This window comes from Juglans regia, chromosome 11 (genome assembly GCF_001411555.2).
Source record: "Juglans regia cultivar Chandler chromosome 11, Walnut 2.0, whole genome shotgun sequence".
NCBI classification, from domain to species: domain Eukaryota; kingdom Viridiplantae; phylum Streptophyta; class Magnoliopsida; order Fagales; family Juglandaceae; genus Juglans; species Juglans regia.
This window is the reverse complement of record NC_049911.1, coordinates 2,040,978-2,185,156: the sequence shown is the minus strand read 5'-3', so window position 1 is coordinate 2,185,156 and position 144,179 is coordinate 2,040,978. Positions and strand designations below refer to the sequence as shown.

The following is a 144,179-nucleotide window of genomic DNA, read 5'->3' as shown; positions in this document are numbered from 1 at the left end:
CTCTCCCTTTTCTTGTCATTCTATATATTTTGTAATTCTATATATATATATATATATATATATATATATATATTTCCCGAACATCGAAACCATTACTCAAATCTTCATTAATGAAGATTATAATGCCAATTAATCCAAGCGCTGATCTGCGCAGTTATCTGCATGCAGATCACAAAAGAGGTCAAGAACCAAAACTAAACTCTCTGTATGTACGTACGTGCAATTACTTCTTCATTCCCATAAATATTATATGTGTCTCTGTGTGTGTGAGCATTCTTCAAGACCAATTTCAGAAGGAAAAAGAGAATCATGAAAAGTGAAAGTTTTCAGCTGATATTCAAACATCTAAGATCACAATAATATTAGTAATTCTGATGATCAGCATGATCCATCTTTAACTAACCTCGAAGTAAACTTTAATTGATCCTTACAAATGTTTACAGCAAATATATATATAATATCATGTAGCTAAAGATCATTGACTATATATATATATACTAGGTTTCGGATTTTGGTAACCCTAGAAGCAGGGACCACAATCATCACGTGGCTTTACATAACATGATTTGTCGTGAACATGATATATACAAGTTCTCTGGCATGCTTATATATATTTTACTCTCAGCAAATGGATTAGGGTAATTTTCCCATAAAAAGTTGGCTGTAAAGTGCTACTAATAAGATTTAAATTTTGTAAGAGTTAGGGTTTCGACATGCATGCAGCAGCCTAGCTAGGGTTTCTGTGTACAACATGCTCTTGGGACCACTTCTCAACTATCATGATCTGCTATATATATTCTTTTCCCTCTCATTTTCAAAAGACTAACTCAAAGACGCGCTTAATTCAATAGGTTTGAAAACTTCCACTAATTATGTTTGGTACGAAAGGTATGGATCAAGGACCTCCCACTACTTTATATGTTTCCCAATATAGAGAGAAATTGTCTCAAAAATGAGCATGCATGAAAGATTAAAGGGAGAGTGCATATATATATGATACTATATATATATATATATGTGTTATACAAAAGCTGAAAATTACCTCGAAACCAACTATATCAGTAGTACTGCATGCAGCATCATGTGATGATGCTTTTCTTGATAGAATAAGTACTCCAGAAACCTCAATATATAGTACTTTTGGACCAACTATATATATATATATATGCACAAATTAAGTCAGTCTTGTTTTATGGTGTTGCTAGTCATGTCCCGCCATTTAAACCAAGGCAGCTAGCTAGGATTGTTTCATGGTGTGTTCAACTAGGACAATTTTGAAAAGTTCAAAATTTAGGACTAATTATATCAATGCATGCAGTACAATCTGATGGTTTTCTTGATAGAATAATTTCGAAAACCTCAAAGATATTGGAACAAGCTACAATAAGCTGGCAGTAACATGCAAAGATTTCCTTGATTGAATGATTTCGGATAAGCGTTGCTTCCATGGACTCCGACCATGGATTTGCGGTATCGAACTTCATAACCTGCTCACACAGATGGCTAGCTAATTATCGAGTGCAAACATGGCACTTCGGCAACAGTGAATCTCATTAAACTATGATAAATCGGTGTTGCATCACAATTATATATTGCACTCATTTTCCCGGGAGGGGGGCAAATGGCTTATGGGTTGTCATATATATGAGTGCAGCCATTTGTAAGAAAAATGCAAGTTTGTTGCAAACTGCAAGAATTAGCTAGCTAGGTACCCCTGTATATATGATCATAACATGAAATATATAGTTGTTTACTTAGTGAAGTTGGCTTATATAAATGATGTTTTGATATAGAATGTGATGTGACTAGTCATGTATTCCTAGGGTCATAACAAATAGCCTAGCTAGCATCGGAGCTAACCTTTTAATATATCTGCACATGCAAGCTAGAACATCACAGATTTGAGTGAGAGGATTGTGATATCTTATATTTGCTATTAAATCACCTCATGTGATATATAGAGTTGCGTGGATATAAGTCTTAGATCAGTCAATATTTACTAGATGGATGGATATGGTCTATAAAGTAGGCTAATGCGCGCTTTCGATCTATATATATATATATATCATGATACCCTACGAAATTAAAAAGGCTTCATTGATCTTCTAAATCATCAAATCTTTCGATTAAGACCCTAATGATCGTTCATCTATAAACCCTAAATGGTTGATCAGGAACTAATTATCTAGCTAAAATATAAATATAGACCAAGCTGGTAAAAACAGTACTAGGTTGTAAACAATTAGTATGAAACTGATGCGTGGAAAGCTTAATTCCGTAATCACCACCATGCAGTCGTTGCTTCCTTCATGAAAATTGCAATTTCAAGCTGAGCATTTTTAATTGTGCTTGAACATTAATATAATATATACCATCGCTACTGTGATAAACTGGACAAGAAGAGTACTAGTACTACTACTTAATCAGAGAAAAGGTATAATCGATGATCAGGTGCATGGGAGGATAGGTGATAACATCCCACTTTTGAATATGAAAACTGATTGCAAATTAGATGACGAAGAATTCAACAATAACATTGATGTTTTCTTCTCTCTTTCTTCCCTTGTCAGCCAAAAGGAAATTAAGCATCAATTAAACAGCTTGCCTAGCTAGCTATTTATTATCATGACTGAGTTCTTGGCTTGGAAATTACTTGGATGAACTAGTAGTACTGGTACGCACTAAAAAAATGCTTTCAATCTGCATGCATCACCAAATAGATAACAATTATCCATTTTTTGTAGCTTGGCTTAATCAAACTTCAATTTATGAGTACGTTAATTAAAAGCATTTGTATGTTGACGTCTATTATAAATATTGATTGAATAATGATGTTGAGGCCTCTATATATAATATTACTAGCTAGTTTCATTGAGCTACATCAAGGGTACGTATCTTCAAGATCAATAATGAGTTTTTAAAATTTTGAATCGATCATTATGACTTAAATATAAGTGGCTTGAGGTCAAGAGCGCCTAATGACATATGACCCAGTTCTCCAAATAGAAAACTTGGATTGAAAAACCCCCATTCCCTTGTAAAAAAAAATCAGTGGCTTAAATTTTTATTCGATCGGCTTTAGCAACCAGCAGAGAGCCTGCGAGGCCCAAGGGTTTGATCCCCACCACTTGTTCTGGATCGACCTAGCAAGTAAAGAGCCTAAATTAAGGGTATTATTAATTACAAACGAGTTAGAACCTTCGAACAAATGAGAGAGAGTTGCAATCTCACTCCCAAAAGAGATCTCAATTAGTGGTGTAACTGGTCCTTTTCAGTCCGGTTTTAGACAAATTTTGAAACTCAACCAATATACACTTATTTTGAAAAATTAAGAATCGATACGAACCAATTCATCACCAAAACTGAAACTTTCAATTTTTCCGGTTTTTCAGTTTACTAGCATTATATAAGTTTAATATTATAATTTTTTCAATACTAAACTTAATTATTAGAATTTATTATTTATTATTAACAATTACTAATTCATTAATATTCAATTATACTAGTATGGTATAAGTCGTGTATAACTTACTAATGAGATTAATAAACTTGAATAATAAGATTAAAATAGCATAATTAGTGTCTAGTTATACTAGTATAAATAGTATCTAACTTACATAAAATGTTATATGAATTAGAAATTTAGCATATAATATATATAATATAATATAAAAATTATATATATCGGTCCAGTTCGGTTTAAATATGAAAATCGGTACCACACTGGTTAGGACCGGTTTTGGTTCTTAAGAACCAGTACAATACCGGACCGATTACAAACCAAATGAAATCCACCAGTTCGGTCTGGTTCAATCGATTTTTAGATTTTCTTTTACACCCCTAATTCCCATAACTTTCAGTTGGTGGTGAATTGTACATCTAATTAGCTATGGTATCAGTGAGATCATAGAATAGGCTTTCAAACGTACCTAGCTGAAAATTAGACCCCTCACAAGTATATATTTGTGTCGTGTCAGGTCAAGTCAGGTCAGCTTATGTAATGGGCGACCAGACTAGAGCCTCTTAGAATAATTTTATAGAAAAATAACTTCTCAATATATATAATAATATGAGATTTCATTCACTACCCTTTTATGATCAGTTAGTACAGCTTTAACTCAATGCTTGCAATTTGCAAATAAGTATCATGAGCTAAACCTTGACCAGATGGAAATGAATATAACTTGAGAAAATTGGGTGTGGGTTTGCAGTAGAGGGAACGCCCAATTTTTGCATAAATTGCTCTTTTGCACCCGAGCATTCCAAGTCACAGAGAGTGTATCTCATTCATAGGAAGAAGACGACTTCAGGCTTGTTTTTGCTATCAACCTCACTCTTTCCTTTCTTTATAACAGAAATTCAAACCTAAAACCTACCCCAACCTCGATCGGCCATACCTTTACGGCCCAAGTAAAAGCCCAGGGCCTGAATACTCATCGAACATCGTTGCCTAATATAATTTGGTAATTTCCCCTATCAATCTAATCCTCCTCTCTACCTTTACATGTTTCTCCATGGCCTTTAAATTCAACTGCAAAAAAAAATAATAATAATAAATAAATAAAAATACCTTCCATTTTCTATTATAGATCTCAGGATGTTGCATTCAGTTTTCCTTTCTGAGGGGGGAATTTATGGATAACATTCTCAGAAAAATAATGACTTTGAGATTGTTTTCTTGCAAACTCCGAAATTCTGTCTATTAGTAACATTAAATCTGTCCATTTATTGTGCCCCTGACATTAAAAAATGAGCAGCTCCGATGAGCCACATGAGGGCTGTCAAGAAAAAGCTTAGCTAGTACTTTGCTCCTACACAAAGATACAAAAGATAATTCGGAAATTACCATCATTAGTAGCACCGGGCACGACTTTGACCTAAACAGTACATGTTCTGGATTCTATCCTAACAAGCTTCCAATGATCATTGTTAGGAAAGAATACCTAAAATTAGCTCACTTGATTGACGTTCATAGCAAACAATAAAGCAGAAATGGAAAAGGGCAGCTCATAGCAACCTAATCGTGGCGGTGTTGGCATGGCAAGTGTAGGTACATGCTCGTCGTGATTCACATGAACTCCACAGTGAAATGGCAGATACTCTTAATTTGCACTAGAAGATATTCCTATACATTACTTGGATGCATGCCTAAATCAAGCAAATTAAATAAGAAGGTGCCAATACTGTGGTAAATTTGTGAGTGCACCTCCTAATTACCTCTTGCTGATAATTGCAAGCTGGTGAGTTACAGTTGAAGGTACTTAAATAGCTAAAGCTATGCTAGTTCTACTACAGCTTTGACCACAATTTTCTTTAATGGTGTAACAGTGCGGTGCTTCGTGTACCAGAGTAGAGTAGTATGCATCATGACCTAACATTCCACATTTGACATTCATCTAGTAAGGTAAGCAAAATAAACCAAAAATCAAAAGGTTTGATTGACAAAAGCTTCAACAAAGCCCCAACCATCATCAGGATCAGGTCCAACCCAATAACCAGCCATCACCATATGGGTACAATAACCTACATTACAAGGATAGGAAGCAATTTCAGAGACATATCTTGAGGGTGTCACTAAATGATGGCGATGACTCCAACTCACAGACAAAATGCCGCTATTTGCATTGCAGGTGGCAAGAAGCTTTGGAGCTGCAAATGTGATTGATACTCTCAGCTCAAAAGTACAAGCACAGAGAAGGTTGTTCAAATGTTCTATTTAAATATCCAACACATTGTGGCTTATAGCATCTAAATAAATCCAATTTTAATATCTTTGCAACTCAAAATTGGTTCCCCTACCAATAATAAGTCATCAATTTTAGGATTTAATAAAATAGAAAACCATACACTTTCTGTCATTGATTTCAATTGCATTGCATGTTTCTTTTTTTTATTCACAAGAACTCATTCAATCAACATATGGACTTGGGTTTGCAATTAACTAGAAAGAATTTTTACTTCCTCAACAAGCGGGCAAACTTGGGCTGAAGTTTCTAGACATAATGTAGGGCTTGCACTGGGACAACAAAATCCTGTCACAATTTATGGTTTAGAAGCTTAAGCTTTTAAATGTTGTAATCCAACCTAAGTTGGATCTTAATATTTTTGTTCAAAATAGTCACCTCGTTCCATTACTAGGAAATGTACAGTCTTTGTAATGGAAACTTTTATCAACCAACACACGTTCCATTACTGAGAAATGTGCATGTCTTAGTAAGGGAAGCTATTATCAACCAACACGTGCGCACACAGATTTTATGCAAACAAATTGTGCTTTCAACACGTCCAACCAATTGTTGACTACATCCAATACTAAACATGAGTCATTGTGAAATCACCACTTGTCCTAAAAGTTTAAGCTGATGGGAAGAGGTAGATTTTATTATTTTATATCTTAACACTCCCCCTCACTTGTAGACCAGACTTCCCCTCAATGAGTAGGCCCAACAAGTGTAATATTTAATTAAATGGGATAGAATGTAGAGTCAAGGTTCGAATTCAAGACCTTTGATCTAATACCGTGTAAAATCACCATTTATCCCAAAACCTTAAGCTGATGGGAAGAGATAGATTTTATTATTTTATATCTTAACAGTCACCGGCTATGATTTGAACATGATGAAAACTAAAACCAAGTAACAATCATTCTTTAATGGCTTCAATATACAGTACGCAAGGAGAAAGGAAAAGCAAACCTGTTCTGGCATTTGCTTGCCTTGAGAGTCTACCAGGAGATAATCTCCTTGGATGTACTTCCTGGAGGCAAGTCCCAACAAACAATAAGCATACAATAATACCAAATAAACATCTAAGCAGCAATATTAAAAACAAAATGTGACACAACATAGTTCTATACTTTAATCTTGACAACTTGCAGGACAGCCTAAAGAGAAGCGCCCACCCCCCCCCACAAATGGCTTGGACGAATCATAACTGGTGATACAAAACGCCAATCTTGGTATTTGACATTTTGTGATCCAGGGCGATTTACTGTGTGAAGGTCACACAAACCAAATGTTTGTGATCCACCACCAACTTCATAAAACAGAAAACAAATAACATGAGGACTCAACGGCATTCACGTTTAAGATTTAAATGTGACAAATTCACGTCTCACTCTTACATATTTTCTCAGAGGATATGCAAAAAAGGAAAAAAAGAAACCCACGGCACAAATCTAGCAGAAAGGAACCGAAGCTGTTGGAATTGAAGAATAAAGCTGGACCTACAGTACCTACGGTTCCACCTGATAAGAATGCAGTAGAAAGATGAAGAAACTAATTCTGTTACTATGAGCTGTAAATGTATTTTTATTTGTTATTCTTTATTCCGTTGCACTCTGTAATCTATAAATAGCAGTACATCTTTGTACTCAAGACGTGAAATACAATTCCATTATTCCATTTTTTATCTTCTCTCGTTACTACCTTCCTCTAGTTCACTCTGTTTTTCATTTCTTCTGCGTGACTATTAACAGAAGCATGTGGATATAGAACCTGAATCGTAAAACACATACTTGAGTAAATCATTTAGACTTTTCGTGAATTAGAAAGTTTTCCGCAGTCTAATCAAACATGAAACTCACGAAAGCAAAATTCTGCCGAGTCAACTACGTAGTCTAATCAAGAAAAATTACAGAGAGATTGATATCTTTTTTTTTTTTTTTTTTTTATACATTTGGGGAAGGAGGCAGAGAGATTGATATCTATAACTATAATAAGCATTAGAAAAGAGACCAGAAATAAATACACCATCGGAATGAGTCGGTTTTCATTCTTTCCACCCGTTCGGTTCCCGAGAAAATGTGAAGAAAATAAAAAGGCAAAATTCCGAGTATGTTTGTTTGACATCGGTTTCAAGGGAAAAAAAAAAAAAACCCAACCCAGCAAAGTAATGTAGCTGTAACTTGGGTGAATTCTTTTTTTTGGCAAGCAGGCATTTTACCACTCGAATACACTGAAAAGTTTGTCCTTTCTTTTCTTTTTTCCTTGAAGACTCGAAAGATTTCTTTCCTAACATTTTCTCAGTAACTAAAAAGGGGTCTGAGAGAGGAACTTTTGAAAGAGTGCTTGGGTACCAAAGGGTATTATTAACTTTTTTTACCTGAAGTTGGATTCGTGGATTACAGAGAGGCGTAGAGAAGCTTACGGAAAGCAAGTACGCCATTGACGAAGCTTTTCACTTCTTCGAAGTTCTTCGTAGGTGCCTCTTGGGTTTTAGAAGAAGATTGGACGACGCCGTTCTAAGCTGTTCTGCATCGCTCTATTTATGCTCGTAGTTTTCTTTTCTTTTTCCTTTTTAGCCGGCCAAGTAAAAACGTTTCACTTATTTTACAAAATTACTGAATTAATATTTAAGAGTAATGTCACGTCACTCTTGAATAGAAATTTTTTACTGTAAATAGAATTTTTGAATATTTAATCCAGTGAGTTTTTAGACTAAGGCATTATTCTATTTTACACAATGTTTAGCTATATATTAACAATAATTCTAGCTACAACCAGATAGAGCGCTTGCTGTGGAATCCGCTGATGTGGCAAACTGTCACGTCATCGTGTAACATTTTAAAAAAAAAACGGCAGAAGAAAGGACGAGAAACCAAAAACCTGAAAGCAGAGAGGGAGATCAACGAAAAATGAAAGTTGTTGTTAGTTCGAAATCAGAGAGGGAGAAACTGAAAGAGGTCCCGTCGTGCATTGGGCCGTCGTGCTTTGGATGCGTCTTATAGTGCCGTTGTGCGTTGGAGGTTAATCGAATCCAAAAAGCTGCATTGGGTTGAATCCTATAGATTGAAACTAGAGAGGGAAACCAAAGAGCGAAACTAGAGAGGTCGCCATCATGCTTTGGATCCATCTTCGCCGTTGGAGAAAAATAAAAAAAAAGTAGACGAAAAGTAAGAAACTAAGAAAAAGTAAAGTTGCAAATGATAAACTATCTTCTCATTATTGAGAATCAATTGATGATCCTGCGAGATCCCCTTACCAAGCTCCTCGGCTGAAACATGATTTTCTTCCATCTTACAAGTTGCATAAATGCATGTTAACCTGTGCATTGAAAAAGTAACTTCATTGTCACAATTGAGAGCTATCCACAAACAATTTACCAAGCCAAGCAATTCGAAAGTGCACAATTTCCAACCATGTGCGTATTTCTTTATTATAATTGATCACGATTACAGCCATACTCTGAAGCGAAGCGTCTTCAAGGACGTCATGTGGCCAACAAAAAGCTACAATGAACATCGAAAATAATCTTACATGATGTTTATGGTATGATGTTCCATGACTGACCATTGAAGATAAAATCTTTTGAAATATATAAGAGCAGTTGCCTGCCAAACATTAACCGATCCCAGAAATTTGAAAAGCCCATCATTACCTATATTTTCGCACTGATTTTGTGGGGGAGAAAAAAGAAACAATACCTGAATTTTATGAGGAAAGTGGAAGTTGTTACAAACTTCTTGAAGTTTACCTTCTCTAGTGCTTGTATTGCTCTTTGATTAGCAGCTTTGTATTTTTGAACCTATGTCATAGACCAAAACAGAAGCAATATAAAAGAAATACACGCTTTAAAAGGGGAAAAAACTAAAACTTACAAACCTACTCACATTGGTTTACATACATAAAAACACACGCAAGGTTTTATTTTCTTGCCAATGGATTGATTTCTCTCTCTCCGGTAGACCGAACAGAGTTGTAAGGAAAGCAAATTCCTCACTCAAATAACTCTACGCGTCGAAAATAATATTTTCCGTCTCGATTTGTTTAAATGATTTTCTTTTCCTACGGTTTCTCGTCAACCAAACGGGAAACAAATGGTGGTAATGGTAGCAAGGCACTAGTAAGAAAGGAACGTACCAACTCTTGAGGAGTCAAGATCATCCACTTGGCGTGATGAGTCGAGATCTGGAAATCTGCCATAGCGACTTGGAAGCCCTAACTCAGATGGTTTGAGAAATTATAAATCATGACCTGTTATTGATTTACTGAAGAAACTTTTCAGCATCAGAGATTTTTCCAGGAACTGCTCTACTTTTTCCCGCCTCGTTTTTTTTTTTTTCTTTTTTCCGCCGTATTTTAAGCCACGTGAAATGGAAAGAATTATTCGAGAAATAATTAATTTTTATAGAATAGAAATTTAATATTCTTTTATAACTATTTTATAATTTGTTATAATTTTATATTTATTTTATAAGTAATTTGTCGAGTAATCTTCTTTATTTATAAATATCTAAAATAAATTTTACGAGTTGTATTTATAAATAATTTGGCATCAACCTCCAAATATTGATTCGGATATTGGCAATACATTGTGCCCGTAAGATACGGAAGATATAGCAGAAGATATAGCAGCTGTTTGGATGAGATGGTTTTAGATTAAAATTAAAAATTAAAAATTGAATAAAATATTATTTTTTAATATTATTAAAATATTATTTTTTAATATTATTATTATTTGGATATTTGAAAAAGTTGAATTGTTTATTATATTTTATGTGAAACTTGAAAAAATTATAAAAATGAAATGAGATGAGATGAGATGAAATAATTTTACTACGGGCTTATATAGTGGTAGTGCAATTATAAAAAACGAGACTATAATCCGCGCAATGCGTGGAGTGTTGTGTATGTTGTATATGAGGGATAGAGATTTAGAGAGAGACCGGGTTAATTTTATAGTGGAGAAATTTGAAACGGTTTATAGGACAACGAAACAATATAAATGTTGAAATAGTACCTTTGGGTGGAGACTTGAATCAATTTATATCTTTATATGTGAAAAAAAAAATGAAACTTAAAAATTACAATAATTTATAACGAAACATTATTTTTAAAATGATTATCGCTCTATAAATATAACACTTCAAGTTTAATGGATAGAATGCCACATTGGAGTCATATAACTTTGCTTAAAATGTAAAACAATATAAATATTGAATTAGTATTTTTGGGTAGAGTCTTGAATTGGTTTATATCTTTATATATAAAAAAAGAAATAAAACTTAAAACTTATAATAATTCATAATGAAATATTACTTTTAAAAGGTTTACTGCTTCATAAACATAACACTTTAAATTTAATAGATAGAATGAATATTTTTATGGATAGAATGTATTTTGAATCCGCTTTTATATATATATATATATATATATATATATATATATATATACTACAGTAGGTAACGTCCAAGGGACGTTTGCCTTTTTCTTTTCTTTTTTTATCTAGTGATTGAAGAAGTGTTTTTTTAATAATTTTGTGAATTTTTTATTTTTTTAAAAAATGTTTATGATGATTAAAAAAATACATGAAAAAAGGAAAAGAAAAATAAAAAAGTGAAATACACATTCAGGACATATTTTCAGGCTACTTCTTCATTAGTTGTAGCAGTTCTTTTTAGTTAATTAAAAATATTATCATATTTAAATTATGTTAAAACTCTAATTATTTATATTGTTATACTTTTTTAAAAATATTTAACAAAATTTCATCATTTATTTAATATTCAGTAAAACTTTATCTTTTATTTAATGATGAGAAATTAATATTTTATAAATTGAAGTTAATTTTAAGTGTATGATATAATATTTAAATTTAAATTATCTATTTTATAGTTTAAATTAATATTTAAACTTCTACTGTTAGATTAAATCTGAAGATTAAAGATGAAGGGTTAGAATTTAAAACTCAAAAATCAATATTTTTTCATACTTTTCCTTTTTTCCTCTCTCATTCCTCATGCACGATTGTGGTATTACGTTGCACATTGGCATTCACATGGATAAACCCAAAAAGAAACAGAAAAACTAAACAAATATGTGAAGAAAAAAAAATTACTGTTCATAATTACTATTTATAAACAGTAACAAACAGTATAAGATATGCGAAGAAAAAAAAAAACTTCTTTACTGTTTATACTGTTGATAAACAGTAATGAACAGTAATATTATAGCCGCTTTTAAGTATACTAGCGGTAGAGCTACGTGCGAGGCACGTTTGCCTTGTATTATTATAAAATAAATTATTTAAAAATATAAACATCTACTGTACAAGAAAAAAACTCAGGTAAATGAGAATAATATAGATCATTAAAGTTGCAACCTACAGTTACATAGTGTACTACATGTATTTATAATAGAAAATGTTAGTATGCCGCTTGAGCTTGCCCCTCATTTTGATTGTTCATATATAAAATTCTTTTTTTACTATGATTGATTGAGAAAGTGGCTTTTAATGTATTGATGTATTTTTTTATTTTTTAAAAATATTTAAATATATATTAAAAAATTATGAGAAGAAAAAAATATAAATATAAATTTGTGTTAGGCGGGTACGTTCAACAGTCATTATTGAACAGCAGCCTAGCTGACTCATTTTTAATATGCTAAAGTCACACTTTTATTGCAAAACCAACATGTATATTGTTGTTTCATTCACATTTATTTACTCTCATAATCTCTTAGTACTTGAATCGGATGAATAATTTTTCTCTACTTGTGTAATAAAATAATTCCTTCTCATTTGTACTTTTATATTGTGTAATAAAATCACCTGTGTACATTGGAGGCTCAGAATCAGAAAGTGGAAATTTATTTCAGGGTTGGGATTCTGTTGCTGGGCTTCAAGATGTCATACGATGCATGAAGGAAGTTGTCATATTACCTTTAAGATGAGAATGCTGGAAATTTTATTTGTTTCAAAATAGTTGACATGCAGATAATTCTTTTATATTTATTTGTCTACTATGATACTGATGTTATTAGGGACATTACTGAATTTTCAATATAGATCTGTTTTCTATCTAAACATTATGTATTAATAACAAATAATTAGATATTTTTGAACATATATTATTTTTTTGTAGTGAATTTATGATGTGGTCCACTTTTTTACAAGGGCTTGCATGGGGTTTGCCTATTTGGGGCTTGTACAAGTCATTTCTCAATTAAGAATAAGAAGAGGTTGAAGCAATCCACTAGGCCAAGACTACTCCACCTTAATCCTCTGAAAAACATCACAACCACGTATGAACTCTTTAACAACACCCTTAAGGCCTGGCCAGAAAAACTTCCTCGTAACCCTGCAAAGGGTCTGTCTACCCCAAAATGCCCACCTTCAACACTGCTATGAAGCAGATGCAACAATTTTTTAATAAAACTGGGGTCATTAGGTACATACAACCTTCCTTGTAGAATAGCAAATCCCCCTTAATAGTAAAACTAGAAGAAGAAACCTAACCCTTAGCCATGTTCTTACTATTGGGTTGCATCGATTTTTAATATTGATGTTATTAGAGACATTACTGACTTTTCCATCTAGAGCTATTTTCTATCTAAACATTCCTATTATATATTCAGTTTTATGGAAAGAAAAAAAAAATTGACTATTATTTATTAATAACAAATAATGAGATATTTTTTAACATATATTAATTTTTTGTAGTGAATTTATAATAATTTTTACTATGATACTGATGTTATTAGGGAGATTACTGACTTTTCCATCTAGTGCTATTTTCTAATTAATACAAATAATTAGATATTTTTGAACATATATTATTTTCTTGTAGTGAATTTATAATGATTTTTAATATTGATGTTATTAGATACATTATTGACTTTTCCATCTAGAGCTATTTTCTATCTAAACATTCCTACTTACATTATATTATATATTCAGTTTTATGGAAAGAAAAAAAAAATTGACTATTATTTATTAATAACAAATAATGAGATATTTTTTAACATATATTAATTTTTTGTAGTGAATTTATAATAATTTTTACTATGATACTGATGTTATTAGGGAGATTCATTTTCAGCTCTAGAGCTTATTTTCTATCAAACATTTTACTTACATTATATTCCTCTCATTCCATTTTATGCAAAAAAAAAAAAAAAAGAATTGACTATTTTTTATTAATAACAAATAATTAGATATTTTTAAATATATATTATTTTTTTGTAGTGAATTTATAATGATTTTTACTATGATTCTGATATTATTAGGGACATTACTGATTTTTCCGTCTAGAGTTATTTTCTATCTAAACATTTCTACCTATATTATATTATATATTCAGTTTTATGGAAAAAAAAATTGACTATTATTTATTAATAACAAATAATTAGATATTTTTAAACATATATTATTTTTTTGTAGTGAATTTATAATGATTTTATTTATTTATTTTTTTCCTCACGTTGTCTCTCTCTATGCCCGATTCTTCCTCACGGTCAGTTCTGCTTCAGCCCAGCTCGGCGCCATCGTGCACCGGCCAGTCTCACCGCCACCACCGGGGAGTCCCTCTCACGCCGACGACCACCCGAGGCACCATGGATGTCCCCCACGCGCAGCCCTAGGTCTCCCCCGCTGAAACCCATCCGAAATGAGTTTTTTCCATTTCTCTCAACCGGCTCCGCCGTACGCAGCCACCTACCATCACGACCACCACAGGCGACTCCCCCTCACGCTGGCGACCAACCCAGCCACCACCAATGTCCCCCACGCGCAGCCCTATATTTTCCCCACAGAAATCCATCCGAAATGGGTTTCTCTCATTTCTCTCAACCAGCGCAGCCGTAGGCGGCTACCCAGGCCACCACACCTCCACCACTTCACACCAGCGACAATCTCTACCAAACCCGGCCACCACGAAGTTCCCTTTCCCTCTCCGTCGCACACTACCATTCATACGCACATGGAAACTCTCTCTTCCTCTCGTCAAACCAAAAATAAACACAAAAGAAACAACACAGAGATGCCAAAATACATTTGAAATGAAGAAATAAATCATACGGGGAAGAAGGGAAACGAAGAAGAAGAAGAAGAAATATACCTACGTTGTTGAGCCGAAGAAAGAAAATGCGATTGAGCCGTAGAAAGAAAATAAATATGCGAGAAAGAGAAGATGAAAAACATGCAGAAGTGAAATTAGGAATTTTTGCATACCAAACGGCGAGAAGAAAACTCTCAAACAGCACGGCAAGAAATATTTCTTCCTCCATTCGAGTATGAAACGTAAATTCTACAAAGTATCTTGCATTCCATCCCTTCTATCAAGGCTAGATATTTTGGACTGTCCGAAGAAGAGCTGTTCAACTAAGATGTAAAAATGTGACTGAAATGAAATAAGATAGGAAGGAAATGAACGACAGAAGAAGACAACGCTGCTGAATCTACTAAAATTACTGTTCATTACTGTTGATGTTATAGACACTTTTAAGATATAGGCAGATATATATATATATATATATATATATATATAGTAATAGATTGCCGGCATTTGCACGCCATTGACGAAAGAGATGTCAAGTCATAACTCTACCAATGGAATTGGGGCATATAAGAGAAATGGGACCGACCGAGAAAAATTCACCACTAAATAATTACATAAGAAAAGGAGTATTTTGACAGAAAATAACTGGAGACAGACAAATAATAAGTGACACTGAAGTTGGTCCAGAAATTTTGATCTCTTTGCACGCTTGCTATGTTTTGGTTTGGTGAGGACCACAAGCAGGTGAGGTAGGTCATGTCGTGGGTCAACATATTAAAAGGGCGAAGTTGAAGAGAATATCCAGGTAATTGCAATGAAATTTCCCAGTTTCCTGCTTGAATGGCCTTCATTTGGTTAGTACTAAATATGATAATAAAACTTGTAAATTGCCTAGTGCTTTAATTCGCCATTATTGTTTAAGTTTGTTCTGCTTCACCGGTTCTAGCTACAGCTATCTACATCTCCGTGTCTCTGGATCCATATGTAAAAATATATATATATATATATATATTCTCTCTGCTCCCCTGAGTTAGTTTTAGTAGTATTGGATGTTCTGATTTATTTCTAGATTACTTGTAATATCTTTGAATATGAGGAGGCTGTTTTGAGATCTGTACAGAATTCCTCAAATAATATGCAAATCATGACATACGAGAACGGTTAGCCTGATCTATCAATAAAGGCCCTGTAATTTCATGAAGTGTAAGTTAATATGTTTCAAGTTCTTGTGAGTCATGATCATGCTTTACATGGTTGCAGATTGCTGGTTCCAAACTCTAATTTGTGCAATATCTTCATTTAAAGCCAGATTCTCCATATTTTTATCTCACCATAATATGTGTGTATATTGATCTTGTCTATCTGTATTTTAAGGGTTTGGTAGACAAAGCAAGATGAATTCATGTTTGAAGCTGAAGATGAAAGACAAAGAGGAGACGCCATTTATGAAGAATGGAAGACTGTTATTAGAGGAACGTATCGCCCTTTTCAATGGGAAATGCAATCCTATCCGTTTCTTTTCGGCCAAGGAGCTCAGCACAGCAACAAACAACTATGACGAAAGTCAACTTTTTCTGCATGATGGTAGTTTTAAATTTTACAAGGGTTGTCTGGAAGGCCGCTTAGTTTCAGTTAAAAAATTTGATGACCATCGACACAGGCCTTTAACTAGATATGAGGACATTTTTAAAGACGTTGTAATTGGATCAAATATGAGTATTCACAAAAATGTTCTAAAGCTCCTAGGATGCTGCCTAGAAACCCAATGGCCGACTCTAGTGTTTGAATATGTAGGGCACAAGAATCTCAAAGAGTGCATTCGTTATCGAATCGAGCCTTATCAACCGATACAATGGAAGGGTAGGTTAAGGATTGCAATGGGAATTGCAAATGCAGTTGCATATCTCCATACTGCATTATCCATGCCCTTTGTACACAGGGATATTCAGTTGTCCCACATTATGTTGGATGAGAATAATGTTCCCAAGTTGATTGATTTCTCGCTCTCTTTACCTATTCCTGAAGGTCAATTGCATGCAACCGATGGTGTTGTACGGTCGAGAATTGGTTTTGTTGCACCTGACTATTTTCTTACAAGCAACTTTACTCAGAAGGATGATGTGTATTCTTTTGGTAAAATTCTACTTGTGCTTTTGTACAATGAAGCCCATATACTATTCTTTGAGAAGGCCGAATATGATGAACAGCGGTTGATTGAAATTGTAGATCCAGAATTGTTGAAAGAAAGTGTTGATCAGCAGCAGTTTCTAACTTTTGGAAACCTTGCCCTGAGTTGCATCTCAAACAAACGAGAAGATAGACCAACAATCACTGATGTGGCTAAACAACTCAGGCAGATTTATGATCAGTGTCTCTGATCAACACCTTAGATTAGCTATGTTACAGATTGATTAATATGTATATTCAGGGTCTTCTATGCTCTATAATACATGCAGCATTTGAAGGCACAAATCTATCATCAAGAATGTACTCAATTGAATAAAAAGGCATACATGCAGCCATGTTACTATTTATATATGCAGAGGGCAAAGCTGGGTGTCGATTCCCCATTATTGCAGCTAAAAAAAATTTATCCTTTCATTGTAAAGAAAGCAATTTTTATGTAAAGGGACGAAATGGACGAGTCCATTTTCTGTAAAGGGACAACGTGAGTCTTACTGGGCTCTGGATACCATGTTGAAATGAAAACGTAAGTGATAGACTAGGTGTTTGATGAAATGTCTCAAAGGGTCACTTTCATAATTCATATAGTTCTTCTCTGCACAATCATGCCTTTTTACAATGTTTATATAGATGATTTTCACAACAGAATACTCTGCACATATATGACACGTGTTTCATAGAATATAATTCTGTTTACAAGAATATTCTCATAACACCTTACTCTTTCCTTTTTCTGCAGAATTGTTCTAGAGTCTTCTGTAGGTGTACTGCATATTTCTCCTTTGATCGGCCTGCTGCAATCACCTTCTTCATTTGCTCTCAATTCTGTGGCAGAGTGTCAACTATCCCTAACAATTATAAACAGCCCAAAGCATAAGACAAAACTACAGATTCACTCGCTACTATCTTTTTAATGTACCCAATTCATTCACCTTTGGGACCGTCTAACTTATCATGTGGAAGTGTTGATTTTTCATCAGACAAGACCAACAAACTTCATGATCACTCCTCTCTCTTTTCACACTGTCGATTGAAATTTTATTGCGGAAAGCTAATTGGCATCAAACTCGATCCAATGATTGATTTCCTTTGGAGAGATCCACAGACATTGACAATACATTGTGCCAACTTGGGTTTTATTCGACTCTTGCACACGGACAAGATACAGAAGATCTAGTGGCAAAAATTGCCCGCATTTGCACGCCATGACGAAAGAGCATGTGAAGTCATTATTGGGGCGCCACATAAGAGATCAAATGAGACCAGGGCGGCTCAATATAGCAATTAATACGAGACTTTAATTTAATTTAAAAATAATAATAATATTTAGATTTAAAATGATGAAATTTTATTAAAAAATTGGACTTATTTTCTTTTAGATGCAAAACAACTATTATTATTGATTTGCTTAATAATATCTATAAACAGAAGGAGAATCTATTTTTTATGTAATTGGAATATTATCTCCTATTCATATATAATACTTCTTTTAATACTTAATTTTGAAAACAAATAAAGGCCATCCATATCAACTTACACATTATATCTTAGAAAATATTGGAGAGTAATATTACAGCATTATTTTGTCACTTTTATTCAAATTTCATCTTTGTTTGACAATTTTATACATTTTGGGTAATATTTGGAAAAGTCTTCTTGTAAGCGAGTTTGCGCACTAAACTGCACACCGATGCTGACATGTAAGGCATATATTTAATGAAACAGTGTAAATTGAGACGTAAATAATTTTTGTGAGACATAATACATTATTCTCTTAAAATTTTTCTTCTTTTATTTTTGTTTTTAACAAAAAAAAGTCATGTCAATATCGGTACGTGGTTTGTTATGCCAAACTGCTTGTACTTAAGAAGACTTATTTTCTTTTAATAAAACTTCTACATTTACTAGTTTTTTAAATAAAATTTTATTATTTAAGGTATTTTCTCCATCTTTTATGCTAATCAATATTTTTTTTAAATCTATTTTTAGAGTGATAATATATCTTTTTTATTAGGAGGCCTACTCAAGGTGGGGCCTAGATTGCCTACCCATTGAGCCGTCAGCAGAGACCGACAGATAAAATTCACTACCAAAGAAGAAAAGTGACACTGAAGTTGGACCACAAATTTTGACCTGTTTGCACACTTGTTATGTTTTGGTTTAATTCTCAGGCAGGTGAGGTCCATAAGCAGGCAGGTGTATTGGATTTGGGTCAACATATTAAAAGGGCAAAGTTGAAGAGAATATCCAAGTAATTGCTATGAATCTTCCCAGTTTCCAGCTTGGTCATTATAATTTAAAGGTTTGGTTAGTATTAAATATGATAATAAAACTCGAAAATTGCCTAGTACTGCTTCGCCATTATCGTTTAAGTTTGTTATGCTTCAGCTTCACCGGTTCTAGCTACGGCTATCTCCATCTCTCTCACGTCTCTGGATTCGTAGGTAAGTTAATATGTTTCAAGTTCTTGTGAGTCATGCTTAATTTACATGGTTGCAGATTACTGGTTCCAAACTCTAAATTCTGCAATATCTTCATTTAAAGACAGATTAAGCATCTCCATATAATTTTTATCTCCCCATAACATGTGTGCAAATTCTTTCCTATCTGTATTCTAAGGCCGGGGTTTGGCGGACAAGCAAGATGAATGCATGTTTGAAGCTGAAGATCAGGAAAGACACAGAGGAGACGCCATTTATGAAGAATGGAAGAATGTTGTTAGAGGAGCGTATCACCCTTTTCAACGGGAAATGCAATCCTATACGTTTCTTCTCTGCCATGGAGCTCAGCATAGCAACAAAAAACTATGACAAACGTCAGCTTTTTCTGCGTGCAGGTGGTTTTGAATATTACAAGGGTTGCCTGGAAGGCCGCTTAGTTTCAGTTAAAAAATTTGATGACGATCACTGGCCTTTTACTAGATATGAGGACATTTTTAAAGACGTTGTAATTGGATCAAATATGAGTATTCACAAAAATGTTCTAAAGCTCCTAGGATGCTGCCTAGAAACCCAATGGCCGACTCTAGTGTATGAATATGTAGGGCACAAGAGTCTCAAAGCGTGCATTTGTGATCGAGTCGAGCCTTATCAACCGATACCATGGAAGGGTAGGTTAAGGATTGCAATGGGAATAGCAAATGCAGTTGCATATCTCCATACTGCATTATCCATGCCCTTTGTACACAGGGATATTCAGTCGTCCCACATTATGTTGGATGAGAATAATGTTCCCAAGTTGATTGATTTCTCGCTCTCTTTACCTATTCCTGAAGGTCAGTTGCATGCAACCGATAGTGTTGTACGCTCGAGAATTGGTTTTATTGCACCTGACTATTCTCTTACAGGCAACTTTACTCAGAAGGATGATGTGTATTATTTTGGTAGAATTCTACTTGTGCTTTTGGCAGGATGGATGTTGAATACAGAAAATACCAGGTACAATGAAGGCAATATACTACGCTGCGTGAAGGCCGAATATGAACATGAACGGTTGATTGAAATTGTAGATCCGGAATTGTTGGAAGAAAGTGTTGATCAGCAGCAGTTTCTAACTTTTGCAAACCTTGCCCTGAGTTGCCTCTCCAACAAACGTGAAGATAGACCAACAATCACTGATGTGGCTAAACAACTCAGGCGGATTTATGATCAGTGTCTCTGATCACCACCTTAGATTAGCTATGTACGTTACAGATTGATTAATATATATTCATGGTCTTCCATACTGTATAGTACATGCAGCATTTGAAGGCACAAATCTGTCATCAAGAATGTAGTCAATTGAATAAAAAGGCCTATATGCAGCCATGTTACTACTTACATATGCAGAGGACAAAGCTGGGTATGGTGTTGATTCCCCATTATTGCAGCTAAACAAGATTTACAAAGATGTATGAGAGTGGAATCCTATTAATTTGGAGTTTTTAGTTACTTTGTTGTCCACATTGTTTATTGGTTGCGGGTAAGTGGTTTCTAAAGCGTGGGAGTTTATTTCTTGGTTGGAGTAGTCTATTTGTAGTGTGATTATTGAGTGTAATCTGAGCAAATCAGTTTTATCCAAATTTCTTCCTCTGTTTTCGATGCAACTTTCATTCCTATTCTGTTTTCTGCTTCACTCTCTCAACCTCACAGTTGTAGAGAGAAAACCCTTTTAAAGTGTTGAAGTTACCCATATTTTTTCAATCATAAAAGTGCAGTCATTTGTTAAGGAATTGAGGGTTTTGAGTTGTTCTTATTTCAAAACTTGTGGGGTATGTAATGCTTATGATTTCAATCATTAAAATGAATTTTCTATTGATATTTCATTTACTTTTGTATGCTTTTGTAGTCTTCAGCTGAATCCAGAATCTCCATCATCATCTGCCTCCGATGTGGATGACTTAAATAACCATGCTTTGATTGAAAGTTGCAACCGAAGGATCAATGACTGCTAATTCAGTGCATGCTAGAAGATCAGTGACATTTGGATGACATAATATTATTATTGTGAGATGAGATTGGAGGAGATGAGATGTTTTTAGATGAGTTGAATGAAATATTATTAGAATATTATTTTTTAATATTATTATTATTTTGAGATTTAAAAAAGTTAAATTATTTATTATATTTTGTGTGAAAATTTGAGAAAATTGTAATGATGATATGAGATGAGATGAAATCATTTCTGAAACCAAACAGGTCCTTAAATGAAAATTCTTGCAGGCTCAAGAAGTAAATTTTGCTGCAATGAAAGGAAGCCTCGCAGTTGCTGAACTACTACTTGCAGAAACATGCAACGAAGAGGGTATCTTTTCCATTAAAAGGGTCCTTAAATTCAGCAGAATTGAAGTACCAGATGCCTAATCTATTTTCTGGACCTGTGCAAGGGAATGAGAGTGATATATTGCCATTGCATATGATTTTCTGAGGAGAAGCTGAAATAATATCGTGCTGCTGCATACATACAAATGAAGTCAACTCTCTCTCTCTCTCTCTCTCTCTCTCTTTCTGAGTAGGACTGTAATTCCTGTTAATCTCTACTGGTTTGTCACAAATTATCGTGGTTGTAATTGAGTACAGAGCTTTTGATAAAGGAAATGAGTGGAAAGAAAAGGTCTATGCACAGGAAAAGCAATGAATTAGACAAGAACTTTACATGGTACTTGGGAAGAAATTAAAGATGTATATATAAACATTTTCATTGTACCATTGATTATAGTGTTCCCAAGTTGAAGAAAGCAATAAGACTTCTGAGTTTTCCCATGAAAAGTCATGATTTTTTTTTTCTTTTAAGCGGGGGTGTGTATGTGCATACTTGCAAAATCCAAAGGCACTATCAACTTGTTTGGGGGTGCAGAAAATAAAAGGAAAAGTGGCTCCTATATTATGTGTACCTTTTTGTTATAAAATGAAAGGAAAAAAAAAATTTGTTGTACATGGCTTAATAATAAAATTAAAATAATTATATATTAAGAATTTTTTTTTTTTTTATATTTTTACAAGATTTCCTAAGAAAATGTCCCATTGCTAGTCACAAAGACGCTTGTTGGTGAATCAAAAATGGTGAATGCCATACAAAGCCCACCATTGTTTTCACTAATGATTGTGGAATAGACAAGACTCTGAGGCCAAAAAAAAATATATTTCTTTTTGGTATCTAATCATGAGATTAGAATTTCGTACAAAGGGGCATTAATCAGGAGTCTTTTCTTGTTCACTAACAACCCGACCAAATTGCTTGAAAATCCTTCCAATACAAAGTGACATTTTACACCAATATATTTTTATATATCAAATCATTGCTTGTGATGAGACAGACATTTTCACACACTCAGATGCACGTTGCCAACTTATTATAATTATTAATTAATTAAATTTTTTTTATATATTTTTTTAGATTGTGTTTGTGAATATAATTGTCATCTTCTCAATTACTTTATTATTATTTATAAACAACTTATTATTATTCATGATTAATTTAATATTATTTATAAATTATTTTATTATTATTCACAGATGATTTGAGATACTCTTAATTAGGGATAAAAAATTTTCAGTTCGAACTGGACTAAATTCATTCCTACTCGATCTCGGTCCATAGTATTTCCAAAATTTGAATTTCTGTCTAGTCCCAGAGTGTGACTTTTTTGGATTGGACCATACCGAAATCAACCGAATCACTTACATATAAGTTTTTAAATTATTTTGAATATATAATATATTATTTATATAATAATTGTATAAGTTAATTATGTAATTTTCTCTAATCTATCACCATAGACTATATAAAATGTAAAGTAATATATGCTATCAATTAATTAATATATCATACAATAAATCTTATGATGATATTATTTATTATATGTAGATACATATTCTACTACAGAACTAAGTTAGTAACTATCAATATCATAAATATAATTGTAATTAATTATTTTATTAACTAGTTAGTTAGGTAACATTAAAGAGCTCACTTAGTTTTGATTTTACTAATTTAATTAATTTATCTACCAAAAAAAGAAAATAAGAAAAAAGATATTCCTAACTCATATGGATCGAATTGGACCAACTGGACCTATAGCTAACGGTTCGGTTTGGTCTTTAGGGGTAATCAGTTTGGTCAGATTTGAAAAAATGATGGACTAAAATTTTCAGTCTGTAACCCCGAGCGGAACCGGAGTTGAGGTGATCTTGTGATACCATCAACTTCATCATTACATATATAATTTTCAGATCTATGAATACCATAAAAAACTTTAAATATTTTTTATAAGAAATATTAATCACTAAATAAGTTGACAACATGCATCTTACACTCCGTTTGGATATTAAAGAGAAGTTTGGATACAAAAGTCTTTTTAACTTATATCACTTCATTTCATCTAATCATTACAATTTTTTTAAATTCTCATACAAAATATACTAAATAATTCAACTTTTTCAAATCTCAAAATAATTTTAATATTAAAAAAATAATATTCTAACAATATTTTATTCAACTTTCATCTCAACTCATCTCATTTTGGCTCACTATCTAAATCTTCCTCTAAGAGTAATATCCAAACAAAGTCTAAGATTATTAACCATTGGAAGTTACGATTACCTCAATTTATCTCAAATTAATTATTGATAGGATTCACTATTTTTTTAACTTTTCAAAAAAAGTTAAAACTGTAACGCCCCAATAGAAGGCCCAAACCACATTATCTATACTCCAAAAGGACTAGTCAATGATACAATTGGAGTCCCATTAGAACCTTATAAAGAGCAAGAACTTCTCATTCCCAAGCAATGTGGGATCCCATACACTACCTACCATTATCCATATCATATGGGTTATCACAATTTACCTCCCTTAAATTCCCGACGTCCTCGTCGGGCCTGTCCATTGTAGGTGGCATGGCTCAAGTCCCACATTTCTGGTTGGGAATAGGCTCTGATACCATTTGTAACTCCCCAATGGAAGGCATAAACCACATGACCTATATTTCAAAAGGACTAGTCAATGATACAATTGAAGTCTCATTAGAACCTTATAAAGAGCAAGAACTTCTCCTTCCCAAGCAATGTGGGATCCCATACACTACCTACCCTTATCCATATCATATGGGGTATCACAAAAACCATCTAAACATTATTATTCATAAATCAACTCAAATAATTTGAGATGACCTCAATATCCAAACTTAACCTAGCAAATGAAAATTGAGAATATTTTTGTCCTTCTAGTTTTACTTCCTTTGTTTCTAATTATTATTATTATTTTTGTAAAAAGTTGAAACCCTTTTGCTTGTAGTTAAAAAATAGACAGAAAAAATAAGAATAATGCTAGAGCTCTCACTAGGGTCTTCCGTTGGAGCTTTAGCATGTGTTTTTATGTATTTTTTTAAATTATTTTTTATATAGATATTTTTAACACTTTTAAATATTTTTTAAAAAAATCACAATATTATTAAAAAATATTTTATTAATCATGAAGTAAAATAAAAAAATTATATTTTATGATTTTTATTTTACTTTATGATTAATGAAGTATTTTTTAATGATTCTTTTTTAAGAAGTATTTTTTAATGATTATTTTTTACTTTTTAATTAAAAAAGTGTTTCTAATGATATTTTAAATTTATTTTATTTTTTAAAATTATTTAAAAATATTAAAAAAATCTATATGAAAAATAACTTTAAAAATCTACATGAAAATACTAGAATTCCAGCGGAGCCCTCAGCATTGTCCAAAAAATAAACCCCAATATCATCATCACCTCTCTCTCTCTCTCTCTCTCTCTTCCTATCGTGATGGAGCTGCCGGGAATCACGATTTACCCCGGGGTCCACCATTAAATGGCCATGATTCCAGGGACCCCCAGCGCATCACATCATCACCGTCCATCCTAATAAACTCCTACACATCGGGTCTAGCTTCTACGTCTATGATTAGGTTCTTGCTTAGCCTTCCCTTTTCACCCATCTCCCCTATTATTATTATTATTATTATTTTATTAATTTTTCTTTGTCACAAAACGTAACTAAGGACAAACAAACGTGGGCTGGTTTTTCCTTTTACCTCATTTTATTAAGCTCATTTTATTACATCTTATTTTATTTTAATATTTAAAATCTTATTTAAATTTAAAATTTACATCAATTTATTTTATCTCATTATTATAATTTTTTAAATTTTCACACAAAATATAATAAATAATTTAATTTTTTTAAAATTTCAAAATAATTTTTCTAAATTCTCACACAAAATATAATAAATAATTTAATTTTTATTCTCCTATTCACAAACTATCTCAACTCATCTCTAAATCTAAATGACTCTAATATTATTTAAATTTAAATTTAAATTTTTATTCAATTATTAATTAATCATTATAATTTTCTTAAATTTATAAATAAAATATAAAAAATAATTCAAATTTTTAAATCTCAAAATAAAAATTATGATAAAAAATTATAATCATTTTATAATATTTTCATTTAAGTTTTTCTATCACATTTATTAAAAATTTATAAAATATTTTAATTATTTTATTATTATTTATAAATTTTTCTTCCCACCTTGTCTAAAATTGAAACGAAATAGCTTGAAAGAAAAATCAATGCTAAGCAAATGCATCCGTAATTTTAAGCATCTCTTTGCTTATATTATATATGTTTATTTTATTTTCTTATAAAAAATGTTTAAAGTTTTTTTCTGGATATTCATTATTCATATATCTCAAAAATTATATATGCAATGACGAAGTTGAGCAACAACTTAAAAACCGACGTTAAAAGTCTCTTTGGTACGATTCTTCCCAGCAGCGTTACCGCAAAGAATATGACGTCGAGTCAGGTCGCTTCAGCTGTGGAATTGTCGCTATAATTACTTTTCAGAAAGGTAAGGAGCTTTCCTGGATTCTGGGGAGCCCAAAACGACGACGCCTCTCTTCTCTTCTCACTTCACCCTCACGATTTTGCTGTAATTATTAATTAGTATCATCATTTGCTCACTCTCCCCCCTCCTCCTCACGCGCGCACACAGAGATTCTTTGCTCAGAGCCCACAAGACCATCGAGGATCCAACAATGTCACACACCCTCTCTGTTTTTCTGACACCTTGAGGTTTTCTTCCTCTGGGTCACACTTTTTGAGCCCTCTCGAGTTCCTTTCAATTACACAAGAAACAACTTCCTTGCGTTTTTAATTCTCCTCCAAGATTCAAATTTTGGGGTTCCCGAATTCATTTGGTGGGGAATTATTCGTTTTGGGTGAAGATCATAGCTCAACCGAGATTCGAATCTTTTTTTTGGCTTATTTTGTGTGGAAATTTGGTTTTTTTTTTACTCGTGGAGCTTTATGACTGGTTAAGAAATGCTGGGATTATCAGGTGTTGGATTTTGTGGTTGCTGCATGTAGAACTTGCGGAGCTGGTGGTGGGATTTTCAGTACTTTTGGGTTGAAGGCTGTGATTGGGGATTGGTGGTTTGGTTGCTGAAATAGGGTTTTGCATGGCTTGGTTTTGATTTGGTAGGCTCTGAATGTGTAAGTCTTAAGGGGTCCTCTGCTCAGTTGTGGAGGATCCCTGTTGAAAAAGAAAAGATTTAAACTTGAGGTGTGATTATCGGAGGGTTCGTAAATTTTGTGATATATGGTTATGGTGGTCGAATTGGGTGGATAATCAAGTGGGAGGTGTTGGACCTTGCATTTCGTGGCCTGGTTTCGTGCGGTTTTATACAGATTTTGGTGGAAATGTTCGGTCCTGTTCCGGACAGGGGGCATGATAACAGTGCAGTTTCGGTACCAGTTTTGATTCCCTGGTTATTCGTGTGGCGTTATGGGGGAAGAAGCGTGTCACTTTGCGGTTCTTTCACCGGGTGGGACGCTAAGATTATCATATTTTGATCTTGATGTTACTACCCAGATCTGAATTATTCGTGTGACGATATCTAACATTCTTTTTGCTTCATAAAAAACTAACAAATTTTTCTTTTCCTTGGTGACTAGTATATCTTCCTTTTTCTGTTTGTAGTTTTTTTAGTAGATATATTGGATCTGTGATAGGGGTTTTTATTGGGTTTATCATCTAAACAGGTGGTCAGGAAGTATACCTATGTCTCCGGTGGAGGGACGCGATGATGTATTTCAAGTTGTGTGCAACTTGACACCAGGAAGTCACCAGGTTAATTAACTTGCCTGATTGATATGGGTTAACTAGATAGCCTTAATGTTAACTTTTCTTATGCCTATCATTGTTGTCATTTGCTGTAAAATAAAATCAAAATACAATCACAAGCAAGTGCATTCAGACAGTTCACAGCCAATTTAGCTATCAAAGCCGTTGTGGGTTGCTGAATTTTTTTTAGTAGAAGTTGACATATAATGCAAAATGTTATCCTTTCATTGTAAAGCGAGCAAAAGGGCATGTGGGACAAATCCAAGATTTCAAGTTGTCCACGTGAGCTCCCAAATGATGAAGATAAAGGAGTATTCATGCTCCCACCTAGTTCATCCTTTGAAATCAAAACTTATTGTATTCAGATTTGTAAATCCATGCCGAAAGATCTTCCATCAATCAAAAAGAAAAATTATGGCTGAGATCTGACGCCACAAGGTTTGCACAATCAACCATAGACTCCGGCAAGCTTCTGGAGGTTTCTTTCCTATAGAACTTAAAACTTGACCAGTAAATTCATTGGCCAAAAGGTCTAAAATCTCAAGGCTTGTCATTTCACTAATACAGTCTGAAACCTCACCAACAAATGAGTTCTTGCACAGATTAAAATAATTCTATTCTTGAAAGTTGCTCCCAACGGAAGGCCTGGATATTTCCCAGATAAGTGGAGAAGATAGAGAATAGGTTGGATGGCTGGAAACGAGTGTATTTATCAAAAGGGGGCCGTCTCACTCTTATCAAGAATACTCTCACTAACTTTTCCACTTATTTTTTATCTTTGTTTCCTATGCCTGTAGGGGTGGTGAACAGAATGGAGAAACTCTTTAGGGTGTTCTTATGGGGAGGCATGGGGGAGGAGAAACAATTTCATTTGGTGAGTTGGAAGACTGTATGTGGCTCAGTTGTGAATGAGGGGTTGGGTGTGTGTAACTTGAGAACTTTTAATAAAGCTTTACTAGGAAAATGGCTTTGGAGATATCATTTGCAGGGGAGATCATTGTGGAAGGATACTATTGATGCTAGATATGGTATTGGGCTGGGTGGTTGGTGCTCTAATGAAGTGAGAGAGGGGTATGGTGTGGGATTATGGAAGTATATAAGGAAGGGGTGGCCATACTTTGCAAATCAAATTCGTTTTGTAGTTGGTGAGGGCAATCGAATCAGATTTTGGCGAGATGTGTGGTGTGGAGAATGGGCATTGGAAAGGGTTTTTCCGGCTCTATACCGTATTGCAGCTAATAGGGAGGCTTCAATGGCGGATGTGCGGTTATTTTCTCATGGTACGCACCAATAGAATATTCTGTTTAATAGGGATTTCCATGATTGAGAATTACCTAGCGTCTCAATTTTTTTCAGCTTATTATATTCTACGGAGATTCCTATGGCACAACGAGATAGCTTGAAGTGGAGGTCTAATAATCACAAGATATGTACAGTCAAGGCATATTATAGCATCTTGACAATATTCCGTTCCCATGGAAGAATATTTGGAGAGCTCGTGTGCCTTCTAAAGTAGCTTTTTTTATTTGGAATGTTGCTCTTGGGAAGATATTGACCACGGACAATTTGAGGAAGAGAGGTTGTGTATTGGTGGATTGGTGCTACATGTGTAAAAAGAATGGAGATTCATGGACCATCTCTTATTACACTGCGAGGTAACAAGGGTGTTGTGGGATGAGATCTTTCAAAGGGTTGATGTTGCTTGGGTTATGCCTTTGAGGGTGGTGGATTTGTTGGGTTGTTGGACAAAGTTGCAAGGTTGTCAACAAGTGGCAGCAGTGTGGAAGATGATTCCCTTGTGCATTATGTGGTGTACTTGGATGGAAAGGAATGCGAGTTGCTTTGAAGATAAGGAACGCACAATGACCGAGTTGAAGAATTTTTTTCTCCACACTCTAATGTGTTGGTTTTCCACTATTGTTTTGCATGGGGACAATATTCAAGATTTCTTATCTTTAATTTATTGTTCTTAGAATGTATTTAGGAGCACTTATGTATACTTCATGTGTACAAGAGCTATACCTTTTTCATCCATATATATAATATCTATCTTTTACTGATAAAAAAAAAAAAAAAATTAAAATAGTTACATAAGATAACACCGACCTGATCCAATCTGGTCTCTATATGGTGATGGCAGAACCTCTTGGCATTTTTTGTACAAAAATCACTGCCAGGCAGGGAGGGGTTAAGGGGTGAAGGAAGATGCTCAAAGTCAGAAATCTAGCCTTCATTGTCTGGAAATCAGGTCTCTGAAAGGCAAGGGCAAAATCAGGACTTCACCTGTTTTTCTTGGGTCAGATTAGGTTTGTCTTGGGTCAGATTAGGTCGTATCTCGACACTGGGGATCTTTTTGAACTGTAAGAAAGGTCAGTTCGACAGAAAGCATAGTGCGAATTTAAAAAAATGATTCTGATTTGCCTAATGTGTGCATTTGGAGGGAGCAGAATGATTGAAGCTTAGAGAATTGTGAGAAGAGCATTAAGGAGCATAATGACTGATTAGTGTGGAGGAGAAGACACGTTGTGGTGAATGATTAATGTTTAATGCATAAAAGGAGTGGGGAGTTTGTTGCCCATCTTTTATTCTTTTCGAGATGGCTAGTGCTGTGTAGTGACCTTTTTTAGACAGATTGGTTGGATTTGGGCCATTACTAGATTTTTTTTTTTCTTAAACTGTGAACGAGGGTTAGAAAGAAGCTCACAAATTGTAGCAGTGGAAGATGGCTCTACTTGCCTGGTATGGTGTATTTGGAGGGAAATAAATGACTAGAATTTTGAGAAACATGAGCAGATGGAGAGGAACTCAAAACTTTATTTTTTATTAACCTTTTCCTTTGTACAACATCTATTGACTTTTATTGGCCAGCTTACTATGACTTTCATATCTTTTTCTATTTCTAGATAGGTGAATCTCTTGTATACACTGTATACCTGGATGCACCTTTTGCAGTGTTATTGAAGCTTTATTACTCATAGAAAAAGGTCTTGAGAAAATCTTGACAACGGATAATTTGAGAAAGCGTGGTTTCATCACTATCAATTGGTGCATGTGTGTAAAAGGAATGGAGAATACCTGGATCACCTACTTCTCAATTGTGAAGTGGCAAAGGTCCTATGGGATGATATCTTTGATGGGATTGGTATTGCCTAGGTGATGCCTAGGAGGGTGGTGGGTCTTCTAGCTTGTTGGAGAGGTATCCAGGGTAATCATCAAATTGCTGCCACTGGGAAGATGGCTCCCCTATGTCTTATGTGGTGTATTTGGCTTGCGAGGAATGGCCATAGTTTTGAAGATAGAGAACGCTCATTGGGAGAGATTCGAGAGATTAGAGATTTTTTCTTCTATGCATTATCACTTTGGGCATCTGCTAGTGTACTTGATGGGCCTTGTTTTCATGATTTCATTGTTGCCTTTTCTACTTCCTCGCTTGTAATTAAGTGTTCTCTCTTACTCCTTGTGTACTTGGGCTATGCCTAATTACTTGGTTTAATAAATTTCTTTTTACCCACTGAAAAGAAAGGTCTTGCTACCTATTCTCAAGGTCGCGGATGGTACTTTAATTGTTTTAAAGATTCTCTCTTAGTAAAACATAAATTAAAATAAACATGTGCTCATTGTTATGACAAATAATTAATGTCACAAATTTTCAGCTAATGAATTTTCTGCTCCAGCAAAATCAAAATATTGTACCGTGGTTGTTGCTTAGACTAAATATGCTTTGAAACCTTTTTTTTTTCTTTTTGTTTTACCATATTTCCAACACAATGTTGAGTGAATTTTTAACATAATATGATGTGCATAGAGGACTGAGATTCCTTGCGTTTATTCATGTTAGTGGATGCACTTAAGAAATTCTATTTGTATATTTATATGTCGCAACCGAGTCATCATGGGCATGGGACCTGTCTACCCTTGGGATAAATATGCTTACACATTGATACATAATGCTGATGGTTTACCTATCAAAAGATATAATGCTGATAGTTATTCAAATCTGTTGTTGATGTTCAAATTTGTTTTTTCCATTCATCTGCAGTACAAGTTTTGTGTTGATGGAGTGTTGCTGCATGACGAGAGCCAGCCATTTTCAAGGGGGGATTATGGTTTAGTAAATACCATCTTTGTTGGTAGGGAGCCAGATATGATTAATTCTACTTTTGGTTCTCAGACACCTGGCAGATCCAACATGGATGTGGATCATGATGACATTATGCCTGCAGTAAGGGAATTTCAACTCTAGAGTAATTTTTTCCAAAATCCTGCTAGAATTTTGTTAGTGTTTTTTCTTTTAATTGGTGTGGCATCGGAATAACTATTAAGAATGTGACACATAACTTTCCCCATCATAAAAAATGAAAAAGTCATGGGAAATGTGAAAGTCATTTTTGGTTGCCAGCCCCTTCTCAGCAAAAGAATCTGTTATCACTTATGTTTCTAAGAAGTTTTCCAACAGAAAAACTCAAAGCGCTCCAAAACATTGTAGATAATCATTGTTGGATGGTAATGTTTTTAGCTGTTCAATTTCCCATACTGCTGTTAAATAAAAAGGTGCACCCGTGTTATGTTATTGTTATTTATTTTGTCTTAACGCCTTGTGGATGTTATGTTGTAATACAAAATAGGTCTCATTGTCACATGGTACTTCACAAGAAGCCATTCCAAGGATATCATCTGCCGATTTAGAGGTTTCTCGCCACCATATATCTGTATTCTTGTCTACACATACTGCTTATGAGTTGCTTCCTGACTCGGGCAAGGTTTGGATGCTTTACCCTTTTGAGGAGCTATTTATGGTTTTTTTTCACTGGGGTTTGACCACTCTAACTAGGTAAATTCGTCACTGTCAAGATCATTATCTAATTCTTTGTATTGTCTAGCATTGCAGATCATTACCCTGGATATTAATTTACCAGTCAAGCAAGCATTTCATATCCTACATGAACAGGTGACATACCCAAATGAATACCTCTCTGGTAATACATTGCTGAGCATTAGCTTAGATTTTCATCTTTGCTGATTTAAATTACTTCCAGGGAATCTCTGTGGCTCCTCTCTGGGATTGTGGCCAGTTTGTTGGAGTTCTCAGTGCATTGGACTTCATTTTAATTTTGAGAGAGGTATCTCTGGGATAAACATCTGTCTTATATTGAAATGTTGTAGCTATGAAGAATTATAGTTCTTTGTATTTAGAAATGAAATGTACAAGGGTTGATATCGGAAGTATCTGAAAGAGTTTCTACGCTCTGGTATCTTTTAGATAAAACTGTCATTTTTAGCTTATTGCTAGAAAATGGTGGAAAACTAGGAACTTTATTTAGGTTTACATTCTTTCTAGAGCCTAAGGATGTACAAGGTACAACATGATGCTCAGTCTAACAAAAGCTGCCAAATTAAAATTTTTTTTTTTGATAAGTAAGAGATAAACTTTATTGATGTGAATGAAATAGGCATGTACCTAGTACACAGGAAGTATACAATAGAACACCTAAATACATTTTAAGAGCGGTGAACTAAAGATAAGAATTCATGAATATCATCCCTATTTAATACAATAGCTGAAAACCAAAGCAATAAAGTATGTAGAAAATAATTCTTCAGCTCCACCATTGTTCGTTCCTTGTCTTCAAAACAACGCATATTCATTTTCGTCCAAATACACCACATGATACACAACGGAATCATTCTCCAAACTGCTGTCACTTGATGACTGCCCTGCAATTTTCTCCAACAACTCATCAACTCCACCACCCTCCTAGGCATTACCCAAGCCACACCGACCCTTCGAAAAATCTCATCCCACAATCCTCTCGCTATGTCACAATGTAGTAAAGGATGATCTACCGATTCTCCATTCTTTCTACACATGTAACACAAATCCAGCACAACACATCCTCTCTTCCTCAAGTTGTCCGTGATCAAGATCTTCCCAAGGGCGGCATTCCAAACAAAGAAAGCAACTCTAGAGGGCACTCGAGACCTCCAAATGTTCCTCCAAGGGAATAAGGTGTGATCCTGTGTAATCAAAATTTTGTAATACGCATTTACTGTGAATTTCTTGTGATCCTGGAACCTCCATTTCAAGCTATCATGTTGCGCCATAGTAGACCCTAAGGAGTGTAGCAAACTGAAAAAATCTGAAACCATAGATAATTCCCAATCATGAATATCCATATTAAACAGAATATTCCACTGATGCGAACTATGAGCAAATAACCGCACATCCGCCACTAAAGCCTCCTTATTAACTGCAATACGATATAAAGCTAGAAACGCTCTTTCCAATGCATGATCTCCACACCACACATCCTGCCAAAAACTGATTCGGTTGCCCTCACCTGCGACAAAACGAATATGATTTACAAAACTAGTCCACCCCTTCCTTATAAACTTCCCTAGCCCCACTCCATGCCCCCCTCTCACTTCTTTGGAACACCAACCACTCCAAGCAACACCATATCTAGCATCTATAGTTTCCTTCTACAAAGATCCCCCTTCCAAATGATATCTCCAAAGCCATTTCCCCAACAACACGTTATTAAAAGTTCTCAAATTACACACACCCAACCCCCCATTCACAATTGGAGAACATACTGTCTTCCAATTAACCAAATGAACTTTCTTCTCCTCCCCTAAGCCTCCCTATAGAAAGGCTTTAAAGAGTTTCTCAATCCTATTCACCACCCCTGCAGGCATAGGAAAGAGAGATAAAAAATAAGTGGGAAGGTTAGTGAGGGTGCTCTTGATAAGAGTGAGACGACCCCCTTTCGATAGATACACCATTTTCCATCCAGCCAACATTTTCTCTATCTTCTCTACCACCCCATCCCATATTGCTCTACTCTTGAAAGTAGCACCTGTTTTAACCAAAATAAGCCATAAGGTCATCGATTTATCTTCTTTTGTTTCGTTTCATCTGATGACCTAGTGTGCTTAGGGTTTCTTGCACTCTTCACAATTTTCCTCCTTTGTTCATGAGATTCCATGGCTACTGATCCCTGTTTATGATCCATAGCCAACTTCCTACTACATCCCTACAGGACAGAAGTTTTAAACTGACATGAATTTTTTTTTGTCTGCCTTTGTTCTCTCTCTAATTTAACTTTTATTTATTTAGTGGAATGCAGTTCTATGTCCATTTGTCTTCTGAATGCTGTTTTGCTTGTCCATTTTTTTCCTGACACAAATAAACTCACATATGCGTGGATGAGAATAAACCCATTTAACATGTGTGACCCTTTAAATTTTAGCTTGGGAATCATGGATCAAACATGACAGAGGAACAGCTTGAGACACATACAATAGCAGCTTGGAAAGAGGGGAAATTACATCTTACCAGAACAATGGATGGCGATGGGGCATCATTTCCTCATCAACACCTTATCCATGTAAGTGCTTCTTGAGATTTTGTGCCAAGAGGATCTAGCATGCAGAAGACTTGCACACCTCTGCACTTTTGGTATGACTGTCCCTTATCAAAGAATTTGGTAAGGGTGGTACTCAAGCTTCATTCTGACTTGCATTCTCTACTGGTAAAATTGTCAAATGCTCACATGTAAAGATATAGATATCAAAATTTGAAATGTGTCTTAAGGTTTTCGTAATTTGCATGTTATATTGTGTTACTGATAAAAAAAAAAAAAATTTTGCATGTTATATTGTGACTCCTTTATTTTCAAACTTCTGCAAGAACCCTATTTGTAGTTGATGGGATTTGGAGAGAGATGATTGGGTTAACTGGCCGGGACAACAAGTGTTCTGTACCAAATAAACTTGCAGAAGATGATGATTATTGATCTTAGGGTTAGACTGCCCTTTTGGAGGTATACATCAAGAAGCCTTGGGATAATATGGCACGAATGAGTCTGATTAATATTTTGGCAAGCTGGTGGCATGTTGTGCAAGTTTGTCAGATTTGCAAAGTCCACCCCATCTTATGGGTTGTCACCTTTATGCGTGTTTTTTCTAGTATGTATATATACATTTAGTGGTGTGCTGTTGATTAGTTTAGTATGAATTTAATGATTAAATATTGTTTTTTGCTGATTGCTGGGAGAACTTGGACTTTTTAAACTCAGGAGTGCCTTGTATTTTGATGTTGGAATATGATTACTGGTAGTCTGATATATTTAGTTATGAAATGCACAGGCTGGGCCTTATGATTGTATGAAAGATGTTGCTTTGAAAATTTTACAAAACAAGGTGGCCACAGTTCCCATAATCCATTATTCACAGGATGGGTCTATTCCACAGCTTTTACATCTTGCTTCGCTGTCTGGAATACTAAAATGTAAGCTTCTTCCATGATTGTCACTTAAGGGTCCATGAATTGAAACTAATTAATGGACCTAATTTTCAGGTATCTACAGGTATTTTAGACATTCTTTAAGCTCGTTGCCCATTCTTGAGCAACCTATTTGTTCAATTCCTTTGGGTACGTGGGTTCCGAAAATTGGGGAGTCAAGGCCATTTGCAATGTTAAGGCCAAATGCATCTCTTAGTGCTGCTTTAACTTTGTTAGTTCAAGGTGATTTCCTTCTCATCTCAAACTATTGCATAAGGTAGAAGTCAATTTTATCTTGTAGGAATTGGCATATTTGTCTTAACCTTAAAGTCTCTGCATTATATACCTCAACTTTGTTCTTCTTTTCTTCCTGCGCACTGTTTCTGGCTTTCTGAATTCTGTCTAGGACAATGCTAATTATAATGCTTATTAGATTGAGAAGGCATCCTTTTTATAAGTATTGCAGTCTGAGCATTATTTGTTGTTCATTATTTTCCATCTGCATTTGACTCAATAAGCAGCAAGCAGGTTCCATTTCAATTATTCCATCATCTTCTTGTCTTATGTTATTACACCTTCCTTTTGCAGCTGAAGTTAGTTCAATACCAATAGTGGATGATGATGGCTCATTGCTGGATATTTATTCACGAAGGTAATCTGCTTTCTTTCAGCTGAAGTTATTACACCCTTCCCTTTGCTTTCCCAGTATTGTATGAAGGTATTATTTGAATTATCCATATTACATAACCATCTTGAGATGCACTTGCTATTTCCTTCATAGTGATATCACCTCTTTGGCTAAAGATAAAGCATATGCACAGATTCGTCTCGATGAAATGACTATTCACCAGGTAATTTCTCAATGTTACCCACGCATCAGACTCAATTAGGCATGTAGGCTGAATGATAGTTAGCCGCTTTGTACATAGATATATCCTTGGTTGCAAAATTACCTGGTGAAGTGTACTTGAGTAATGCTGGGCATCAGCCTACATCCGCAGCACACCCTTTAAATTTTTTTTTTTTTTTTTCTTCAACTCAACACGGTGTGTTGAGGATGTTAGGCTGCAGCAAATATTTTTCCAGTGTATTTTCCCCAAATTTTGAGTATACGAGTTGTGGATTAAAAAAAAATTGCAGTGTATGCTCATATTGATACAATCCTCCAAATGAACACTTGTGAAAATAATAATAAAATTTTATTGTTGTGCTAATTTTGAGCCAGTCAGTAATATGCATTCTCACAAATGATTTGCATTGATGTATGTGTGCACGTGTGCATGTATATCTGAATGTATGAATATGTACACACACACACACACTCTTTGTTTTACTTGTTTCTGAGTGTGTTGTTTAATGCTTATAGGCATTACGACTGGGGCAGAATGCAAATTCTTCTTATGGCTTTAATGGACAGAGATTTCAGATGTGTTTACGATCTGACCCACTGCATGAAGTGATGAAACGGTTGACAAATCCTGGTAATTTGCAATAGCTTTCATTAAGATTTTTTTTTTTTAATGTTGCTCTTGAGTCTTCCCCCCAACCCACCCTCTTCCCTTGTCATGACATGGCTTGTTTGCTCAAATCCTTTCAGGGGTTAGGAGACTTGTCATTGTAGAGGCTGGCAGCAATCGTGTGGAAGGTGTAATATCATTGAGTGATGTGTTCAACTTCTTGCTGCGCTAGCTGGAATTTGTTGGCCATCATTTCGCATGAGGGGGCCGATTATGGTGCCATTGTGGAAGTCACATTGTTTTTTCGACATCATGTATCTTTGAGCTTACTCTCTTCCTTTCCATTGTGAAATGTCTAATTTGTTTCTCCGAGTCTTGATTTACAAGCCTCGAGCTTATGAGCCCCCACCCCCATCCCCCCCTTTTAGGATAGAAAATTTTAAAAGAGAAAAGAAATCTGTAAATTGTGAGGATTTCATTTTTCACTTTTTAGACACAAGCCCTAATTGTTATCCTTGCAGCTGGCACAGCTGCCATGCCTGTGACTGCTAGTGCTTACAGAAAATGAGCCAGGCACTCAAAAAAAAATGTTTGTGGGATTCGTCTTTTTTGCCATTTGGTGGGCTTGTAGGTAAAAAAGTTGGTTACTTTTTTTTTTTAAGTTTTGAATTTCTGATCTTTGCTTGTTTGTATCCAGCAAAGAAAAAGGTCTTTGCTTGTCATTTTTATTGTAACATTGGCGTTTGGGGTGGCTGTGACAATTTTAGGTCACAGGTTTTAATTTTGTATAAATTTAAGAGGACTTTTCTTTTTCAATCTTGATCCTTTTGGGGGTTAATTTTAAAGTGGTTCTTCCATGATCTAGAGATAATCTCTCACAGAGCCGCTCATTCCCTGATCGATCACCTTTAATCTTTTACTATTTTATTAGTCTAATTATATTATTCTCTTAATTATAACGTCACACGTCTGTGATCATTCACTTTCAATTGTCAAAAGACATCAATTTCTACTTTCCAAAGGAACTTTCTGGTTTCATTTAAAATCAAGGCTTTTTTCTATTCTTCTTTTCCCATAAAAAATTTAGGACTTTTTCCCGCAGATAATGCTACTAGTATTTCTGATTTCTACAACTAGATATAAAATTATACATAATTGATGCCTTCATCCCTCAATTGGTACAATATTAATTTGGGCATTGATCCTGATTTCCATCTTGGGGTTCGAGTAGTGCCATGCAATTGAAAGTACTGGTCTAGAAGAATAATGCTACATACAGTCGTGAAGTGTGCATTTCATGACTGTGTTAAAAAAATTAATTTTAATATAGTGCAGTCGCTTTGAGAAAGAGTGATGTCTACTATTAAAAAATTAATTTTCTTTTCATGTGGATCTTGTATTTATTCATTTTTTTTAAAGTGATTGTGCGGCGCTTACACACTCACGGTTGTAATTATCATTTTTTGGTCTTAGAACATCCAAGTATCAATTACACTAGAAGAGTTCTTCTACTCAGCAGTCCTATACACAGCTATTGAGGAAAAAAATAAAAATAAATTGTGTAAGACTGCTTAATATAATTTTTCCACACTGAAACAGCTACATACGTTTTAAGATGAGAACCGCTTCCCAGCAATTGGGCTGAGAATCCCACTAAATCAGCCATCTACTCAACTGATGCCACATAGGAAAATACACGGTACTTTGAATACGCTTACCCACAGAGAATCAAAGAGTCGTATGCCCTCTCAGCCCTTTCCCTTCGAGACCAACCCTCTCTGCCCCTCTCTTCCTCGCTTCCTCTCATTACACCACCTCAGTCCGATACCGACGCAAGCATCTCAGTCCAACATCGAAGCCGACGCCGAGCAAGTGCCCCTCTGTAAATCGCACCTCCATCTTTTCCTTGCTGCCCCTCTTCCTTCTTATTTACACTGCCCCTCTCTTTGTCGCTGCCTCTCTTTGCACTGCCCTAATCTCAATTCGATGCCGACGCAACCAATTACCCACACAGATTTCATAGCTAACACTCAGGTATGTGTTTGATTAAATGTCACAATGGTGGTGGGTGGAAGCTGATTTCTTTGAAACACCTAAACAAACCATAAATTACACTCATTCCTACATCTTATTCCACACTCTGTGTAATACATTTGCAAATTCACTACGTACAAACCATACATTGCAAGGCTCGTGGTTGTAATTATTAAGACTACTATGTAGCTATTACAAACTTTCTCCGTAAATTGTCATCCATAATGGTAGACAACAACAGCCCATGAACAAACTCAATCAATTTCATTTCTTAGGTGCGAAGGGGTTGAGACGCGGCATTGGTTGAGCTTCGAAAGGGTGCGAGGGGACTGAGACGCGACGGAAAAGGCTTTGAGGGGGTGCAATTCGTGGGGCTCAAATCAGCTTTGAGAAATCGTGAATAAGAGAATAAGAGATTGCAAGCGTGCGAGGGCTCTTAAGCTTGAAATCGTGAAGAGAGAGAGAGTTTTCAATGTAGTGTTGGTTCCGGATAAGTGTGGTGGAAGTTCTACGTGTTGCTATATGATTTGGAGGCTGTTATTTGACTAAAACCAGCCTGACGGTTCCTAAGGAATTCTCTTTTAAGATATGCATTATCAGAGAAATAGAGGTTTATGTCTGATTAGGTTATACGTATGCAGGTGGGCTCCAGCCCTCGGTTTCACCCCCTACCATTGCCCAATGCACAGAAAACAAAAGATGGTAATGGTAATACAATCCTGGGGTAAGACAATGATCATGACGCTCAATAAGGCTTACATGTTGCCAAGTAATCAGAGCTTCATATTTGGATGATTTTCCTTTCAACATATGCATTAGCTTGGCACAAAGAAATATAAATTAGATTAAGCTGAATTACAAAATAACTGTCGCTAGTGGAAGTGCTAATCCCAATTAGCTTGATCACAAAAGATAACTCCAAAAAGAAAAAGGCAAAACTGGGGATGAAATCAAAATTCTAGCATAATATTTACAAGGTTAATTGAACAGATCAAATTAGGGACAGCATAGCAATATTCAAGTTGGTATAAGAGCCAATATTTGGGTCTTGATTCGTCCCACGCACATTTGAATCTCTCTATAAACGGGAAGGTTCTGAGGACAACATGGGTGCAAACTTGTGAGAGCAGAATCCAATATCTGAGCCACATCAGCTGGAGGATACTGTCTTTCAGTACATGTCTGCATGTTACGAGAAATTACACTCAGTATAACAAGCTTTTATGAGAATAAAGAGAGAGAACGTAAACCTGCAAGTAAAGAAAAAAATCACAGTAACTAGTCATGATCATAGCTACATTTACTACAAGCTTTTCAAAGCCCCATATATATATATATATTACAATTCTTTTACTTTAAGTACATCATACGGTGTAAAAATGTACATCAGCACTAGTCTACCAAAAAGTGCATATTGTAGCTTTAAGATAATTCAATTTTATTGAATGCAGTACCAAGATAAAGTTAACTGATCACGACCAAGAAATTCCTCATGATATCACAGTACGAAATGAATTATTAAAATTTAAATGCCTGTTGAATGCAACATAGTAAAGATCAAAATAATAGAAGCAAAAAATAGTAATGTTTACAATCCACAAGGGGAATAGTCCACAGATTTCAGCCACTTGCATTAAAGATCAAGATCGGGAGTTTGTGGCATCATCTGTTATCCATCAAATTCAAGAGAAGGGAAATGGAATGATTGCAATTTTGAGGAAAAGCACACTAGTTGAAACAGAAATAAAGCTGTAGATGCTTTTGGCAGATCTTCAACTATTGCCCATAATGTTCAAGAAAGGATAGGTTCGAAACTAATTGACTGAAAAATAGAACCAATATGACAATAGGAAGCGGTAGATGCATTGGCCAAATGCATCAAAGATCAAGCAATATGACGATAAGAGCTGATATGTTTTGACTAAAGGTGTTAGACCATTACCAGCTGTTCACAGCTGCAGTATAAACTATTCAAAACGTTTGACCTAGTAATAAAACAATACAAGACAACATAATTCACAAGGTGGAGATACAAGACTTCATTCGGTAGAGCTGTTCCAATGGGCACGTGGAGTTTCTTTGACGTATGAGATGTTCAGTACTTGAGATACAATAACAGTAGCCTGGCATTGGCCTATGTCTGAGTACTTACCATGTGACAACATTAGCCAGGCATCGGAACTGTCCTCCGTGACAGAGGCGGAGGCAAATCAAAGCCTATAAAAAGAAAGTTCTCTATGTTGTTTTATCGGAATTCACACGCCAATACATGTGTGGCACAGGGTGAGAGGAAGAGAACTCGCCTCTTGAATACATTAAGTTAAAATATCATCTCCAAATTACCTGTATCATGAGCAATGCAGCAACACAGGAAGTGATAAGCTCAGATGGGATTTGTGCCTCAATTTCGTTTGAATCATTACCCAGCCTTTTAACAGATGCATCGCTAGTAACAAGGGGCTCTGACGTGTAGAAAGCCATCTGACTGTGGTTACCTAGACTGCCATTGTCCTGCTGTTGACATCTGATCACTGGTACCCTAGAGTTGGATGTTAATTGTTGATTATCAATAGAATCTAAAGCTTGTCCGATCCTCACAAAAGCATCTTCCTCTTCCTTCCTCAATGTGAATGCCTGAGATGAACATTACATGATAAAGCATTATCAGGCAAACTGCTTTCTCTTCAAAATAAAACATAAATGCTTAGACTGTAAGGTAAACAAACAAATGAAGTCAAGATGCATAATGCGTTCAAATACATCAATATATAGCTGCGTAAGAACCAGTTGATCCAGGCCATAAACCAGGACTTGTGACCCACAAATAGACACGGCAATATATGCTACACGCCAACATCATATATCATATTTGGCAACAACAAACCAAATTTGGAGCATAAACGTTACTGAATAGCAATATGGGGTCCTCCAATAAAAGATCAATCTTTGGTGCTTAGTCACACGAAATAAAAGACTGAGTGAAAGAAAAAGATAACACAGTTCTTTCAGATTGTAAATTCTGCAGAAGCTTCTGTAAGCAATCAGTCTGTTTTGCTGTTCCCGATAACGAGTTCATCTCTCCCATCCACCCACTTACCCACATAGCGACACGTGTGCACGAGCACACCAATAAGTGCACAAACACACTAGTACACAACCAGAGAGAGAGAGAGAGTACTGAAGCTCTTCATACCTGAATAGCCGCATCTACCATTGTATGTGCTTTCAATCTTGAGCCTTTGACAATTTCAACTATGCTAGATGCTGATTCTTGAGATATAGAAGAGTTATCAGAACTTGTAAGACCACAATGGACATTGGAATTGGTTGGAAGCTTCATCCAAGGAGGTAGGGTATTTCCTGGATAAGTATTGCGCTGCCTTAGATCAAGCAAAGCAGAAGAAACCTGCACGTGAGAACAATAATCAAATTTGCTTCAATGTCAACACAGAGAATAGTACATTTGATGTAAAGATCCAAAACCTAGTGAAATTCATGGAAGCCACATGCCTGGCCACTGGCTTCCTTCAGCTGTACAAGTACCATGGCATAATGCTTCTTGAAAGGTTCAGAATCCTTTAGAGAGCAGTCTCCATTGTTTTGTTTCTCCACTACATCATTGTTTGTGCTCCTAAGCTCCATCAATAATGCTTCCTACACAAAAGCAACAGAAAAGCCTCAGTATGAGTATCATACGCAAGAGGTCAGATTCCTAAAAACATCTGTATATAGTGCAAGACAAATGCTATTATAAATAATAGCATGGCCGACCCTGATATTTGAGTGGATGAACAACATATATAAGGCTACAATGTCCACTTTTTTAGGAAATAAAGGATAGCTCTCTGTAAATTAATAAGTTTGTTAGGCATGTTCGCCAGAAACAAAGATGAACTCAATCTCACAGATGTTAAAAGATGTCAGGTTGATATGGCTAAGAAAATAGAAAATTTCAAAGATAGGTTCATCAAGTAACAGTCGTTAGAAGGAAAACAAATGCATGGTATAAGTGAGAATTAGAATAATTCAACCATTCAACTAGCATTAACTTCTTAGATGAACTACACATCCATGATCAATCACACATGTACTAAATTGTATAACCTTTCTATCTAGAGCACGATTCATTTCTGAAAGAGCTATTATATCAGCTTCCCTAGCTTGATTCTGGGCCAGCATACAAGGTTGACTATTGGAAACTTGAATGACATCAATAGCTGCTGCCTTAGCTTGTGAAACAGCACGGTTTACATCCACCTGTGAAAATATTAGAGCCAATTAGATCTATAAAAATTTAAGCTCAAACTATAGCAGGCAATGAAATTTTTCGATAAGTAAAAGATTTTATTCATACTAACAGAAGAATAGGTATAGCCCAAGTTCAAAATAATAAACTAATATAATGCTGTTATTTTAGAAGAAAAGGTATAGCCTGAGCTTAAAATAATGCTTTGAGGGATCACAGGAAGAATAGGCATAGCCCAATCACAGACAAAAAGCCTTCAAACTAAATATTAACTTCAGTAAAGATAATATTTAGTTTTACCTGTAATGCTGTTATTTTGCAAAAAGAAAAGGACATTGAAACCAAAGTTGTAGTGCAAGTGCAACCAATTAAGATACTTTTTAAGCTGTGCAAAAAAAGGGACCAACCTAGAACAGTTCGTCAATTTAGTTGTCCTGACTAACCTCGTTACAAGTATAATAGAGAATAAAAGAAGAAACTATGCTAATTTGATTGATGTAAATGAAAACTGGGTTGCAGAAATAGTGTTGTACAAGACCCTGATAAACAATCAGTCTGTTTAAGGGTATCTTGGGAGCATCCCCACTGACTTTACAGTAATAGGTCAGGATTTCAAGCAACCTTGTACTATGCACAGGGGTAAAAGGTAGTTTGAGCGTGCCATGTGCAATGTATCACTGCAGAAGCAGGGGAAAAAAGAACTTGTTGCCTGCTACCTACTTTAGATTTCAATTTCAATCTACAATTTTCATATATCCGTTAGTCTCTGAAGTCAAGAGGCATATACTTTAGTCACCAAACTTGGCATTTGAACCCTCACCACAATATTCTAAAATCCAAGCGACAAAAATAATCTAAATATTGACGTGCAAAAATCAAAATAAAAGTGAATAAATACTTGTGTTTGGTAAACATTCTGACCTTTCCCTGCTTTAGCATAGAATTCACGGGGCTTGAAACCCTTTCCATATGACCACTTGAAGCAATCATCATAGATCCTTCAAAACTCAGATGTCCATTAATTTGTGGCTCCTTTGATATAAGAGAGAACTTTCCAGTAGCAAAATTTTGTCTCCTAAGAGCTTCTGGCATATTATCCAATGGATTTAAAGGCATGCAATCAATATCCTGTAATGAATGTTTCATGTCATTAGAGAAGGATAGAATGTGAATCATCCTATACCAGATAAACAGTTCACTGATGACTGCAATTTCCGTTTTTTAGATAGGTAAAATTAAAGCTTTATTAATAAAAAGATGGCATAGCCCAATTACGCAGGATGTATACAAAGAATACGCCTAACACCAACTAGGGACTGCAATTTCTTTGCTATGAAAATAAGATTGAAATAAAGAGCAAACCATCACATGGACAAATATGAAACCCACCAAATATAATAAATGAACTGAAAAATATAACTTTGATAAAACAAAATCACAATGTTCTGACCAACATAGTGATAGTCCATGGACCATGTGTTCTTCATTCAAAACATAAATGTAAAAAAGAAAATGTACATAAACAAAAAGTTAAAAACTCTGCTTCCCATAATCCCCTCAAAATACCATCCTCAGTATAAGTTTTGAAGGCTTAAACAATAAATGACAACCAACTTACAACCTTTCCAATCACTTAGAATTCAAACCCCTATTATGCTTTTTCGAAGGAAGGGAGAATACTTTTTTCATACATAAAAATCTTATTAATATTAAAAGACGAGTAAACATTGCCTTGTACACAGGACATATACAAGAGGAAAACCCTAGCTAGGAAGAAGAAATGTATACATAAAAATCATGAAAGTCAAGCCGATTAAAATCGATAGCTAATGCCCACATAAATAACGTATTGAAAAAGCGATATCTAAGCTCCTCCAGCAGTGACAATCATGCATAGGTGTTGCTCTTGTATATGTCCCATGTACTTGGGCTATGCCTACTTTTCTTGTAAATAAAGTTCATCTTTACTGACAAAAAAAAGCTCCTCCAATGAATGTTCCCTATCTTTAAAACTCCAATAATTGTATTCCTTCCAAATGCACCCCAAAAGGCATATGGGGAACATCTTCAAGACTGAAGCAATTTTGTGGAATACTGTGAAGACTTTCTCTAGTTGGTAAGAAGCTCAACCACGTTCACAGGCACAACCCATGCTAACCCAACTCTTCCAAAAGCACTCAACCCATAGGGCTCTAGCAACCTCACAATGAAGTAGCAAATGATCCATCAAATTGCTCTTTTTCTTGACATGCAACACGTTAAATAACAATGATCCGGCATTTCTGTAGGTTGTTCGTGATTAGGATCTTCCCCATGGAAGTTTTCCATACAAAGAAAGCTGCCTTTAAAGGCGTTTTAGTTTTCCAAATGCTCTAGTTTTCTAGACATACAACACGCTGAATAACAATGATCCGGCATTTAAAGAAAGCTGTCCATACAAAGAAAGCTGTCCCCATGGAAGTTGTCCATACAAAGAAAGCTGCATTTAAAGGAGTTTTAGTCCTCCAAATGCTCTAGGGAAAAGAATTGTAATCCTGATTCACCACTTTTTCTACACATGCAACACCAGTCAATAACAACCTCTCTAGGAAAGATTCTTACCATGGATTTCTTTAGTGGCATTGGGTCTGGCTTGGGTCATGCCCAAAAGCATAGTGGGCCTTTTTCCTCTTGGAGAGGATTAGGTGGCAACACACAAATTTCAACAATGGAAAATGGTTCCTAAATGCCTCATATGGTGTCTGGAGGGAAATGAATGATAAAGATTGGGAACAGGTAATGGAGGTGCTCAAGACCTTCTTTTCAACACTCTCCTCCTTTGTACAGCTTCTATAGACTTTAATGGGCTTCACCTCCACAACTTTTTTTTTTTTAATCTTTTTCTCCTTTTTAACTAGATGACTTTCTCCCACACAGGTCTTTGTACTTGGTGCACCATTTGCCCTTTTAATAAAATAGTTATTACTTGTAAAAAAAAAAATACTTTCAATCTCTATGTTTCTCTCTCATACACAAACGCACATATTCATGCATGTAAGGCTGAGCAAAAATCCAATAATCTGACTCCACTTCGACTCCGACAAAACAGAATCAGAGTCGGATTTCTTTTTAATTTTTCAGTTGGAGTCGGAGGTGTCGTTGGACCGACTCCGATCCGATCCGACTACAACCTTATCCTCCGACTTTGACTTTGCCCTCCAACTCCGACTCCGACTCTAAAACCGACTTCGATATTGTACATATGTTATAAAAATATGTATTTATCTATATATTTATCATATATACTAGTATAGTTATATAGTCATATAACTAGAACTTATATAGTTAAATTCAATAATATACTAGTATGAGCTAATTATTATAAAATAATGTACTTATACTATAATATAAATAGACTAATAATAGTTTAGTATATGTAAATATCATAGTGTTACTACCATATATAATCAAGTATAGCAATAAGTTAGACACTAATATTTAAATAAGTCTAGTATAATAAGTTAACAACACATATACTAATTTACTAAAGTATAATAACATGTAATTAGACACTAGTATAGAAATAACTAATAAGTCTAGTATAATAAATTAATAACACAATAAAAATTTACTAAAATATTATAACATATAATTAGACACTAGAAATAAGTCTAGTATAGAAATAAGTTATAAATAATTTAGATACTAATATAATATAATAACATGTAATACTATAGTATAATAACATGTAATTAGACACTATAGTATAAATCTAGTATAAAAATAAGTTAGATTTTAGTATAGAAGTAAATTAGCAGTGAATGATTTAGGTTTATTTTTTAGTTTTTTCGAAAAAATTGATATTTCAAAGCCCACAAAATATTCTTTTTTAATGGGCTAAATGTGAAGCTGAAAAAAGAAGCCCAATGCTGAAAAAAGAAGTCCAAAGCTGAAAGCCCAAATCCGACTCCGCTCCAACTCCACCCCGACAAGTCAGAGTTGGAGTCAAAGTTGGAGTTCAGATTGTCAGTGCTCACCAAATAATATGTGCACATGCATGTAATGACATATAGAAATAACAGCATCAAAGACACCCCACAAACTGGCAATATGGACCAACCAGGAAAGAATTGGAATGAACTTGTGTAAAAGAAAACCCTACCATGACAAATTCAACTCCTATCTCAGGACTGTCAAACTGAACTCTGCATTTGTCATGATCAACTGTGAGCACGCTTCCATCGTAAAGTTCTCTGGTTTTGGGATGAAGTGCAATTACTCGTTGTCCAACTGATAGAGGTCTGGCTAAATCTGTTGGAAGTCCTTCCCTAATACCAGCACGAAGTTCATTATAATGTTTTCTCACAGATTCCCGATATTGCCTAAGTTTCTCCCTTTCTTCATGAAGAAAATGTTCAGAGAACCTCCGAGGTTTGCCAAGAGAACTGCATTAATAACCAAACACAATACATGTCAACAGTGTTTTCAATAATTCCATGCTATAAGCCAACTCTGATGAAATGTCCGTGCAGTTAAAAAATACCTCCTTATGACGCCCCATTCAACACGAGTGAGCCTTGGGATGTGCCCCAGTCCAACATGATTTAAGTACTCCACAAACTCCCTTTTTGCAAACCAAGGGTAGTCAATTGCGCTATAAAACCATTCAAAAGTGCACCATCTACGGACCATACGAGATGAAAGGTAACATGAAAGCTTTTCCTGAAATTTAAATGGGAAAAAAATAAATGTAGATCTAAGCTTCAAAAAAGATATAAATATTAAGAGGAAGGGAAAGTTTACTTTTAGGAGGGCTTTGTCATGTGATGAGGTGGAGTATTTAAGTCTATTTTTCAAAAATTTTTCATAAGACTTCGTCTCTTTAGCGGTTGATGATCTCGGTAGACTCATTTTACGCCTCCTTTGTCGTTTAGTTGATAAACTAACATGGTTCGCCAAAGGAATTTGTTCAGCTGATACAGCTAAATCGGCCTCCACTCTTCGATGATCAATATCCAAGGAACCTTCTGACAATTTCCATTGTTTTGAGAAGGTAAAACTCTGACCAGAGCGTTTAGCTTTGACCACTGGTTTATTCTCTTCTTCAGCTAAGACCTACAAACATGCATATAAAATGGAGAAAAAACACTATCATTTCAATTAACAAGAACAATAAGAAAGAAAAAAGAGAGTTAGCAATCATATGCCCCCAGTAGACCTCACTCAACATCCAGTATACAACCAGACTTCTTGAATACAAAAGAAAGACATATTACATATATACATGTAGATGTTTGTCTCATTTCTGTTTTTGTGCATCTATGTTTTAGTGTTTAAGGATTAACTGAAAACAAGTATACTTTGGGATAACCAGATACGTAATAATGTGTGCCCTTACATGGGATAGAACCTGGGACCTTAACCTCCATCCCTTGTGAAGGAAGAAACACCATTTAATTCAGTGACCATTATCAATAAAAAGTATTCCTTCTAATATGAAAAATCTAACAACCTCCTCTCACTTATACTGTCAAATGAATTGGGATAACTTGATACTTTTTACTTTCTATGTAAACAAAGCCATTGTCGACTTAAAGTGCTGTGGCTCTAATAAACATAGAATACAAGCATTTAAACTGATGATGCCATGAAAAAACAATCACATTCCACAAGATTGGTTTCTTTTGTTGCTAAAGTAGCTTCAACTCGCCATGTTCAGCATACTTACCAACTGTCATCTTGTCTTGTGAACTTAGCATGAAAACTAACCAAAATTATTTTAGATGGTCAAGTCTACAGTTAGTAAGGAATACCACCTCTGGACTATATTAATTAAATTGAAATCCGTTGTGGGATAGAGGTTGTCAAGATTGGTCTGAATACCTCTTTCCATTATTTTCCTTCAGTTATATAGAAAAGGGTTACAACCGAGCACTCATTCCAGCGCTTAATTGCTGCTGGTCTTACTATACACGTTAGCTGCTATTTACACGTTAAGTCTATTTACTGTACACGAAGAGTCTATTGACTGTACACGTTATCTATTTATCTGCTATACAATCTAGATATAAAAAGCATCTCTGTAACATCCCCCCTCAAATTGATGCTAGTGGATCAAGAAGCATCAATTTGTCAACCAAGAACTGATGCCAGTGCCGATAAAGAGCTTTAGTGAATATGTCTGCAGTTTGATGTTCAGTGGAAATGTGAGGGAGTGTAATCACATGTTTGTCAAATGATTCATGTATAGAATGACAATCGACTTCGATATGTTTCGTACACTCATGGAAGATAGGATTAGCGGCGATCTGAATAGCACTGGTATTATCAGCATGAAGAGGAGTGGGATGTAGCTGAGAAAAACCAAGTTCACCCAATAACCCACGAGGCCATATGATCTCAGAGCATGCGGAAGACATAGCACGATACTCAAACTCAGTAGAGGACTTGGAAACTCTATCTTGCTTCTTACTCTTCCAAAAAATGAGTGCATTGCCTAAGAACATGCATCAGCCAGTAACAGAGCGACGAGTATCTGCACATCCGGCTCAATCAGCATCACTAAACCCCACCAAATGTAAGGAAGATTCTTTAGGAAAGAACAACCTGCGTGTAGAGGTGCCCTTCAAATATCGGATAATGCGACGGACAGCGGCAAAATGAAGATGTTGGGGAGCTTGCATAAATTGACTAACTTGCTGTATAGCAAAAGAAATGTCAAGACGAGTAATCGTCAAGTAGTTCAAACTCCCAACAAGCTGCCAATATAAGGATGAATCTGATAGAAGCTCCCATTCTTCCTGACGAAGCTTAAGACTTACCTCCAAGGGAGTAAAAACAGAGTTACCCGATTGGAGACCACCCAATGAAATAACGTCCTGCGTGTATTTGTGCTGGTGTAACAACATACCAGTTGGAGTAAGCTGTAACTCAAGGCCAAGAAAATACAGCAGGGGACCAAGATATTTCATGTGAAAAGAGGCCTTGAAATAACGTCCTGCGTGTATGTTACAAAGATACTTTCACAGAGATGAATATCAGAGTAAGGGCTCTGATACCATGTTAAGATTGGTCTAAATACCTATTTCCATTGTTTCCTTCATTTATATAGAAAAGGGTTACAACCGAGCACTCATTTCAGCGCTTAATTGCTGCCGGTCTTACTATACACGTTAGCTGCTATTTACACATTAAGTCTATTACTGTACACGAAGAGTCTATTTACTGTACACATTATCTATTTATCTGCTATACTATCTAGATATAGAAAGCATCATTGTAAAAGTATCTTTGTAACAGAGGTAAGCAACCTTTACACAACTCTCATTTTCACCTGATAGACATTAAATTTTCTTTGTAAAATCGTCAGCTCACAGCAAGCTGACATCACACTGTTTGGGACCAGCTCAATTCAATTAGAGTTGTTAGTAACTTCACGATTAAATATCAACTTCAAAGATAATACACATTTTTGTAGTAATAAAAAAAAAAAAAACACTTGCTCATGTGCCTGTGTCTTCAAGGGCACTTAAAAGATAATCAACAAGAACTTTTTACATGGGGATGGTGTTCAAAATTTCTTGTCTTTAATTTATCGTTCTTAGAATGTAATTAGGAGTTCTTATGCATACTTCATGTGTAACAAGGCTATGCCAATTTCATTCATATATATAATATCTATCTTTTATTGATAAAAAAAAATATATATGCAAATTTGATAAGAGTTCACTTGTCGCTAAATCAATTAATAGAGAAATAGAGATTCACATATTCAGCATAGAGAAATAGATTCAAATGTTTAGTTAATGAGTACATACAAGGGTGTGTCAGAGAGAGATAGATACAAGTGTATATATATATATAGAGAGAGAGCGAGAGAGAGAGTTAATGTGTACATGCAGGGGTGTCTTAAAGAGCGAGAGATAGATACAGGTATATATATATATAGAGAGAGAGAGAGAGTGGGAGAGAATTCTGCTTTAAATGGAGGGTTAAACAATTCTCGCCGTATGAGTTTCCATTTTTCCTGATGATCATTCCCGCTGATTGTCGTTGTCGTTGCGAGTCTTTTTCTAGTTTGGTAGCAGCGAGTTTGTGGTTTTTCTTAAGATAGGTTACTCAAAACAGGTCCTTGTAGCAACAGAAGTGGTTGAGATTATGGCAAAGGATGGCAGGTCGATTCGCATTTTAGAATGTAGCAGGAAGGTAAGGAAAGAGATGGTTTTGAATGTCTACATAGTAAAGTGGTTCTACAGACTTTGAAGGACTGTTCTCGACTGGCTGGAGAGCAGGAGTTTGTTACAACCTCTAGTGTTGGCAGTAAAGCTTACCTAGCCCAGAGTGGTTCAAATGATTATGGTAGATATCTGATCTTGGTGGAATACAGTGGTGAGGGGAGAAGAGGTATTATCATTGTCCCTGCAGAAGTGGAGGGAAAGGGCTGGCTGAGATTGGTAAAGGGGCTCATGAGGCTTGTTACAGCGTGGACTTGAAAAGGGCTCCTGCCCTCACACTGACAAAGCCAACGATGGGTTCTCATGCAAAGGTAGTGCCAAGTCGTAAACGGAGGCGGTCTTGACACCATGCCTTGTTCTGCAAACCCAAAAACAGAGACAAGGAGGTGTATCGGGGATGCACAAAGAAGATGACTTCGAAGGACAAGGAGATGACCATTGTTAAGGGACGCCGAAAGCCTGCTGCGCCACTTGCCTTCAAACGTTACACTAGAAGGGATGGTGGCCTACTGTTCAAGGGAAAAGCAACTGAGCAGGTGACCCTCGATAGTATTACAACAGAGCTGCTGAAAGTGAAGGGGGTGGTCAACAGTTTATTACAAACCATAGACATGGGCTTGGGCCTGAATGTAGAGCAGCTTGGCCTGAAGAAAGCCCTATGCCTGGGTATTTGTGGGACAATGGAGAAGAGCAAAATGAGAAACAAAAGTGGGTTGCGCCTCTCCTAGGCCCAAAAAGGAAAGTCAAAGACAAGCCTAGCCCAACGACCCAAAGTTGGTGGGGGATTCGGGTCTTCCTTTGCCACGGGTTCATACTCTGGAGCTGCAATATTGGCAGCGCCAACATTGAATCATCAGTTACGGCTTGCACAAAACCTCATCGAGAGGAGATAGTGACAGGGTGGCCGGACTAATGGACGACAATGCACCGATGGTGGAGCCAACAACAAGCAATAACATAGTGGTGTCCATAGAAAGAGTCGCAGTATACGGAGAATGCGACAGCGACCTTGGATTCGAGATAGAAAGCAACGGCGACCTTGATGGAGATCAAGCAGGAATATATTCCTTTTAGCACAATAAGAAGCTTGTGGAGTTGTCAACATGTGGGTTGGTCTTAATTGCCGTTGAAAGTGTCATCAACGAGGGTATTGGTTGTGGTATAAAATAATGGTGGGAAAAATGGATGAATGTGTGGGGGAATTCACGATGGCTATCCATTTAAGAATGTGGCAGATGGATACTTGTGGGCCTTTGCGGGCATTTATGACCCCAACTAAAATACCTTGAGAAGACTGATGTGGGATGAATTGGCATGCCTTTGCAACTTAAGGGACATACCATGGTGTATTGGTGGAGATTTTAATGTCACTTAGTTTCCAAGTGAAAGATTATGGCAAAAATATCTCAACTCAACTAGGGTGAACTTCTCTAACTCCATCTCGTAGCACAATCTACTCTTCCACTTCTTGGTGGCACATTCACTTGGTCTAGCAATCGGAAGTGGCCTTCTTGGTCAAGAATTGATATATTCCTGGTGTCCCTAGATTGGGAAGCACATTATCCCAAGTTAATCCAAAAACGACTTCCCAAGCGGCAAGTTGTGCTAAAGATCATTTCCCTATTATAATTGACTACAGGGGTATCAATGGAAGGGTAAGCTATTTAAAAGTTGAAAATGTGGCTGAAATCTAAAGGCTTTGTGGATAGAATTAGATAGTGGTGGTCTTCCTACCAATTCCACGGTACCCCAAGTTATATCTTGGCACAAAAGCTCAAATCACTGAAGAACGATTTGAAGTCATGAAATGAGCATGTGTTTGGCAATGTGGAATCTCACAATAATTCCCTTCTAGAGGAACTTCATGGTTTAGAAGTTTTCGAGGAGGTAAGGGCCCTCTAAAAAGTGGAAAGCACGCAAATCACAAGTCACAGTAGACTTGGAAAGGACTTCCTTAATGGAAGTAATTTCCTGGAGACAAAAATCGGCTCTATGGTTGAGGGAGGGGGATAAGTGCACCAAGTTCTTTGATTGTGTGGCTAATTCACAGAGGATGAACAATGTCGTTCAGATGATGGTGGTGAATAGAGTGCCTACCTCAAATTCTCCAGAATCTTTGAACATATTATTAACTTGGAAGCTAAAGCTTGATGGACTTGCATCTTATTCATTAGATCATCGGGATGTAGTATGGTTTGAGTGCTCTCTTCCTATGCTTCTAAGTTGTTTCTAGTTTGAAAGTAAATTTAGCAAAGTCAGAGATGGTTCCGGTGGGCAATGTTCTTGATGTGGAGAATTTGGCTTCGATCCTCGGGCACAAAGTTTTGTCTTTACCTATTAAGTATCTTGGTCTCCCTCTAGGTATTTCCTTCAAGCCAAAAGCTATATGGGATGAGATAATTGAAAAAATGGAGCGAAGGTTGGCTAGTTTGTAGCGGATGTACTTGTCTAAAGACGGAAAGGTAACTTTGATTAAAACCACTTTTTCTAACTTGCCTACCTACTTCTTGTCTCTATTCCCACTGCCCACTAAGGTGGCTTACCGTATAGAGAAGCTAGAACGTGATTTCTTATGTGGAGGAATGGATGAGTTTATATTCCATCTGGTCAACTGCACGGTATGCACTCCAATCTTAGAAGGAGGCTTGGGAATTCAGAATCTCCTAGTCTTTAATAAGGCCCTACTGAGAAAATGGTTGTGGAGATACCATCTAGAAGCGGATGCTCTATGGTGGGCTGTCATTGACTCCAAATTTGGTGGGGCTTGGGGTGGTTGGTGCACAAGTTAGTGGAGCGGATCATATGGGGTGGGGCTTTGGAAACGCATAAGAAGAGGATGGGATATATTCTCTAGACATACTCAGTTCAAGGTGGGCAATGGATCTGGAATCAAGTTCTAGCATGACCCATGGCATGTTGATCAAGTTCTCAAGGAAGTTTATCCGGGACTTTATGGTCTCAAAGGTCGCAGGAAGCTTCAGTTGCTAATCTTCTAGAGCTGTCCAGTGATATTCCTCAATGGAATGTCACTTTCTTCAGAGCTGCACAAGATTAGTTGAGGCATTCACGGAATTCTACAACCTTTTCTATTCTATTAGAGTGAGAATGGGAGAGGCAGATAAGTTCATTTGGAATCCGTCCAAGGAAAGGGAAGTTTTCTGTTCGCTCATTCAATCAGTCAGTCTATTATCATGAACAATACCATCTCGTTCCAGTGGAAGAGTATTTGGAAGACTAAGACGCCCCTGAAAGCAACTATCTTCATATGGACAGCTTTTTTGGAGACAATCCTCACCTTAGACAGCCTACAGAGACACCAGATCATCATCATAGGGGGTTGGTGTTGCATGTGCAAAAAGAGTGGGAAGACTGCATCATTTCCACATTTACTTCTTCATTGCGAGATGGCCACAACTTTATGGAATGAATTCTTTGCTAGAATGGAGATAGCTTGGGTAATACCGAGAAGGGTAGTATATTTCCTAGAAGACGCTTGTGCTATAACTCGCATATCAAAGCCATATGGGAGATGGTTCCCATTTGCCTATTGTGGCGTCATTAGAGGGAGAGGTGTAACGCCCCAATGGAAGGCTCAAACCATATGGCCTATACTCTAAAAAGACTAGTCAATGATACAATTGGAGTCCCATTGGAATCTTATAAAGAGCAAGAACTTCTCCTTCCCAAGCAATGTGGGATCCCATACACCACCTACCCTTATCCATATCATATGGGGTATCACAAGAGGAATAATAGAAGCTTTGAAGATCGCAAGTGGTCAATGGAAGCTTAGAGCTTTCTTTTTCATTACTTTACTCCATTGGTCAATTGTATTAGACTTCAATGGCCAGAATGCTCATGAATTCCTTGTATCCTTGCCAATCAAGCCTAGGTGTTGTTCTTGTATGTCCAGTGCACCTAAGCTAAGCCTAGTTCTCATTAATAAAATTCTTATTTACTGATCGAGAGAGAGAGAGATTATACACTAGAGAAGTAAAATCCTTCAACCCCAACCTTCCCCCTCCCCCTCCCCAGGGCAAAGGGAACCTCCAGAATGATTTTTTTTTTTTTTTTACAGAGCATTAGAAGTAAACAAAGAAAAAACTTTGTTAAGTAAATACAATAACCTTTGATATCATGGGCTTGCGCTTTCGTTTCAACGTTTTATCAACAGGCTGAAGCTGTTCTTTTGCTTCAGAAGTAACAATAACATCAACTGATGAGTCCCTCACAAGTTTTGACATCTTGGAGGTTGTGCCATCAACCCTAGAGATTGCATTTAATGCCTTCTCTTTTGCCCCTGATAGTATATTTTTGTCTTCATGGTGGCTTGTAGATGTAGCTTCTGGTGCACTGGACTTATAATCCATATCAAAAATTATTCTTTCTTCCTTCAACTGAACTGATGATTCTAGGTCCAACAAGGAAACAACAAGAAACAAGAGATTAAATCATTTATTTTGCAGAAACATATTTAAAAGAACAATTACAGACAGTCGGGAGCACTTACACATGCACAGCATCACACTCCAAAGAAACTATAGAATAATCATAAAACACTTACCAGATTCCATTGTGGATAGAGACAAATCAGCCAATGTCTGCAGGGCATGGAAGCCAGTAGTTTCATCTACAAGAAGAACAAACCAAAACATTAGAACATCTTAGGAACATCTATACATCTAACTGAGTTGAGAGCAAGCATTCAACCATGCCTAAAAATTTTAATTTTGGTTCTTATTAAATATCAGAGACCAATTTGCTCAAAACTGGGATCTCCTGATTGAGAGTCCAGAAACCTTGCCCAAATTCTTCTGGCGTTCAAACAAAGCTTCTTTTGAAAACTTATAGATAAATGCCTCTCCCTCGGTTTTAAACATAGTGGGGATACTTTTCATACATAGCTCCTGATATATTGATATGGAGTTTTCCAAATATCAGGAAACGGAACACATATATCCCATAATGTCGAGCCACAACTCCATTTTTTATTCCTAAGTTATAACCTATTCCCACATTCCAGAATACACACACACACACACACACACACACACACACACACACACACACACATATATATTAAAAAAAAAACTTCACTCTACTTTTTTTTCAAAATAAGAATAAAGTTTTATTGATTGGAAAGAGGCATAGCCAAAGTAAACAAAGAATACACTTATCATCATCTAGGAACTAGAAATGGATACAAGCATCAATTTCACTCTACTACAGAAGCAAAGAGTTAGAATTTAAATTCCAAAGACATTATGGCAGCTTTAGTGGGGAGTTAAGTGCACAAATAGTCATAGCATGAAAGACCAGAAAAAGAATAACTCCCATTGTCTACTGTCTGGAGGTAAAGGAACAATAGAAGCTTTGAAGATTGTGAGTGGACATTGGATGAACTCAACTTTCTTCTCTAAAACTTTTTATATACATATATATAACAATACTACGGAGACCCCCATCCACATAACAGGGTATTAAAAGAACAATAATAAATGCTTGCCATGACCTACAAACAAGGCAATTGCTAGTAACGAAGTACCTTCAAGGAAAAGTTTCTTGCTTCTCTTCCTTTGACCATGTACAGAGAATCGCTCAGATTTTGTATTTGAAACTTCTATGTCAACTTTTCCTTGAAGGGAACCAAAGTTAATTCCTTCTTCAGTACCACTACAGGCTTCACAACCATCATCATACTGATTATTTCCAATGTCTTCAACTTTCTCCTTTCTGTAAAACTTCCTCCCCTGTTTATGAACTTCAACAGTCCCTACACCTTCCATATCCATCAAGGAGCTAGTATCTCTTGCATAATCTCCATTTTCAGCTCCCCTGCTTCTTATACTACTTACCACCCAGTTTTCATCAATGGCAGCATCATGGAGCTTGGCATGAGCCATGTCAGATTGTGCATGCTAAATCAAATCAAAGAATTTTAACAAAATAAGTCACATGCAAGTGAAGGAAGGTAAAAGGTATTTGCAGGACAGGTAAGTGAGTTGTGAATACCATTCTTTCCCAGCTCTGAGCTGGTGAGGATGTTATATGCTCTGTTCTTCTGTATGATGTTTGAGAAATCTGGGGAGAGCCTCCTCTCTGTGAAGCCTCAGCTAATGTCAATGCTGCCACACGTGCAACTTTGTCCTCATTGGTATCAACCTCTAACTTCCGGCCTCTTTTACTTGGTGAAGCATAAGTTTCTGCAACGTCTTTCTTATGTGAAAATGAAACAGGAAACCGAGGTGTCCTTTTCCTCACTGCACGAGGCTGGGTACCTAATGTAATTTGAATTTATCAACGGTTGAATGTTTCGGAAGGAAATCTCTCTCTGGTCATAAGAATTGTACAAAACAAAATTCTAAGGTAGAGTTCAAAATGGACAGAATTACAACCAGCAAAGACACAAAAAAAAAGTAGCAATGCAGGAAAAGTCTAGCTGCTTGACACATAAGGAGTTTTGCTCTATTCTAAGAGAAATTATATTTGCAGTCCTAGGGTATGCAAATCCCGCGCACTCCATTTGAAAAATGTGGGTAAATTTGGGACCCATATGAAAAAAAAAATTATTTTTTTAATAGTGGCCCCACTTTTTTTCAAAATGAGTGGGCACACTTTGCAAAACCTAGGACTACATCAAGCATTACTCTTATTCTAATTAATGGGAATGCTAATGCAAACCAACAAAGACACCCAACAAACAAAAAAACAAAATAAAGTATGATAGACTAGCTGTTTGAAAACCCTAAAGGTTTTTAGCTTTATTCTAATTAATCAGAATGATACTGCAAACCTGCAGGAGAAATGACACTCATATCCTTCCACTCTCAATCTAATTCCAGGATATGGTTAGTCATACTCAATCTGTTCTTTAAAGCATTTGCTGTTAACATTCTCCTCTTCATCCTCTTGCCTTCTATCCAATAAAGTTCCATTTTCAATATAAATATTCCACTTTTTTCCACAATAAAATTCAAAACAGAAAGAACCACTTTGTTGGCCTCTTCCTTAAAAGATTGTGCAGTGAATATTCTTTTAACAACCCATTCCCCATATAGCAAAACTCCTCTTGATATAAGTGAAATAAGAATAAATTACAAGCACCGCCAAAATATTTTTTTTTGATCAGTAACAAGCACCGCCAAAATATATGACGAGCATATGAACATATCTATAAAACACTGGCAAGAGTCCAACACATTTACTCAATAGTAACGTAACTAAATGATACCATCACAGTTTCTCCTGTTCAGCAGAGATAAATATCCATCACTTGATGCAATTGACCGAGACTGGAAAATGTCTTTTGAGTCATTAAGCTGAACTTTCCGCCGCTTGTGTTTCAGAGGTTTCCAAGATGGTGAAGCGCCATTGCTCTCCCGTTCACTATCACTCTCTTCCTGTTGTTTATTCCATGAAATAAAGATTCAAACAAACCAAGTGAAAAATTGCAAGAAGCACTAACATAGCACAAAAAATACATGATGATTCATCTCATGACTATGTGATTCAAAGGCCAAACACTAGCATAAAACTTATCACTGGTGTTTAATCTCAAGGTGGCAGTTGGGGAGATGGCTTTAGGAGCTACAAACCAATAAAAGATAGAAGAATTTTGCAATTAAACTAGGAATTGTTCAGTAATTAATAACCAGAAACGCAGAAGACAATGAATAAAATATACATCCACTGCTATTTTGCGTAAAATAACACCTCATAAAAGGATTGCAGTCACAATCTACTGTCACTAAAACACAAGGGCCTTTACCAGTTCAGAGAGAATAGATTTATCTTCTTCAAAATAATTAAGGTGCTTAAGTTGTATAGGAGCCAACATGCCACACTAGCTTCTAATTAACTTCCATTCTTAAACTAATACAACAACCCAATCCTGCAAATCGGTGTTTATCATGCCCACCCAGCACCATTAATTTGTAAATAACAAATATTTGCTTTAATTTATCGTGTCCAGGATTTGTTGTCTTTAATTTATCGTTCTTAGAATGTAATTAGGAGTTCTTATGTATACTTCCTGTGTACAAGGGCTATGCCTATTTCATTCATATATATAACATCTATCTTTTACCAAAATTAAGCCAAATGAAACTCAATTTTTACAATATCATTGACAACATTATCACAGGACCAGATTGATATTAAAGAAGCCAAACTCATCTGAACAGAGGATATATTAAATCCATTCTCACCAGGATATTATAGTAATCCGTCATCATAGCTATGAGACCAACCACGGAAGCCGTACCCTCTGGCAAAGATAAGTACGCCTAAAAACCAAAAGCATAAGAAAGTGAATAATGCCAATAAGTTAAAGACACGTACCATCAAAATTCATAAAGTAAATTCCCACAATTAGAACTAAAATACTTGCAGAAGGCCATATATGTAGTCCATATTTTTGTTGCAAACTTGTATCATGAAACCTCTGACTGGATGGCATTTAGTAACGGATGGGGGGCAGTAGAAAGACATTAAAAACATCAAGACAGGACAAAACACCACCTACGGAATTAATTTCCAATTGGAAAAAAATTTCCAAATATTCAAATTTATAACGAAATTTAATACGTCACCTATCTTCTTAAGCACAAGTTGCTGTTTTTGGCCAAATTACTTGTATATACAAACCAACTTCATTTCTGAATTTATGACCAACATTCCTAAAAATGTATTAGCATAATGTCAAGGACCTAATAGAACTGATGTTGAAAATACAAACTAATCATTAACCAAATTTAAAAACTAGCTCCAACCTATATAACCAGAATTCAAAAGGAATAAATTAAACAGATTAAAGCAAATGCAACACTCCTTTGAATTTAAATTTGTAAGAATTCTTTCAACAACAAAGTAGTGACATTTTTAAGAAATAAACAAAAGATACATCAAAACAGGATCATAGAACCTTTTTTTTATAAGTAAAAACAGGGTCATAGAACCTGATAATTATTTCAAAATTCATTCATATCAATTACATCAAGAACCAAGAAACGGAGTGAACAAGAAAGCTGCAAATAGAGCTTGAATCCAAAAAAGTGACTTGCATGAAACCAAACATATTCACTGCTTACGAAAGGAAAAGACAGTAGAGTGACAAAGAAACACTTGGACAAAACCCCATAACCCTCCTAATTACATAAAACCAATATGGATGTTAACAAATTCTAGTTAGAAATTAATCTGGCATTCGTGGACCACCAACCCGGTTTGTAGTGTAGAGAGCCTCTACCATATCGATGGATCTGTTAGGCACTACAGCAGCCACCTGTATATGCAGAGAAGACGATGAAAAAAAATAAAAAACAAGAAAGAAATTGGAGCACGTTATAAATTTACTCATTAGAACAGATATTATGATGGTAAACACTCATGAGGTAAAAGGCAAGAAGATTTTTTCCCAATAATGCTTACCCAAGTTAGGTATCAATTTTCACGACATAAACAAAAAGTACTTTATTTTTGGTTAGTAAAGTTAATTTATGTGATATAAGCACAAACAACTTGGAAAACTAAGAAAATTCCAAAAGAGCAAATAGAATCACAGTATAAAACAAAGGCATACCTTCTTCCAGTCTTTCCCATACTTCCGATAGGCTTCATAAAAATGCCCAAGCTCCTCCTTGCTCCATTGAGGCCCTAATTTATCGGAATATTTCTTCTTCTGTGCATAAGATACAGCAACAACAAAAATGAAGGAATAAAAACTCACATCTTAAAGCTTCAAACTCAACTCATTTATATATCCTCATACACTAATTAAGGGTTGGCCACATGTATACCCCTCTGCCATTATCTCATCCAAATTACCCGTCTGTTACCTCAAAGCTTTTACGATCCTCAAAAGATATATATATATATATGCTTCCCATTAAAAAAAAAAAAAAGCAGTAAAATATATCTCTATTTTAGTTTTCAAAACAACGTTTCATGAAGTTTGGTTAAGAAATGTAACCAAAACAAGAGAGAGATAGACAATCAGATAAAGATCAAAGAAAAATTTTAGCACTAGGGTTTCAGAAAATTTCAATCAAGGTCTCCCAACCTAAACAAGACTTACCCGCAGAGAACTTTTGCCCAAGTTCCTACCATCTTTCTCTGGAGTGACATCATTTATAGTAGAAAATCGCTTATTCACACTTTTAGGTTTTCTTGCCGGGGCCATTAAAAACCCTTAGTTATCTATCAGAGACAAACAATATCAAAATTAGTGCATTATATCCTTAACTACTAAATCACATCAACAAGAAGCACATGCCACTTTTCAGAACATTTAACCACGGAAATAGGAGCATTTTTTAAACCAAAATTTAATTCTTCCACAAAATAATACTTCAGTCATATATCATCATGCCAACATGCTTTTCAATACCCCAAATGATCTATTATGCAAAAACCCCGTAAAATCAACAATAGGAGCACGCGTAGAAGAACTTTACAGTACAGCTTTTAATAATCCTATAAAAAAACTTTTCTGCTATACGGTTTTTCTTCCAAGTTTCAAATAAGTATTTTCTTAATCAAACTCAAATTGAAACCCCAGTTGAATAAAAAAAGGTTAGCAAAAGACAAATTTAGACCATAGAAATTTGAATTTTTGTAAATGTTTATGTAGCAATAAAAAATTGTATTTCTTTCTCAATACTGAATGCGAGATAGAGATTCACTACAAGAAAGTAAACCCATCAGCTCAAAGAAACTGCTTTCCAGAACCACTTTCAGAATCGTCAACCAAATTGAGGCTTCAATTACCCAAATTAATCAAACAGCACGCACAAAAACCTAGTTCCAATTCTCCATAAGATACCTAATGCAACAGTTCACAGTGGCTGAATTCCCATACTCAAGATCTATTCACCCAGATGAACCAAACCGTACGCACAAAACCCCATATTCTGATTCACCGCATTATACCAAAGATATCAGTTCAAAGGAACTGCTTAACAAAATCACTTCCAGAAAACAACCACAACACTTTGAAGTGACAATCGCAATTCAAATTTCGTAGTAATCTAAAAACCATAGGGACAAAACTTGAAGAAAAAAAAAAGATTTCTTCTTCTTTTTTCTTTTTAGTCAATGGTCGCCATTGACCCCCTCCCAGACCCCCCAAAAAGTTAACTTTGCGAAATGCTCCAAACAATAGATCAAGAACCCAATGCCGTACATAGACGTTTGCAAACTCGACCTCTACAATACCCAATGAACCGAATCTCACAAGAACGTCCCCATACATACACTACCAAAACAAAACCCAAATTAAAATTCTCTCTGAATAGCCGAAAGACTATCCAACCCCAAAAAAAAAAAAAAAAAAAGAGAGAGCTTTTCGAAACTACTTCTACCAAACAGCCAAAACACTTCGAAAAAAAATCAAAATTTCAACAAGAGTTCGCAAAATCAGAAACCCCAAACGAAAAAACGTAAAAATCATCAACTTTATCCTAATTGAAAGGTCTGAGACTGTAATCTCACCGGTCACGAAGTCAAATTCAACCATAAAGAGAGAGAGGCACTGAGACTGAGAGAGAGAGAGAGAGAGAGAGAGAGAGAGAATATCAGAAAGTGGATGAGACAGACAGAGAGAGAATAATAGAGCAAAGTTGCCGCGAAACTTGAATATATTTATATATAGAAAAGAAAGAGGAGGCGGAGAGTGAGCCAATTGGGTTTTTGGGCAGTGGGTGACTGGTGAGAGCGAGAGAGAGGTGATTGAAAGGGAGGTCAAGGAGGGAGAGGACGGGGTTTGTATTTGGAGAAGAATGTCACCGTACACGTGGCCATATCCGGGGATTTGTACGGTGAGGATTGAGTTGTGTTCCGTGGATTCGGCACGTGAGAGAGATTATGTATTTGAAATTTCCTAGGAGACAAATCTCATATCATAGAGAGGTTTCGGGAATCATTTTGGCCCGCAGTGTTTTCTTATTTACACTTTTGGCCCAATTTCATTTTTTTCTCTCTTTCATGTGGGCCATACGGTGCATGGTAGCCTCCTCTCCGCCCCTCACCCCGCATGGACTAGGGGTGGGGTTTTCACTTCCACTCTCAAGAAAACCTTACTCCCCGTCCATTTTAATAATGGACCACAATTCACTAAGTTCAAAAATTATTTCTAGGTCTAAAAGTGATTAAAAATATATTTTTAGGCTTAAATTGTAATTTTAAATTTGTAAATATGACTATATATAATTTATAAATATGTTAGTGTATATTTTATGTAAATTGTAGTGTAGTAAGGTGACCCTTTTATAAATTATCTTTACAATACAAGTTTCAAACTTAAACAATGTGTGACTCTTATATTGCCTTGGAAATCTATTAAAAGGTTAGCCTACTACTCTACAACTTACACAAAATATTAAGTAAAGATTTTACTTAATACATATTACTATATTTATATATAATAAAAATAATAAATATTTATAAATATGTATAGTATAAATACATATTTATATAATAAAATATATAAGTGCGGGGCGGGGTTGGGCCCTCCGCCCCTGCTAGGGGGGTCAGATGCGGGGCGGGACAACAGGGTGCAGGGACCTGCTGCCCACCCAGTTTCATGCTTGCAATGTAACTTTTTAATTTGCCTTTGTGAGAGTGATAACAAGTTTTTCTATAAAGAAAATAAATTTTCTGGGGAGGGCTATTAGAGACACGAACAAAAAGAATTTCATAAACCAACGTGGCACAAATCTTGCCCCTGCATTTATATCCCAACGTCAACTACTAAGGTATTTTTCTTTTCTTTTCTTTTCTTTTCTTATCTTTTTGTTGTTTTTCCACAAATTTGAAGGAAGCAAAGGTTACTCCCTAACCATTTTAAAATCTTTACACAAATGATTTTATTTTTCCACAAATTCATTATTCATGGGCTATTTTTACAAAAATTCATCAAGTTATTCCTATTTTTGCTAAGTTATTTTTGTTATTTTTCTCGTCCCTGATGTCCCGTCCCAATAGCTAATCAGCAATGTTTGGTAATGCAGATGTTATCCTTGCATTCCATTCTCATCCCAGATGTCGCCCCTAACATCGTCGCCACCGACTCACCAACAAACTCCAGTCCCTGACGCCTACTAATTTTTCATTATTTGATACAATTGCTCAGAAATCTTGACCACAAGCCTCACCTTTTAGTGAATTGCATTAAACAATCATTTATCAACCTTACATATCATTTTTACAGTACTTCATAATACGATAATTACTCGTTGACGGAGTAGATTAACATTCATCTTCTATTTTTATTTAATTTAATATGTGGCAATTACTCAGTATTTATCTTTTTATTGAATTGTGATTTTTATGCTCAGTAAAGAAAAAATTTTGTATTCTCATATTTAGTCATAACACTATGAGAATTATATATATTTTTATCTCGTAGCTATAATCAGGATGGAATCGAATCTATTGGATATCTTCCGAGAAAGAATATGACAATGAAGCTTTTGACATTCCATGTGGTTAGATATTAACTATCAAATTTTTAATGGCATTGTTTCCTTATATTTTGTATGACTTCATTATGGATTTTGATTATAACTTGGACTGTTTTATGTTTTGGTTAATGTAGACTAACAAGAGTAAGCTGGATCTGAGTATACTTACTATCAAATGGTTGAAAAACCAAATATTGATATGATATTTTGGACTCGAGAATAGGTTATTGAATATTATATAAAGTATGATAAACAATAGGGTTTTGAGATGTCAAAAAGAACAACAACTATTGGGAATGATGGGGAGGTGAACTAGTTCACCATTGCATGCAGTTACCATCACAAACTAAGAAGCAAGTCATCTAAAATTGGCGAACTAAAATCATTAGGCGGGACAAATTGCAATGCTAAACTTAATGCAAAGTAAACAACCGATAAAAGGTATAAGGTGTCCATTATAGTCCTCGAACACAATCATGTTGTGAGTTAGAGTAAGGCAAAACATATTACTTACCATACAAAATTATTAAATTGGTTGAAAAAAAAAAGAATTGAGATGATGGACAAAGCCGAAATTCGTCCAGCTAAAACTTACAAAACCATGGTCATTGGGGTGGGAATGAGAATTGTACTTTTAGAAAAAAAAAAGTGTCAAAATCATATCAATAAAGCTCGGAATAAGTTGCGTGAAGAAATAGATGCAGAGCCATTTCAAAACTATTTGATACGATAACAAAAAAAAAAAAAGACTTTTTCTATGTTATGGGCTTAGATGAATACTCGAGCTTGAGAAATTGTTTTGGACGAATGCTCGAAGTGGTAAAGCATATGAGTCATTGGGAGATGTTATAACGTTTGACACAACGTATTTAACAAATAAGTATAAAATGACATTTGCCCTTTTTGTAGGAGTCAACCATCATGGCCAATTGATACTCTTTTTGGGTGTAGCCTCATATCAAATGAGGATACAGATATATTTGTGGGGTTGTTCGAATTATAGTTGAGGTGCATGTTAGGACGGACTCCTAATGCAATTATAATTGACCAAGATAGGGCAATACAAGCAACAATTGCAAGAGTTTTTCCAATGGCAAAACATAGATTCTGCTTGCATTGGAATTGACTATTTGAATTGGAGCTTGAATCTTATTCATAATATGAAAACTGTAAAAGTCTTTTATTAAATTCTATATATGACTATTTGAATTGTGAAGAATTTGAACAAAGGTAGCACAACATCGTTTAGACCAATGGTTTAACAGGCAGTGAATGGTTGAGTAAGCTATACGAGGAGCGGCATCAATGGGTACCTATATATGCGAAATATACGTTTTAGGTCATAATGTCATAATTCAGTGTAGTGAGAGTATGAATATATTTTTTTTATGGCTATGTAGATGCTACTATATTGTTGATGAAGTTTGGTAGACTATGATAATACTTTAATAAGGACGATCGAGAATAACTGCATAGTTGATTTTGGTTCATTCCAATAAAAGATTCATTGCATTAGAGTTCATGCAATTGATAAGTAACTTCAAGAGATATACACGAATGCCAAGTTCAAAAAGGTCCAAGTAGAGTTTAGGAAGATTACGAATAATATGTTTTTTCTAAAGAAAATTGAAAGTATAATATCGACATATGACATTGTTAACTATTTGAGCATTTATGATGACATTACAAAAGAGGTGAAGTATTGTGTATACTAATGAAAATGAATGTAAGGTAATGTGCCCTTATATTCTAGTTGAGGGAAATTGTATGTAGACATGCACTCGTTATCCTCACCATGTGGTAGAAAGTAGTGTGGTTGTCATCCAAGTATGTTCTTGATTGTTGGTGGAAGGATTTGAAAAAAAAGTACATCATCATAAAATGTAGTTATGATGACCTCTACGACAACCCTAAAGCACAGAGGTTTAATGATTCAGGCAACAATCATCACAAAATAGTTTTACCTGCTTCAAAAGATCATGAAACATATATAAAGTGGAAGAATAACATGTGTGAGTTTAAAGAAAAGTTGAGTCAAACTATAAGGGGTGATTATGTTGTATGCTACAACAGAACTAATAAAACTAAGCAGAAAAATGAAAACTTACGTAACCTTACTAATGGTAAAAGTAAAGGAAATGTGTAATTCAAAACAGCAAATCTCTACAGTAAAAAAAAAAAAGTAATAAAAGGGATAAGAAATAGACAAATGAGAAACAGACCATATGAGGTATCATAAAATTATACTGCCAGCAAATATCTTGTTACATTGTCATGGTCACGTGAATGCAATTCTCTACTAACTTCGTATTTTTTTTTGTGCTCCACAAGTGAAATAAATACATACTGGAGTTGTGAGTCAAGATAGTATACTAGAGTTGAAATAAATACAATATTAGAACATATTTTAATGTTATTTTGGGGTTGTAATATATTTGAATGCGGTTTTAGGATTTAAACATATTTGAATATAATTTTGTTGTTGTCATTGCACTATCAAGTTGCCAATGTTTTGTACTAGTTCAAAAAGTGCTATTGTCAGAATCAAAATATTTTATGTGAACATTGTTTCTATGTTCACAAAACTAATAAAATAGTTTTGTATAAGTTTCATAGTACAAAATTTTATTTCTATTTATACAGTAAGAATTCTTGCACAACTTGTATAGTCCCACAATACGTCAACAACTTCATTACAACTCAAATTACAAAGTATGCAACTAATACACCAATAAAGAATATCCACAATAGGAAAATTGGTATCCTATACTTCATAACTTCTAACTGGTGCCTAATTGCCATTATTTCCATTTCAAAGTCAAGCAATAGAGAAGGGGAAAAAAAAACTCTACCTCACAACAAAATCATTGCAAGAGATTGAGGATTATTGTCATTATGAGATTGAAGCACAGTTGAAGACTTCAAGCAATTATTACAACTACGTTAGTCCTTTTTTGGACTATAAAAGTTGCTAGCTATCCATCATAAATTTATTAAACTAATAACATATGAAGTACTTTGTTAAAAATTACAAATTTAACAAGACAAAAATAGACAAATTATTAAACCAAAATGGACATGAATAAGAGCTACACTGCTCATATAACTTTATACCAATGTTCTTTTGCTCAATTTACACAAAATTGAACATTTAAAATTAAGTTTCTACCATGAATAAGAGCCACATTTCCCATATTGTTATACTAGCTCACATTTGAAGTAGGCTAGACTTTGTTTAAAATTGCAAATTTAACAAGACCAAAACAAAATATTATTAAATATAACTAAGTATGAATATAAGTCACATTGCCCATATAACTTTATAACAATGTTCTTCTACTCATTTTACACTAAATTGAATACTTTAAATAAAATTCTACAATGAATAAGAGTCACATTGCCTGTATTATCTAGCTAGATTACATATGAAGTAAGTCTAGACTTTGTTGAAATTTGTGAATTTAGTAAGACGGAAATAAGATAAATTTAATCAATAAGACAAAAATAATGATAAAACTTATGTACAGAAACAAGACAAATTTTACATTTAATCAACAAGACAATTAACAAATTTGGAATGTAAGCAAGTTAGGGAGAATTTTGAGCAAATAAGCTTATGTACAACTTTAAGATTCAGAGTTGGGGCATAACAATGGTTCTTGAATTTATAAAGAGAGAGATAAGGGTTTAGGCACCTGGCTTGTGAGAGGCGTTCAAGTGTTAGTGATGACATTCAAAGCTAATCGGATGGAATAATACCAATAAATTGGAGCAAGATCAAAAGTGTAGAGAGAGAGAAAGAGGCAAAGAAAGAGCAATAAAGAGGTAGCGATACAGGGCGGTAGTAGGTTGTTGTGACCTCGGTGAGTAAGGTTAGCAACGTCAATAGGAACTGGCAGTAAAGCTGGCACGGGTTCAGGTCTCTCTATCTGAGGGGCTCGGGTTGGGAATGGGAAAAGGAAAGGGCATGTGTGGGGTGGAGGGGAATGACAACAAGTGAATGAAATAAAAAACAACTCAACAAATGTGGCATATTGCCACGTCAATTTGTGGAATCCTTTTACATCTCTAGTGGTTTTTATTATTCTTTTTACAAATCTTATAAAAAATTAATTTCGCACGCATGCTCAATTTTGGCTATTGAAATAGATGGAGAGATGCAATACAATTTTGACTAGATCTTAACAAATAATATAAAATATCAACATCTAATAGTTAAATGGTGATTTTAATAGTTAGAGAATCTTTAGTAGTTTGTATATATGAAGTTGGAGTTTTCATTTGTTAAATAATGTATGTAATTAATACGACCCTATATTTAGTCTAACCTAAACTCTTCCCAATTAATTTAATCTCTATTCATTTATTGCTTGTGACGATTTTGGAAGAGTTACAAAAAAAAAAAAAAAGGCTCAACAATCCATATATTAACTTTTAGAATTCCTATATTAATCAATATATCTTCTTAATTTATATATCAATATTTTGTAACCTTTATCCCTTCATGCCTATAAAAGAGTTCTAAAAATGTTGTAATACATAAGAAATTTGAGATGAATTGTATTAAACTTATGAGGAGCTAGTTTTATATATTGCAATCTTTTAATTATATAATTATTTCTCTTTAATTTTACAACATATTATCAACGTGAAACTCTATCCAATTATTGCATTCTTTTGATATTTGGAGTTAAAAAGATGTTTACGTAATATTTTTTGTTCACTGTTAGTCTATTTTATAAATATTGATATCTATTTATTGCATTATATATTATTTTATAACATCTTAATACGATCTATATGATATTATATGGAGTAGTATATTTTCCTATTAATATGGTTAATATTCTTATATAATATCCCTTACTTTGAATATTACTTACTCATTTTATTTTTCATATATGTGATATAGATAATGCCGAATTTTACAAACGTTGAGTTTATCACTATTGATGTTTTTTACAACAATTATTTATCTTGAGTTCTTGATGTTGAGATTCATTTTGATTTATTGAATCTTGGAAATACTATATAAGAAATAAATGAAGCACTTATGTAAGATTGCTCTAAATCAATGATTTTTTCTCCCCATCATCTATATGAAGAATTAAAAATTTAATACCTTATCATAAAATATTCCTTAAATTTATGATAGAGTTTTAGGAAGATATACAAATACCATAAGACTGTAATCTTTCCAAAAACTTGTTATAATTATATGTAGAGAGAACCATTTATGAGAAAATGTTTGAAATGAAATATATAAAATACTTAATGTCTCGCATGTGCTCATGCAATAACAATATTGAGGGTGCAAGCTCACAAAGTTGTCTAATTTAATTTCGTATTTATTAGTGATTGAAGAAAATAATGAACTTTTAATGAAAAAATTGACAGTCTCATCCAATCGGTTCTATTCCATTCTTTGAGTCAAATGGAATTGCATATCATAACAATCAATGAATTCGTGGTTGTAGATGTGGTTGAAAGAACTATGAATGAATGGGAGTGTCAAAAGTTTCAAAAGAGAAAAATATTATAACCACTAGACGTTGAACCATACTATAACAAAATAAGGTAAAAACAAAGGCTAAAGAATAAGCTCGCGACGAAATATAAAGATAAATATTATATGCGTGGTATGAAAGAATATTGGTTATGTAGTTATCGTACGTCTAAATATTTTGTAGATCTACATTAAGCCTCCATAAAAGGAAAAAGAAAAGTAAAAAAAATGAACGAGTGTTTGCCAACCATAATGATACAAAGATCATTATAAACTCCAAATGGGATGGTCAGAACTCTTATTATTTTTTCTCTCAAGTTTCCTAACAAAAACAATGATATTTTGATTGGTGTTGAGTATGGTCACATCAATGAGTTTAATTTTTTTTTGTCATGTAATAACATTATATTGGAGTTGATATCTTTTACTACCTTTTGTTATATTCAATGTAATAAAGTTATATATATGTTTATATAGAAACAGAGATTCTATTAATATGTTGACCAATTCCAAACTTATTAGTAAAGTTTGATGTCAACGTTAAATAGAACTAATGTCAATGCAATTTTAGGTTTAAAAATTCTAATTGAATGTTCTAAAAGAGTAAATATAATGTTTCCAAAAATAACACAATTTTGTATTAATAATGAGTTGTATTCTTCAAAATCTAAAAGAAATCTACTTGGTTTTAGAAGTATTTGTTGAAATGGTTATCAAATTGAAACCACTAAGGAAAGTGATAATGAATATCTTTACATTAAATTAATGAATTGGCCAGAAGCTCATGCTAGAAAAGTTACTAACTTTTTCTTTTGATTTGTATTATAAAACGATGAGAATAATTTAATCACATGTTAAGTGCATCATGCATCAATTCGAATCAGACTAACTGTGAAGAATAAATAATTTTCATTGCAATTTACATCTGACCAACAACAAAGTATTTTTTATCTTAATGCTTTTGGTTGTGTTGTTTATCTCTTCATTTCTCTCCCCAACGTACAAAGACGGGTCCTCAAAGTAGAGCTACAATTTATGTTGATTTTGATTCTCACTTTATCATTAGATACATTAAGCCTTTAACTAAGGATATTTTTTAAGACGTTTTGAAAACTATCATTTGATAAAACAATATTTCCATCATTAGGAGAAGAAAAATATATAATATAAAACATTTCGACATTATCTCATCTTGATCCTTGTGCAAGTTTATATGAACTAGAAGTTCAGGTGATAGTTTGCAAACTATTAAAAATCAATTACTAGATATCTTCACTGACAATAAGAAAATTGTGAAGTCGTGCATTTTAGCTGCTAATACTCCAACAAAGTTAGAGTCATTATACGACAATCAATTAATATAACAGCTATTGAATCTACGACACGCCTTAAACGTGAAAGAATTATTGATGCAAAGGATAAAACTTATTAGAAGATACAAACACAAATAAAAGAGATTGGTGCCCCTGAAAAGGCCATACCCACAATACAAACAATAAGAATTATAGATCTATCCAAATTTTCTATACAAAATTATCCTAAAAAAGGACTCATGAAGATTTATCCCCAAAATAGACACATGTATTTGAAATTAATGAGATATTGTTATTTTATGTACGTATGAAAGGATTATGGGATGAAAAAAAATTTGATGACATATTTTTATTTAAAATTGTTGATATCATCATTAGTGATGATGAAATTAAACAAAAACTGTCGAAAAAATGCCGAAGTAGAAATGATTGACTAAAATAGAAAAAAATATTCATGAAAAATTGATATTACTAGAAAAAAGTGATGTATTTGGACCTATAATCTAAACACTTGAGTGTAATGCTTGTTGGATATGTGTGTATTTGCACGTAAATGTTATGAGAAAAATAAAATTATGAAATACAAAATATGACTTGTTGCATAACGTTTCTTGCAAAGACTGATATTGATTATAAAGGAATGTATTCTCTTGTAATAGATGCAATTATATTCATGTTTTTTATTGGCTTAATGGTAATAAAAATTCAGATATGAGTTTAATAAATGTTGTCATAATATATATATATATATGAATTACTAGGTAATGATATATATATATATATGAAAATCACTAAAGGATATAAAATACATTAATCATATAATTCAAAATCTCGAACTATTTATTCTATCAAACTACAAGATCTTTATACTGGTTAAAACAATCTGAATGCACGTGGTCTAATCTTCTTAGTGAATAACCTGATTTGAAAATAATCAAATTCTAGATTTATTAATACTGGTATATGTAGATAATTTAAACTTTGTTGGGATTCCAAAAGAGTTCACAAAAATGGCAAGTTCAAAAAATGAGTTTGAAACAAAAGGTTTTGGAAAAAAGAATTTGTATTGATCGGCAAATTGAGCATTTTGTTAACGAAATTCTGCTTCATTAGCCAACATATACAAAAAAAAGTTATGGATTAGCTTATCCTTTAAAGATCAATAGTTGTTCAGTTCCTTGATGTGAAAAAGACATTTTTTAGCTCAAGAAGATGTGAAGAAATACCTAGATCCCGTTTAGATTGAGATGAGATGAGATGAATTGAGATAATTTATAAATAGTAGTGAGATTTATGAGTTGAGATGATTTTTGAAAATTTTGTATTTGGATTGGAAGTAAAATGAGATTTTTTTAAGCTGTTTGAGAGAAGATAGATGTGGGTCCCACAAATGATTGCATAATATTTATAATTTTATTTTATTTATAAATATATTTATATATAAGTAATACTAATTTTTTAAATTACATACCCAATTTTTTATTATATAATTCATAATAATTTATAAGATGACAATATTTTTATAAAATGAAATTATATAAAAAAAATATTATTAACTCAAATTTTTAACATAAAAATAAAAATATAAAAAAATATTATTAACTCAAAATATTTATATCAATCTTTAATAAAATCTTGAGTTAATAATAAAAAATTTTATTATTTTTATTTAACTTTAATTTGATTTTATATCAGATCTTTATTTAACGAAATCGGCATTGTGATCATGCAAGGAGCCTTTCTTTTTTATCTGCAAAAACAAAATCAGACTGAAAAGTGAAAAGCATAACACTCATTTCATTGTTAGTGAACCCATGTGAAAACATATTTGAAAATGAAGTAATTGTTTGGATTAAAGATGACTTTACCGTACGAGATATCTCTTAAACCAAACCAGCCATTAGACCTCGTTTGGTTACATAGATGAGATGATATGAGAAATCTATGAATAGTAGTGAGATACATTGTTAATAATAGTGAAATAGTTTGAGTTAAACTTTTTATGACTTTTTGAAAAAAGAGAAGAAAAGTTGAACGAAAAAAATTATAAAATTAAAAGACAGTCATAATATAATTTTTTAATATTATTTTTGTTTTGAGATTTGAAAAAGTTAAATTATTTTTTGTGTGTTGTTTGAAAGTTTGGAAAACTTTTAATGATTAGGTAATGATTAGATGAGAAAGTTCAATGTTTGTGTTTGAATGTTGTTTGGATGTCGAGATGAAATGAGATGGTTTGAAAGGTTTGTGAAACTAAACTATGCCTTATTCTTAAAGTACTGTATATTGCAAATTGCACATGATCTGATATTACATTTTCAGCCAACTTATTAGCAAGATACAACTCTATATCAACTTGAAGGCAATATAATGAGGTCAAACATATTCACTATTACTTTCATGGAACTGTTGACATGAGATTATTTTATCTAAAAACATCGAATATGCAATTAATTGGTTAAGTAGACTCAGGTAACCTTTCCAATACACATAATAGGAAGATAGCAAACAAGATCTCTTTACATGGGGTGGTACTGCTGTTTCATGGCGAGATCTGTCAGGCAAACATCAGTTGCTACTTGTTCCAACCACTTGAAAATTGTTTCAATTCATAAAACATGTCGGGAATGCATTTGACTAAGATCAGTAATTCAACACATTTAAGAAAAGTGTAATTTATCCACAACCAGAGATGATTTGACGATGCTATATAAAGATAATATTGAGTCACGCAAATCAAGAGAAGCTATATTAAAAATGATAGAACCAAACACATTTTGCCAAAATCTGTTTTACGTATGAACTTCAAAAGAGTGGTGATATTGAAATCAAACAAATATGTTCAAGTGATTGGGCAAATTTATTCACTAAATTATTAGCAACAACAACGTTCAAGAAATTGGTACACAATATTAGAATACATCAACTCATGAATATTTCATCATAAACAATTAAATTTCTACATGCTTTAGAAGGAGAGAAAATGATTATACAAATTGTACTATTTTTTCTTCGTTAAGGGTTTTTTTCACTGAATTTTACTTTGCAAGGTTTTAACAACACAATCCTAAAACATTTTAAGGTACCCAAAAACATTGTACTATTTTTCCTTTGTCATCGATTTTTTTCCCATCACATTTTCCTTAGAAAAGTTTTTTTTTTAATCAGTAAACAAAATTTTATTGATCAAAAGTGATACAAAGGATGCCCAAGTATATGGGACATATACATGAGCAAGTTTAAGTCTAGCATAGGGATACAAGGAAATCGTGAAAGACCTGCCCTGAAAATCAATTACAATTGACCAATGGAGTAAAGTATTGAAAAACAAAGTTCTAAGCTCTTACGTTGATCTCTCTTGATCTTCAAAGCATCTTGTGTTCTGCTCCCTCCAAATGCACCACCATAGACAAATAGGTAACATCTTCCATATAAATGCAATTTGAGAGTTGCCCCTAATACCTCTCCAGGAGGCTAAAAACTCACGTACCTTTTCCGACATCACCCATGCTAATCCCACCCGTGCTAAGACTTTGGTCCATAAGGACATGTCAATCTCGCAATGTAGTAAGAGATGGTCTACGGACTCACCGCTCTTCTTACACATGTAACACCAATTCATAGTTATGATGCCGCGTTTCCTCAGGTTATCTATGGTAAGAATATTTCCCCAAGAGGCTGTCCAAACAAAGAAAGCTGCCTTTAGAGGTGTCTTTGTCTTCCAAATGCTATTCCATGGGAACGGGACTGAGTTGTACACATTTAAGGAATGATAAAAAGAACGGGCCGTAAAAACTCCCTTCTTAGAGAGATGCCAATATAACTTGTCTTCGCCTTCCCCCGACACCCGAGTGGAGTACACAAGGTCAAAAAAGGCCGAAATGTCATCCATCTCCCAGTCTTGTGTGTCTCTATTGAAAGTAAGGTTCCATTGGGAGGAGCCATCGGAAAAGCTAACTAGATCGGCAATGGATGCTTCTTTCCGTCTTGCTAAGCTGTAAACTCCTGGAAAAACATCCTTGAGTGCCCGATCACCACACCATAAGTCATGCCAAAATTTTACCTTAACACTGTTGCCGACTTTGAAGCAAGTGTGTGCTGCATAGATGTCCCATCCTCTTCTGATATGTTTCTAAAGCCCTACTCCGTGGGGTCCACTCACCTCATTGGAACACCACCCTCCCCATGATTCCCCGTGCTTCAAGGCAATGACGGTTCGCCACAAGGCCTCCCGTTCATGATGATATCTCCATAACCATTTGCCAAGCAAGGCTTGGTTGAAGGATCTCAAATTCCGTATACCCAATCCTCCTTCCTTAATGGGGGAGCAAATTGTGGCCCATTTCACCAAGTGAAATTTAAACTCTTCCTTGATCCCTCCCCACAGGAAATCACGTTGAATTTTCTCCATGCGACGAGCCACCTTAGCAGGAAGTGGAAATAGTGAAAGGAAATATGTTGGTAAGTTAGAAAGAGTACTTTTTATGAGAGTTAACGGGCCCCATTTAGATAAGTACATTATCTTCCAACCAGCTAGTTTCCTTTCCATTTTTTCTATTACATCATCCCAAATAGCTTTAGATTTGAACGCTGCCCCCAGCAGAAGACCGAGATATTTCATAGGCAACTGAGATATCTTGCACTCCAGGATGGACGCCAGACTCTCCACATTGGATACATATCCCACTGGCACTATTTCTGATTTAGCCAAATTCACCTTCAAACCTGACACAGCTTCAAAGCATAATAAAAGAGCTCTCACAGCTTGGATTTGCTCATGTCTGGCTTCACAAAAGATTAGAGTATCATCAACAAACAATAGGTGAGAAATGTTAAGCGAACCTGAACTTGCCTCTCCTACTGAGAATCCTGATATGAACCCTCCCTCTACCGCCCTTGAAATCATCTTGCTGAACGCTTCCATCACAAAAACAAATAGAAGAGGAGAAAATGGATCTCCTTGTTGCAAACCTTGCGAGCTTTTAAAAAAACCTTTGGAAGTCCCATTCACCAATACAGAGAAACAAGCTGTAGAAATACAATGAAGGATCCAAGAACACCATTTAGAACCAAAGCCACATCTCTCCAACATATAAATTAAGAAACTCCAATTGATGTGATCGTAAGCTTTCTCCATGTCTAACTTACAAAGGAGTCCAGGCTCTCCCAATTTAACTCAACTCTCTAGACATTCATTGGCTATCAGTACCGAATCAAGGATTTGCCTACCTTGAACAAATGCATTTTGAGGCTTCGAAATCAATCTTTCCATCACCTTACTCAATCTGTTTGCCAATACTTTAGATAAAATTTTGTACAGACCACTCACCAAACTAGTGGGGCGGAAATCTTTCATTTCTTCCACACCTGGCTTTTTGGGAATGAGTGCTAAGAGAGTAGCATTAAGACTTTTCTCAAACCGCCCGCTTCCATAAAATTCCTGAAAAACCCCCATGATATCATCTTTAAGCACATCCCAACACGTCTGAAAAAAAGCCCTGGAAAAACCATCAGGACCTGCAGCTTTATCACCCGTTATACCCTTGATCACCGACCGGACCTCTACCTCTTCAAAAGGCCTTTCGAGTCGTTCCGCAACTTGTGGGTCAAGAACATCAAAGGCCATCCCGTCAAGTTTCGGCCTCCACTCAAATTGTTCCGAAAGCAACATATCATAGAAATGGACAATGTGGTTTGAGATCTCGGTATGGTTGGATGAGACCACCCCGTCTATCAATAAGGTATCTATCGCATTGTTCCCCCTATGTGAATTGGCCACTTGGTGAAAGAACTTGGTGCATCTATCCCCTTCCTTCAACCATAACGCTCGTGATTTCTGACGCCATGATATTTCTTCCAATAGAGACAGTCGTTCAATGTTCGTAATCACTTGGGATTTGCGGGCCCGCTCGGTTTAAAAAAAAAAACCTCACCTCTTCCACACCTTCCAAAGCCTTAAGCTCCTCCATTAGAACATATTTCTGGCTTTCCACATTACCGAACTCTTGTGTATTCCACTCCTTTAAATCCTTTTTCAACGACTTTAATTTGCAAGCCATCTTATAGCTAGCAGTTCCATGGAAGTGGTAGGAAGACCACCATTGTCTTATTCAGTCCCAAAAACCCTCTGACTTCAACCACATGTTCTCAGATTTGAAGTGCCTTGGGCTTCTTCTAATGCCCCCACAATTTAATAGAATAGGAAAGTGATATCAACACAACCTGGGTAGTCTCTTCTAAATAAGCTCCGGATAGTGTGCCTCCCAATCCGGTGAAATTAGAAATCTGTCTATCCTTGACCAAGATGGAAGATCTCGGTTGTTAGACCAAGTGAAGGAACCACCTGCAAGAGGTATATCCTGTAAATTCTGCTCATAAATGAAGTTAGAAAATTCTACCATGGGTTGGTTGAAGCCCACACCACCCGATCTCTCACTCGGAAAACGGGTGATATTGAAATCACCTCCAATACACCAAGGTAAGTACCAAATACTGCTAATACCGGCCAACTCATCCCAAAGTAAGCTTTGAGACCAATCAAGATTAGGCTCATATACGCCTGCAAAAGCCCACTGATAGCCATCCATGACATTCTTAAACGAACATGCCACCATATAATCCCCCATGAAATTTTCTTTATTTTCCACCACTATTTTGTCTCACATAACTAGTATACCCCCAGATGCTCCATTGGACGGTAAATAATGCCATCCCACTTGCAAACAGTTCCACAAGCTCCTAATGATGCGAAGAGAAATAACTGTCAATTTTGTTTCTTGTAGGCAAACAATGTCTACTTTCCAACTTCGGAGGAGGGATCTAATATATAGCCTTTTATTCACTTCATTGATCCCTCTCACATTCCAAGACATTATTTTAGGCTTCATTAACAGAAGAAACATCCCTCCCTTTTGTTCTATCTCTCCCCGAAGCGCCCTCATTATTATCATAGTTAATGGAGCATTGCAACCGTCTCAGCTCTCTCTCCTTTTTAACAGCTGACTTCATTACTGTGGATCTACCAGCTTCCATGGCTACTAGGAGGGCCATGAATTGGTCTTCATACCCATCACAAGAAATTCCCACTCAACCATGAAACTCCTATACCTTTTTTAGTACCCAATCTGATACCTGAGGTGCTATTAACGGTGGGAGCATCTGTAAGGGTGACGGGCTCCCCATATTCTCTTCTTCACTGCCCATGGAATCCATAAAGAGATCCAACTAATTGGTACCCATCTCCTTTCCATCGACAAAGTCCCCTCCCGCAAAAAATGAGACAATTTTCTCCACTTCCGGCCCCAAAAACCTCTCATTTGGCCCACTAATAACTTCCTCAACTTCATTCGGCACTATCTGTGTCTGATTAGAAGGCAAAGGCTCGCCCACAGTAACCTAAGCATCCTCGCCTTTTTGTCCCGAAATTTCCCCTTCCTCTAAGGTGGAACTCACAACCTTTCCACTACTCGCAGACGTCACCATTGGCATTGGCAAAGTTGTCTGTGCGTCAATATCTTCCGTCGTGATGATCTGTGTTATTTTTGGGTCTTCGTGGACATTTGAGGCATCAGAAAATCCTCCTCCATGCTTCGAGATTGCATCTTTCGGCGACGGGCCATCCATCGGCGTCATGACGACTTTCAGCGGGGTCGCCCGAACCTTCACCGCCAGCGGTGGCTCGGCTCCATCCCCTGATGGGCCATCGTCCTCCATCTGGGATCAAAGGCTTGTCTTCCTCCATAAAGATCCAACTTTCTGTTGGACCTTAGTGGGCTGAGGCCCATCATGGACTGTGACCTTTGCTTTTCCCTTGGGCTCCCTCGGCTGGGCTGTAGCTTCCCACCCCTGGCCCAGACCCAATCCCTCCCTCTTTAATTTTTTTTTTCTTTTTTATAAGTAAGAAATTTATTGATTGAAATAAACTAGTCAACGCCCATGTATACATGAAGTATACAAAAGGGACTCCTAATCACATTCTAGAAAGCTGAAAAGAAAATAAGAACTCGTGAACATTCCCTCCCTTTAGTACAATAGCAGCCAACCATTGAACTAAAGAAAACACAAAAATTCCATAATTCCCCCGCATTTCTCTCCTTCTTGTTGAAGCATCTCTCATTCCGTTCTATCCATATACACCACAATAAACACAAAGGAACCATCTTCCATGTCGCTTCGAGTTGAGGACAATGATGTTGCCTCTTCCAACTCTCTTTAAATTCAACGCAATGTTTTAAGCATCCCACCCTATAAGTTAACTCTCCCAGTTGCGTCTCCATTTTACACAAAACCTGCAACACATTTTCCTCTTTCAGCCCTGCAAAATCTCTGCCACCTCCATCCTGCAACTGGGCACCCCTCAAAGAAGTGACGGGTCCTGACTTCAACATGTCTACTTTCTCTGCATTGTTCACGTCTCGAGGCCTCACCAACTCTCTGCCCCCCTGAAGAAAGTCGTTGTACGAACAAAAGTTTGAATTTTGCGTCGTTGTTGATGGTAACATCCGCCTTGAAACACCACCACTACTGCCCTCCTTCAGCACCTCCACTAGTTTTCTCCAACCCATTCTGTCCCTGTCACCTGGGATGAATATGAAATTCCGACGTCCCCCCCACCATACTCCACCAACGCCATATATTCTTCCTTGGAGTTAATACATCGTTGAGCAATGTACCCCTGTCCCCATCCTGATATGCAATATAGAATCCCTTTCCCTCTACCAATAAGCACTCTTCCAAGGCACTAGAGAACTAATGTACTGTCCCCAACCCCAAGCTCAAATTTTTTACAACTTTCCATCCCTTCTCTGTAATGTTCACGTACCTCCCATCCTCAGACACCTCAAACAATTTAGATTCAATACTAACATGCTTCATGGATAACATACTTATCTAATGAAAACTAACTAGTGCACTATCAAAAACCTATAAACGCCATCGGAATCACTCGTACACACCAAATAATTTAGAAAAGTTTTAACAACGCATATTCATTGTGCATTGTCATTAGATTCTCTCTTAGAATTCTAACTATTCATGTATCAACTTTTGGAATTCTTAAATTTATATATTTTCCTCTTAACTCATATATCATCTTTTCATATTTCTTATTCTCTCATGCAGTCTTGAGGACCAAGAAAATTGAGATGTACCATATTGAGATTCTAAAGAGCTAGTTTCATGTATTGTAATATTTCAATTCTCTTTAAATATACAACAATTTAAAAATCTCTCAAAATAATTTACAATAATTCTCAGCCATTCTTAAATTCTTCTGAATTGCTAGTACCAAAGGTGGAGAACAAGGGGGCGAAAAAAACTACTGACGTCTGCTTTAGTCAGTCATAAAGATTATTCGATCTAAGTGACTATTTCATCTGTAAAATAAAGCTTGGGCCGTAGGAACAGAGGGCAAATAATCAAAAGAAACAAATAATGACTAATTACACGAGCACATATGATAAAACTTACAACACAGGACTAGGCATCTCGGAACATGGTAGCAGCCTAGCAGGTCAGACCCTCTCTTCCTATTCTGCTGTTCAAGCGAGACATTGGAGCAACTAGCGTTCAGAACCACTCTAGCAGGTCAGACCCTCTCTTCCTATTCTGCTGTTCAAGCGAGACATTGGAGCAACTAGCGTTCAGAACCACTCGACCATACATTTTGGGTAGAAACCTTCATCAGCAGCCACAGAGGAAAGACTTTGTAGCTCCTTCTGAACTTTCTGCCTCTCGAAAAATACCGAGCATGCCAGTGAAGTGCACTTGACTCCCCAGTCACCACCTCCACAATGATGACATATTGCAGCAAGGTGTTGCATCTCTCTCTCCAATTTTGAAGTTCTTCCTGTCACAGCTGCTGCTGCTGCAGCGGTTCCCTTTTGCGAACACTGATTGCAGAGATGGGCTGATGCCTGAACCAACTCACCACAAAGTATACAATGTTTAGAGATGTAGTAATAATCAATTCTGGTTCGGAGTGGATTTGGAGCATAACAGGGACGTTTAGCAGAGGCTTTCCGGACTGGACGTGGCATCTCTATTAGCCACTGGTTCAAGTTACCTCCAACCAGTCCAAATACCCGCTGCAAAGCTGGGATTATATGCTTGTTGATGTAATACAAATCATTTAATCTAAAGGGCGAATCAATTGCCAAAAGTTCCATTGGATCCACAACCATATCAATCAGACGGGCCCCTGGCTCCCCATGTATTACAAGATAAGGTATTCGCTCTGCATAGCGTGGTTCAGCCCTGGGATCGGCTCTCATTGCTTTTGTGGCCACAATTGCCGCCGGTGGGAGAGAAGAGTAGGTACCCAATCGAACCTCCTTTGCAAAAACAAAATCCTGAAGAGAAAACCTACCAGATAAAATCCGTGTCCATTGACGCTGCAAATATTCTTTGACCTCCGAGATGTCTTGATGTTCAAAAAAGAGTCTCAATGACTTCTCCATTGTCTTTGCAACAGCTCCACATGTATCCCTGCGTACTGTCTCAATACCTTTAGCATCAAAGACAGGTTCAGACTGCTCTGGGCTCTCACAACTGTAACCAACATAGCGTTTCTTAGTAAGGAGGAAGCATGGGTGATAAACTTTCTCCATTTTTAAAGTGACTGGATTTGGATTCATAGCAGTGATTGCAGATGCAATCTCATTACCAATTTGAAAAGCCTCTTTGACTGAGCGTCCCTTGAGGAGCACAAACAAGCTATCAGTATCACCATAAATAACTCTAGCTTTCCACTTCTCATGTGCATTCACAAATGAGATAGCCTTTTCAAGAGTACAGCGGCCACACTGAACAATACTGTCCGCCAGCTCCGCACAAGGCATGCGACCGCTAAATCCAGCAGCTGTATAGCCATATGTCACATTTGCAATCAGCTTCAAAGCAAGCTGCCTAGAATTAAATATCCTGTAAAGAACTTGCTGTGAGGGGCTCAACCTTTTCATTGCTTGTTTCACCATTATTCTAGTCGATAATATTTCCTCCAATAAACGGGGCAGTATGCCTTTACGGACCTTTGGAGATACATACATGACCCCATTTGGAGTAAGCAGAATCTCATTTTTCACAGCCTGCAGAACATACGGATCTGGTGAATATGAACTAACCCCAAGTGTATTTGACTTGGAAGACGCAACTTTGCCAAGGCATGTAGAAAAGCAAAGGTTGTATGCAATTATCATTGACGGATATAGAGACTGAAAATCCAAGACAACAACTGGGTCTGCATAAAAGCCAGACTCTGGTTCCATTACAAGAGGCAGGCACTCCATTGCAGGTTGAGAAGCAACCTGTTGAGTTCCGGGGGATATAGCTAGATAATTTTGTGTATGTGCCAATCTCAAAAGCATTGATTCAACACGATATTGTGAACCACGAGAGAGAACTGAAAAAAAGTCAATGCCAAAGACACGAGCAAGTTCTGATGTTCGACTTATCTGCGAAAAGCACAAAACATCAACATAACAGGCAGGAAAAAAAAAATCATGAAAGAATACCCATCAAACTCTTTATTATTTATTTCTCACATGAAACTAAATATAATATTAGTACTTTGGTCAACAAAAGTAACTGCCAAAGCTTTCCTTAAACAAGGGCAGGATAGAACACAGTTCTATACAATGACAACCATGATCCATAGGTTCAGACCCCAAAAGGTAGTTCCATCTAGCCTTGCCCTTAACTAGGTCCGTTGATCATGCATTGCAGGCTATAATTCTCCTACTTAGGTCAATAACATTCACCACAAGACTTATGCTAATAACTTTCTCTACATGATCAATTGATACAAACCCCCCCCCCCCCCCCCCCCCCCAAAAACCCCAAAGACAGATAATGCAGCGATTTACAGACTCATATTCATCATAAAACTAAGTTTATTACCCTACCATATCAAGTTGGTTCATCATCTCAAGGTTCAGCCTTGCTCTCTCTATCACATACTCTATACACCTAAATCTCCCTTGTCCAGGACCACTTGAAAACCATTTTGTCAGTAATTTGTGATGAAATGCAGGAATTTTTCGCCTCAGCACAGCATCAGCTACTGCTTCAATCGTGTACATACTAAGCTTGACTTCATTGCGCATCAGACGCCACACATTCAAGACAATTCGACCACCTACATGAACACCGCTGGCATGAGTTCGACCCCATTCATCCTCGATTATTGCATCTTCTATTGTGACAGGATCGGCAATTGACTCAGGAAATATATTATTAAGAATCTCAGGTAAGTCTCCAGCAGCTATCTTGGTTTCAGATGGTGTCCGAGATATGTTACCGAGTAAGACTATACCAAGATGTGAAGCCCTTTCTGCCAAAAATCCTAGAGAACCACCTTGAATATCCCAACCCATTACTATATCTGGGTCATATGAACGTACAAACTTCATAAAGTGACTGAATAAGTACTTCTCCTCGGAGAAAACCAACATCTTGCAGCTAGGTATTCCATCTAAGCTCCTGCAAATAGATGAACATGAGCATGGAAAGCAATTATATAAAGTTCATTTTCGTAAAAGAAAAAATAATAAAGGTCTCCGATGATGATCATGGCATGTGACACAAACTAGACCAAACAAAGTGTAAAATTCTAAGAGGCTGCAAGATAACATGGAAGTAACTGAATTCAATTTCATCTATAGTCAACATAACATGCACAGCCCATCTGGATTAAAATGGTAATCTCCAGATGAACCAATGGGTTGAAAGAAATAAAAAACCAAAAGTTAACAAGTAGTGAAAATTACAAGCGTACGACATATTAGCACAATTGGCATTCAAGCAGATGGCACCTTGGCACGTTATATAAGTAACATTCATCAAGGATGATAAGAAAATAACATTTATGGTTTTCACTCAATCTTCATACTGGCAACCAAGTATCAGATCCACTGTCTTTTATGGATGCTCTATCTCGATATAAACAGATCAAGATGGAAAAGTTCTTCATCAAAAGGAATAGGCAGAAATGACACCAAATTTAAAGGCCCCAAAGCCTTAAAAAAAAAAGAAAAGAGAAGCACCAATCTTAAACAAAACCCCCAGGTCATGATGCTAGAGGTATCTTATTATCTCTTCAACATTACAATCATTCGGCTAAATACATGACGCCACTCACTTAATTTTCACTAATTTTATGGAGATCAATTTTTTCTTCTTTTCTCAAGGGTGTGGACATGGGTGTTACCAGCATACGCCCTTAAATGACTTTTCAGTGCCATGTGAAACCGCATGCTTACTTCCCACTAGAATTTGGATACAATGTTGACAATCTCTTTGCACTTTCTATAAAGATAGCAGGTACGATAAAAGTTTAGTTAAATGGGTCTAGGTGCAACTTGGTGAACAATGGGCATAAACGTATTTGAGCCTATACCTTTTACTCTCTGACATCACAGTTCCATTACAAAATGGACAAGAGAAAATAATGGGTGTTGATTTTACACATGCAAGCCTATCAAGAATTGCATTAAGTAACAAAATCTCAAGAGGAAAATTATGCACATCTAGAGCAGAGAGAACAAGCAGTTAAAAGAAAAATTACTTGACATCTTTATGGGATTATTATCGACCCTACCTCTTATAAGTTTCAGTTTTACCATGCAAAAGCACATAAACTTCGGCGATGGAATCAGTATCATTTTGGATGGCAAGAACTACAACATTGACAGCATCAAATCGAGGATCAGGTCTGAGATCACCTCTTGATTCTGCTTGAACCTGTTGCCCATCAAATCCACATTTAAACTAGAGAATAAATAATAGAGAGACCCGTCAAATTGGAAGTAAGCAGTGGCAAAGACACTAAAAATCCTGTTCATATGGTTGTAGAAAACGAAACGATTCTTAATAATATGCATGAATGTTGATCAACCCAATAAATATGTTAAAAGTCTCAATATACCAAGACATACCAGTCAGGTTTCACCATCCAATATGCTTCCTGAGTTAAGAGCAAGATCTTGAAAATTATTTTCTTAACTACTGAATAATTTCTTATATTTTAATACATATCACTGATACCAGTGAACAACTCATAGATACAGAAAAAATGATATATTAGGTAACAAGCAAATAAAGTGAAATCCCCTCACCAAACAACTTTAGGAACGTGAACAATATATCACAATTCTACGGTGAACATTTTTTTAAGTACAGCGACATGGAAGTTTTTCAAATAATCACAGAATGTATGACAAACAGCAAGGGAATTTAAGTACGGCATAACACATCTTCTGAATAATATTTATAAATGTACATTCAGTTTTTAAAAAATAAGAGATATAACAACCGAAAAAGAAAGAAAGAAACTAGCAGTTATTAGTAGTACCTCTATACTCAACAATGTCAATTGTTGCCCACCACCAATACTGGCAGGATCCTGAAATCCACTTTGACTAAGAGGAGTAAGCCGTGATTTCCCATCTGGTCCTGAAATCTGAGACATATCTTGCGAGAAACCAGAGCAAACCTTTTCTTTTGCAATACCTTCTCCACCCTGCATGATTGTTGTCATCTCATTGCCACATGGAGCCCTTTCCGTATTAAGGCTTCCAGGGATTTCGTAACACAAAGGATCAAGAATAGGCTTCACATGAGATTCGGAGCTAGATTCAGGCAAAGCCTTGTCAAACTCATTGGGCAAATAACTTTTTGAACCAATCAAAATGCTAGATGAACCTGCCAAGAGTTCTCGAATTCAAAAGAGGTTTCTCATTTCCAAAATGTTATTCTGCTCACAAAACAATTCAAAATTAATTTTACTTTTTAAAGCTGATGGCTCCACCAATGCTATGCTGTTCCCTTCAGAAGTACCTGAACATCCGAAACCAAAGAGTTAACACGTCAGAAATTACAAATTAATAATAAAAACCACTACATCAACTAATTCCATCTAACCTTTGTCTTCACATGATAGCCATCTATATACACTATCTGCAGAAGGAGGTGAGAATACAGATGTTAAAAGATACAAGTAAGAGCCATCATTTTGATAGTGAGTAGGGACCCCGATGACAACTTGATCAGAATTAGAGTCGCTATTTCTACCATGCTTGTCCATGTCTTCTTTCACTTCTTGACAGTCCCCATCAAAAAAAGGAAGAAAATCATCCAAATCTCCCCCTTATGAGAAAAAGATACAAGTTGGTCAACAAAAATATACATCAGGATATGTGAGATGAGATTAGCACTAAACATGGAAGAATCACAATGTCTTTTTTATGAGGGGGTTGGGTATCCCTCTAGAGAGAGAAAAAGTTGAACATAACTCCCACAGGAAAAGACAAGAGACTTGCAATTTCCCGCATTTGGAGTAAATATTTATTAATTAGAAAAAACAATCACCAGAGTGGAAGATCTTATTTTTATTCACGATGGCTTTGGATACCGTTCGGAGCCATCATCATAGAGATCTTACTTCTATGCAATAGATCTTTACCGACTCTTAGTTGACTAAGACAGCATTAACTATGTATACGCTAGCTATTGCTTCCACATGAAATACAAAATGGAATAGACAAAGAAAGGCCTACAGGCATGCTGGTAAAATAAATGAAACCATAGTAACTCTCAATCTGCTAACATCCTAGTCTCCATATCCCTCCCTAACCCAGGCACCACCTAATCAAAAGCCAAAGAAGGAAAAAATTGAAAAGAAGAAAAGAAGCCATGCCTTTTACAACAAAATGAGTTATTATCTGAATAATAAACATGCATGAAGAACAAATGCTGCTTGCTCTAAGCCAAAAGACAGATAGAGGAGAAAAAAGAATTATTGCATGCCATGGAGAAATCTGAAGATGCAACCTGTTTTTCTGTCATAATTTTCCTCCACCAGATTAGAGGTAGTAGGCAGAAATGAAAGATTTTCAAATGCTCCATCCGTCCAGCCTGCAATAGGGGGTTTACTGGAGAAGGTCATGCCGATTAGATCCATACATTTTGCTCTTGAGCTGCTGAGCCCAGATAACACACAATGCCCTCCTGGTTTGGCACCGCCACAATTCTCATTTAACAGACCCACTGAATCAGTTGCAGGGCCCACAGGATTATCATCAGACTTGTTATCTACCCATCCCAGAGACTGTTTATCTTTATGGCCACTTTCATACAAGTAACAATCTGCACCAGATACTTCACATCCAACCAGATCACTTAGCAAACAGCTTGAAGAAGCAGCATCTAGTTGCTGAAATCTCTCATTATTCAAGGTAACTGTGCCAAAATCAGACTCTTTACAGCTGTAAATTTCATAATGACTCGTGGAAGCTGCAGAATCTACATTCCTGGGATTACAAAGTCCTGCTCTTGTGCGAACTTGAGAAGCACATGTTCCTGTAAAATCTACAGGTCTGGTGCAAGCTCCTTTGCCAACCTCATCATCAATCCTTTCATGAGAACCAAGGTTACCATCTTTCAACTTACTAGCATGCAAAGAACTCTCACTGCTGGACAAAAGAGGGTGCTTACCATACATGGGACCATCCGAATGTGCTGCTTTAACCTCAGAAGCCCCATGGAAATTTGTCTGTTGGCCTGTAAAAGATTGCTTCAAATTGAGAGACTCAATAGAGTGTTTGTCAAGTTCTCCACTTAAACGTCTAGGGAGGAGAAAGATGCCTTCCCTTTGCTCACCTTCCAAAAGCACCTTTTTAACTCTACCAGGCCCACAATCACGTAGTTCACCACGGTAAGATCGCTTTTTCCTCATCAAGTCTCGCATAGAGCGTCCAACCGAAGCAGTTGATTCCTTTAAAACATGAATATCTGTACCTGCATTTTTCATGAAACCATCTGCACAATTCCCCGCCTCATTAACAGCTAAGAAACTTGTACCTACACGATCTTTAGTTTCACTTACACATGCATCAATTATATGGAAATCCACAGCCTCCAAGTCATTATTCACCTTTTGTGATGTGGAAAATGGCAAAGAGCCCCAGACAGGTTGCTTTCTTTTGTGCTTACTGGTGAATCTCCCGCCAACATCCTGCAATTCCTGGCATTCCAAAGACTGTTCAAGTTCACTTGTCTTCATTTCAGATGCATTTTCAGTTGATCCAGTACAATGAGTTGAGAACATATCATCCCCAGAGCCATCCACTTGTGGAATCATTTCTTCTGATGAATTTCTAGAAGAATGATTCTGATCAGAAGAGTGAGAAGCTCTTCCTCCCAGATCCTCAAAGTCAATCAAATCATCAATGGAATCAAGAATGTCTTGACACTCCTTTTGAGATTCACTTTCATAATCAATATTAGCTTTCTCCAGAACCTTATCAATGGTAGTTGCAGGCAACAAAGGACTCAAAATGGTTTCACGAACAAGTTCATCATCAGAGTTTATATCTTCAACAGCCTGGGAAGTGGCTAGCCACCTCAATAGACCAAGGGCTTCCTTATCTGCAGCCTGAAAATCATAAGAAATTCCTTATGTGTGATTGAATTGATATGCAACACTACACTAACCAAATAAACATTATTGTTCAACATTCACAAATTTTAAAATTGGCTGTCCAAATTACACACACACAGATAGAGTGAGAGGGTAAGTAAACACTTAAGAAACCAAAAGGCATTCAACACTCTACTGCAGTTTCCATTTCCAGTACGATAAAAAGGCCAAGGCCACCCATCAAGTCGCAAGGCCAAAAGAGAAGTTATGCTTAAGAGTGAATGGATCCAGACTCCTTGGAGGATAAACATGCAAAGTCAAGATGAATTACCTTTTCACTGACTTATTAGACAAAGAAGGTGTGATGAATTACCTTTGAATCTAATGTTTCAATAATTCCTGATGATTGTACTTCATCAGTAGACAATATATTAGGACTTGTAACCCTCTCTTCAGCAGCTGTTGGACCATCTTCTCTTTCGCGTGGTAACAAATAGCCAACCGTTGCTGTTTCTTTAGAACACTTCAAAGCTTCTCCATCTACATTGGCAGGGTTAATATGAACAAGTCCAACCAAATTTCCCTCAACAATAGATGATGCAGTAGCATCAGCACACAGTTCAATTAGTCTGTTGTCAAAATCAAGACCCAGAGCTAGAGTTTTCAGAACATCTTCTGGAAGTGGTTTTGTAGGATCAAGAGGCATTGCCACCTCATGCATTCCAGTCCTTTCATATTCCTCCTAAAACACCAAAGAATATGTTCAAATAATCAAACAATATATAATTCCACCAAATACATAAAAGAGAAGAAGAAAAAAAAGAAAAATCACACTTTACCCCCAAATTGCCATTACTTTTGCAATATGTCTACCCAAAGTTTTTACTTAGTCCCCCAATTGAAATATAAGTAGCAATTTATCCCCTCGTTAAGATCTGACCATTTCAACAGCTGAAAAATAGGTGATTTGGCATGATCTTAACCTTGTATCTCATAGAGGGGGGCAAATCATAAAATGAGTTGAAGTTTGGGGGACTAAGTGAAAACTTCAGTAGTTTGGTGGTCATATTACAAGTGGTAGTTTGAGGGGTAAAGTTTAGTTTTTCTTAAAAGGATGTGAATATAACAAACCTCCCAAATAGGGACAAGAGATTGAACCATTTTCACATCTGAACAGGTTTGTGAGAGAGATGAATAAAGTTTAAACTGCCGGTTAATAATCTCTGCAAGACGGAGACCCAAATGAAGAACAATTCTAACACAAACTACGAAGACAATATTCAAAATAATATGTAATACAACCGTGAAGTCAAACAAACCATCTAGAGAAGCATCCCCCTCAAGTTCACAAATACTTTGACGTTTAATGCAAATGTCCTGATCTGATGACACCTCATATTCACAAGGAGCTTGCCACATCCAATCAGCTGGAATTGATGACGATATCCAAATTGGTGAACTTAAAGATGCATCAGAACTCGTGTATGCCTAATGGTAAAATTCACATATATTTAACTTATCACATAAATATGAGCATCAGAGCCACATTTTCACCTATCTCAAAAGCATCTGGCTCAGAGAAGTAGACAGATAACCTGGAAATCAGATTTTCTTGCTGAGAAAGCATCTGGTACTGGATGACGGAATTTCATCTTCGATAAATGTATTAGGCCCATCCCATACAAGTTATAGTCGACCTAACAAACAGAAAACCTTAGATCTAAAGATCAATAGAACATAATCAAAAGGGAAAAAAAGCTAAATGAATTAAGTGTTTCGACTATTCATAAGCAATGCATAACTGAATTCTGCTAGTCAGCCATATGCATCACAATGGGAACCACCTCATCCATGTGTGATGTGGGGCGCACAATTGCTGGGACTCAAGTGTGCATGTTGCCAAACAACCAGCAAAATCAATCAAATAACCATATTGCAACAGTTTTAACAATCAGTCATTCATTTGGCAACCACATTTATGATGTTTAATTCTTAAAACTGAAAAACAAACAACAAAAACTCCAAATCAATGGCTCAATTGTCAAAAAGTATTTACCAGAAACTGGAGAATGAAGGGAATATGCGATTCATACGGCTGTAAACTTCTATCAAGAACTGCACTGTTCTGAAAAACAAGCATCAATACAAAGCACTGTAATTGATCTGTAAAATGAAAACTAATACACATCTATTAATTTTCACCTACTATGTAATCAGAAACATCTATGAAAAATGAACTACTATGTAATCAGATTGTTGAGGCAAAAAAATTTCAACCAAAAATTGATTGCCAAATTTTCAAACTGGCAAAAACATTAAAATTAGTTAGGCATTTGTGGGCAAAAGAACAAACAGATATATCATCTAGACATCTTGTTTGGCACCTATCTAAGAAACCTAGATGCTTGGGTGAATTTCTATAAACACCACTTAGTCTAACTAACATAGGACAGAAACTTTAGGCTGAATAAAATTTATTTGGCAGCCTCTACTAGTAGGGTTTTGATTTAGTTAATGTTACAAATTTGGTGGGAAAGACATGAAAAACATGGGGAATGTGGGGTTAATAATGGTGTAAGGGAAGGATAGGTAGTGTTGCATCTCAAAACAGCAATCTATGCTGGAACTTTTAGCTTCTTATTTTTTATGAATAAATAGTCTTTGCTGGAGTTTTTATAAAGGCATTATATGGAAGAGAAGCAATTACATCTAAATATGTACGTGTCTAATGCTTCAACCTAATAAGACTTGAATTCCTTAGATTTTTTACCACTGAGCTTAAACTAAATAACTAGTAAACCACAAATAAAAATTTCATAACATAATAATTCAAAGGCAAGACCCAATGGGCCAAAACTTTAACCCATACCCACAAATCTCAAAACTACAGAAATGCACCTTACGCTCAAGAATATATAAAACAAAAACAAATCTGGCCAGCATCTAATTAATGCCAAGTAACATAATATAAAAGAGTCATGAACAGCTAGCAAGCCTATTCAAGGATCCAAGTAGCCTTGTCACCACCCAGTACGTGCCAAATTAATGCCTGGATATTAGAATAGCTTTGGGGGTGCCTTTGAAAGGTCTTGAATGGCTGCTGTCATGGTCTTCCATCACTACCTTGCAAGAGCCGTAGCAGATGCAAACTAATTTGTTGACACTGAAAGTAGAGTGATGATTGATGTGTTGCTCTCAAAATGAAAAATAAAAGGGATTACAAGGAATCAATTCTTTCTGTAGTGCTCCAAATCTTGCATAGTGATCGTAAAGGAGCACACCCTATATATTTATTGACAAAAATCATCTATAAAACAGATCAAAAGTGTACATCAGTCGTTTTTAAACAAAATAATTAAAAAAAAAATCAGAAGAGGTTAATGCCATAATAGATTAGACAAAAGAGATAAGCCTACCAACTTCAAAGCAAAAAAGCCCCACATGTGAGCAGACATGTGTAAAAACAAGACCAACATAATGATTCCAAACGACAACTGAGCATCAGTGAAATGTTCAAGGAGTGTACCAAAAGAAGCTTGGCAGCACGGGAGACATCATGAGGATAATAGCTAGATCATTGTAAAGGTGTTCAATAAGCGTACTCCTAGAATATTATATGTATATAAAAGATACATAAGGGATGCATAACATTTGGATACAGATATATCTTCATAAAAAGCTCTTCAGATGAATGGTAACCATAAAATTTCCTTGCTCGCACAAGGCTGCAACCATGTACGTGTTGCCGTTTTGAACCAGCATTACCCTTAAGCTGCAAGAACTCAAAACAAAGTAAATTGACATGCGATTTGCAGGATCAATGAAACAAAGCACAAATGCCAGAAATACCATCTGGCAAGCAAGGTACAAACATAACCCGCTTCAACCAAGCATACCTTTAAAGATTTCTCAAGAGCAAAAGAAACAGCATTTGTGTATGAATCAGCTATGCAATAGAACAAGGAAAAGGATTAACTCCGCAGTTTAGAATAAGATGCATAATCTAGTGCATGTAACTAGTGGAAAACAAAACAACCAAACCACACCTTAACAAACATATTTAAAAAAAACAAAACTAGTTTAAAAAAAGTTTAATTTAGTAAATAGGTAGACCAAATTCCACATCTGAACGAAAAACTGTTACATCTAAAATACATGTTTCGGCTTACACCCACTGCCTCAAGTTAAAAACTAATGCAAATCCACAATATCAACTGAAAAAAGAAAGGTTCAGCTAAGTAAATCTTTACTCCTTGCCGAGGGTCTGTGCACCCCCGGGATTAGTCAGGACGCTGTTCTCGGACACCCGGTGCCAATCAAAAAATAAAATAAATCTTTACTTTTGCTATTGGCTTAATTCCAGTGTACCTTCTTTGTCTGGTTGAAGTGACATATCTTCGCATGGCACATATAAATAGGGTAAGGCCTACATAAAAATACGAATAGTTTAGCAGAGTAAACTAATATACTATTATAGAAAGACAACTTGCAACAACTTTTTCATATAAAAAGATAGTAACTTTTGCTATATTTGACCCACTGCTTTACAAATAATGCATCATCTGTTCTTTCATAAATATCTTTTTACACATAAATTAGAAATATGCGCAAATATAAAAATTTCTTAATGCAAGTATAAAAAATTCTTAACACCATCCTTTAATCATCGCTAAAGAACAGAAAGGAAGAGGATTTCATATATCTATTGGTTTTTTCCAATGTGTAATTAGGAAGATAACAGAATGAAAGAGGTACATAGTTTGGCTTTATATTCAGACCCACCAAACTTTTCTCTTCAAATCAAGTGGGACTGGAACAGCAAGTTGAGTTTAAAGAAGAAAATCTATATCCTCATTTTCTCTCCACTTTCTCCACAGAACCAAAAAGAGCAAAATAAAATCCTTCTAATTTGTCTGCTTTTCTCCACATAACGAAGTTACTAGTGCATGATATACTAGGAATCTCTTCATAACTACACATAACCTTTGATATGCCAAATTTAAGTATTACATAGGAGCTGATCAGACAACCAATCCATGTTTTTTAGTACAATGACCATGAAACTGGAAAATTCACCATACAAATAAAATATAGCAACAATCTTACTCGATGAACATGCAAACATGTCTTCTGACCAGCAGGTGTAGATCCATATATTCTTATAATAGGAACCTCATTCACTTTCCCACCTTCAACAACTCAAGAATCCAATTAGAAAAGGGAATAATTTATAATGTAGACAGAAACAAACAAACAAGTCTTACAAAAAAGTTAAAAATCATACAAAATCACATATCTTCACATTCTGCATTCCACATCACTTATATAGATTCTTTAATATTCATTTTCTACGAATAGCATTTTCCCTTACAGGATCACAAATCCAATATTTGATTTCCGGCAAATGAAAACTTACAAATTAACTAAATAATTGCTTCGTTTATCACCCAAGAAAACCACAAGCTCTACACAATGCAAGCATTTCGCTAAGTTGAATCAATCTTGAAACTCATCAAACTCAGCTATCACGACGTCCACACGTACATAAACAAACCCTCAACCTCCGTTTGGTTGCCATGAAGTGAAGCGAACAAGACAATACTGATTTCAATATCATCTTCTACGCAGCCAAATTGTCATGTAAGTCACAATTTTCCCCCGTCTGGTCCCAGATGATCCTATAAGTGAGAATTCTATTCCAAAAATCCTTTATTTTTCCTCTTTCGCTTAACGGAAACCAAACGGATTTCAATACCATCTTCTACGTAGTTAAATTTTCATATAAGTCTCAATTTTCGCCCGTCTAGTCCCAGATGATCAAATAATTGAGAATTCGATTCCAAAAATCCTTTATTTTCCTCCACTTTCTAGGAAACCAAACTGAGAATAAGAAAAAAATGATCAAGACAGCTTCTTTTTGGGTTCAGTTAGTACCTTGGAAGCTACTATAACATATATCGAGGCCTGGGATTGGCGGGGCCATGTAGTAGTCGATGGACACGATCCTTACGCTGAAGACGTTCGGTTCCGACTGCGAATCCGCCATCGGTCCTCTCCAACTTTACATGAAATCTTTTCCAGGGAATGGAAATTAGGGGTTTTTGAGTGGCCTGAGAGGGCGGTTAAGGAAGCTTGGGTGCCACGCTATTGCAATTTGGTTTTGATAATTTCATCTGATTCTATTATTATAATTTTTTTTATAATAATTTATCTTTTTTAAATATTAAAATAATAATAATATTAAAAATAAAATTTTATTTAACTTTCAATTTTCATTTTAATTCATCCCATCTTAACTCATTATTCAAATCAAACTCACTTATATCCGGTTTGATTACACGGTCCAGATGAGATATTTTCATTTCATCTATACCATACATTAATTTTTTCTATCCAAATACAGTATATTTCATCTTTAAATTTTAAAAATATTTATTTAAATAAACAGTAATAAATAGTGAATACTGATTGTGAATAGTATATGAACAGTACAAAATTGACAATAAACAATATGTGAACATTATAATTTTTAGCTCTCTAATCAATAGTGAGATCTACATATTTTTCAAATTTTAAAATTTATAAACTATTTCATTTTATCTCACTATCTAAACATATATTTTTTTTACAAATTATTTCATTTCATTTTAATTAAAATTTTTTATTATCATTTAAAATATATCATTTCATTTTATCTTATTTGAATTACATAATCAAACGGCACGTTAACTTTAGTCACCAATTGTTTTCGAAAATGCAATTGTCTCGCAGTTGTAATTTACATATTTTTCAATCTCATGTGCTCCCATTGGTAAGTTTGAGTTTTTTTTATTGCCCACATATTTTTTAAATTTTAAAAATTAAAAATTATTTCATCTCATATTACTATTTAAACATTTTTTTTTTTTAAAAACTATCTAAATTGCGTAACTAAATGGGCATTAGTACTTTGGTCACCAATTGTTTTCGAAAATGCAATTGTCTTGCAGTTGTAATTTACATATTTTTCCCATCCTATGTGCTCCTATGGGCAAGTTTGGGTTTTGAGCGGTGCTACTGTACTGTTGAGAGTGCACCGCTCTATCTTACCGTTAGTTTAAAATTTTTATTTATTTATTTATTTTTGTATTCATATTTTTTTTATTTGAATTTTTTTTAAAATATAAAAAAATATCAATATATTAATAGTCACTTCTTTAATAATTAAGTAAAGAAAAAAATTAAAATATATGAAGTGTCAAAATGGGAAAACAAATTAAATGGGCAAAATAACATTTTTCTTGAGTTTTTCATTGTCTGTATAATCGTATTTATATAAATTATTAAAATAATAGGTATATATATAATATATATTAAATTAGTTAGATCAATACTTAAAACTATAAAATCTGCGTAAAATAATTGATATGATAAAATATCAAAAGCAATTTGTTTTTTATGATTGATATAAGATACATATCAATATTTATAAAAAAAAAAAAAAAAAGAGTTTTAGGCGCCGTATGTATTCAAAAAGTGTTCCATCTCATATCATCTTTAATTACAATTTTTTTAAAATTTATAAATAAAATATAATAAATAATTCAATTTTTTCAAATTATAATTCAACTTTTTCAAATTTCAAAATAATAATAATAATATTAAAAATTTATATTCTAATAATATTTTTTTTCAATTTTCATCTTTTTTTAAATTATTTTATCTCATTTTTGAATCTAAATCAACTTTAAGTCCTGTTTTTATTAATTTCTTATATCTGACTTTTAATTATAAGAATATCATAAAATGCTAATAGTAGAGAGGCGTTAAGAATTTTATAGGACTGGTTTGGAATATTTGGATATAAGTAGAGTAGGAAATATTAGTTTATTTGTACTTTAAATGGTATATTCTTATTTTATAATAATAGTGGGAGGGCATGGTTATATTTTAATTTTTACGAAAATGTCCTCTTTTTGTAGTAAAAAAGAGAGATAGAAGTCATGAATATAATCAAAACAGATGACTACTAAAGTGTCAAAACAGATGACTACTAAAGTGTCGGTTTCGAACTTGAGTTGTTCAGTCTAATTTTATGTTAAATCTAACATTTAAATATTTAAGTTGTAAATTATTAAACTCATCTTAATTTAAAACTTCTTTACATATAACAATTACAATATTTTTTAATTCAACACTTCTTTACACGTCAAAATCCACAACCTTTTTCAACTTCTCATAAATATATTTAAACTCATTTTAACATTTAAATATATCTAAACTCATCTTAACATTTAAATATATCTAAACTCATCTTAAGTGAGTCCTATAAAAATTCACATTATCATTTCAATTTATTATTATTTATAAAGAATTCAACTCATTTCAAATCTTATGTGTCAAGAGAAAGAATGACGTGGATTCACAAAAATAAAACTCCATGCTCACAAAAAATTATAAGAAGTATTAGATAGCATTCAACGTGACAATGGACTTTTAACCTTTGTTTGTTTTTACAATTATTTTTAATTTAATTAATTTAATTTTATCTCATCTAATTATTATAATTTTATTAAATTTTTATATAAAATAAAATAATTAATTAATTTTTTTAATCTTAAAATAAAATATATATATATTCTAATAATATTTTATTAAATTTTCTCGTACAAAAGTAAATAAAGCCTTGGGGAGATAACCCTTTGGCGTAGATTATTCAAAGATTTTGGCAGCTAATTGATTTTTATTTTTATTTTAAAAACAATTCATATCAATCCAAACATCTTTCAATCTCGAAAAAAATTTATATTTTTAATTTTCACAAATTTTATTTAATCATTTGGCTAAATTTAACTGAAAAGTATAAAAATTAAAGTAACTTTTACAAAAATAAAAACAAATGCAAAAATTACGCTTAAGGATTTATATTCAAATAACTTTTCAACTCTTTACCTATCTTCACAAGTTCCAACGCAAAACTATTTCAAATAAATTTTTTATTCAAAATTTTTTATTTACTTTCACAAAATCTAAAAGACAATACATAATAAGAAAAATTCACAAACATTATCAAGATTTATCTTAACCAAACATTCAAACATTCCCCTCTGCTAGAACAGTGTAGAAACTGTCGGTACTTGGTAACTCTTCAGATTGAGACGCTGTTGGGAATGCCCTTGCCAGTTAGTCCTTCTTGACTAGAAGGATAGAGCAAAGTGTATGGCATCTTGACAGGACCAGCACGGTTTTTCAATTTTTTATCCTTGTTCCTCCTTGTTATTCTATCCTCAATTTCTGCCAGCTTCTTTCCAAGTTTTTCAAAGGCTTCCAATGGTTTGTTGTCTGAGGTCCACTCTACAGTGTCTCTTTGCCCAAGATATATCTCATCAGATGAATGCCTTGACAATACTTCTACAAGGGAAATGCCAAGAACAGTCAGTAGCTGGGAAGTAAATCTTTTCAAGAAAGCTCTATCAGGGTTTGTCTTAAGCTCTTCATAATCAGGAGTGCCTTCCTCAGGCATGAACTGAAGGCTCATTGCTGGGCGGTTTGGAGGGTAGCCTCCAAAAGGGTACTGTCCAAAGTTGATTGCAGCATGGAGGGCTGAAGCTATCCATATGATGGTAGTGCATGTTTCTATTAGCTCTTTGCGTGTCTGCATTTTTGGCCACCAGGGCTCATCTTTCTTGTCGCCGTGACCCTCCTCTCTGAGTTCCTTCCACCAGGACTGCAGTTCAGAGTCATTTTGGACCATTTCATCGGTCTGGTAATAGAAGGAGCAGTATTCTTCAACCCATGCTTCGATTGCTGACCAGATTTCCAACCCATCAACAGCATAAGGGTAATCCTCTATCAGTAGGCGGACACCATGTGGGGAATTCACATCCTTAACTGCCATTCCTCTGAGTATAGAAAAGAAGCATGTTGTTGTGATATGATCATGAGCATTTATAAGTTCATTGTTTCAGTTTAGTTTAGACCATTTCCACAATATTTACCCAGATCCTAGTCCCTTATTTGCTCAACCTTTACCAAAACATTCTTATGTAGTTTAGCTAGGTACCCATTTTGTTAGTAGTTGTCTCAATGATTAATATGTGGACAATGCATTTATATTTTTTTTTGAGTCACTACTTCTCAAGCCATATAAACCATGAATTTTGCCACCACTTTCTGGACAGTAAGATATACCTTTTGATGAGATCAGAAGGGAGAGCTTGCTCAGGAAAAACCCAGTCTTTATAAACTACTGATGACATCTCCATGGTATATTGAGCTGGAAATACTGTGTGCTCCAGGGCACCACCAGCATTGATGAGGACCTGCCGGGCTAATGCATTTACATTCATAGTGTCACGGAAATGTGGATGCAGCAGTTTATGAATTGGGTGAAGCACGCTCAACTGCCTATTGGTTGCTATTATGAATGGCTCCATTGCTGCATGGGTTTGCAACCTGTGATCAAAATGAAAGATATTCAAAACCCATAAGAAAGTATGGATTGAAATTATTTAGTGTACTTTCTTTTACAAAATCATACCAGTGGCTGATGAGCTGATGATAGCCAGAGTCATTGACAGCAACATAAGCTTTAGCCAATTGCCAAATGTAGCTTTGGACACCTTCTTCTGCTGGGGTGTATACTTTGCTAATGGCTCCAAATTGGTCTCCCTCAGGATGAGGCAAGCTTAATTCAATCGCCAATGGCTTCAAAGTCCCATCCTCTTTCAAGAAAAGAAGTGTCCTGCTGGCATAAATCTTTGTGGAAGTCATGTTTATCCTCCTCAGATATGGCATCAATGCATCATGGTGATCTAATATGAATAGCTTCTTGTTCTCGATTGCCTGTTTAACAAAATAGATTCTGTTATCATGATTTATTAAATGCGGAATAACTACACTCTGGTGAAAAAATAATCTAGTAACATTACCTTATCTACGGTGAGCCCATTTAAGTACTTTTCTATGTGGTCGTTGGTTATTGTACTGGTTTGATCACCATATGCTTTGCTATCCAACTTGCTTGATGGGGGGAATTCCTGAAGGTAAATTATAATTGTTTATGGTCAAGGATAAAAAACCAAGACCTTGGTTTAGCCGTTGAGAAAATAGAGGAAAAGAAACCAAACATCGAAATTCAAAATATGGATTTCAAAACTTCTTATGATTTTCATTAATTTTCCCCTATGTTTCGTGTTCAACGAGTCAAAGACAATTAATAATGAAAGCTTTAAGTATACTTGGAGAAGACGAATGATGACAGGGTTTACTCCAGCCAGCATTTCTCTAGCAAATTCTTCATCAGTCCTCCAACCAAACCTATCCTCTGCTCCAATCATTAAAAGAACCAAATTGAAGTGAAAGCAAATAGGATTCAATAAGTCACTACATTGAGGCATAAGATACCCCCCTCCCCCCTCCCCAAATAAAGAAGCAGGAAGCCATTAGTGTCCTTTTCAATCAAAATTTTGGGTGCCTTGAAATGTTAGAGATGTATAAAGTACCTTTAATCACTTGAGGCACTGGGAATTTAAGGAGTCCTTCACCATCAGTTCGGAAGATTTCCTTGAGCATCTCTGCTGGGATCTTGTCCCTTATATTCTCAAGCAAACCGTTGGGGAGCTCAATCCCTCCATCATAGAGTTTGAGTATATCTTGTATGCTGTCAAACTCATTGGGGCTGCTGTCAACTAGATCTTCTAGCTCAGGTTTGAGGAACTGAGCTATTCCTTTCAGTGCGTAAGCAAGGAAGTCTGACATCTTCAAGTGACCAAATCTTTCATCTCTTGGGACGTAAATGTTTATGCTCATAAGAAGGTTCAGCCTGCTCTCGGTATTAGGATCTGTTGAAGTAATAATAGAAACCTTATAAATAACAACATCAATACCTAACAAAATCTACATCATTCTCTATCAATGAATTGAAATGGCACAAATTCAAAATTTGATTCCTCTTAATAAATCGTTAACAAGATTGATTCCCAAACTATACATGAATGAAGATAACTCTTAAATGACAATATTCTATAGCCTTTTTTTTCCTGCATTGTCCCAACTGCAAAACCACCCTCCCAACACAATTATATTCACACAAAAGAAGAAAGAACAAAAAAAGTCGAGTATTTCCAAGATGTTTTGTGTGTGATTTCTTGCTGCTAAACAAGAAGTGACTGAAAAAATTTAAATGTCTAACCTGTCTTTGTTGGTGGTCGGCCAGTTCTTCCCCTGCGCGGATAAGGGTACTCACTAGACCCTCCAAGAACTGGACGCACATATTTTGGACCCTTATCAGGACTTCCCAAATCATTGTAGTAAGCATAGTCATAGACTCTGTCCCATTCTTGGAGCTTCCCCCTTCCATCTCCTCTCAAGTTCAATAGTTCTTCTTCTCTGTACTTGCGTAGTGGTGCTGGTGTTTCACTTGGAAGATATGTCTACACATATATTTTTCATGAGCTTAAACATTAAAGCCGCAATCTCACCTATGCTAACTAAGCAAAAGAAAGCTGGCACAGACTGCTCTTGAATATATAAAACTAGTATCAGACAGATTTTAGTTTGGCTTTTAGGCTATGCACCTCAAGTTTCAACAACATGCTATCTGATTTTCTATTTTTGATGATTCCATAGCAATTTAGTTTTTTTGTTTAGATTGGTAGAGTTGCATACATACCATTCAATTAACCACCATGTTTGTAGACATTTATGCTTCTTAATACAAACAATTACCTTGTTAGCGAAGAAAATGCGATCTTTCTTGTATTTGTCTGCAGGGTAAACCCATGAGTTGCACACAAAGTGGATCTGACCTTGTCCTGGAACATCTTCAAGCGTGACACCTCTAAGGTAGAACTCACTATGATGATTATTTCTTATTAGAAATGCCCCCGGAACCCCAATCTCGTTGTCCCAATTAAAGGTAACCTTGAAGGCAGATTCGCCTGCAGTTAAGGGGGTGATTGTGGTAATCCAATCTTCCAAATATGCTGGCTTTCCAAGTTTGCCTTGTAACCTATTTTCTACACAACACATCAAAACTTAATTTAGTGGCATAATCATCAAGAAGCTGATAAATCATCAACTATTGAAATTCATCTAATTTGTTTCCTATTTATTATCTTTTAATTTATGTATTGCAAGAAAAAGAGAAAATCCCAAGGTCCTTTGTTAATGAATAAAATCCACCAAATTGGGCTAAATTTGGCTACTCCCTGATCAGATCAGATGCAGAATATTCATAACTATCGAAAGGATTAGCTTTAACATATACCACAACATATCAGTCCAGCTCAAACTGGTTAGGTTGACGAAGCTTTCCTAACCAGTTTTCTGAACAGCCGTTTTTACAACAATTTGCCTTTGACAATAAATATTTTAAGCACTGTCTTTGATGCATTAAATAAAAGTCACTTGCTGGATCTTTCAAGCCTTGGTAGGTCCATAATCACTGTCCTTAATATTCATCAATGATCTGCTCTAGACTAAAGGATATATTAAGCCTTTAGCAACTCCTCTAATCCATTGAATGATTCAATTTTTTGACTTGATCTTCATGTTTCTCATACAATGCTGGTTTACCATGAGAATTAGGTAAGCCTAACAAAAAACAAAAAAAGGCCCTAAACTCAATATAGTCCATCTAAAAAAGTGTTATTCTACTTATGAGCTGGTCTAGAAGATATACTCTCTACACCATTAATATAACAGAATTTGATATGCAATAAAATAGATTTTTAAATTTTTCTCGCAAATCAAATCTCGTCTTGTTAACATGGAAGACATGTCATCCACATCTGTTTATAAATAGAATATCTATACATATATATATATATATTTATAGAGGAAAACAAATAATAAAATCTATGAGAAAAAGCTAATTGACTGGGAGTTTTGTCGTTGACTCTTGGTTGAGAGTAAAGCCCCTGGGCTTGAATGTCTCCTGTGAAACTCTTGAACATTTATTTCTGTCAATCCCATCCGAGGAAAATAGAAACAGATTATACTGGCTGTGACGATTTGCTCTCACAGCCTCCTTCCCCACAATGAATATTCATTTTTTATTTATTCTTAAGCTCATTTATTTGCTGAGCTCAGTTTTTTACTCATTAACATGCCATGTCTACCATTTCCAATGCGAATAATTGAAGATAGAAAATACAGAAGAAAAAGAACCATTAAAGCTCGTCAACTAAATATGACGACAACGCAAACTCACCTGGATCAACATTATCAGCACTGATTAGCTGCAGAGAGACCCCTTGACCCAAAAACTCATGCACGCGATCAAGAACCGATGCATGAAAGTCGTTGAAGTCCAAAACGTTCTTCTTCATTAGCACCACAGTCCCTTTGATCTTTATTTTCTTGTTCCCCCTGTCGTTTTTCGCCACCTCCACGGTGTTGTGCGAGGATTTGGCTCCTTTGGGTGCCGGAACTCCTCTTGGGGTTTGGTCCATGTCGGCTGTTGAGGTGATTTTCAGGCGTCTCGATGGCAATAAATCAGTTCTCATGAATGAAAAACCAAGCTGGGTCCTGATAAAAGATATGGGTCGAACAGTACGACGAGTACTATGCACTGATGTAAAGCGATCTCCACCATTGATTACGGATTCAATGGTTGTGATCGGCCTTACCCCACCACATGACTTAATTGGTGACACACTCAGATCTGTTAAGTGAAACATCTCTTGCTTGAATCAAGAGGTAAGCAAATTACAATAATATAGGCAAGACTTGAGGAATTTGCAGAGTTGGTACGAGGAAGGAGAGAGCTAAAGCTCATGATACTTATAGGGATGAGTGAATATGCATGGTTTTGACTGATCGAGAACTATGCAGGTTTGTCTGTTCACATTTGCCGTTTCCACGGTGTTTCTTGTTATTAAAAAATATTATCAATTCGAGGAAATCTTATGGTACTTGGAATGAAAATTGAATGTGCAGGATAAGATTGAATAATCAAGAAATAATCAGATTCAACTGTCCACATTTGCCATTTCCATGGTTTGTCTTCTGAAAAAGTGTGGAACTTGGGTCGCAATGTTGCTCGTCTTTATTTCTTCGCCAGTAGTGAAAAGTCTTTCTACTATACCGCCTGAAATCTATCATACCATTACATGGTTGGATTCCTTAGATCCTGTACGGAAAACAAATATTTTCAAATATTTTAAGATTATTTTATTTATATTTATAAATTATTTCACTACTATTTAAAGATTATTTGAGATACTTTTAGCATTCAATCGGAGACTTAGAGACAAACTCGTAAGCAAATAAATCTATTTAAATTATTGTAAGTCTGAATTTGACGATCTCAAATATTTTTAGACTATTTTATTATTATTCATATATTATTTAAAATATACATAGTATCCAAACAGAATCTAATTCTCAAATGAGATTGATTAGTATATAAAACGCGTTTTATAACATTTATTATTGTTTGTGTAGATTATTTTAAAAAATATTCAATATTCAATAAATATTGCAAAGTATCCTTCGTATGCATCTCTTCCACTTACGACTCTCATCAAATTCTGATAATTTAAATGCATTACTACTTAGTCCATTCAAAGTTTGAGTGATACACTTTCCTATAACTTTCTTGAACAATATCTCAGTAGAAGCAGTCCACGATGTGCGCTCAACTTGCCATTAGTCTAAGTACTAGAAAAAGTCGCTGAAAATGCAGAATATATTCCAGAAAAAGGAATTAATATCATGTGTTTGAAAGTTGTTGGCCCTTATCCACTTTTGGCAAAACGCGAATCAGATGAGATCGATGTATGTAATGGGTTTTCTATTTCGGCGGCTAATTCCATTAGCCTCTATGTCAATGAAAGCCAAGCCATGCGCTTATCAGTGTCTCATATGTTTCAACAATTTTCTTGAATTTCAATCTAATCAATCCAGTTTTCTGTTGCTTGCTTGAATCTAACAAGCATTTAAAAGATAAAAAGGAAAACTTCAATACCCAGTACAAATAATATTGTCTACAAAACAACTCAAGTCTCATGGAAAAAGAAGCAGAATTTTTGAGTGCCATTTGGGTATATTTGTATAGTGATTTGATAGGATGATGTATTCTCCACAACAGTAAGTCAATGGAAATGACACAGATTGCATAGTGAACGAGAATGGTAGATATAAAACAGGAATGGACAGAAAGTGCTCAAAACTATGGGCAATTGTAATCCTTACTTTGTACCATATCTTTAGACAGGACATCGTGGTGGGAAACTTTCCTAGAAAGGAGCAATGAAAGGGCAGAATTTTCTTTTTCAGTATTGATTGGGGAATGTGATTCACCAACAATTCGACCTTGAGATGTCCCACACTTTCTAGGAGACATGTCAGAGGCTTTATTGTTAAAAGGGTCAGCATATAATTATAACCTCTTCAAATTATCACTCAATTTGAAATTATTCTCTCAAATTATCAACTTTTTTGATAATTATTCCCATAAAACTACTACAAATTCGCAATGTCTCCCAAAAAGATTCTCAAATATATAAAATGAAAACACATATTGTTAACGTCGTATTTCGTATACCTTTAGGCCAAGTTTTAGAAACTTGGGTCTTCAGGCTGTCATTTGTACACTCTAAACAAACACGGAGAATGAGGGCCTTGGTTGTGGCCGAGAGTCTCCGATATTAAAATTAGTATATCTCCTTAGTAGTTTGTGTATAAACTTAGAGGAATCAAAGAGCGTTCTTTGTACTTGAAATCGACTTTTGTACTAGATTTTAGGTGAGGACAGTGCTTCATTGACTTTGAGAGACTTATGTCATTTCCACTATTCATTTGTTAGAATCCTTTAATGCGGCGTGGTTTTTGAGGCGGCGTCATTAATACGGCGTGACTCCCTGATTCACTTTTTATAAAAGCATTTTCTATTAAGCCTCTCTATGCCTGCTGTAAGGAGATAATGGATTTTCCATATTTCTCGCCTTCCTACTAGTGCAGATCCTAGAGGGTAGTTTGCCATCAGGGTAGTGTCAGGACGACGAGTCCCCTCTGCCTTGACTATCCACTTTTTTCTCTAGAGAGTTGATTCATGGACGGGTTATGCTTGTGGGTCGAATACCCTGCTAAGGGCTCATTGACTCCCTTTAGCGGATGGTTGTAGGGCTCGGTTGGGTCCTCGGACCAGCCTCCCTAGTGGTTTTAGGTGGGTTTGCTTCTAGTGCCTTGGGGACCCCCTTACACCCCTATTAAGAAATTAAAAAAATAAAAGCCATCCAGGAGAGGGGGGGCCCATCACATGTTTCTCTGCAGTGCTTGTAACTTGAAATGACTTCGATTGGGCCTTTAAAGTTTTGAGACTTCCAATTGTGGGTCAAGCCCTCTGCTTCCGTTTAGGTTGTTTTGACTGTTTGTTGTTGGTATTATTAAGGCTATGGAAAATGGTCGAATTACAGACAAGGGCTTTAATCGATTATTGAAGCGTCACCGTTTTTCCATTTTGTCCATTATACTAGTTATACTGATCTGCTACCCCTAGCAAAAACTACTACTCCCAAACTCTCAAGTTCTTTGCATGGATAATGTTGCGATCACACGATGCTTTTTACATTTCGTAGTGCTCATTTTGACAGTCCTCCTTTGGCAGCCAAACAAAGGGAGAGAGAGAGAGAAGACAAAATAGATATTTAAGCATCGAGCATTAATATTTAATATATATATTAGAGATACAGATAGTACTGTTAGAGATAATATCAAACGGGGGAAAAAAAAAAAAAAGCACTCCTGTGAAAACTGTAGTAAACAACCCCGATGCAGAAGCTTTAGATAGAGACACTATTGGGGATTCCCTTGCCGCTGAGTCCACTTTGATCACTAGTGGGATAGAGTAAAGTATATGGCACGTTGACTGCTCCAACCCGATTTTTCAATTTCTTGTCATTGTTCATCCTTGTAATTCTGTCCTCAATATCAGCCAGCTTCTTTCCAAATCTATCAAAGGCTTCCAATGGCTGGGCATCCAATGTCCATTCAGGAGTATCTCTTTGCCCAAGATAGACCTCATCAGTAGAATGCCTTGACAGAAGTTCTATGAGGGCAACGCCAATAAGGGTCGGGAGCTGGGCAGTAATTGTTTTCAAGAAAGCCTTGTCAGGGTCTGACTTGAGTTCCTCATACTCAGGAGTGCCTTCTTCAGGCATAAAACGACGGCTTATTGTTGGCCGGTTTGGTAGGTAGCCTGCATAAGGGTACTGCCCAAAGTTGAGTGCTGCATGGAGCGCAGATGCAATCCATATAATGATAGTGCATGTTTCTACAAGCTCTTCACGTGTCTGCATTTTAGGCCACCAGGGCTCATCTTTCTTGTCGCCATGACCCTCCTCTCTCAGTTCCTTCCACCAGGACTGCAGCTCAGAGTCCTTTTGGACCATTTCATCATTCTTGTAATAGAAGGAGCAGTAGTCTTCAACCCATGTTCTGATAGCTGACCAGATTTCCAGCCCATCAACAGCATATGGATAGTCCTCAATCAGAAGGCGCAGACCATGTGGGGAACTTGAATCCTTAATTGCCATTCCTCTGAATGCAACAAAAGGGGAACATGTCATTTGAGATATATAACATCACTACGATAGTTTTCTTTAGGGATTTAGCCCAATTACACAACCAAAACTTGAAGTCCTGAAATTTGGCTAAACTTTTCTTTAAAGGTTATGCCTTTTGAAGTAAAGTTCACCGGTTCTGAAGTATCTTTGAAGTGTTATCCAGTTTCCTTAATTAATAAAGTCACAACATATTTCTGAGTTCTAAGTTAATTCTAATGGCAAATACCTTACGCAGCATGAATGTGTCACTATGTTCTAGAGTGTAACATTTACCTCTTGACGAGATCTGCCGGAAGCGCTTGCTCAGGAAAAATCCAGTTCTTATAAACTACTGATGACATCTCCATGGAATACTTTGCTGGAAAAACAGTTACTTCCAGAATTCCGCCACCATTAATGAGGATCTGCCGGGCAAAAGCATTTATATTCATGGTGTCGCGGAAGTGAGGATGAAGAAGCTTCTGAATTGGGTGAAGCACACTCAGCTGCCTGTTTGTCGCTATCACAAATGGTTCAATTGCAGCATGGGTATTTAACCTGTCATCAATATAAAACGTATTCAAGATGAGTTTGTCATATGGAATGGATTTATTTGCTATTCTTCATTGAAGAGGTGTACCAGTGGCTAATGAGCTGATGATATCCAGAGTCATTTACGGCTGCATAAGCTTTTGCCAGTTGCCAAATTGTACTTTCAACACCTTGTTCAGCTGGTGTGTAAACTTTGCTAATGGCACCAAACTGATCTCCCTGGGGATGGGGCAGGCTTAATTCAATTGCTAATGGCCTCAAAGTCCCATCGCTTTTCAAGAAAAGGATTGTCCTGCTGGCGTAAGTCTTTGTGGAAGTTGAGTTTATTCGCCTCAGATACGGCATAAAAGTATCATGGTAGTCTAATATGAACAACTTGTTCTTCTTGATTGCCTATGATGAAATACATTTCAACCATTATGGTTCACAGTTATAAGAATAGAGCAATGTAATTTAACTGCAACTGTAGTCTACTTTGTCCATAATCATTCTGTGGAATAACTGAATCCAGGAATATACCTCATCTATGCTGAGCCCATCTATGTTATTTTCTATGTGTTCTTTGGTAATTTTACTGGTCTGATCACCATATACTTCACGATCAAGCTTGCTTGTGGGAGGGAATTCCTGCATTAGCTTAGAATTAATATCAGAGTAAAAAGAAAAGAAAAGCAATTTTGAATTCTTTCTTGTCTCTACATGAATCCCTTGGGAACATTTGCAATGCAATCAATCATAGAAGCTGGAGATTACTTGAAGACTACGAATGATGACAGGGTTTACTCCGGCCAGCATCTCTCTCGCAAATTCTTCATCAGTTCTCCATGCAGACCTATCCTCTGCTCCAAATCATTGAAACACAACTATTAATTCGAAGAAAACGGTATTTGGAGGCACATGTATCCTAAAGTACTTGAATTTGTCATTAGACTATCCTGTCAAGTGAAAATGGCTATTCCTTGGAAAAAGATAGGATACCTTTAATCACTTGGGGCATTGGATATTTGAGGAGTCCTTCACCATCAGTTGGGAAAATTTCCTTTAGCATCTCCGCGGGGATGTTGTCCCTAATATTCTTAAGTACATTGTCAGGCAGCTTAATTCCTCCTTCATACAGGTTAAGCACGTCTTGGAAGCTGTCAAACTCGTTTGGAGTGCTGTCAAATAGAGATTCCAGCTCAGGTTGAAGGACTTGAGCTACGGATTTCAGTGCATAAGCAAGGAAGTCTGACATCTTCAAGTGACCAAAACGTTCATCTCTTGGAACATATATATTTAAGCTCAGAAGAAGCTTCAGTCTGCTCTCGGTTTTAGGATCTGTTAAGATTGTTACATAAAAATCTTAAACATAAAGATGATAATAGAAATAGCACCCAAATTATTCCAAGATCTTCAGTTAAAAAAAATCGGAGTGCATTAGATTCTTCAAAAACAAAAATGATACGGTAATAGACATCCAAATTGTTCCTAGTTTTTTAAATAAAAAAATAAGAGTATGATTTAAAGCTAAAAATCCTTTATGAGTCTAATTCATAATTATTTTCACCATCATTTAATGATGCTTCAAAAGGCAATAGCATTGTTTTTTGTATGAATCATGCCCTTCCCCTGCCTAAACTGAAATGCCTGTGAATAACTTAACTAATTCTAAGTAGAAGAAATGCCTAACCTGTCTTGGTTGGTGGTCGCCCAGTTCTCCCCCTACGAGGGTAAGGGTACTCGGCAGACCCTCCCAGAACTGGACGGGCATATTCAGGGTCCTCATCTGGATTCCCCAGATCATTGTAGTAAGCATAGTCATAGACCCTGTCCCACTCCTGAAGCTCTCCTGTTCCATCTCCTCTCAAGCTCACTAGTTCTTCCTCTCTGTACTTGAGCAGTGGCCCTGGAGTTTCACTTGGAAGATACGTCTGCAGAAAGGGAATTGCACCAAGATACAGTTCATAACTAAACAAGGTTACATGTCTTATATTATTTCATCTTCTTGTGGTTTTAATTGAACTTTGGAAAGTTCTGAACCGAAGACTGCATAATTAATTCATTACCTTGTTGGAGAAGAAAACACGGTCTTTTTTGTTTTTGTCTTCAGGGTAAACCCAGGAGTTGCAGACAAAGTGGATCCGACCTTGGCCTGGAACATCTTCAAGTGTAAGGCTTTTCAGGTAGAACTCACTGTGATGCTTGTTTCTTATTAAGAATGCTCCCAGAGTTCCTATGTCCTCGTCCCAGTCAAAGGTAACTTTGAATGCAGACTCGCCCGCTATTAAGGGTGTGATTGTGCTTATCCAGTTCTTCAAGTATGCTGGCTTTCCAAGTTTCCCTCGCAACCCTTTCTCTATAATAACACATCAAATTCAATAAGTGGATCCACAGAGATTAACAAGCCAATAAATCTCCAATTAATTAGTTTTGCCATTTGCAAAGATTTCATTTGTCCAGCAGAGGAATTTTTTATCTCTTGGAATTACTTTTAGCTGAGTTCAAGCTTGATAAGTCCGAGAAGCTTTTCCATATATAGTTAGAAAGCAGTCAAATATATCTTTTCTTATACAGAAACTTTAAAAAGAAATGATATCGCAGATTTTTTTGTACTTCAATTAAATTTCTAGACACTGATATTAGTTGCCTTCAGAAAAGCACTGTCATAAGAGCTAAAGAGGCCATGATATCAATTAACCATATTAAGAATTTTTCTCCCATATGTGGCATCAAAGTTAGTGCCATTTATAATGAACCATTAAACTCTGATCCTCTTGTGATAACTTCTTCAGCATCTTAGAGATCAAAATATGCGTGAAATCACAGTTTATTCCAAAAGTTTAAGCTGATGAGAGGTAAATTTAATCATTTATCTTTATTTTAACTATATGTTTTTTTGGTAAACTTCACTATGTTGTTCTCAAAATCTCAAAGATTATTTGCTAATTAAATGGTACAAATTTCACCACTCAATAAATACCATGAGTGATGTAAGGGGTGAAATAATAATAATAATAATAATAATAATAATAATAATAATAATGGGTGAAATTCTAAGAACTCAACCATACAGTTGTCATGGTATTTCTATATAATAATAATATTATTGTTCAAAATAATGATAATAATAATAATAATAATAATGTAATTTCTGTCGTACATGCTCAAATTTGAGGATTTGGTCCACATATTAAATATTGATATGAGGCAACGCATCACAGTCATGGGCCTCCATCAATCATCATAAAGAAAGTGCATTAGGTAGGTTTAAACAACCATATGGTCGTCGATCCTTGGTTGTTTCGTTTGACTCATTGTTGAGTCCAGTGACCAACTTGGTGATCTATCAAAAAAAGTATTCGTCTCTATCCTTGATCATGGCAATTCAAAAATTGCTCAACTCAAGAAAAGGCATGATTCATGATAATTATAAGAAGGAATGATGATTTATATATAGTGATGAAGAAAGAGAGGAAGAAAAAGGGATGTAACCCATAACAAAAATTGCAAACCCAGCATAAAGTTTGTCATTAGACCCTTAACTATCACCCAATCTTGACCTGAACTCTTATGGTCATAAGTAGTACTATTGGGAGTACGAAAAAACAAATAATGAAGAAAAGAAGAGCTTAGGAATAACAAACCAGATGGGTCGCCATTAACAGCGCTAATAAGCTGCAGAGAAACCCTGTGGCCTAAAAGCTCATGAAAACCATCAAGAATAGATGCATTAAAGTCGTTGAAGTCCAAAACGTTCTTCCTCATCAACACTACCGTGCCTTCAATCTTCTTCTTGTCCCCATCACAAGAGGTGATCGTTTTGATAATGTTATGAATCATCTAGAAGTAGTAAGCAGAAGAATATGAAGATGGAGGGAAAAGCTGGTTAAGTTGGTTTTGAGGTATTAATGCAAGAGAGAAGGTGTTTGGTATTTATAGGGAAAAGATTTACCAGCGCGGCATTTCCCACCATATGCACCAAGCTTCTCTTATCACTTATGCTCATGGATACGTTCCTTTCATATTATTATTATTATTGAAAATACAATTGGCCCTTTTTTACTCTAGAGATTACGACTGCGTTGATTTATCTACAATTTCTTGTTCATTACGTGTTGACATATCCTCTCAAGGACGTGTGATATACGTTCACAATCCCGAGATATTTATGTAAGAAATTGTAAAAAATTATAGAGAAATAATATTCTAGTAATAAAGTGATTATACAGAAATAATTTTATAAATTGACAAAATTTATCATATTATAAAATTATTTTTATTGTAAAATAGATATGACGGATCACATAAAACAATGTTAGTTTGTAAAATTAATTTTGTATAATTTTTTTATGGTTGTAGGCACTCCTCAAAATTATATTGTTATATATATATATATATTAAGAATAATGTTAGTATACCCTCTTATTTTGTTTTCATATTTTGATCGTTTATGTATTTAATTTTTTTATTTGGTGATTAAGGAAGTGACTATTAATGTATTGATATATTTTTTAATTTTTTTTTAAAAATATTTAGAGATATTAAAAAATATGAAAAATAAAAAAGATCAAATTTACTTAGGCGGCACTCCTAACGATCACTGATGAGTGGCGGCCTAGCATCACTTATATTATAATGCTATTGAGTCTTGACATTATATTAAAATTAAAAAAGTATATAAATTATTTTAAAAAAAGAGTTTTAAATGTGATAACTATATTTTTGTAGAAATTAAGTGATAACCATGTTTGAGAAATAAGAGAGAATTAAAATCACATATTTTTACTACTAAACTACAATATTTACAATTTACGTACGCTTTTGTTAAATTAGGTTTTGGAATTTATTATACAGTTATGATTTCAATGATTTGGCAATCAGATTGCAAAAGAAAAACTCTAAATAACTTTTGAAAAGTCAACAAGAATGTGAAATAAATAGCGTCGGTGAGGGGAGTAATCCGCAAAACACGACGTCAACAGTATCAATTAATGCAACTGTCGAGTACTGTACACGCAAGAATGTCCACATGGCATCCCATATTCTTACGTTGCCCAATCCAACAGTACCAATGCTGTTAAGGGAAAGGAAAAAGTTGGTACGCGGCTATCCCTAATTTTTGAATACCGTATCGAAAGGTGGATTAGTCAAAATATTAAAATAAAATATTTTAATACTAATATTATTTTGTATATTATTTTAAAATAATCAATATATAAATATATATAAATTATATTTTAAAATAATAATTTATATATAAATAAATTATATATAAGTCGGTACAGGTCAAAATTGAAATCGGTATGACCGGTACCGAAAAATTTCGACCGTACCAACCGGTACAATACGAAATTGAAAACAGTGGCTATGCCCATTAAACTTAACCGCCACTTGACCGATTGGGAAAAAATTTAATGATTGAAGAATTAATTTTAAGTATATTATTATATTTTTTTATTTTTTAAAAATATTTAAATATAATAAAAAATATGAATAGAAAAAAAAAATTTTACAAAATCAACTAACAGTATGAATGATTATTTATTACAATACTCGTCTTCCAGTACGTAATTAACTTCATTTCACGTTTACATGATCGCTTATATATTATATGATTATATTGGTGATTTCTGGAAATCATCATGTTCTTAATTGAGTGACAATTCTTTAATATTTTTATCTTGAAGCTTTGGATATGAGATCAGTTCAGACTATTTCATTACTAATCATAAATTTTCAATAATTTTTTTTTTATTTATTATTTTTTCAATATCATTTATAGATAATCTAAAATCACCTCAACATCTAATTAACGTATTAACCGAATCTCTCTCTCTCTAACTTCCTTTCTCTTTCAAAGTCTGCATCTGCATGCGTGTTGTTTGTTAGGATATATATATATATATATATATATATATTTATATAATATGAGGATCTGATTCATTGATCTTCTTATAGTATTATAATTAATTCCCTGCTTTTCCTCGATCGATATATTTTGTAAAGCACGTCTGTAGCTAGTTTTTTCACAGTAATTGGGATTAAGAATGAGTTGCCACAGGGGATTCTCGAGAACTAGTCTTCATTGGTGGCATTCATGAATCAATGCCAACATATATACGTATATATATATATATATATATATATATATATATATATATATTATATGCAGTGCGTGAACATGCAGCTTGCACGGTCAGTTTTGGAGGGTTTATGCATGCATGAGCAAATGGGTCGTCGTTGAAATTAACAGATAAGAAGGAAATATCTCAATCTTCTGTTTAATTTAAGAGTGATTATCTTATATATCACTCTTTATCTTAAATTGTATTATTTTAATATATTGATGCAATATATATATATTTTAAATAACTTTCTGTATCAACTACTTATAATTAATTGAAAAAATTTATTCATCATCCTAACTCCCATCATCCCATGATGTGGCATTAGATGATAGGTTCACAAATGAAATGCAATAAATAATTTTTAATCATCTAATGCCACATTATAAGATGATGAAAATTAAAATGATGAATAACATTACTCATTAGGCAGTACTACTGCATGCATGCCTAATTAAAATTACTTGAAGTGTTGGGAAATCTCTGTACTATATAAGCTTAATTGGTTAATTAATTTAAATTAGAACAACCAGAAAATGGATCTGCTTGTCTATTGATGGGGATGGATCAGTGGATGAGATTTAGATATGTGGCTGGCTAGCTAGCCTAAATCAATGAATGATGATCGTGCAAGAAAAAATAAATGCAGATTGAATATATAGGTAGGTAGGTAGGTAGGTGGCGAGTATGGAAAAACTTTATAATATTTGAAGTTCATGAATGAAATTAAATTACTTGCATTAAAAAAAATGAGAATTTCATGACATGATTAATGGAAAGAGGCCGTGTGCTTTAAGGCATCTCGATCTAGAGATAAATACACTAATGGGTGATCTTTTTTATGCATTAATTCGAGTCTAAATAATCAACTACCATGTATCATAATACGCAGCAGCTAGCACTCCAAAAAAAGGTTGAAAACAAATCATATATATCCCACTAGTTTAATTAATATTTAACTTGGATACGTAATTCCATATATTCATATATATGTTAGAGATCTAACTAGTGATCCAAGAAGTTTAAAATTATATTGATTTGATCAAATGATCGTAAAGTTTTAAAAAAATTCTAATTTAATTCACATTCGTGACAATTTATTGATGATCAGTTGATATTGATCCGATAATAATTCGTTCTTCTCATCGCTCTGTTTGCCTATAAACGTTTAATAAGGACCTAATACTATGACTGTACCTACATGATAAGGTCGATCCACATTAAATCAAAATCCCTAGTATTATTGAATAATTATTTGTAATTGAATGATCAATCGCGTGCATTATACTACCATGGGTTTACGTTTTGAGAAACAACACTTCATGAGCTGTTGGATCAGCAACGGTACACAAGGGTAGCTAGGCACAATTTATAATCTCCTTGGGATATAATATATATTTCTGTATGTAACAAAATCTCTCGAAATTTACAGCAAGGGTGACCTGATCTCTTAGAACTCATATTTCCCAAGATAAGAATACGTACATAATCAATCATCTGGTCTTGATTTGCTAACTTTGGACCAAATTAATTTCAGGCCACCTGACTTTTCAACGTTTCTTGTAATCTCATTTAAACAGCCAAACTTTCAGTACTGTCCTTTCCAACCAATAAGAATGGGTAGCTTTCGAATTGGAAATGGACCTTATTCAATCTCATATATATATATATATATATATAGTGCCTCATTTTTATTGGGTGTTTTTCTAAAAATAAAAATAAAAATTAATTGACAGAAGGATATTGATGAATCCTGGATTGTTTGATTATGTATATGAGATAAGATGAGATGAAATAAAAATTAAAAAGTGAATAAAATATTATTAGAATATAATTTTTTTTTTAAATTTAAAAAATTATATTATTTTTTTATATTTTGTAAAAGAGTTTAAAAAAATTATAATATAAATTAGATAAGATGAATTAAGATAATTTGTGTAACCAAACAAAATAATACTATATATATCGAAAATGGCACACGAGAATAACAACCAGTCCTTGATCAAGAATCAAGATGATCCGAAAGTCAAGGAAACTGGAAGACCGTCATGGGGCCATTAGTTGTATCTGTAAGTAATGCGTTTGGAGTAAGTAAATCCAAGATAAAGATAAAGATAAAGATAAGATGCACGATGGCAATTGGAAACATGCATGGATAAAAAGAAACAAAAATGATTTCGATCCCCGATATAATTATTTATTCATGTGTTGTTTGAAAGATCAAAGTCCTCATGATCGATCATGATCAGCCATCAGGTGGACTTCAAGAGATCATTGGCTTTTGATTTTTCTTAAATATATTAAAGTTCTACGTGGAGGTGGCGCTAGCTCTAACTTGGCCATCCAATCAAGAGCAAACCCCACCACCCCCTCCCCCCCCCTCTTTTTTCATCCCTTGTCCTCGACGACCATGGGCTCATAGAAAGAATTGGTGGCAGCCCCCATCCTTTGATATCCATGTCTGAATTTAATGATTGTTTTGATCACTGTAGCTTATTTGATCTTTTCAGTGGTGGTAGAATTATATCATGGTGTAATGGGCAGGATGGGTGACGAGATGCTGGGGGGAAATTGGATAGAGTGGTCATCAACAATACCTTCTCTGATCAGTTTGTGTCCTCACATTTAGCTTATGTGGGCCGCAAGTCCTTGGATCATTGCCCCATGGTGGTTTCTCTGGATAAGCCTTTTTATAAATATGGACCGGTTTCTTTTTGGTTTCTTAATATGTGGTGTTCGCATGATAATTTCTTATCTTGTGTGAAGGAGGCTTGGCGTAGGCAAGATTCAGCTTCGGGCCTATTGAAACTTGCTATTAGATTGAAAAGGACTAAGCTAGCCTTACGAGGTTGGAATAAAGATGTTTTTGAGTGTGTTGTAGGTAATATTAGAGCCCTTGAGGGAAGACTGGATTTTCTGGATAATCAATTACAGTTGGGATACTCGGAAGAAGTTGAAACTGATTATTTGATGACTAAAATAGAGATTGATGCCTGGGAAAAAAGAGAAGCTACTCGGTTGGGGCAAATAGCCAAGAAAAAATGGATTACGGAAGGTGATCAAAATACGAAGTTTTTTTCACTCAATCATTAATCAGAGACGGAAATAGGGGTATATTTCTTGTATGGGTCTTTCGGATGGTAGGATCCTGGACAATGCTGAAGATTTTCATTCTGAAGCCTCTCAATATTTCCAGGAGTTTTTGACGTCGCCTACGAAAGTGGAGCATGTGGATCTATCGGTTCTCATTGAGAAATCCATTTCTAATGAGGATAATAGTATGCTTTGTTTAGAGCCGTTCGAGGAAGAAGTTAAAGATGCTATTTTTTCCATTCCTAAACAAAGTAGCCCGGGGCCTAATGGATTTGGGTCTGGTTTTTTTATGTCATGCTGGGATATTATGAAAGAGGATGTTATTAAGGCAGTTAGAGAATTCTTTAGGGGCTCGCCATTACCTAGGTTTTATTCGTTTTCTTTTATTGTATTAATTTTGAAAATCCCTGATCCTTTGAGTTTTGATAAATTCAGACCTATTAGTTTGTGTTCTATGGGCTTATAAGGCTTTCTCCAAAATTATCGTCTCTCGTTTGACAATGGTTATTCATAAGCTGGTCTCTCATGAACAAGGCGCTTTTGTTCCAGGGAGAAGCATTTTTAAAAATATTACTCTTGCTCAGGAAATGGTTCACTCTTTGCATACAATTTTTTTTTGTGGTAATGTGATGATAAAGATTGATATGTCCAAGGTGTATGATAGGGTTGATTGGGAATTTCTTCTGAATGTGCTTCATGCTTTTGGCTTTTCGAATAAATTTTGCAATTTAATTGGGGAATGTGTGAAATCTCCGTAGTTTTATGTGATGATGAATGAGACTTTTAAATGTTTTTTCCAGTCTTCTCGGGGTCTACGGCTAGGGGATCCATTATCGCCCTATTTGTTTATTATAATGGAGGAAGTACTGACCAGATTGCTGAAGAAAACTTTTGTGGATGGTCGGATTGGAAATTTTCATCACCCTGTTGGGGCTCCCATGATCTTGCATTTGTTGCTGATGATATATTGATTTTTGCAAACGGTGGGAAGAAATCTATTAGAAACCTTGTTGATACGCTTGCTACATATGAAAAATGGTCTGGTCAACGAGTAAGCAAAGAAAAATCGGCGTTATTTCCTTCTAAGCTTATATCTCAAACTCGCAAGCGTGGGTTGTTGCGGCTTACGGGTTTTAAGGAAGGAAAATTCCAGGTGACTTATTTGGTTGCCCCTTTAGTTTTGGGGAGATTGACTTCTTGAGTTTTTGAGCATTTAGTTGATAAGATTAGAAACAAGGTGGCTAGGTGAAAATTGAAACTTTTGTCTCAAGGAGGTCGATTGATTTTACTTCAACATGTATTTTCCAATATGCCTATTCATCTTATTTCGGTGCTTAATATTCCGATGGCTATTCTCTCCTGTATGAATTCCATTTTGGCTAATTTTTTATGGGGGAAAGTGGATGATAAAAAAAAAGTGCATTGGCGAGGCTGGTCAAAAGTTTGTAAACCAACCCAGGAAGGGGGTTTGGGAGTGCGAGATATTAAGGAAGTTCAGTGTTCTCTTCACATGAAATTTGCTTTCCGTCTTCTGACTTCCAAGAGTATGTGAGCCGATTTTTTCAGAGTTAAATACTTAAAAGATGGTCACATTATGCAATATGTTCGGCGGCCCTCGGATTCTCGATTTTGGAGGTCAGTTTTATCTACTATGCCGAAGGTGATGGATAATGTTCAAGTTCTGATGAGGGGTGGCAATTCCTCTTTTTGGTTTGATCGTTGGTTGGCTTCGGGGCCTCTATCGGTGGGGGTGACGGAAATTCAAAATAAAAATCTTTGTATTCAAGATTGTTGGGTTGATCAGACGTGGGATGTTGAACTATTGAAGGAGTTAGTAGGGGATACTTCTACTGATGAAATTATTCAGACCAGGTTTATTGGTCGTAATGGGCCAGATGTGTGTGTTTGGAAGCCATCTCTAGATGAGAATTTTTCCACTACATCGACATGGGAGGCGACTCAAAAGAAAGGAAATTTATTACTTTGGAATGAGTGGTTTTGGCACTGCATTTTACGAAAGAGGATATCTATGTGCATTTGGAAGACATGGTTTAATGGGCTACTTGTGGATGATAGGGTGCAGAACAAATGTGTTTTACTTGCTTCAGTGTGTGATTGTTGCAGTTTACACCATGTGGAAACCATTGACCATGTTTTAGCCACGGACCAATTTGCTAGAGAGGTTTGGGATCGTGCTAATAGTTTTCTGGGCATTCCTTGTATACGGCAACGATTTTGGAACGCTAGAATTATTGCTTGGTTCACTTGTGGTAGAAAAGTGTCAATTACTGGTGTTCTTACAGGTATTATGCCTTGCCTAATTACATGGATTTTGTGAAAACGAAGATGTAAGACGCGTATGGAGGGTGTGAAGGAGAGCACTGATCAAGTTTGGAGGTCATTAAAGGTGTGGTTGAGGATTCTTGCGAGAGAAATCAACAATACTCATTTGCTATCTATGCATGACTCTCATATCTTAGAAGAAACTCAATTACTGGTCCCTAATGTTGTCAAGAGAAATCATAAGATCGTGGTTTGGTCAAAGCCCACTATGGGGTGGATGAAGTTGAAATGTGACGGCAGTTGCTGTAACAATACAGGCAGCTCGGGTGGAAGGGCTAATCTTAGGGATGCGGAGGGTAATATGAAGAGAGCTTTCTCTAGTTATTTTGGCAATGGTACTAATAATGAGGCTGAGTTAAAGGCTACTATAGAGGGGGTTCGACTATGTAAAAGACTGTCGTGTTTTAGAGTAGTCATAAAAAGTGATTCTAAAATTATTGTGGATTGGATTTGGGCTAGGAACTGTTCGTTGTGGTATTTATGAGATTATTGGGAAGTGCTCATGTCTGAACTTCAAGGGGTTACGTTCAGGGTGATCCATCAATTCTGTGAGGTGAATCAAGCTGCATATTTTCTTGCTAGACAAGGTGAGCTGGACTCTAATTCTATTTATTATAACTATGACCAGCTGCCAAGGAGTTTAAAGGGCATTGTCAGGATTGATAAAGTGAGCCTTTGGGCCATTTGTATGTAAGTGGTTGTGTGGTTCGCCTTTTTGTGTTTCTTTCTTCCTAGGCCTGTTTAGTTTTTTTCTTATAGGCCTAATTATTGCTTAGTAGTTGTGTTGGTCTGGTTGTTTTATTTTGGTTGGATACTAGGGATGGTTTTAGTGTTTTATCTATAAATCCTTAGTGTCGGTCTTGTTACCACGGTATTCCTCCGCAATAAGTGAGAGCTATTAATAAAATTGCAACGGGATCACTATTGGACATGTGACCTCTGGCTCTTCTAAAAAAAAAAAGAAAAAAAGAATCCTCCCTTCACCGAGGCTTTTATTAAGTTTTGGATACGAATAATATTAAATACAATTATATATTGTGTAAACACTGCGTATTATTTTTGAAAAAGAGTGAAATCTACTATTAATTTTTTTCCTGTAAATCTTATATTTATTTATTTATTTCAAAAAAGTGTGCGACGCTTGTACTGCAAAAATTATTTATCTTTAATTGTGGATGCACTAATCCAATTAGAGAAGACAAATTTTCCTATACATGAAAATAATATCCAGAAATTATCATATGGAAAAAAAAGGATTGATAAAAATGGCTAGTGCTTTCAAAATATTTAGACCAAACTATTATCTTTGTTGTAAAATATTTAGTTTTATGTCTTGTTCAAGTCAAATATTTCCATATAGTAAAATTCAACATGTTTGATGAACCAAATGAATTTGCTATTTTTTTTTTATCTATCAAGAAATAATTGGGAATGGCTTGGAGAACATCTTTCAAGATAACTTCTTTCCAGTAGCTGACAAGAACTTGGTTTTTCAATTGGTTATTCAAGTCCATATCTTATCAATTATGGAATGGAATGCAACACTTTTTGATCTTCCTACAACTATTGGTAATCCCAAATACTTCTCATATGATTTAGTAGACTTCACCCCTGCAATCTTTACAATAGTACTTTTTATGTCTGGAGGAGTGTTCTTGTTAAAGAAAATTGAGGTATTATCTTTGTTAAGCATTTAACCTGATGCTCCTTCATAGACCTCAAAAATATGAATCACTCAGCTCCACTCTAAAGAGTTAGCTTTGCAAAATATGAGGCTATCATCTACAACAATGAGATGATTGACACAAATAGGTCCCCTCTCAATAACGACTCTTGAAATGCTACCCCTTGCATCTGCTTGGTTTAGCAGGGATGTTAATGTTTCTACACACAAGATAAATATGTATGAGAAAAGTGAATTTTCCTGTCTTAGACCCCTTGATGGAAAAAAGAGTGCTATGGTTTATTATTGATCAATATTGAGTAAGAAATCGAGTAGTACAGTTCATCAAAAGTGATATATATTTTGATTAAATCTCATTATGCTCATAACTTCTTCAAAAAATTTCCACTCCACTAGAATATATGCCTTACTCATGTCAAGTTTAAGAGCCATATGGCTTGATTGACCTTGCATTTGAGAGTTCATAATGTGGAGAGTTTCATAGGCCACCAGAATATTACTTGTAATTAACCTGCCTGGAACAAAGGTACTTTGATTGGAGGATATTATCTTAGGAAGGATTTTCTTAGTCAATTGGCTAACATCTTAGGAACTATCTTATAAATAACATTGTACAGAATGATTGATCTAAAATCAGATATCTTCTAAAATCATAAATAACTCTGCTACTCAAGCGACTGACTAACACCGCTCATTATCATATTACAAAGCATCTATCTACTAACAATAGAAAAAGGAAAATGATAGGAATCCCGCTCCAAGGTCCCGCTCCAACATTTTATTTATTTTTTTAACTTAGTAATTAAAAAAATGTTGTTTAATAATATTGTGACTTTTTTTCTTTTTTAAAATATATTTAAAAATGTTAAAAAAATAATATGAAAAAAAAAGTTTATTAATCACTAAATAGAAAAAATACTCAAAAAAAAAATTTGTAAGTTTTGAAAATTGTACCATACCAATCAGAATTTTCGGTATTTGACATGCCAGTACAGTAACCGATATGGGAGAGGATTACGTTTCGTACCGGATCAAACATTGGCCATTTCGGTCAATACGTTTTCGGTATTTCGCCCGGTATATGAATTTCGACCGTTATTTAAAACCCAGTTAACATGAATCAGTGGCATGGTAACTTGGTAAATAAACTTTCTGATAAGGGTGTTTCGTAAAGGTGAACTAAAAAGGAGGGACTTTTTCGGTTTTTAATCTTTTCAAAATCAAAAGGGGGGACTTTTGCCTTTTTCGATTTCCGTAAATCAGAACATATATATATATATATATTAATTATTATATACACCCACCAACCGAGAAAGTGGTCGTCATCTCACCATAAACTACTCATGATGATGTATAAAGTACTGCTGTTTCTTTTCATATACCATCAGTACTAATATTTTATCTTAAAATTTAAATAATTTTATCAATAGTTGATCCATATTGAATTAGTCAAATATTTTTCATCTTAAATATTAACTACAATAATTTCATCTTTTTCTTCAAAGTTGAAAAGCACTATTTCATCTCCAAATACATTATATATTAATATCTTGTCTCTCTCTCCCGCGTCTCCTTTCTCTTTCTTCTTCATCTTCCTTTCCCACGTTTCATCTTCCCTTCTTCATTCTCTTCGTCCCTCTCTCGCGTCTCTTCTTCTCTGTTCTCTTCATCTATTTTTTTCTCTCTTCTCCTCTTCTTCCCTCTCCCGTGTCTCTTCCTTCTTCCTCTTCTTCTCATTTTTTTTCTCTTCTTCTCAATTTCTCTTCTCCCACAACCATTCACTCCCGCAACCGTTCTCTCCTGCGACAGAGCTCTCCAGCACAGCACAGCACAGCGGCAGCACGGCACTCCCAAGCACACGGTAATCATTTGAAACCCTAACTTTGATTCTAGCCCTAATTTCTTTGAAAGTTGGTTTGATTTTGTTGATGTTTGGGTTTGATTTGAAACCCTAACTTTGATTCTAGCCCTAATTTCTCTTAAAGTTGGTTTGATTTTGTTGATGTTAGGGTTTGATTTTGTTGATGTTTGGATTTGAACTTGTTGGTCTCGGGTAGTTTCTTCGATCTCTTGCCTCTGGTTGATGTTTTCTGTTTTATAAGATTTCTCAATGCAAGCAAGAGCAGAGGAAGTGTAAGCCCTTGCGATTCTGCGAACAATAAAATGTAGGAAGTTGGTAATCATTTGAAATTCCTTTGAAATAACCATTTGAATACCCTCGGAACAACCTCATCTTTATGCCAAAGGTCCCTTGGTGGCTTCGATCGTGAAAGATTTTGTCACTTGATGTTCTCAGATTTCTGGGATTTTACCTGCAAGTAGATGGATCTGTATTAATTACTAGGGACCTTTGGCATAAAGATGAAGTTGGTAATCATAAAGATTAATTACCAGGGACCTGCAAGTAGATGGATCTGTATTAAAATTTCTGGGGTTTTACCTACAAGCATTAGAGAATTCATGTATTTGGATTGTGAAAATGAAAATGAATATGATTGTTGGAGATTATAAGAGGTTATGAAAATAGAATTAATTAAAAAATAAAAATTAATTATAAAAATAAAAAATAAAAAATAATAATATTTTATTATTATAGATAGTGTGATGACTAATCCAATGTAGACTTTAAGTTTTGAATAGTTAGCTAAAAGTGAAAAAGTTACATATTCTTCAAATTTTGAAGAATGAAATAGCCAATCCAATGCCAATGCTCTAAGCTTCATATTAAGTTTTGAGCGCATCTTACGGCCTTTTTGATCAGAAGCAGATCGATCTGCTTGGAAGCCAAATATCATCATAATTATTTTTCATCTTAATTGATCGAGGTGAGTATTAATTATTTCATTCGTAGATTGTTTTCTGATCTGTACATTCTTCTTCTTCTATATTGAAATGTTAAAAAGATGTGCTTAATTGCCTTCAATCAAGCCTGAAGACGTTAATCCATTGAAAAGATGTGCTTTGTGAGTTGTTATTACAAGATAAACAGAAGTCTCCAACAACTCACAAGCACGTATATCTTTCAATGCTTTATTTACTCTCGTTAATTTATTACATGATATCATTCAATTGAAAAGTGATTTTTATGTTAACATTTTAATGATATTACAAATATGAAAAAAAAAAAAATGAAAACCCAAGTTGGGGAGGCCGGCAGGACGTCTCCCTCCACTACCAATCACCCATTGGTGGCTAAGAATCGAGCCACCAACTGTTTGCCCTTGCAAACTACTTGGTGGCCTGCATTCTACAATTAGGCTACCATGAAGGTGGCTTTATGAGAGCCATTATGTTAGCCCAGATATTGCCATGGCCCGATCTAGGCCACCACAAAGTGCCACCCAAGGCTTAGATTACCATAGGTTGCAACAGCCAAGGGTGGCTTTGTGAGCCACAATCCTGGTTTGCAATGGTGGTGGACACGAGTGTGGCCAGCACCAGGAAGGGAGACCCTATATCCACGAGTAATGTCCAAATCTTGGTTACTAGCCTAGCAAGGTTTATGTTTTAAGGCTCACTTTACAATTTGCACATGCTATGTATAATCAGCATGACATGCACATGATCACACATGCTACTTTAACCTTGATGTCCAATGCAATTTAATCCCTGATATCCTTACACATCCTTGTCACGAGTACCAACTAATTTTTGCTAGCTCATCAAAACACAAAAATTGTAGTTCTTGTGGATCATATGGAAGATGCAAATTTAGTTGTGTTGATTGTGAATTCATTATGGTCTTCGTGTGTTTGACACAACCGCATACAATGAGCTGCAAGAAATATGATCATCCATTTACACTTTGTTATACTTCAAAAGATGACTTTGGTGAATATTATTGTAATATTTGTGAAGAAAAGTGAGATCCATAGTGTTGGTTCATGTTGATTGCAGTTATCCTGCTCATCCTAAATGTATTCTCAGGAATACCTAAATATCAAGTTTGGAAAAACTTTCAAATATGATATTCACCAGCATCCTCTTGCTTTTGTTCAGAAAAATTTTGCTGGATGCTCGAATAGTGGTGATGATGGTTTAATAGATTTATCTTATGAATGTGCTGGGTGTAATTTCATTGTTCACCCATGGTGCTTAGCAAAATGAGAGAGAGAGATGGTTGGCATTGACATGTAATAGAAATTACATGGAGAACTGTTGTAAAGATCACTTGTTTATCCACTTACTTTCTTGTTGAACATAAATTAAACTTGATTTTAATATATAGTTAGTTGTTTTGTTTAATAAATAATTAGTGGTTATTAAAAGAAGAAAATTAGAAGTGTTGGTGGTTGAATTAAAGTTAATTATATATTTATAATCATGAGTGAAGAGGTAATTATCATACGCAACACTAGGATCGGTCAGGCCATATATATAAATATATATATATATATATATATACACACTTTTGTAAGTACGTACGCAAGTCAATAAGCTTATAGGGGTTCCAATATAAGGATGAGGGGATGACATTGATCATAAGGGTCAAATATGACAAGTATTTGAGAGATTTGAGTAGACTAAATATTTTGTTATATGTGGCTGTTATTCTTGATTCTCGTCTGAAAATTTTAGACATGTTATATGGTTTGAGACTTACGCACGATCAGGCATGGGCTGATCTTATTGCTGATATGGCCCGAGATACCCTGGCTGAATTGTTTGATGAGCTTAATGCAATTAAGGGTGATACTGCATCTACTATACCTACACTTACCCCAACGCCTTCTCCAGACACCGGGCCAACAAAGAAGTGTAGATTGGCGTGGATTAAGACTCTCGCACAGAATCCCATATTAGTCCGTCAATCTACAGAGGTGGTTTCGAAGTTAGACAACTATTTGTCAGGGGATCTTATTCAAGATGATGATGGTTTCGATATATTAGAATGGTTGTTGTTTTTAAGATGATGATGGTTTCGGAGTTAGACCATCTGGTAATTGTTGTTTTTATTTTAATATATTTTAATTTATTTATATTCATTTTGATTTCATCGGTATTAATTTTAATTTTCATTGTTGTAACAATACATGAGACGACTTAGACAACGTCTACCTCCGCTGCAATATGAATATGTGCTCAAACCTTAAATTTCAATGAGTTAAACTGTTAATAAAAAGAATACCTGCCCTAAATGTCACAGTTAAAGACTCAAATAACTCTATCTTTAGATTCTTAGAATATTGAATCATTTGTACGTACTATGTATTCAATGATTTGTAATGTTGATACAATGTCCCTTAGACACTTTTATGTTTGTAATTTTGTAATTGTTTAGCTTTTCAATTTTGTAATAGTTTAGTTATTATTATTACTTTATTATGCAGTAGACTAGTAGTCTGTAATAGTATTTCATTTACTCTAAATTAATAAATTTATATCATATATATATTATTTTTATTCATGTAATTTTATTTTTTAATCTAGTTTTTTAGTTTTAATTTTTTTAAATTCAAATTTTATAGATTCAAAATAGCCCAGAAGCTGTTTTTAGGCCTAAAAAAAAAACTTCTAAGCCATTTTAGATGCACCCTTGCAACTCAGTCTCTCACAACCTCAAAGGATTAGCATTTTTCAAAATAGCAAAATAAATTATGTTCAGTGTTCGCACACTGCAAGCTCATTTCTGTAGGCATGCACCCTTTTTTTCCCCTCCTCTCATGTGCAATTTTCATCTCATTACACAATCGAAAGAAAGAAAACTCAAATTTTTGATCTGAAAACTTCAGTTTTTCTACTCTTTGTTTAGGTTGTGAGAAAAAAAACTATGATGAAAAGAGGACCGCACTGAGGAATTGGGATATATGGCCGAATGAGTCAAAAGGCAAAGTGAAAAGCAAGAATGTAACCTTGAGACCCATGTGTCGGTCATCGATTTAGCCTAAAGTTGAGTTTAGACGTTGAAATGAATTGAGATGATAAAATATTATTAGAATATTATTTTTTAATATTATTATTATTTAAAGATTTGAAAAAGTTAAATTATTTATTATATTTTATATTAAAATTTAAAAAAATTATAATGATAAATTAATATAAATTGAGATAGATTGATGATCCAAACGAAGCTTAATGTTTTCGCCCTGCCCGAAAGTTACACGCCAGACGAGGGTCCCTCATTTTCACGGAGAAGAAAAAAAATATTTAATAAATATATAATGGGGAAAGCTTCTACCTAATAGAGCAAAAGAAAATGACATCCATTGAAAATTGGTAAACAAAAAAAAGAAAGGGATAATGCCATGCTCGTAGCATAAAATAACACTAACTTTATCTCTATGTGCGTGAACCCAGCTAACAATTTTTCTATTATTTTAATGGGAAATAATATTTATAGTAGTAAGTATGAAAGTATTGTATAATTATTTTTAAAAGAATTAATAAATATAAAATTTATATAAAAAAATTAATTTTTTAATAATAAATTATATATATTTTTTTAAAATGATTATACGATATTTATACATTCTATAATTATATGTAGAATTATTCTATTCTAATTACCATGATGGATAGAGAGAGATACAAGTTGTGGTGCGGTGGTGGAGCAGTTTTTAAATATTTCCTTCCTAATCATCCCTCAAAACTGATCAATGACCACTTGCCCCGTAGATGAAAGAAATAAAGTGTTACCATTCATTTTTGTTCATTGTCTCTTCATAGATAGGCTATATAATATATATGGATAGATTAAGGAGAGATTAAACCCTCGTTTGGATTTAGATGAATTGAGATGGTTTTAAATGAATTGAATAAAATATTATAAGAATATTATTTTTTAATATTATTATTATTTTAAAATTTAAAAAAATTAAATTATTTATTATATTTTGTGTAAAAATTTAAAAAATTTGTAATGATGAGATGAAATGAATTGAGATGATCTCAACTCACCAATCAATTCAAACCGGCTCTAAAGAAATGAGAAAAATCCACCACATTAATGGGAACAGTACTCACCCGGCCAATTTGTATTATATTGATTCTATTCTTTATATTATAAGAAAGAATAGAATGCTGAGGCTCATCATGATAAACAGAACAATTTGTAAATATGGCAATAATAGTTGTTGATCATAAAGATGAGATCCTACACATTAACTAATGATAAAGCATCCATCATCATGTAATGGCTAATTAGTAATATAGTAGGACTACTTTTCTTCATAATTAATCTTAAAATAATGCTTATATATAATAATAAATAATAATAATAATATGTGTCATAATAATTTCCAATCCACACTAAGATAAAAACATAGAAAATATTCAACTGGGCATACGTCCCTTTTGAACTGTAGGATTTTTCTTTTTTCTTTTTTCTTTTTTAAATAAATTTATTGAATACCCAGTTGAAGTTTTTGTGTTCTCCTCTATTTATCCATGTTACTTATGGAATTTTTGTCTCCATATTAATTAAAAATTCTTTTATGTTTGGGCCATCTTTGTTATCTTTTAGAACAAAGACCACTTCCATTCTTTTTGAAAACAGATCTTGTTTATAAAACTGGGTTATTTTGATCAAGCATCGTCCTTGTCTTTGATATCATATATTTTATTGTGAATATTATTTTTTAGTGCTTATAATATTATTATTACCATTAAGCAGGGTCACCAAAATTTCAGTGTTCTTTCCATAAATGATGTGAATGAAGAGAACACGAAAAATTTTATACACCATACTACTATCTCACTTTCATCTCACTAAGTAAGATGTGACACATTTATTATCATTAAATCATCATTTATTATGTTTCTTTATCATCTAATGATGATGAATATGTCACATACTAGTTAGTATAATTAAAATAGAATTAGAGTGAAGTGTATAATATTATTCGGAGAAAACACCAATGCATAACCCCAAAACTTTTTAACCGCTATTTCAATAACAAAAAACAATTCCGTGATATTTTATTGTAGATTTTATAATTATATTTTCTTATTTTACATTGGATGTTTATATTTTAGAGTAATTTATTTTATAGTAGTACAGGGCAAACGTGTCTCGCACATAGCCCCACTGCTAGTATATATATATATATATACACACGTGTGAAAAAAAAAAGTTTTAAATATTATTTATTTTTTTTCACATCATTTTTTTTAATTTTTAAAAAAAAATTAGAACGGGACCTTAGAGCAGGATACCCTAGTGGGATGCCTAGCATTACTCATAGAAAAAGCATATGCAAACTACTCAAAGTTTTGAAAATTGTACCGTATCGACTGAAATTTTGGGTATTTGTCGTGCTGGCACAGTAACTGATATGTGAGAGAATTACGTTTCGTATCAGATCAAATACCGATTATTTCAATCAATATCGATAAGTTTTCGGTGTTTCGCCCGATATATGAATTTTGACCGTGGCATGGTAATTTGATAAGAATAAATCTTCACAATCTCCTCACACTTCACACTCTACATTTTTTTTAATTTTTATTATTTTTTTCTTTTATCAAATATTTATTATATGAATAATGAATAGAAAATTTGAAATAATTTTAAAAAAATAAACTCAAAAAAAAAAATTTAAAAATTTAAAAATTTATAAAAATATAGAGTATTGAGTGTGATGTAGCAAAACTCATTTGATAAACTTTCTTATAAGGGTGTTTCGTAAAGGGGAACTAAAAAGAAGGGACTTTTTCGGCTTTTAATCTTTCATTTTTGCAATTTTTTTTTATTCATCAATACCTGCTTCTCATTCGTTCAAAATTACAATGCATCAGTACACCTATCAAACTATTGTTTTGGTATATTACCATACAAGTCGGACTACTCTGTCGTTTAGAATAGTTCGTTCAAGTTGATCGCTTATTATTTTTTAGATTTAATTTTTTTTTTCATATTTTTTAATATATTTAAATATTTTAAAAAAATAAAAAATATTTCAATATATTTAAAATCACTTCTTTAATCACCCAATAAAAAAAAATTTTATTAAACGGTCAAATTAAGCGGTACAACTTGGAAGGCAAAATAGTTATTTCCTCGTCATTTTACATAGCACCTCTCTACAGACAATAGAAAAAGCATCTGCAGATCCTCTCCAATACAACAATATTCACATTTTAAAATTCATATGGATCACTAAAAATTAAAATGCTATATGAGTCATTAAAAATACACTTGATTGGTAGTTGTAATTTAGTAGTTGATTGTAATTTATTCTATTAAAATTATTGGTAATTTATATTGAGAAGTATTTATTGAGTTTCTCTTTATATTGTTGTTTTTTTGAAATATACCAAAACGATACTAATAATGAAATATTTCATTCTAATTATCTCACTCACTTGTCTGTGGGAGAGAAATTGGTAGGTAGAAGGGTAAGAACGTATATATATTATATACACCCACCAACTGATCAAAGTGCTCGATCGTTAACTCTCCATAAACTACTCATGGTGATATATAAAGTGATATGAGAAAAGCTTCTTGCAAGCGCCTTATGCAGTCGGCGAGCAAACACGGCTTATGTGGCATTAAAAAACAAAACGAACCGTTTTGTTTTTTATCAACAATCACCCACATCATTTTACTCGCCTCAGTGTCCCGACTCCTCACGAACCTTCCTTCATTTTCCTCCCCAGTTTCCATCTCTTCTCTCGTTTGCAGAGAGAAAGAAAGTCTCAGTTTCCCTCAAATCCCTCCCGAGAATCTGTCTTTCTTCCGCACGAACCTTCCTTCCTCGACTCCGTCGACGCGAAGCAGCAACCTGGACTCAGCGTCCCTCCCCCTCTGGGACTCAGCGGCGGGTTAGGGTTCATCTCCCGCAGATTCCTTTCCACCACGGCCTCTCGTCGAAAGCATCTTCCGAAGATCTAAAGGAAGGTTCGTTATGGTCAGTTTCCCTATCTCAAACCCTAACCCGCCCCAAATCATTCTCATCCCCAAACCCAAACCCTAACCCGCCCCAAATCATTCTCATCCCCAAACCCAAACCCTAACCCTAACCCGACCTAATCATTCTCATCCCCAAACCCAAACCCTAACCCACCGAAGATGAAGCTCATCCCGAAACCCTAACCCACCGAAGATGAAGCTCATCCCGAAACCCTAGCCCTAGCCCGCCCCAATCCCGTTCATCCCGAAACCCTAATCCTAGCCCGCCCCTTCCTGTTCATCTCGAAACCTAACCCTTCCGATAATATTGTTAGGTCAGAGGTAATATTGAGATTGAATTTATTATTTGTTGTCGAATCTTTGATGGGGCAGATTGTGGATTTACTCTGTGAAGTTGTTCTTTAGTTTATTTGAACAAGTATGAGATTATGATATTCCTTTGGTAATTGTTAGGTCAGAGGTAAAATTAGACACTTGAATTTATTATTTGTTGTCGAATTTTTGATGGGGCAGATTGTGGATTTACTCTGTGAAGTTGTTCTTTAGTTTATTGTTTTTGAACAAGTATGAGATTATGATAAGAATAATGGTAATTGTTAGGTCAGAGGTAAAATTTCTACACTTGAATTTATTATTTGTTGTTGAATTTTTGATGGGGCAGATTGTGGATTTACTCTGTGAAGTTGTTCTTTAGTTTATTGTTTTTCAACAAGTATGAGATAATATTGAGAGGTAAGGTGATTTATTGAGAGTTAATATTGAACAAGTATGAGATTACTTATAAAAAAAAAAATATTGAACAAGTATGAGTTAATCACAGTTTATTGTTTTTGTTCCTATGGTATGGTAATTGCTAGGTCAGAAGTAATATAGGGAGATTGAATTTATTTATTTAGTTATTGTTCTCGAATTTCTCATGGCCTGGATTAATGTGGATTTATTGTTTGACCTAGTTTAAGAGTTTATTGTATTTGAACAAGTATGAGACTATTGTAATGAAGTTATTTTTTGTTTAAAGTGACTATTGTAAGTATGCGACTACTCTGCGTAATGGGGCAGACTAAAGTACTTGTTCATTAGACTAAGGTAACAAGTATGTAGTTACCTTTTGTTGTCCTTCTAATGCTATGGTAGTCTAAGTATAAGCAGAGCAGGCAGGCTGGGACTGTGAAGTTTAATCAGAACTGAACTTTCTCATGTAAATCCAGTGACATTGGTGGTGGCTCAATAGTACTTAGGTTATGATGCTTTCAGAAATATGTATCTTTTGATATGTGTGCATTTCCACTGTGCTTATGGTTTATGTTAGAATGTCGTCATCAACTCTGTCTTCTTCATCCTCTGGTAATCGTACTTGTCAACCATTGTGCTTTTGCGATCTTCAAGCTACATTGAGATACTCAAATACTCCCAGAAATCCAAGACAGCCATTCTTTGGGTGTCCAAATTACAACACGAAGGTAACATGTTTATATATGTTTAATAAATTGATTAATATTAAAAACATCTAACATTTTTTTATATATGTTTGCAAGGGATTACCTTATTGCAAGTTTTTCAAATGGGCAGATGGTGATCAATACATGCAGCTGGAATTACAAGAAAGAAAAAATGAACTATTAAGGAAGGAGAAAGAGGTCAATGAGAGACTTCGCGATATTAAGAAGAGGGAGATTGAGCTCCGTAAGAGGGAGGATGAGATTGAGAAGAGAGAGATGGTGCAAGATGGTCGAGATGAGGAATTTTTGAAGAAGGAGTTGATGCTCTTTGAGAAAGAAGCTGGACTAACACGTTCACGCACGCTTCTCCGGTTGTCTTGGGTTGTTGTAGTTGTTGTTTGTTGTTGCTTAGTGACTTGGTAGTGGTTGTTTGTTGTTGCTTAGTTTGAAGGTGTAATTTAAGTGTTAGATGTCATTTTGGTTGTTTAGTCCAAGTGCGATATCATAAAGCTATGTAAATTCAGATTCTGATTTGCCTCTGTTGGTTAAATTGTTGTAAAATACTTGCTGTAAAGTACTTGCTTAAATTGGAGTAAAATAGCAGTTTTCTGCTTTCTGTTTCTGTGTTATTGTTAGTCTATTTTCTGTTTCTCGTTTATACCATTATGTTCAAAACAGAAACTTATACCAGACATCAAGAAACAGGAACTGTTTCGGGCTTAATTGGAGTAAAATAGCAGTTTTCTGTTTTCTGTTTCTGTGTTATTGTTGGTCTATTTTCTATTTCTCGTTTATACCATTATGTTCAAAACAGAAACTTATACCTGAACTAGACATCAAATTCTAAAAACATCTCCACTACAGTAAGCAGCAGAAGTTATAATCTTAAAGGGCAGTGATTAATATTGTAAATTCCAATAACCCTAAAACATAATTATTAATCACAAACTTATTACCATGCCTCATTATTCTGCAGCAAAATTCGCACCAGCATTCAAGTATTCATATATAGAACTTGCAGTTCACGTTCAGTATCCACATCGCAGTCAATGAATCATAGGTCCATCTCATATGTGCAGCATCAACTAGAAGTTAACATGATGTTCATGTCGTTAGACCATCACAGCAACTAGAACCTCTTTTAGGACCATTTTTTCCCCATTATCAAGTCAGAACCAGAAACCTGAAGGATATGATTTTCTGAAACAAATAGCTGAAACAACCATACTTCTAAAACCAGCATACTGCTGCAACCAGCATCAATATTCCAATATTACAAAAATGAAAATAATATGACAATGACAAACATGAGAATAATGTTTCCAATTTCACCAAAATAAGAATAATGTTTACAATATCACACTAATTCCAATAATGTTTAGAATATCACCAAAATGACATTCACTAATGTCCTCATAACTACTCCTGGAACATTGACTTGAACACTCCTGGAACATTCACTAATTCTTCTACCATTAGCACCATATCCCAACACTTTTCTCTAATAACATTTACTAATTCTACATTTACACACTCTTACACAAAAATGGTCATTTGCTCATATCAATTAATCCAGTTGTGATCTATCCAATCCATGATTCTCAGGTTGTGATCTATCGAACCCATGCTCCACCGGTTGTGATCCATCCAACCCATGCTCCACCGGTTGTGATCCATCCAACCCAAACTGTATCTGTAAAGATTTGTAAGCAGCCAAGTAGAAAGAAACTATTAGAAAGTGAAAAGTATTAAATATGAACTTTTTAAGTGAAAATTTTGGGTTATTACACTTTCTTGACTTCCGATCACTGTTTCCCGGGGCCGGGTTCCACTATTGTTAAAAATCGAGCTCTGTCGAACATGCTGTTGATGATTAACAAAATGATATATTATTATTATTATATATATATATTTTTTGCATTTACTTCTTCCATTGGCAACCAACAATGCACAATATAACAAAATATTTAACAATTAATATACCTGCAGTTCACTAGGACTGGTGATATCTACTTCTGATGAGCCAAATAAATTTCTACACGTGTCCGGGAGTGGTGTATCTCCTTCATCTCGCTAATATATACCACAACAACGCACAATATCATAAAGCTAATATACATAACTATGTATATAATATATACCATTAATATTAAAAATATTGAGACAAGCACCAGTTTACGTTTCCCTGTTCCTGGTGCTTTTTTCTGCTTGGCTTTAACCTTCCGCATTTCTTTCTCCATCCTAGATGCTCTCCTCAAAGATGGAGGTCTTCCTTTCCCTCGCACAACATTTGGACTTAGTACGGGCTTTGAACTACCAACAGCATTTGTGTCCAGTGTTGTACAACCAGCATTCGAACCTACCAGGGGCGTAGAACTATTAAATATGACATATTACGTATCAAGCTTTACTTAAAAAAAAAAACAAAAATGCAAAAATTCAAATATGACATACTAACTATCAAGCTTTACTTAAAAAAAAAAAAACTATTAGAAATATTCACATATAAACCTGTTTGAGTCATAGATGGGGGGAGTTGATTATCACGGTACAAGTCAATCATTGAATATAACTTCTTTTTTGCATCTTCAAACTGCTCATTGGAACCCGCTGCATAAGTTATCATCTGATAACATATATTCAGCAAACTTGAATATCTATTCCCATCTGGCCTCTGATCCCCAGCATCATAGCTACTGTGGATTAACGTGTATCTCCTCTTAATGTCCTTCCTCCATCGATCTAAAATGTACCGGTCTGGCAATAACTTTATACCATTAGCTTTGAAGATGGCTAAAATATGCCTACACAGTATCCCCCTCATCTCGAATAACCCACATGAACACTTTCCATCGCAGTCTTCCACATTGAAGTTCACTGAATACGTAACAAGCTTAGTGAACTCTTCAACATGAACTTCATCTTCCACCAGATATCTTTTCATTACACCATCCTCACTAAGTAGACACGGATCCATATCGAGCACACCCATTACTTGCTGCTGGACTTCCCTAAATTTAGCATTCGTGTACAACTCTTGAAATCTCTTCTCAATTGGAGATCTAGATATACAGGGAATGGTGACGCTAAATGTGTGGAAGTCGGCATTGTTTTCATTCTCAATTTTTTTCCTCAGTGCACTGTCAAACTGGTCGACAAACTCCTTCAAATTTGTCTTCGCATGAACATAACCATCAAAAAAAGCATTCATACTTTCACTACGCTGGGTTGTACTCATTCCAGCCCATAAGTACTCTTTTAAGAATACTGGTACCCAATGCTGACGCTCATCATATAAACTTTTCAACCAGACATTCTCATGTAAATCATATGTGTTAAGTAACCCATCCCAACATTTCTCAAACTCCTCAACTGTTTGAGTGTCGTACACACATTTCATTAGGTGACTTTTTAGTCCACTTTTGTAGGCAGCATATGACCCAAGCTTCTCGGGAACTTTCTTCAGTATATGCCATAAACAGAATCTATGCCGACTTTCTGGAAAGACCTTAGCAATTGCATTTTTCATTGCTCTATCTTGATCAGTAATAATAGCTTTTGGAGGTATACCATCCATACACTGCAACCAGGTCTGGAATAACCATGTAAAGGTGTCGGTATCTTCACTTGAAATCAACCCCGCTCCCAAAAGAATGGACTGTCCGTGATGGTTTACACCAACAAATGGTGCAAACGGCATCCCATATCTATTCGTGAGGTATGTGGTGTCGAATGTGACGACATCACCAAAATACTGGTAGGCCGCCCTACTGCGTGGATCTGCCCAAAAAACATTCTTTAGCCTCCCATCATCACTTAAGTCCATCAATGCAAAAAAACCATTATTCTTGTACTGCATCCTCAAAAAATAATCTCGAAGTGCTCCAGCACCACCTGCACCAAGTCGTAGATGACGTGCCTTATCTATATAATTGCGACAATCCTTTTCTAAAAATGGGAGGTTCTCGAAACCTCCTGCACCAACGACAAGAGATCCGAAACTCTTATTCATCCGGATCCCAGCCAAGTCGTTTGTATCTAAGACTCTTTTTACAGTCTCACTCACTTCTCTGTTACAACGAAAGAAGCGAGATTTCTTTGGACTGAGGCCGTGATTATGTGTATTATGGACTGTTGTTAACCGCATCTTTCCTTCAACCTTTAAGGCATTAATCCTTGCCTTACAATCCGTCTTTCCTGTCGGGCGTGGCTTTGCAACGTTCAAACTCTTAATCCGGGCTTTCCCTCCACGGGCACAACCAAGAGTGACATATCTGATACTTTGATCATCTCCCTTCTCACTCCTTTGTGTCATCACCCCAAACCCGCATTTCTTAGCATAATCCTTATAATAACTATGTAAATCTTCAAAAGAATTGAATTCCATCCCCGACCTTGGCTCCTCAATTATATTATCACCATCCGTTTGCACTAATTGTAGTGAACCGGTAGTGCAATCGTCGGTTTCAGGTGATTTGGGTCTATCCTCTTTACTTTCTTCATCAACAATTGAGTTTGTACATGGCACTGCAGTTTCCCTACAATCGGGACTATTCTCTGAACAACCTCTTCCGCTCGTTGCGGAGCTTGTAGCGATGTGAGGAGTCAGAGTTCCCATTCCATATTGAAATGGATAACCAACATTCTGCTTACAAATAAATAAAAACAAGAGCAATTAAACTCTAAAAAACCCCCAACTTACATAACAAACAAAAAGACGTTGAAAACCACCTGAATGTTACTGGGATATTGGCTGCCATCTGGATATGGCAGAAAAACTGGTGACCAGTAACTGTGCATGTGATTTGGAAAGTTTATATGATTCGTTTGAGGGATGTCCTAGCATAAAGATGTCATTTCCAATAAGTAGACCATTAAGTAGACCATTTCCAATAAGTTTTTGAAATATTAAATAACATACTGAGGTAGGGGTGTTTGAGCTAGATGGTGTTAGCGGATTTGAGTGTTCTTCCCCTTTTCCAATGCCCTGTACACATTGTACAATAAAAAAAAGGTCAGTCTCTGGGAAGAATACTCTAAGTGAACAAACAAGTGGAATGGTCTATTTCTCACCGCAATCTTAAAAGATTACTCCGCAGCAAACTATGCACATGTTTATACTTCTTTTTGCAAAAAACAAAATGTGCATCTCATTTAATATTCCTGAGATATTTTTATTCTATTCATTGATATGTATAATCTCTGCTCTTGTTGATTATTACACCCAGGGAGATGCAGATTTTCTAAGGTATCATGGAATGCAAGAATTTGATCAGGCAATGCAGCATCTAGAAGAAACTTATGGTGTAAGTTTTGTCTTTGCTTAAGTACAAAGCTGTATTCAGTTGCAGGGGTCCTGATATGTACTTAATGGCTATCTATCTATTTGTGTTTATTCTTATATTAGGTAAGCTTGTGAAATACTATTAATATCTTGTGAGAATAGGAAGCTCGAGAAGATGTCTCATGTAATGTCATTTATTTATGCAAAGTCCCAAAAAATAACCCAACATACGCTATTAACTGAAACTGCACCTTCTCCCCACTAGAAGAATAGGGTGAAGGGCGAGGTTGTGATTTAATAGCCACTGTGTGCGTGTGCGCGCTTTAGATACAAGCTAATCTTAATAACATAACGCAACAGTCCTTAAAAAGAGTCCCTAAAACACTAATCTAAAAATAACTAAATTAGATACAAGCTTAAATTGAGCAACTTTATTCAAGCTTCTATCCATCCATGTCCAAAACAAACAGAACCAGGAACAACATAGCCACTCGTCCAGGTCCTGAAATCTAATGCAAGTTCATTTATCAGAAAAGTTCATGCAGATTCACCAACATCACCAACTACGAATAACTGCATCCATAAGTTAAAGATAGCAATTAATTAAAATTGTAATGCGGGCTCAGAAGATGCCGTGATTCATGGGAAACAAAAGTGAATGACCTTCAAATTTCAAATCACTACAAGTTCGAATATAATGTGTTTTTTTTATTTTTTTTATTTTTACACAGAAACATGAATTTCATTCATGTGAATCTGCTAACTTCTACGGCCTAAACACATGAACACGGAGCTGGGTTTCCAAGCACACAGAAAAAAGCTGCTTTACCATTGTATGCGTTCCAGATGATATCCACCGTGCTGGACCAGTTCACCTCACAGCTCAACTGGACCACGAAATCCCAGAGCTTTCTCGACAGTCGATTTGAAGCCGAAGACACTTATGTCCTTCCTTAACTCCTGCAAGCAAAAATGTAAGAGCAAACTCAAGAAGATGAAGCTCACCCAGGCCGAAGAAGCTCACCCAGGCCGAAGCTCACTCAGGCCGAAACTCACCCACGCCGAAGAAGGTCACCCAGGCCGAAGCTCACCCACGCCGAAGCTCACCCACGCCGAAGACAACGCAAGCTTACGATCTGAAGCAAAAGAACCAGTCGAAGATCTCTGTATTGGCTTCGAGCACCAAAGCAGCTTTCGAAAATGTCGGGCCGAAGACGAGAGAGGTCGAGCGGGAACGAAACCAGAGTTTTGTTCTGTTTTCCCCCTTTTTTTTTATTTATTTTATTTATTTAATGATTTATTTACTACCGACGTGGCATTAAAAAAATGCCGTTTACTCGCCGTTTGCATTCGGCGCTTGTGTGTAGAAGAAGTGTTCTTTGATATATATGATCCATGAGCTATCTGGGCAATCCAACCGACTCACTTGAACAGGAAAAACCACTTTAAAATTTAAATTCATGTGGATAATCGCCTCTGGCTCTTGCAAAAAGACAAAAGACACAACCTAATAATCACTTAATAATATAGAAAACACACAAATTCAACCAAAAAAAAAAGTTGATAACTGTCTTCTAATTCCTTATTTCTTAGACATCTACCGTCACCTTTCATTACAATTTTATATAAAGTTACAAAATCAGAATACTTTTGTTGTCCCGATTCAAAGCAAAAACCTTTGATAGAGAGATTGATAGATACCTGTCTTCCACGAGAAACAACCTTGACCCTTTTCCGATCACCGGGAAATGGCTTCCCGGCGAGCACCCATAGCCTTGTTTTTCTTCCTCTACCTCATAGTCTCTTCCCAATCTCTGGACTTCAAGCCACACAAAGAGAAGCACAAAATCGACGGACCCATCAAGACCTTAGTCGTCCTGGTCATGGAAAACCGCTCCTTTGACCACGTTCTAGGATGGCTCAAATCGACCAGGCCCGAGATCGATGGCCTGACAGGCGAAGAATCAAACCGGATTCTAGTCTCCGACCCGGACTCCCCGGAAGTCTTCGTCTCAGATGACGCCCTGTTCGTGGACTCGGATCCGGGTCATTCGTTTCAGGCGATCCGTGAGCAGATATTCGGGTCAGACGATAGCTCGAAGCCGCCGTTGATGAACGGGTTCGTTCAGCAGGCGGAGAACATGAGTGAAAGCATGCCGAGAACCGTCATGAGTGGGTTCAAACCGGCCGTGCTACCGGTTTACACCGAGTTGGCCAACGAGTTCGCAGTGTTCGACCGGTGGTTCGCCTCGGTCCCAGCGTCGACTCAGCCGAACCGGTTCTACGTCCATTCGGCGACTTCACACGGCGCCATGAGTAACGTACGGAAGGACCTTGTCCACGGGTTCCCCCAGCGGACGATCTTCGATTCTCTGGACGAAAACGGCCTTACCTTCGGTATTTATTACCAAAACATCCCCGCTACTCTCTTCTTCAAAAGCTTGAGGAAGCTGAAGCACGCGACGAATTTCCATAGCTATTCCTTGAAGTTTAAGCTCGATGCTAAGCTGGGTAAGCTTCCCAACTATGTGGTGTTGGAGCAGAGGTACTTCGACGTGGATTTGATGCCGGCCAACGACGACCACCCGTCTCACGACGTGGCGATCGGGCAGAGGTTCGTGAAGGAGGTGTACGAGACTCTGAGGGCTGGCCCCCAGTGGAACGAGATGGCTTTGTTGATAACTTACGACGAGCATGGAGGGTTCTATGACCACGTGCCTACACCTGTATCTGGTGTGCCTAACCCTGACGGGATAATTGGGCCTGACCCCTATTACTTCCGTTTCGACCGGTTGGGTGTTCGGGTTCCCACCATTCTGGTCTCACCATGGGTCGAGAAGGGCACCGGTGAGTTTTTTCTTTTTCTGACCCCCATATTAGATTATTTTGCTTCGAAGTTGCAGGATATTGTTGTTGGGTTTTTGGTTTCTAAGATGGTATATGTTATATATGGTATTTTGTTTGTTGTATATACCCTCCTATGGCTTTTTTTAGTTACTTTACAGCTTCTTGTGTTGGATTGGCATCCTATACTTACTTCTAATTTGAAGGATTCAGAACTTGTGGTATACTGAGTAATTGTGATTTGGCTCTGAATATTTGTGGCGGACGTGTAGAATTATGTGGAGATTAAGAAACTGTTTTGGCAGCATTTTACTTCCAGACCTCCCATACATCTTGATATTTGCAATGTAACTAAATGTAATTTTTTTTATGGGCATTGTAGCCATATATGTATGACCTTTGGGTTCGGTAAGATCCTTTTCCCAGCTAACCCGGTCATTTTAATTCCAAGTCTGCCATAACAATGGCTCTCGTGGCCATGCATGTGTTGCTCTTGTATATGTCCTGTTTACTTGGCTTTGCCCATTTTAATAAAATTCTTATTTGCTGATAAAAAAAAAAAAAAAAAAACATAGACTCTCATGGCAACACTGCTTTTGATAAATCCTAAGCCAGAGGATAAATTGCTTCACTGCCGACTGACATATCATATATAGGCAAACAACAGATGCTCTGTCACACACAGACACGGTTTAGAAACATTGTGAAATGAAATGGATTTGAAATTTATGCTTTCTGATGATGAGTCGTGAATAAGATTACTTTGTTATTCATGCAATGAGTCAAACAGATGAAAACTGCCATGCTGAGATATTACCACTAATCCCCCTACCCTCTATCCAAAAAGGAGAACTTTGTCCTGCTGTGATTTAGTGCTTGTGTCATCTCTTTGTAGCTTAGACCAAGCTTGAACTCTACATTGGCTTCTTTGTCAGTCTTTTATTGGCTGACAAACCAACCAAATATCTGGGTTCAGAAAGACCTTGAACTCTAGGTTTATGTACAGTTGGCCAAAAGGCATTATCTATCTCTATGGCCTGATTTTAATTGTTATCTTTTTTTGGTCGTGCTTGGCAAATGAAACGTGCAGCATTTTCATTTTTCCATACTTCTGTGAAGCTTCTTTATGATATACATTGTGTCGAAGTTATAGTTTTCAGGGAGGTATATATTGTACAAGTAATAAGTTTTTTATTTCGCAGCGTACAAGTAACAGAGGTTAATTCTAAAGAGTTGTCATTATCTAGCGGCACCCATTATGCACCTCTGACCTTTCCATCTTTTACTACATATTGGGTCTGAATCATTTGACCTGCACTGACTCTTGATTGTTTGTTGCAGTGATTCATGAGCCAGATGGACCAAAACAACATTCGCAATACGAGCATTCTTCTATCGCTGCAACTGTAAAGAAGCTTTTCAATTTGGAATCAAACTTCCTGACCAAAAGGGATGCATGGGCGGGTACTTTTGAGGATTACTTTGACATTCTTGATTCTCCCCGTGATGATTGTCCAGGTTTGCACCACAGTCCTTTATTGCATCAAGTTACTTTTGCTTAGTGATTTTGATTCTCACATTTTCACTGCATCTTTTAAGTAGTTGACACTTCATAATGTGAAAGATATAAAATAAAAAAAAAAATGGCTTTTCTGTAGTACAATGGTGGAACTTACCTCTCACAAGTTGATCTAGATCTTTACTTGGATTTCCACACTTATGATGATTATTGTGTGGCAGTGCCATTACCTAAAAAGCGTGCCATGACCATCATCATTTGTCTTTCCTTTTCTTTGGGTTGGGAGGGTAGTATGATGTGCCTATAGAGAAGAGTATGCAGCTGCACATTCCCTTTCGAGAATGTTGCTTTTTTTATTGGTAAAAAAAAAAAAAACAACCACTTTAGTGAACTGTGAGTATAAAACTGTCCTTTTGAATGGTATGGCAAGTCTGGAAAAAGTTCATCAGATGGTCCACCCTGGTCTGCTCATAAGAACTCAAGGAGATATGAAAGATATAATCTAGCATGTGGCTGCTTATTGTAGTTGAAGAAGCCAAGGATTGGACCCAAAGCTTATATGCTATCTATTTGCTTCCTTTTTTTTTTCAGACGGAAACCCTTACCTTTGTTAGGAATTCTCACTTATGGTAGAGGAATATAAGCTTATATACAATTCATTTACTTAATTTTAGCACCGTTAGAACGTTTTAGTTACTTAATAGATTATTTTGAAAGGAAGGAAAAAAAAAAAACAATCTTGGAATCTGGTTGCAGAAACCCTTCCTGAGGTTAAGATATCCCTGAGGCCACGGGGACCGAAAGAAGATGCTAGCCTCTCAGAATTTCAAGTTGAACTGATCCAGCTCGCATCCCAGCTCAATGGTGACTATGTCCTGAATACATACCCAGATATCGGCAAAAGCATGACAGTGGGTGAAGCCAACCGGTACGCAGAAGAGGCAGTCAAGAGGTTCTTGGAAGCGGGAAAGGCTGCTCTTAAAGCTGGAGCCAACGAGTCTGCAATTGTTACAATGAGACCTTCCCTGACTAGCCGAGTTATGCTTAGAGACCATGGTCTCTACGTAGGGAGCCACTGATTGTTTTTTCTTCAGTAATGCCGGTTGTATAAAATTTGGGTTACAATCCCTCTCTCTCTCTCTCTCTCTCTCTCTCTTTCTATATATATATATATATACACGTACATCTTTATCTCTATGACATTGACGCCAACCCATTTAGCTACAAGCTTTACAAAAGAAACATACTCTATCTTCAACGATTTCTGATCTCTAAAGAAACCCTGCAGTAGGATTGAGTTGAGACGAAGTTTTGACTCGAATTGAGACGAAGTTTTGACCATCTGTCAAAGGAAAAAGAGCAAATGAAGGGTTAATAAATTTTGTTTTCTCGAACTTTCACTCAATT

The 144,179-nt window shown here is 35.4% G+C and overlaps 11 protein-coding genes, 1 long non-coding RNA gene and 1 pseudogene across 22 annotated transcripts; 4 read left to right on the top strand and 9 right to left on the bottom strand.

Moving 5' to 3' along the window:
• Positions 1-9,923, bottom strand: part of LOC109008059 — a 48,608-nt pseudogene extending 38,685 nt beyond the window's left edge.
• LOC109008084 lies at positions 5,398-8,227 on the bottom strand. 2 transcript variants are annotated; one of them, XM_018988055.2, is made up of 3 exons: positions 8,104-8,227; positions 6,696-6,756; positions 5,398-5,649 (listed from the first exon to the last, which is right to left on the bottom strand). In XM_018988055.2, the coding sequence occupies exons 1-3, from the start codon at positions 8,164-8,166 to the stop codon at positions 5,426-5,428; spliced, it is 348 nt and encodes a 115-aa protein (XP_018843600.1). In that variant the 5' UTR covers positions 8,167-8,227; the 3' UTR covers positions 5,398-5,425. The 2 variants fall into 2 exon arrangements, with proteins under 2 accessions (XP_018843600.1, XP_018843601.1); XM_018988056.2 differs by having other exon boundaries at positions 8,149-8,227.
• Positions 9,924-15,492: 5,569 nt separating the features above from the next.
• LOC109008082 (non-functional pseudokinase ZED1-like) lies at positions 15,493-17,368 on the top strand. Of its 4 annotated transcripts, none has more exons than XM_018988051.2 (2): positions 15,493-15,584; positions 16,154-17,368. In XM_018988051.2, the coding sequence occupies exon 2, from the start codon at positions 16,174-16,176 to the stop codon at positions 17,155-17,157; it is 984 nt and encodes a 327-aa protein (XP_018843596.1). In that variant the 5' UTR covers positions 15,493-15,584; positions 16,154-16,173; the 3' UTR covers positions 17,158-17,368. The 4 variants fall into 4 exon arrangements, with proteins under 4 accessions (XP_018843596.1, XP_018843590.1, XP_018843595.1 ...); XM_018988045.2 differs by having other exon boundaries at positions 15,580-15,633; XM_018988050.2 differs by lacking the exon at positions 15,493-15,584 and adding an exon at positions 15,682-15,982 and having other exon boundaries at positions 16,164-17,368.
• A 145-nt stretch (positions 17,369-17,513) lies between these two features.
• LOC118343844 lies at positions 17,514-18,147 on the bottom strand. The gene is made up of 2 exons (XR_004797635.1): positions 17,896-18,147; positions 17,514-17,811 (listed from the first exon to the last, which is right to left on the bottom strand). It is a non-coding gene; the product is annotated as an uncharacterized LOC118343844 (long non-coding RNA).
• Positions 18,148-19,181: 1,034 nt separating this feature from the next.
• On the top strand, positions 19,182-21,042 carry LOC118349842 (non-functional pseudokinase ZED1-like). The gene is made up of 2 exons (XM_035695571.1): positions 19,182-19,407; positions 19,583-21,042. The coding sequence occupies exon 2, from the start codon at positions 19,607-19,609 to the stop codon at positions 20,621-20,623; it is 1,017 nt and encodes a 338-aa protein (XP_035551464.1). The 5' UTR covers positions 19,182-19,407; positions 19,583-19,606; the 3' UTR covers positions 20,624-21,042.
• A 5,378-nt stretch (positions 21,043-26,420) lies between these two features.
• On the top strand, positions 26,421-38,011 carry LOC109008081 (sucrose nonfermenting 4-like protein). Its single transcript, XM_018988043.2, has 13 exons — positions 26,421-27,302; positions 27,520-27,607; positions 31,641-31,823; positions 32,227-32,361; positions 32,490-32,549; positions 32,638-32,721; positions 34,852-34,989; positions 35,750-35,891; positions 35,961-36,128; positions 36,474-36,537; positions 36,667-36,736; positions 37,252-37,366; positions 37,483-38,011. The coding sequence occupies exons 1-13, from the start codon at positions 27,178-27,180 to the stop codon at positions 37,572-37,574; spliced, it is 1,464 nt and encodes a 487-aa protein (XP_018843588.1). The 5' UTR covers positions 26,421-27,177; the 3' UTR covers positions 37,575-38,011.
• A 2,136-nt stretch (positions 38,012-40,147) lies between these two features.
• On the bottom strand, positions 40,148-63,553 carry LOC109008080 (protein ALWAYS EARLY 2-like). 3 transcript variants are annotated; one of them, XM_018988038.2, is made up of 19 exons: positions 63,326-63,553; positions 61,911-62,032; positions 61,416-61,514; positions 61,056-61,118; positions 60,043-60,120; positions 59,067-59,235; positions 57,848-58,113; positions 57,381-57,753; positions 56,400-56,465; positions 55,963-56,246; positions 48,405-48,716; positions 48,145-48,323; positions 47,764-48,046; positions 44,544-44,750; positions 43,481-43,633; positions 42,887-43,030; positions 42,570-42,782; positions 41,720-42,010; positions 40,148-40,558 (listed from the first exon to the last, which is right to left on the bottom strand). In XM_018988038.2, the coding sequence occupies exons 2-19, from the start codon at positions 62,013-62,015 to the stop codon at positions 40,394-40,396; spliced, it is 3,450 nt and encodes a 1,149-aa protein (XP_018843583.1). In that variant the 5' UTR covers positions 62,016-62,032; positions 63,326-63,553; the 3' UTR covers positions 40,148-40,393. The 3 variants fall into 3 exon arrangements, with proteins under 3 accessions (XP_018843583.1, XP_018843586.1, XP_018843585.1); XM_018988041.2 differs by having other exon boundaries at positions 42,920-43,030; XM_018988040.2 differs by having other exon boundaries at positions 61,416-61,511.
• Positions 63,554-81,269: 17,716 nt separating this feature from the next.
• On the bottom strand, positions 81,270-95,657 carry LOC109008079 (DNA polymerase zeta catalytic subunit). Of its 5 annotated transcripts, none has more exons than XM_035695475.1 (18): positions 95,462-95,657; positions 94,634-94,716; positions 93,896-93,953; positions 93,424-93,473; positions 93,187-93,299; positions 93,054-93,096; positions 91,584-91,652; positions 91,123-91,224; positions 90,659-91,015; positions 89,901-90,269; positions 87,940-89,542; positions 87,031-87,255; positions 86,896-86,946; positions 86,462-86,811; positions 85,709-85,851; positions 84,015-84,591; positions 81,763-83,564; positions 81,270-81,688 (listed from the first exon to the last, which is right to left on the bottom strand). In XM_035695475.1, exons 1-18 carry the CDS (start codon positions 95,571-95,573, stop codon positions 81,682-81,684), a joined length of 6,114 nt encoding a protein of 2,037 aa, XP_035551368.1. In that variant the 5' UTR covers positions 95,574-95,657; the 3' UTR covers positions 81,270-81,681. The 5 variants fall into 5 exon arrangements, with proteins under 5 accessions (XP_035551368.1, XP_035551370.1, XP_035551369.1 ...); XM_035695477.1 differs by lacking the exon at positions 81,270-81,688 and having other exon boundaries at positions 81,722-83,564; positions 87,940-88,668; positions 88,768-89,542; XM_035695476.1 differs by lacking the exon at positions 81,270-81,688 and having other exon boundaries at positions 81,722-83,564; positions 90,659-90,750; positions 90,847-91,015.
• Positions 95,658-98,562: 2,905 nt separating this feature from the next.
• LOC109008077 (probable linoleate 9S-lipoxygenase 5) lies at positions 98,563-104,344 on the bottom strand. The gene is made up of 9 exons (XM_018988030.2): positions 103,722-104,344; positions 102,236-102,525; positions 101,700-101,940; positions 101,011-101,349; positions 100,747-100,832; positions 100,438-100,545; positions 100,047-100,351; positions 99,698-99,961; positions 98,563-99,408 (listed from the first exon to the last, which is right to left on the bottom strand). The coding sequence occupies exons 1-9, from the start codon at positions 104,188-104,190 to the stop codon at positions 98,655-98,657; spliced, it is 2,856 nt and encodes a 951-aa protein (XP_018843575.1). The 5' UTR covers positions 104,191-104,344; the 3' UTR covers positions 98,563-98,654.
• A 2,799-nt stretch (positions 104,345-107,143) lies between these two features.
• LOC109008078 (probable linoleate 9S-lipoxygenase 5) lies at positions 107,144-112,513 on the bottom strand. Its single transcript, XM_018988031.2, has 9 exons — positions 112,233-112,513; positions 110,655-110,944; positions 110,279-110,519; positions 109,588-109,926; positions 109,363-109,448; positions 109,129-109,236; positions 108,698-109,002; positions 108,352-108,615; positions 107,144-108,052 (listed from the first exon to the last, which is right to left on the bottom strand). The coding sequence occupies exons 1-9, from the start codon at positions 112,426-112,428 to the stop codon at positions 107,296-107,298; spliced, it is 2,586 nt and encodes an 861-aa protein (XP_018843576.2). The 5' UTR covers positions 112,429-112,513; the 3' UTR covers positions 107,144-107,295.
• Positions 112,514-134,692: 22,179 nt separating this feature from the next.
• On the bottom strand, positions 134,693-137,874 carry LOC118343731. The gene is made up of 5 exons (XM_035695604.1): positions 137,857-137,874; positions 135,297-135,484; positions 135,109-135,198; positions 134,914-134,988; positions 134,693-134,818 (listed from the first exon to the last, which is right to left on the bottom strand). Exons 2-5 carry the CDS (start codon positions 135,363-135,365, stop codon positions 134,693-134,695), a joined length of 360 nt encoding a protein of 119 aa, XP_035551497.1. The 5' UTR covers positions 135,366-135,484; positions 137,857-137,874.
• Positions 135,526-137,925, bottom strand: LOC118349849 (protein FAR1-RELATED SEQUENCE 5-like). The gene is made up of 4 exons (XM_035695603.1): positions 137,857-137,925; positions 137,045-137,770; positions 135,637-136,705; positions 135,526-135,530 (listed from the first exon to the last, which is right to left on the bottom strand). The coding sequence occupies exons 1-4, from the start codon at positions 137,923-137,925 to the stop codon at positions 135,526-135,528; spliced, it is 1,869 nt and encodes a 622-aa protein (XP_035551496.1).
• Positions 137,926-139,959: 2,034 nt separating this feature from the next.
• On the top strand, positions 139,960-143,969 carry LOC109009015 (non-specific phospholipase C1-like). The gene is made up of 3 exons (XM_018989338.2): positions 139,960-141,256; positions 142,595-142,771; positions 143,529-143,969. The coding sequence occupies exons 1-3, from the start codon at positions 140,158-140,160 to the stop codon at positions 143,849-143,851; spliced, it is 1,599 nt and encodes a 532-aa protein (XP_018844883.2). The 5' UTR covers positions 139,960-140,157; the 3' UTR covers positions 143,852-143,969.
• Positions 143,970-144,179: the final 210 nt, after the last annotated feature.

Coding starts and splice junctions, on each gene's coding strand:
- LOC109008082 (XM_018988045.2), top strand. CDS start 15,594: ATGAAATTTCCCAGTTTCCTGCTTGAATGGCCTTCATTTG. Junction 15,634..16,153: donor GCTTGAATGGCCTTCATTTG/GTTAGTACTAAA, acceptor CTGTATTTTAAG/GGTTTGGTAGACAAAGCAAG.
- LOC109008077 (XM_018988030.2), bottom strand. CDS start 104,190: ATGTTTCACTTAACAGATCTGAGTGTGTCACCAATTAAGTCATGTGGT. Junction 100,833..101,010: donor AGTGCCTCAAGTGATTAAAG/GTACTTTATACA, acceptor TGATTGGAGCAG/AGGATAGGTTTGGTTGGAGG. Junction 100,546..100,746: donor TCATCATTCGTCTTCTCCAA/GTATACTTAAAG, acceptor ATTTACCTTCAG/GAATTCCCCCCATCAAGCAA.
- LOC109008081 (XM_018988043.2), top strand. CDS start 27,178: ATGTTCGGTCCTGTTCCGGACAGGGGGCATGATAACAGTGCAGTTTCG. Junction 32,550..32,637: donor TTCATATCCTACATGAACAG/GTGACATACCCA, acceptor AATTACTTCCAG/GGAATCTCTGTGGCTCCTCT. Junction 36,737..37,251: donor ATGAAATGACTATTCACCAG/GTAATTTCTCAA, acceptor TAATGCTTATAG/GCATTACGACTGGGGCAGAA.
- LOC118349842 (XM_035695571.1), top strand. CDS start 19,607: ATGAATGCATGTTTGAAGCTGAAGATCAGGAAAGACACAGAGGAGACG.
- LOC109008084 (XM_018988055.2), bottom strand. CDS start 8,166: ATGGCGTACTTGCTTTCCGTAAGCTTCTCTACGCCTCTCTGTAATCCA. Junction 6,757..8,103: donor ATCCACGAATCCAACTTCAG/GTAAAAAAAGTT, acceptor ACTTGCCTCCAG/GAAGTACATCCAAGGAGATT. Junction 5,650..6,695: donor GCAAGCAAATGCCAGAACAG/GTTTGCTTTTCC, acceptor TCACATTTGCAG/CTCCAAAGCTTCTTGCCACC.
- LOC118349849 (XM_035695603.1), bottom strand. CDS start 137,925: ATGCACAGTTACTGGTCACCAGTTTTTCTGCCATATCCAGATGGCAGC. Junction 137,771..137,856: donor AATATCCCAGTAACATTCAG/GTGGTTTTCAAC, acceptor ATTTGTAAGCAG/AATGTTGGTTATCCATTTCA. Junction 136,706..137,044: donor GTCGCAATTATATAGATAAG/GCACGTCATCTA, acceptor ACCTGGTTGCAG/TGTATGGATGGTATACCTCC.
- LOC109009015 (XM_018989338.2), top strand. CDS start 140,158: ATGGCTTCCCGGCGAGCACCCATAGCCTTGTTTTTCTTCCTCTACCTC. Junction 141,257..142,594: donor ATGGGTCGAGAAGGGCACCG/GTGAGTTTTTTC, acceptor TGTTTGTTGCAG/TGATTCATGAGCCAGATGGA. Junction 142,772..143,528: donor TCCCCGTGATGATTGTCCAG/GTTTGCACCACA, acceptor ATCTGGTTGCAG/AAACCCTTCCTGAGGTTAAG.
- LOC109008078 (XM_018988031.2), bottom strand. CDS start 112,428: ATGATTCATAACATTATCAAAACGATCACCTCTTGTGATGGGGACAAG. Junction 109,237..109,362: donor TCATCATTCGTAGTCTTCAA/GTAATCTCCAGC, acceptor AAGCTAATGCAG/GAATTCCCTCCCACAAGCAA. Junction 109,003..109,128: donor ATGGGCTCAGCATAGATGAG/GTATATTCCTGG, acceptor ATTTCATCATAG/GCAATCAAGAAGAACAAGTT.
- LOC118343731 (XM_035695604.1), bottom strand. CDS start 135,365: ATGGAGAAAGAAATGCGGAAGGTTAAAGCCAAGCAGAAAAAAGCACCA. Junction 135,199..135,296: donor GAACAGGGAAACGTAAACTG/GTGCTTGTCTCA, acceptor GGTATATATTAG/CGAGATGAAGGAGATACACC. Junction 134,819..134,913: donor TGATCGGAAGTCAAGAAAGT/GTAATAACCCAA, acceptor AAATCTTTACAG/ATACAGTTTGGGTTGGATGG.
- LOC109008079 (XM_035695475.1), bottom strand. CDS start 95,573: ATGGCGGATTCGCAGTCGGAACCGAACGTCTTCAGCGTAAGGATCGTG. Junction 90,270..90,658: donor CTCTTGTCCCTATTTGGGAG/GTTTGTTATATT, acceptor TTGGTGTTTTAG/GAGGAATATGAAAGGACTGG. Junction 84,592..85,708: donor AAAACTGAAACTTATAAGAG/GTAGGGTCGATA, acceptor ATCTATTTGCAG/GAGCTTAGATGGAATACCTA.
- LOC109008080 (XM_018988038.2), bottom strand. CDS start 62,015: ATGGCCCCGGCAAGAAAACCTAAAAGTGTGAATAAGCGATTTTCTACT. Junction 58,114..59,066: donor GAACAGGAGAAACTGTGATG/GTATCATTTAGT, acceptor AAATTACATTAG/GTACCCAGCCTCGTGCAGTG. Junction 44,751..47,763: donor TAGGAGTTGAATTTGTCATG/GTAGGGTTTTCT, acceptor CATTCATTACAG/GATATTGATTGCATGCCTTT.